General features: G+C 42.3%; 3 protein-coding genes and 1 long non-coding RNA gene across 9 annotated transcripts; 1 reads left to right on the plus strand and 3 right to left on the minus strand.

The window, feature by feature from the left end:
* Positions 1-10124: 10124 nt before the first annotated feature.
* Positions 10125-55475, plus strand: LOC129816570 (von Willebrand factor C domain-containing protein 2-like). 3 transcript variants are annotated; one of them, XM_055871189.1, is made up of 5 exons: positions 10125-11477; positions 12947-13440; positions 26181-26294; positions 35785-35914; positions 49145-55475. In XM_055871189.1, exons 2-5 carry the CDS (start codon positions 12988-12990, stop codon positions 49294-49296), a joined length of 849 nt encoding a protein of 282 aa, XP_055727164.1. In that variant the 5' UTR covers positions 10125-11477; positions 12947-12987; the 3' UTR covers positions 49297-55475. The 3 variants fall into 3 exon arrangements, with proteins under 3 accessions (XP_055727164.1, XP_055727166.1, XP_055727165.1); XM_055871190.1 differs by having other exon boundaries at positions 10128-11477; positions 13034-13440; XM_055871191.1 differs by lacking the exon at positions 26181-26294 and having other exon boundaries at positions 10127-11477.
* Positions 55476-57287: 1812 nt separating this feature from the next.
* Positions 57288-86765, minus strand: LOC129816569 (BRCA1-associated RING domain protein 1-like). 2 transcript variants are annotated; one of them, XM_055871187.1, is made up of 11 exons: positions 86455-86760; positions 86248-86304; positions 85132-85286; positions 82537-83648; positions 81491-81571; positions 80380-80555; positions 67564-67690; positions 67207-67339; positions 66069-66161; positions 60481-60578; positions 57288-58336 (listed from the first exon to the last, which is right to left on the minus strand). In XM_055871187.1, the coding sequence occupies exons 1-11, from the start codon at positions 86541-86543 to the stop codon at positions 57995-57997; spliced, it is 2463 nt and encodes an 820-aa protein (XP_055727162.1). In that variant the 5' UTR covers positions 86544-86760; the 3' UTR covers positions 57288-57994. The 2 variants fall into 2 exon arrangements, with proteins under 2 accessions (XP_055727162.1, XP_055727163.1); XM_055871188.1 differs by lacking the exon at positions 66069-66161 and having other exon boundaries at positions 86455-86765.
* An 11147-nt stretch (positions 86766-97912) lies between these two features.
* LOC129816571 (uncharacterized) lies at positions 97913-105745 on the minus strand. 2 transcript variants are annotated; one of them, XR_008753572.1, is made up of 4 exons: positions 105213-105745; positions 104917-104976; positions 103878-104271; positions 97913-99464 (listed from the first exon to the last, which is right to left on the minus strand). It is a non-coding gene; the product is annotated as an uncharacterized LOC129816571 (long non-coding RNA). The 2 variants fall into 2 exon arrangements; XR_008753573.1 differs by having other exon boundaries at positions 103878-104037; positions 105213-105702.
* A 6401-nt stretch (positions 105746-112146) lies between these two features.
* LOC129816572 (GDP-fucose protein O-fucosyltransferase 2-like) lies at positions 112147-121527 on the minus strand. Of its 2 annotated transcripts, XM_055871192.1 has the most exons (10): positions 121310-121520; positions 120573-120823; positions 120058-120202; positions 119620-119730; positions 119282-119348; positions 118207-118332; positions 117799-117979; positions 116788-116911; positions 114421-114583; positions 112147-113842 (listed from the first exon to the last, which is right to left on the minus strand). In XM_055871192.1, the coding sequence occupies exons 1-9, from the start codon at positions 121495-121497 to the stop codon at positions 114430-114432; spliced, it is 1347 nt and encodes a 448-aa protein (XP_055727167.1). In that variant the 5' UTR covers positions 121498-121520; the 3' UTR covers positions 112147-113842; positions 114421-114429. The 2 variants fall into 2 exon arrangements, with proteins under 2 accessions (XP_055727167.1, XP_055727168.1); XM_055871193.1 differs by having other exon boundaries at positions 112147-114583; positions 121310-121527.
* Positions 121528-121896: the final 369 nt, after the last annotated feature.

Genomic DNA, 121896 nt, shown 5'->3' on the forward strand with positions numbered 1-121896 from the left:
CACAGTCTACTATACTGTAAGGGAAGGATAATGACACAGTCTACTACACTGTAAGGGAAGGATAATGACACAGTCTACTATACTGGAAGGGAAGGATAATGACACAGTCTACTATACTGGAAGGGAAGGTAATATGACACAGTCTACTATACTGGAAGGGAAGGTAATATGACACAGTCTACTACACTGTAAGGGAAGGATAATGACACAGTCTACTATACTGGAAGGGAAGGTAATATGACACAGTCTACTACACTGTAAGGGAAGGATAATGACACAGTCTACTACACTGTAAGGGAAGGATAATGACACAGTCTACTATACTGGAAGGGAAGGATAATGACACAGTCTACTATACTGGAAGGGAAGGATAATGACACCGTCTACTACACTGTAAGGGAAGGATAATGACACAGTCTACTATACTGGAAGGGAAGGATAATGACACAGTCTACTACACTGTAAGGGAAGGATAATGACACAGTCTACTACACTGTAAGGGAAGGATAATGACACAGTCTACTATACTGGAAGGGAAGCATAATGACACAGTCTACTACACTGTAAGGGAAGGATAATGACACAGTCTACTATACTGTAAGGGAAGGATAATGACACAGTCTACTACACTGTAAGGGAAGGATAATGACACAGTCTACTATACTGGAAGGGAAGGATAATGACACAGTCTACTACACTGTAAGGGAAGGATAAAGACACAGTCTACTACACTGTAAGGGAAGGATAATGACACCGTCTACTACACTGTAAGGGAAGGATAATGACACAGTCTACTATACTGGAAGGGAAGGATAATGACACAGTCTACTACACTGTAAGGGAAGGATAATGACACAGTCTACTACACTGTAAGGGAAGGATAATGACACAGTCTACTATACTGGAAGGAAGGTAATATGACACAGTCTACTATACTGGAAGGGAAGGTAATATGACACAGTCTACTACACTGTAAGGGAAGGATAATGACACAGTCTACTATACTGGAAGGAAGGTAATATGACACAGTCTAGTATACTGGAAGAAAGGTAATATGACACAGTCTAGTATACTGTAAGGGAAGGATAATGACACAGTCTACTATACTGGAAGGAAGGTAATATGACACAGTCTAGTATACTGGAAGAGAAGGATAATGACACAGTCTAGTATACTGTAAGGAAGGTAATATGACACAGTCTAGTATACTGTAAGGAAGGTAATATGACACAGTCTAGTATACTGTAAGGGAAGGATAATGACACAGTCTACTATACTGGAAGGAAGGTAATATGACACAGTCTACTATACTGGAAGGGAAGGATAATGACACAGTCTAGTATACTGGAAGGGAAGGTAATATGACACAGTCTAGTATACTGGAAGGAAGGTAATATGACACAGTCTAGTATACTGGAAGGAAGGTAATATGACACAGTCTAGTATACTGTAAGGAAGGTAATATGACACAGTCTACTATACTGGAAGGAAGGTAATATGACACAGTCTAGTATACTGTAAGGGAAGGATAATGACACAGTCTACTATACTGGAAGGGAAGGTAATATGACACAGTCTACTACACTGTAAGGGAAGGATAATGACACAGTCTACTATACTGGAAGGAAGGTAATATGACACAGTCTAGTATACTGGAAGAAAGGTAATATGACACAGTCTAGTATACTGTAAGGGAAGGATAATGACACAGTCTAGTATACTGTAAGGGAAGGATAATGACACAGTCTAGTATACTGTAAGGGAAGGATAATGACACAGTCTAGTATACTGTAAGGGAAGGATAATGACACAGTCTAGTATACTTTAAGGGAAGGATAATGACACAGTCTACTACACTGTAAGGGAAGGATAATGACACAGTCTACTACACTGTAAGGGAAGGATAATGACACAGTCTACTGTACTGGAAGGAAGGTAATATGACACAGTCTACTATACTGGAAGGAAGGTAATATGACACAGTCTACTATACTGGAAGGGAAGGTAATATGACACAGTCTACTACACTGTAAGGGAAGGATAATGACACAGTCTACTATACTGGAAGGAAGGTAATATGACACAGTCTAGTATACTGGAAGAAAGGTAATATGACACAGTCTAGTATACTGTAAGGGAAGGATAATGACACAGTCTACTATACTGGAAGGAAGGTAATATGACACAGTCTAGTATACTGGAAGAGAAGGATAATGACACAGTCTAGTATACTGTAAGGAAGGTAATATGACACAGTCTAGTATACTGTAAGGAAGGTAATATGACACAGTCTAGTATACTGTAAGGGAAGGATAATGACACAGTCTACTATACTGGAAGGAAGGTAATATGACACAGTCTACTATACTGGAAGGGAAGGATAATGACACAGTCTAGTATACTGGAAGGGAAGGTAATATGACACAGTCTAGTATACTGGAAGGAAGGTAATATGACACAGTCTAGTATACTGGAAGGAAGGTAATATGACACAGTCTAGTATACTGTAAGGAAGGTAATATGACACAGTCTACTATACTGGAAGGAAGGTAATATGACACAGTCTAGTATACTGTAAGGGAAGGATAATGACACAGTCTACTATACTGGAAGGGAAGGTAATATGACACAGTCTACTACACTGTAAGGGAAGGATAATGACACAGTCTACTATACTGGAAGGAAGGTAATATGACACAGTCTAGTATACTGGAAGAAAGGTAATATGACACAGTCTAGTATACTGTAAGGGAAGGATAATGACACAGTCTAGTATACTGTAAGGGAAGGATAATGACACAGTCTAGTATACTGTAAGGGAAGGATAATGACACAGTCTAGTATACTGTAAGGGAAGGATAATGACACAGTCTAGTATACTTTAAGGGAAGGATAATGACACAGTCTACTACACTGTAAGGGAAGGATAATGACACAGTCTACTACACTGTAAGGGAAGGATAATGACACAGTCTACTGTACTGGAAGGAAGGTAATATGACACAGTCTACTATACTGGAAGGGAAGGATAATGACACAGTCTAGTATACTGGAAGGAAGGTAATGTGACACAGTCTACTATACTGGAAGGAAGGTAATATGACACAGTCTACTATACTGGAAGGAAGGTAATATGACACAGTCTACTACACTGTAAGGGAAGGATAATGACACAGTCTACTGTACTGGAAGGAAGGTAATATGACACAGTCTACTATACTGGAAGGAAGGTAATATGACACAGTCTACTGTACTGGAAGAGAAGGATATGACACAGTCTACTGTACTGGAAGAGAAGGATATGACACAGTCTACTATACTGGAAGAGAAGGTAATATGACACAGTCTACTATACTGGAAGGGAAGGTAATATGACAATCTACTATACTGGAAGGGAAGGTAATATGACACAATCTACTATGCTGGAAGAGAAGGATATGACACAGTCTACTGAGGTTGACCTCCCCAATTAAGGTGCCACCGTCCACCTGTGCCACAGTACACCTTTTCCCCAAGAAAGACAAACCTAAACAGAAAATTGGTCAGTGGTTATTTTTCATTGTAACATTTCTAGTGTTGATTCAGGAGTTGAATTCACTCTGTACAAGTGAAATTAACACTCAGTGGTGTAAAATAACCTTTATTGTTTGCCTAATATCCAGAGTTGTTGTTTTACACAGTGGGGAGTAAAACAGTCCCATCAAAACAACACACATCATTATCATATTTCCCAGGCCTTTTGAGATCTGCATTGTACTATCTTAGAGTTACATTTCTATGATGGTATTCACCTAAGTATTCACTTGGTGAAAGCCACAAGTCTACATATTATAGATTTCAATAACTATGTATCTGTCACTAACAAATACAGTCATGGGTGGTAACTCTACAATTCACTCAAAAAGAGAAGGCACCATGAGAAATATGCACATTTGGCTTTGCACAACGCGCACAAATGATTTACTGTAATACTACAGGTGTTCATTTCTTACACTGAGAAAGCATAAGAGTTTCAGCACTAAGCAAAGTAAATCCAGTTCAATCTAAATCAAGTGTTATGTTTTACACTGTAGGTGTTGCATATCACTCTAGAGCAGAGCTATGCAAACTCTACAATCAGGTTCATTTGAACACTTCAAGAGTTGAACGGGGGAAAATAAAATCTTTCACACTTTATTTAAGTTATTTTAACACCAATTCTGTGGGAATCGTATATTCACTGAAAATAATGTACATTTAACACTTTTAGAGTTAAAAGTACACCGTTGATTTTGCTTTGTAAAGTACAACCTTCCCCAAGAAAGACTTACAGTTGAGGTCGGAAGTTAACATACACCTTAGCCAAATACATTTAAACACAGTTTTTCACAATTCCTGACATTTAATCCGAGTGAAAGTTCCCTGTTTTAGGTCAGTTAGGATCACCACTTTATTTTAAGAATGTGAAATGTCAGAATAATAGTACAGACAATGATTTATTTCAGCTTTTATTTATTTCATCACATTCCCAGTGGGTCAGAAGTTTACATACATTCAATTAGTGTTTGGTAGCATTGCCTTTAAATTGTTTAACTTGGGCCAAAACATTTTGGTGGCCTTCCTCAAGCTTCCCACAAGAAGTTGGGTGAATTTTGGCCTATTCCTCCTGACAGAGCTGGTGTAACTGAGTCAGGTTTAAAGGCCTCCTTGCTCGCACACACTTTTTCAGTTCTGCCCAGAAATGTTCTCTAGGATTGACGTCAGGGCTTTGTGATGGCCTCTCCAATACTTGGACGTTGGTGTCCTTAAGCCATTTTGCCACAACTTTGGAAGTATGCTTGGGGTTATTGTCCATTTGGAAGACCCATTTGCGACCAAGCTTTAACTTCCTGACTGATGTCTTGAGATGTTGCTTCAATATATCCACATAATTTGCCTGCCTCATGATGCCATCTATTTTGTGAAGTGCACCAGTCCCTCCTGCTGCAAAGCACCTCCACAACATGATGTTCTTCGGTTTGGAAAAATCCCCTCTTTTCCTCCAAACATAACGATGGTCATTATGACCAAACAGTTCTATTTTTGTTTCATCAGACAAGAGGACATTTCTCCAAAAACTACGACCTTTGTCCCCATGGGCAGTTGCAAAGTGGAGTCTGGCTTTTTTATGGCGGTTTTGGAACAGTGGCTTCTTCCTTGCTGAGCGGCCTTTCAGGTTATGTCGATATAGGACTCGTTTTACTGTGGATATAGATACTTTTGTACCTGTTTCCTCCAGTATCTTCACAAGGTCCTTTGCTGTTGTTCTGGGATTGATTTGCATTTTCTACACGTTCATCTCTAGGAGACAGAACTCGTCTCCTTCCTGAGCGGTATGACGGCTGCGTGGTCCCATGGTGTTTATACTTGCGTACTACTGTTTGTACAGATGAACGTGGTACCTTCAGACATTTGGAAATTGCTCACAAAGATGAACCAGACTTGTGGAGGTCTACAATTTTTTCTGAGGTCTGGGCTGATTTCTTTTGATTTTCCAATGATGTCAAGCAAAGAGGCACTGAGTTTGAAGGTAGGCCTTGAAATACATCTAAAGGTACACCTCCAATTGACTCAAATGATGTCAATTAGCCTATCAGAAGCTTCTAAAGCCATGATATCATTTTCTGGAATTTTCCAAACTGTTTAAAGGCATAGTCAACTTAGTGTATGTAAACTTCTGACCCACTGGAATTGTGATACAGAGAATTATAAGTGAAATAATCTGCCTGTAAACAATTGTTGGAAAAATGACTTGTGTCATGCACAAGGTAGATGTCCTAAACGACTTGCCAAAACTATAGTTTGTTAACAACAAATTTGTGGAGTGGTTGAAAAATGAGTTGTAATGACTCCAACCTAAGTGTATGTAAACTTGCGACTTCAACTGTACATACAGCCCTTTGGCTGTCATGTCATGCAAGAGAACATCTTTGTACAGTGACTGACGTAATAGATACCTCAAGGCTGTAGAGGCAGGCCATACCTCGGGCCTTTACTGCCACTCTGGCATTCAGTTTATTAAGCCAGCGTAAACAGCCGTGACCGAATATAATACTGAGAAAATCTGATAGCAGTCTATAAATGTAACCCTAATGGCTAAACCATTATAACATTGTTACAGTCCTTGCCTGGTTGCAGTTTGTGAATGAAGCCCTGTGAATGGAAAAGGAGCAGGAGGAAGCATGCTGCTTCTTCCATTAGCTAATTGAATTTGAATCGCTCCTACAGATCTCTTCATTTGATCACTCTTTTGTTGCTGAGAAATGTTATGCACAGTAGCAAATGCAAACTTTACTGTATTCAAGGTTTAAAAAGGCTTCTAAAGTTTGTGATTTCCACTTTAAAATTGTAGACTTGATTTGCCATAACAAAAAATTATCAACCCCTACATCAGTATACGGACGTCTGTGATTTTCTCATCTTTTTTTACAGTATGTCAAGCAAGTGCAGCTTTAGGAGCAGCAAATAATTACACTTTTGGAAGTAGCTAGAGAAAGGAAAAGTCAGCAGTGAGAAAATAAATGCTAACATGTGAGATGGAGCTATTTTAGTTACTATTTCACGTGTTTCTGCTCGGCTGTAAACAACAGTATTATCCGTTGCATGGTTTCCCACAAGCCAAAGTGAAGGGCTAATGGACCAAGGCTTGCTGTAGTAGTGGTTAGTTTTCTAAAACAACACACCCTACAGTACCTAGCCTACTTTATAACCCTATAAGGACCAGTGTGCAGCAGTGTCACTAAATAATTGATCCACCTTGTTCTGTCTTGATGCCATGATGCTTTCCCAATTGGAGTCCTGCCTTAAATGTGAAATCTGGGAATCTGTTCAATGGTCAATTAAAAAGGAAAGTGACAGGTAAGATATACAAAACCTTGCAAAGAGCATATCCAACTGACAATCTCTTAGAAAAAAATATAAACTGTTGGAACCAAGAGTTAAAAAGAACTGATGTTGGCACAAAATGGAAGGAAAGTTGGAGGATAACTAATGAATTAACAGAAATGTACGCTTAATCCAGTATAAACTAATTTATATCATTTTTATATAATTTATTATACAAGAGACAGAATTCACAAATTCTACAGCACAACAGCAGAGTCATGTTTTAAGTGTAAAATGAACAATGATTCAATAATCCATGCTTTCTGGGAATGCTATAAAGTCCAAAAGTTATGGGCAGAGCTAGAACGTTGGCTGTCAGAAGTATTACTACAACTTACTTTAAATTTGGCGGTCTGCATATTTCAAGACATGGCATATGGGGGTGTAGTGAGATACCCAACTGACTGGATGATTCTTTTGTCATCACTCATCTTGAAAAAAACCTATACTAAAACTTGGAAATCAATTAATCCGCCATCATTAACACAATGGAAAAATATAATGAATTGTTATTGAAATATTGAATTAGCATGGCGACTGAAAAAACGAATTGGTACAATTTAAGGCCAAGTGGCAAACAATAATGCAGGCTCTAGGGATGGAGGTGTGAGCATGCGGATCTGGTCAGAGGAGATGTAGTTGTTTGTGTGTGTCTGTAAATTGTTGTTCGTATGTGTATGTTTTGTATTTGGTGTGAAAAAATAAATTACAAAAATAAAAAGGACAGTGACTTGGCTTCTATGGTGCTGAATTGTTTTTCTCCAGATTGAAACCATCAGTGTTTCTAGGCTTCATACAATCATACAACCAAGTCACAGACAAGCATATACTGTAGTGTTAGAGATGGGAGATGATGTGATTCAGAGGTAAGAACTAAGCATGGCACAGCCTGTGACTGTGGCTGCACTTCTAGCCCCTGCCCATGGTCATGAGGAGCGAGCGCTCTTTCAGAAGTCACACGAGCCGGTCTCGTTAACATCTTCAGAGGCTAACACAGAGGGCAACCATGACTCAAAAAGGCACGAGGAAGGTAAGTAAGGTAACTACACTTAGGGCAGGTTTCCCAGTAGACTAAAGAGGGATTTTCAGTAGAGATTATCCATTCAACTTTTTATAATCAGAACTAGGCTTAGTAAACTGTGTCCGGTAAACCGGTCCATAAGCTTTGCGGGTGTAGACATGAGGGATAGCATCAATATGCATGAAGAAGAATACGATAATATTGCCAACAATGTATTTTAGTGAGAGACAGGGTCAGCACATTTCATGCTGTACATTCAGAATAGATAATTGTTCTTATCATCAGAGCAAGTGCAACCTTGTCCTTGCTTGTTAACGTTTCAGCTGACACTGTAATATAATATAGATGCATGTCACATCACGCACGACGACGTCAAACACCCACTTCACCAAGCGGCCACAGCTTCCCATGTGACTGCATGTGGATCTCACTAATCATTCAATACGAGAAATTACCCATGTAGAATTTCAGCAGCAGCGCCTTAGCTCAGATTCTCTCTCTCTCTCTGTGTGTGTGTGTGTGTGTGTGTGTGTGTGTGTGTGTGTGTGTGTGTGTGTGTGTGTGTGTGTGTGTGTGTGTGTGTGTGTGTGTGTGTGTGTGTGTGTGTGTGTGTGTGTGTGTGTGTGTGTGTGATCATCTTATGGAACTTGCTGTGCCTATGATACTCCAGTAATGAGAAGGATGACATATGTTGCTATAGTGAAACCTTTCAAAGTCTGTGTCTGTATGTCTGTGTGTGTGTGTTCATGCCTGTGTGTGCATGCATGCATTTGTAAGTTTGTGCCTGTGTATGCTGTGTGCATGTGTGAGCGTACATTAATGTGTTTGTGCCTGTGTGCCTGCCTACATACGTGTGTGTGTGTGCATGTTTGTGTGATGGGTGAGGGGGTGCGTGAGGAGCCAATTAGAGAGGACATTGCGTTGGTGATCTAACAGGTAAACAGCTAACACGTTACTATTAAAAATGTGAGAAATCATGCTTCAATTACTAAGGAGCAGGGATATGACATTAGTGATGGGTATTAAGAGTCTTTTCGGTGAGACAGATCTTTTGGCTCCGTTCACCTAAATGAGGCGTTCATTTGGCTCCCAAACAGCTCTTGGTTCAGTGGTGCTTAAAATGTGATGAAAAGACATGAAAAATAGCACATTTCTAATGTAAAGCCTAAAGGGTTGCCTACCATTATGTCAGATCATGAAATTTGAGCTCAAATACTACATTTCACCTGACAAAATTTTGCGTGGACCAGAATGAGGCTCTCTCCCCACTACGTATTGTTCCTGCAGTGAGGACTTACCATCTTCAGATAATGTTTTTATAATGTTTCTACAGATCATCATTTTCTGGTGCTCAAAAATCAGTAGCAGTAGTATACAAATCAGGGACTCAAATCAGGGATTGAACGGCTCTCTCTCTCGATTCGGTTCCCTACGTCCTCCAAAAGATATCTGGTCAAAAAGAGCTGTTTGTTCGCGAATGATTCATCACTGTAAGACGTCATCCAGGGCTCTGACACAATTCATCCTGATTAGCCCTGATAGGTGTTGTTTATGACCCATTTAAAGAAGCATAGCACTAACTCTGACAGAGAGGACAGAGACAAGGCTAAGCACACACAGAAACATTATACCACATGCAGGCAAGCATACGCACACACCCAGATGGACTTACTCACGTACTCTCTCTCTCACACACACACACACACACACACCAATGCATGGTACTCTCACACACATACACACACACGCACACACACACACACACACACACACACACACACACACACACACACACACACACACACACACACACACACACACACACACATGGACTTACTCACATACTCACACACACACACACACACACACCCATGAATGGTACTCTCACACACACACACACATGCACACACACACACACATACACACAACATCCTACAGTAGTGTACATGGTACATGCCTCTGTGTGGCTGCTTGTCCAGTGAGGTATTATGAGTATGTTTTTCACTCAGAGATTAATCCACCCTTGACATTTTACACCATGTTAGCCAGAGATCCCAAGGGACAGCCTGAGAAGAGAGCCTTTAGTTATATCCATTATAGACATGAACCATACCCCTGTACTGTACAAGCAAATGCCTTGGGAGCTGAGCTCTGTAGATTCTTATTTCTCCCCTCCACTCGAAAATGTTGCACCTCTTTAAGTTCTCTGTAGAGCAGATACGGTATAATGTGGAATTGTGCTGATCTTCAATCGTGGGAAATTACTGTGTAGCCTATTCTGCAAATGAACATAACGCCACATTGTACAGCACCTTTTCTCTAAGTCTATTTCAGTTATTTGCTGCAAGAATGGTAATGTGTGTGTGATCTAGATCATAGGCTACAGTAGCATAAATCACGTCTGCGCACAGAGAAACTGTGCTATCTGTTTTTGAGGCTTTCAATAAAAAGTACTCCACGTGATATTTAAGAGAGCAAACCCCATCCAGCTATTTCGATTGATTCAGTGCATTTTGGGCGGATATCGATAGAATAAAATGCCACTTCAAGTTCTTTGAAGAGTGATCTAGCTGCGCCAAACCATTCGCTTTTTCCTTGCTGGTCTGGGGAGCAACACAAGATGGGAAAGCTCTCCAATCTCCGCGTGCTCAGTGGGACGCTCGACTGAACAGCGACAGTGCTGAAGATAGCGCTGTCTGCCGCTGTGCCCTCTGCCACTGTCCGTGGTCCTGAAGTCAAATGCGTCCCCTCTCACTCACAAGGGTGATGTAAAGCGCCGCTGTTCTGCACGCTCCTCTTCACAAAATTGGCGGTATAGGCGGAGGACTTGAATCGGGGCTTTTTCGCTTCAGCTTATTCAACTAACGAGCATCAAGCTATGATTGGTAGGCTACCATGTTCTCTGCTTCTTCCCGGAGAGTGCGCACGGAAAAGTGTGGACAAATAAAATATCTTTAGTAGGCGAAACATTTAACTTTTACTGGAGATGCTGGGTTTAAACTTATTTTCTTTTAGTTATTTTTTCTCTTCTTAAAGGTGTATCTTCCAGAGTTTGAGTCTATTATTCCAATTGCACTCGCTGCTGGATGTATGTTACAATACATAATTATGTTTTTGATCTACCTGCGGCATTTGGAAGTTGATTGAAATTACTCTCACTGCCGTGGACGACTATGAGTAGGCTATTGGCAACAATAGAAGGCAAAATAATTTCGTTAAAAAAAATTCAAGGCTTCTTTTTCACACATCAACTACCTATTGTTATCTTTATCTACGGGAAATAAGGGATCGTCTGAGTCATGTATCAGATTGATTTGCGTGTGCATATCACATCGCTCGCGCTGCTCCGAAGTCACCCGTACTGAAAATGGTGTCGTTTCTAACTGCTTTTACGTACAACAACAGCAACTGAAGGGGGATTCTATTTTTATCTGGAGCCTGTTGGTTTTATCCAATGGTCAATCTGGAAGTTATCCTGTGTTTAATCCATTCTACTGGGTTTGGATCTCTGTTGATCCTGACTCCAACTAGTGGAACCGAACATTTCAACGCGGTGAGTCTATAATGCCCAACGTATTCACTGTAAAACTCATCCTAAAACCTCATGTCTTTTTTCGTTGTCAACACATCTTGTTTTTATTGGGGGGTTCTCTTACTTAAAATACTGACATTCTGCAATGTATGTAAGAAATGTAGTAATAGACAGAACATTATCCAGTGTTAAATCAACACTTTCCATTGTCTATATGGGTCCACACTTTTCAATGTTAAATTAACAGTGTGATAAGCATTATTTTCATATTTCCCAGAGTGCCATGCCTTTCAGTGAATTGTAAAGCTACAAACCTTGACTGTATTTGTTAATGACAGAGACATGATTGTTGCATCCATCAAATTAAATTTCCTGGCCTTCATCAAATTAGATCCTATGCAAATATGTTATCATAAGATGTAATTAACACACTGAAACACTTTTTGCATAAGATCTTATTTTGAGGGCCGCATTTTTACCTAATATAGTGGCCTGAAATTCATGGTTTTCATGCTACATCAGGCCTGCAAATCACATTATGCTGGCTTGGAAAGTGATGTGTAATTCCTATTGGAATACAGCCAGAGTGGGATATTCAACATTATGAATCTTTATTCACCCACAACCTGCATTTAGAAAGACTGCCAATCCGGCCCATTTAAAATGACTAAACCCAAATCAAAACTGTGTAGAAAGTATAACGGACCTACATTCATACAGTTTCAGTGGGGCCCTCTGAACCTCATTGAAGATCAAATGCAGCACCCAGAGAAAAATGAATTAAACCATCTAAACTGGAACAACCATTTCAGTAATGGGTAACATATTTTTTCTCTACCCCATGGCAAAAACTGTGGAATTGCAGGAAATTAGCTTTAAAACTTCAACATTTTCTCTTACCCTCATGGCAAAAAAAGTGTAGAAATGCTAATTTCTCTCTCTGCACCATGGCAAAAGGTATTGAAATACAGTAAGTTAGTTTATTTCCCCTCAAAAACGGTGGGTGGGCCCCTGGAGGTCGGTGCCCCGGGGACCCAAATGCGGTAGTCTGGCCCTATGGTGCAATAAATCCAGCTAACAGATTGGATTAGATGAGAAATATGTTTGTTATTTATTTTTGAGTAGCATAATATTAATTAACCAATCAATGTACATGCAAAAACATAGATATTGAAATAAACAATTCTAAAAAGCCACCTGCAATAGAGCATGCTGGGAAATATGATAAAGATGAGCATGGTCTTAATTTTACACTGGTTATTAACACCAACACTGGGGTTATTTTACATCAGTGAGTGTTAAATGAATTATGTTAGTGTTAAATTAACACCTGGATCAACACACTGGACCCGTGTTAAATTTAACACTAAGTGTTGAATTAACACTTGAGAATTTGCTGTGTTAGATTGTAAATATTTTCTGGGATTGTGTCCGTTGCTGTGGATACTTCTAACTGAAAATATCCCATTCTATTTGCATGATATCATCAGCATGTTAATTTGGCCTTCGTGCTGCACAGACTGGGAATGGAATGGGCAAAGTAAATGCAACTTCGACCCTTTCCTTGACTGCAACAGGAATACCGCGGCGAAGGATGGGCTTTCTCTTTCCAACAACCTGCATTGTCCTCCTCGTCCTCCACGCCACCTTGTCACCAGCCTCCCTCAGTCTCGAGGATTACGCCGCGGACGAGGCAGAGCGAACTGCCAACAGCGACAACATAATTTTCGACGATTACCGGGGGAAAGTTTGCGTGGACGACAGTGGCTTTGTTTACAAACTGGGGGAGCGTTTCTTCCCGGGACACTCAAACTGCCCATGCGTGTGCACTGAGGATGGGCCAGTGTGCGACCAGCCGGAGTGCCCCAAGATACACCCTAAGTGCACAAAAGTGGAGCACAATGGATGCTGTCCTGAATGCAAGGAAGTTAAAAACTTTTGTGAATACAGGGGGAAAACTTACAAGATCCTGGAGGAATTTAAGGTAGGGATGTTTGGTGTTTATTGTTTTAATTTGCATGGTCTATTGATCAGTCGTTTGTAATCATTTTAAATGTTCAATTCTCATTTGGATGCAATTGCATTTGTACCACAATACACACTATAAGCAGTGTTGCTTAATTAGGTAGGCAGAATGAGCTAAGTGTGACAATTGAATGTGATCAAAACAATGTAGAGGTGTTGACTGGATAGTCATTCCACTCAAAACATCATGATTTTGTTTTCCCCCAATGTTCTCTGCTCGTCAGAGAATCGACACAGCAAATTCTCCATTGTTAAAGAAAGTCTAAATTAACAGTGTTCAATCAACCATGAAAGGATTGAGTCTATGGACCTATATAGACACCGCAACAGTGTTAAATTAACACACTCCTTAGTGTGTTATTCAAATATTTCCCAGAGTGCCTTGCCTTTCGAGTAAATTGTAGAGTTACTGTATTTATTAGTGACAGATACATATTTGTTGCATTCATCCATTTACAGTCCTATGGACTTCACCAAGTGACATCCTAAGTGGATATGTTATCTTTCAAAATATATATTTAACACAATATCATACGTATTTCTTAAGACCTTATTTTGAGGGCCTAGCTTCACCCTAGTACAATGGCCTGAAAGTCATACACATCTCATTATCATATTACCCAGCATTCGATATTGCAAACATTTATAAGAAAAATAATTATTTCATTAGCTTTGAAACCCTGTCTCTGTCACTAACAAATACAGTCATGGGTGGTAACTCTACAATTTACTCGAAAGGCAAGGCACTCTGGGAAATATTTAAATAAGACTTTACACTAAGCAGAGTTAACATTTAACACTGTTTTGGTGTAAATATGGGTCCACAGACTCAACATTTTAATTGTTGATTCAACAAGCTTAGTCTTAATTCATTATATTACACTGTAAAAAACATAACTTGTTTTAATGGTAAATTACTGACAAACAGTTACTGTAAAAAAAGTACAGCATGTTACTGTACATTATTGTAAAGAAGTGCTTTCTTTACAGTAATGTAGATTTAAACCAAAGTTCATTGGAATTTACAGTAACATAAGTTACCTTAAAAACAAGTTACAATTTATACAGTGTATAATAATGGCGCCGGAGGAGATGGCTGCCGTTTTACGGGCTCTTAAACAACTGTGCTATTTTGTTAGTTTTTTTCGCACTCTTTGTAACTCATTTTGTACATAATGTTGCTGCTACCGTCTCTTATGACCGAAAAAAGCTTCTGAACATCAGAACAGCAATTATTCACCTAGAACTGGACAAAGATTTTTTCTTTAATGAGTCCGACGCAAACTATATACTGCTTTGTCAAGACAAGGCCCAAATCCCACCTTTACTCCACACACATACAAAGCATACAAAGCTCTCCCTCACCCCCCATTTTTGCAAATCTGACCATAATTATATTATCCTGATTGCTGCTTACAAGCAAAAACTAAAGCAGGAAGTACCAGTGACTCACGCAATATGGAAGTGGTCAGATGATGCGGATGCTACAGGACTGTTTTGCTAGCACAGACTGGAATATGTTCCGGGATTTATCCAATGGCATTGTGGAGTATACCACCTCAGTCACCGGCTTCATCAATAAGTGCATTGACAACATCGTCCCCACAGTGACCGTACGTACATTTCCCAACCAGAAGCCATGGATTACAGGCAACATCCTCACCGAGCTAAAGGAGCGAACCATCAAACAGGAAAAGCATCAATACAGGACTAAGATTGAATCCTACTACACCGGCTCTGATGCTTGTCAGATGTGGCAGGACTTGAAAAATATTACGCACTACAAAGGGAAACCCAGCTGCCCAGTGAAACGAGCTGCCCAGTGAAACAAGCCTACCAGACCTGCTAAATACTTTTTATGCTCGCTTCAAGGCAAGCAACACTGAAGCATGCATGAGAGCACCAGCTGTTCCGGCTGACCTTGTGATCACGCTCTTCGGAGCGGATGTGAGTGAAACCTTTAAACAGTTCAACATTCACAAAGCCGCAGGGCCAGAGGGATTACCAGGACTATCAGGGATCAAGGTAAGACCCAGATGCAAACTGTCGAAGTAACACTATTTATTGTAGCAACAGGGGCAGGCAAAGACAGGTCAAGGCAGGCAGGGGTCGAAAATCCAGGGTAAGGCAAAGGTACAGGACGACAGGCGGGTACAGGGTCAGGACAGGCAAAGGAAAAATTACCGGGAGGACTATCAAAGAGACGCTGGGAAACGATAGGAGCTGACAGGAAAAACGCTGGTAAGCTTTAATGAACAAGACTAACCGACAACAAACAGAGAACAGAGACCAACTGGCAAATGTCTTCATTGACATTTTCAACCTGTCCCTGATCGAGTCTGTAAAACCTACATGTTTCAAACAGACCACCATAATCCATGTGCCCAAGAAAGCAAAGGTAACCTGCCTAAATGATTACCGCCCTGTAGCACTCACGTCCGTAGCCATGAAATGCTTTGAAAGGCTGGTCATGGCTCACATCAACACCATCATGCCGGAAACCCTAGACATACTCCAATTCACATACCGCCCCAGCAGATCCACAGATGACACAATCTCAATCGCACTCCACACTGCTCTTTCCCACCTGGACAAAAGGAACACCTACGTGAGAATGCTATTCATTGACTACAGCATTCAACACCATAGTGTTGCTGTTAATTGACTGTGTCCACATCACCAACAAACTTTCATGGTCCAAACACACCAAGACAGTGTGAAGAGAGCACAACAACACCTTTTCCCCCTCAGGAGTCTGAAAAGATTTGTCATGGGTCCCCAGATCCTCAAAATGTTCTGCAGCTGCACCATCGAGAGCATCCTGACCGGTTGCATCACCGCCTGGTATAGCAACTGCTCGGCATCTCACCGTAAGGCGCTACAGAGGGTAGTGCGTACGGCCTAGGACATCACTGGGGTCAAGCTTCCTGACATCCAGGACCTATATACTAGGTGTTGTCAGAGGAAGGCCCCCAAAATTGTCAAAGACTCCAGTCACCCAAGTCATAGATTGTTCTCTCCTCTACCGCATGGCAAGCAATACCGGAGCGCCAAGTCTAGGACCAAAAGGCTCCTTAACAGCTTCTACCTCCAAGCCATAAGACTACTGAACAATTAGAAATAGCCACCCGGACTACTTCCATTGACTACCCCCTTTGTTTTTACACTGCTGCTACTCGCTGTCTATTATTTATGCATAGTCACTTCACAATTACAATTACCTCGACGTTGACTCGGTACCGGTACCCCCTGTATATAACCTCGTTATTGTTATATTATTTTCTTGTCTTACTTTTTATTTTACTTTTACTTCAGTTTATTTTGTCAATATTTTCTTAACTCTATTTCTTGAACTGCATTGTTGGTTAACACCTGTTGTATTCGGTGCATGTGACAAATACATTTTGATTTGATTTGATAGTCATAGTGCAACATGAACTCATTAACTTATTGCATTATTTGACATCTGTCCTATTTACCTAATACGCCAGATTTTGACTTCAGCAAAAACTTCAAATTGGGATTAGGAGTCATTTGCCAGTCAAAATTATGCCATAATATCCCCAAACTGTTTACATAGCAATAACCTTGAAATGTTAAGGTTAGGTAAGAACCCTGAAAAGGTTTTAAGGTCCTTTAATTTGTTTTTTCAAAATTCAAAATGATAAATAATTATAACAATAAGCTATCAAGTCAAATTAGGCAAACCAAATGGTCATCTAATCAAAGAAAAGCAAAAACAAAAGCAATCTGTCCATCAGTCAGTCCACAATGTGTCTGTGTCTTTGTGTTGTGGGTGGGGTCTGGGCTGGGCTGGCAGTTGCTGGATGGAGGTGGCAGTTGTGGTTGGCCACTGCTGTGTCCAGGGTTGTTGCTGGTGTTGGGGCCAGGACTGGACTGGAAGTCATGTTGGTGCTGGGACCAGGGTGGAAAACTGGAGACCAGTAAAAAACAGGAACAAGGAACTGGGGCTGGTTCAGGTGCTGGATTGGGATCTGGGTCTGTAGAGGGGAGGAAGGACAACCTGAGGAGCAAGCAAAAACACAAAGGTGCCTTAGACCCAGAGGCCCATGGTGTTACTTTCCTGTGGCCTGATCACCAGGTGAAGGTTTGATCTTTGGTCCCTCCTCTTCGTCTGGTGGTCTGGTGCTGGGACTGGTGCTGGAAACCGGGTACTGAGTTGGTGCTGTAACTGGGCCTGCAGAGGGGAGAAAGGACAACCTGAGGAGGAAGCAGACACACAAGGGAGCCCTAGACCCGGATGTCAATGGAGGTACTCCCCTGGTCCGCTCACTCCGGGTGAAGGTTAGATGTTGGGTCCCTCCTCTGCACCTCTTCCAGTATTCTGGTGCTGTGACTCGGTCTGGTGCTGGAACTGGTGTTGAATCTGCAGAGGGTAGGTTAAAGTTGGGGTTAAGGTTAGAGGAGAGGCTGGGCCTGAACCTGGTGGCAGAGGGAAAGATGTAAATGTGCAAGTCTTATGATGCAGAAAATCATGGTATCTTGTATTCAGGCCTACGCCTACTCTGTGGATTAGAAATGGACAAAATGGGATTATAATAGATAATCTGGTCGGCGTCTAGCCTATGTATTTATCCATCCTCCAGGCCAAGATCCTCAAGCGTCTCAAGCATCTTGGCTGTGACAGTGGGGGCGTAACGGATATGGCTGATTAGTAATGACACTTTGTGCTGCACAACTACAGGCACCTCACACTTTATCAATGGGCTTGGAGATTCCCCAAGCACATTCATCAATGGCAAACTGAATGCTTTGAGCCATGGTTGGAGCTGTACCACGCTTGAGGTAGGCTGGCCTACTATACTGGCCTATTATACTGGATAAAATCTACGCATACCCAGGCCTACCTTAAGGCCTGAACTGGGCTGATATATTTATATGATGATTAATCATAGCAATTAGTCGTGTTGGTCGGACATTACATGATGGAAGAGGCTGAAGCACATTGTCAGTGTTGGAGGGGTATGTGTCAGTCGGGTGAGAGCCAGAGAAGATGGCAGTCATATATTTATTGTTCTGTAGTTGCCATGGCACCAGCCTAAACAGAGAGCTTAAACAGAGAACTCCTGTAAATGTGTACATATTTAATTATTTGTTATTTGTTTTTATCAGCTGTTTTGTTTTTGATGACATTGAGTTTTAGTGCATATTTCTGGTGGTTTTTACCCACAGATTTGCAGATAGACTGGCAGGTCAACTATTTTTGGCTTGGTTAGCTAGCCAATTGTTTTTGTTCGAATGATGCATCTGAACACTGTACCAGATTTTTTGTTTCACCTGGCTGCTGGTTCCTGATCTTTTGAAAACATCAATTGAAGAGTCACCTGAAGCCTGAGAAGAATGGGAGATGCAGTAGAGGAATGCAGTGCTGAGGCAGAGGGTTTGTGGTTGGGACGACTTGCTAGTACTCTGAACTGTGTGTGGTGAGCTTTCTGGCACCAAAAGCTGCTGATGCGTTACCCAACTAGGTGCCATACATTGTGAAGGAGGATAAGTCCAGTAGCTACACGACTCATGCTAGTTCCCAGAGTAGCCTTCTACATGATTGTCACCAGACTCTTCATCAACCATCTCCCTGACCATACTTCCTCTGATCAAGCCATGAACTTCCCATCTCTATCTTTGGAGGATGGACTCAAAGACATGGCCTATTGGTTACCTAACTATAGCTAAACTACTCATGATGATGTATTGCTTGTTTATTTTTTTGCTTTTGAATCGCATTAAGATTGTTATGAAAAGTGCTGTAGAAATGTGCTAAATTATTATGATTATTATTATTATTTAGTCTTGGTATGGACATGTCTTGTCTATACTGACCAATAGTGATTCTTATCAGTGGCTTGTAAACAATACCTACAGTATACTGTAGCGCTGCTCATTTAATTTTGCTATGAGAGAGTCAGTTGAACCTACAGATTGGAAGAGTAGGATTGAGTCAAGAATAAGTCGATTTTCGCTTGCATAGATAGACCCATTTTTCACTCACATACTGTTGCCTATATCCCCCAGCAGTGTTTAATAGAACTCTGTCGGATAATGCAGCAATCATTCTAAGTATGAGAAGGAATTGTACCAACATTTATCTCAGAATATATCTTAGACCTGTGACAGGAGGAACACCTGGGGGATACACAATGAGCTGAATACAGTACAGTAGCTCTGACAAGACAAACATAAACAAAATCATGCAGAGATATGCCCTAAATAGTCATGCATATTGGGACTGTAATGCCTTTTTTTACTGATGTGAAATAGGAAATGTTATATTAGAAACAGTAGGCTAGCTAGATGAGCAGCTTAATCCCACGGTGCCTCCCTAATCTGCTGTTAGAGCATTGTTTTTCTCTCCCTGTCAATAAAAAACAATATACACTATTTACAGGGTTCATATTTGTTATTATAAACTGGGTGGTTTGAGCCCTGAATGCTGACTGGCTGACAGCTGTGGTATATCAGACCCTATACCACCGGTATGACAAAACATGTGTTTTTACTGCTCTAATTACATAGATAACCAGTCTATAATAGCAATAAGGCACCTCAGGAGGTTGTGGTATATGGTCAATATACCACAGCTAAGGGTTGTGTTGTACATAAGAACAGCCCTTAGCCCTGGTATATATCAAGACTTATTTCTTAATTATAGTGTCAAGAAACATACCAACCCTTATGCAGTATCATATCATTCCTAGTATATCTTGTGTAAATTCCTCCAGTGAAGAGGTGTATAGATCAAATCCAATTTTATTTCCCACATGCACCGAATACAACAGGTGTAGACCTTTCCGTGATATGCTCACTTACAAACCTGTAACCAACAATGCAGTTTTAAGAAAATAATGAAGCTATATACAGGGGGTACTGGTACTGAGTCAATGTGTGTGCTTACAGGTTAGTCGAGGTAAAGTGACTATGCATAGCTAATAAACAGCCAGTAGAGGTGTCTAAACAAGGGGGGGGGGGGGGGGGGGGGTCAATGCAAATAGTGCAGGTGGCCATTTGATTAATTGTTCAGCGGTCTTATTGTTTGGGGTTGGATGCTGTTAAGGAGCCTTTTGGACCTAGACTTGGCACTCAGGTACCGCTTGTCAGTGCGGTAGCGGAGAGAACAGTCTATGACTTGGGTGACTGGCCTCCCTCTGACAACACGTAGTATATAGGTCCTGGATGATGAACTAGGCCGTACGCACTACCCTCTGCAGCGCCAAGCAGTTGCCATACCAGGTGGTGATGCAACCGGTCAGGATGCTGTCAAGGGTGCAGCTCTAGAACTTTTTGAGGATCTGGGGACCCATGCCAAATATTTACAGTCTGAGGGGGAAAAGGTGTTGTTGTGGCCTCTTCACGACTTTCTTGGTATGTTTGGACCATGATAGTTTGGTGGTGATGTGGAAACCAAGGAACTTCAAACTCCCGCCCTGCTCCACCTCAGCTCCATCGATGTGAATGGGAGCTTGTTCAGCATTCCTTTTCCTGTAGTCCACGATCATCTCCTTTGTCTTGCTCACGTTGAGGGAGAGGTTGTTGTTGTGGCACCACACTGCCAGGTCTCTGACCTCCTCCCTATAGGCTGTCCAGAGTTGGGTAGGTTACTTTCTAGATGTAATCCATTACAGTTACCTGTCCAAAATTGTAATCAGTAACGTAACTTTCAGATTACCCAAACTCAGTAATGTAATCTGATTACATTCAGTTACTTTCAGATTACTTTCCCCTTAATAGGCATTAGAAGAAGACAAAAATCGGTATGTTACCGATTTTTGGTATGTTATCAATTGAACAACATCTTTTGCAAGATAAATCTATGTTAAAGTTTATATTGCTGGCCATATATATTTTTTATTTAACCTTTATTTAACTAGGCAAGTCTTACTGTAAATTGGACAGTGTAGTTAGATTAACAAGAATTTAAGCTTTTGCCCATATCAGACATGTCTATTTCCCGGGATTTTTGTTTTGTTTCTTACAACCTCATGCTAATCACATTAGCCTATGTTTGCTCAACTATCCCGTTGGGGGGGGACCGATCCTTTAAGAACATATTCTTATTTACAATGACGGCCTACCCCGGCCAAACCCTTGCCTGGACGACGCTAGGCCAATTGTGCACCGCCCTATGGGACTCCCAATCACGGATGGTTGTGATACAGCCTGGAATCAAAAAATGGTATGTAGTGATGCCTCTATCAATGAGATGCAATGCCTTAAACTACTGCGGAAGCCCAAATATATGGATGTAAAAAATTCGCTTTATGGGTTGGTTATGTAGGCTTCTTCTAACCCATCACTTTCTACCACATATAATGATATGATTAAATGATATCTTTACATTAAAATCTGAATTCCAGTCATTCCAATAAATGTTGTACCCCTTGATCTTCAAGAATAGGACTTTGAAATATGGAAATCTAGATTAGCCAAATTGTTTTACCTGAGCATAACCCCAAATCTAAGGACTTATTAGCCAGCCCCACTCTGTTGTTTATGATTTTGTTGTCATGGAGGACTGATTGGGCTCAATGATTCAAGTTGAAAAATAAATGCTGCGCTCATGGAATGGCCTGCTTTGAGCGCAACTTAAAAGTGGTATTAACATGTGAAAAAATTAATGTCATATGCTGCATTTGCAATAGGCCTATTGTTTACCTTTTTGTTGGTGACACTTTTATCTTGTTTAAAGGGCAAATCCACAGATGAAACAATAACAAAATGGTTGCCCTGCCTCTGTTTTTGGTAAAAAGCTGAGGGATGGGCCATGAGAAATTAACCACTCTCAGATTAATAGACAGAGCTATCGATGCAAGGACAGACAGTCCATGATATAAAATGTATTGTTTTAACCATGTTATGAGGCTATACAGTGTTTGTTTACATTTACAATGTTTACAAACTTCGGAGAAAAACAAGCTTACAGTTGAAGTCGGAAGTTTACATACACCTTAGCCAAATACATTTAAACGCAATTCCTGACATTTAATCCCAGTACAAATTCCCTGTCTTAGGTCAGTTAGGATCACCACTTGATTTTAAGAATGTGAAATCTTGGTTCCAGGAAGATTCCTTTTGGTTTTCCACAGATGGTTTTACATTGAACTAAAAAGGGTTATCCTATGGGTACAGCCGAATAATTTTCCTTCGAGTTTTGGGTAGTTTCCATTATACTTTAGTATTCATTGTGCTTGCGGTTGCCAATGGCATTCATTTCCTTTACATGTAATGTGTCCCCAATCATCAACTTGTGTGATGGTTAGCATTAAATCAAATTATACAAATGTTCCATTTCCATTCCCCAGCAAACCATGGTCCCTAAAGTTTGATATAAAAGTTAGACAGTAGCTAGGTTTCAATCCAATAGGCAAAATATTTTCATGCAAATATTCTAGAATCTGCATAAAGAAAATATGCACATTTTCCAACCAAAGGTGTGTTTCCACCAAATGGACTTTTTGTGGATAAAAATCAGTGCGTGATGATGTAGTGCACACACAAAAAGAATGATGTACCGAATAAAAATCTAAAGTTCAATGCGTTTCCATCACTTTTTCAACTACCGATAGTTTTTTCACAAAACTGTTGCGTTAAATAGCAAATGTGCATACTCTGGCTTTGGTCTTGGAACCTGCGCACTAGCCAACAGCTAGCAGATACAGTGCGGGTAGGCCGTGCGGGTTAGCTAGTCTACAAAATGAGATTATTATGGATGAGAGCGAGAATATTATTATTTGTCAAATAGCAGTCAAGCATCGCTCGTCATGTCACCAGAATAAGACTCTCAATATGTATTGGAAAGGAGCATCAAGCTCATCACCGTGTACTTGCACCACCCTGTGAAGTTCATCATAACTTATTTCATCTGTAGCCTAATAAACTGCATGGTTTCCCACGTTGTAGTAGGAGGACCACACACCATATTATTGCATGACTTCAAATTTACTTTGTTTCCACCGCCATTTCTCGTATAATTAATTTTACTAACACAAAAAGATCCCACCATGTCGAACTAACAAATTATCTGTCGACATTTATAAAATTACACCGAAACTTCCTGTTTCCATCACAGGTTTTTTGTATATATAAGAAATGACTTTACTTGCATAAAAACTGTGAATGGAAACGTGGTTAGTGGGCACCAAACTGTGTCAGTTTTAGTCTGACAAGCAAACTTTGTCATTTTTGTTTGTAAGAAATCTCATCTCTCGAATAGTTCATTGATTTGATTATACTATTTTCCATATTCCACCTTTGTCCTTGATCACATTCTTCAACTCAATTCAATTCAATCACAATGTGACTGCTCACCCCAGTGAAACACCTGCCACTAATTTTAGACTGCATATCATTTACAAGGCTTTTAGATCTCCAAAAAGAGCATGACATTAGCTAATTAGTATGGGGGACTTAAGTAAAGCAGTGTGTTGCTAATAAGGTTGTGAGCGATCAGCCCTTTAAACCTGTGTACTTAATCCATTGTGATCAGTGACTGGGGGCGCGTCCCATGGCACCTTATTCCCTTTATAGTGCATTACTTTTGACCAGGGCCCATAGGGTATTGCACTATAAAGGGAATGGGGTGACATTTGGAACTCAGCCTGGCTGGATCGGTGTTGAGCGGACGAAGCCTCTTAGGCCTGTATTGGGATGCAGATCCATGCTCCCCTCAGGGAGAGAGAGGCCTGTAAGTAAAGCCTGCTGGTTTGATGTGAGATCAAGTCCATCAATAGTGCAGCTCACCCTCACATCCCCACTAACCTTGAGTGGCAGGGCCCGGCGAGAGGGAAGGACATTTCACACCTCTTGAAAAACCATTCATTTGTTCCAATTGATTTTCTCAACTGAACAGAGAAATTACAGGGGGAGGCAGACCACAGAGGGGAAACTGTGGATGGTCAATGAAAATCGCCTTTTTCAGATAGTTTAGATAAATAATTTGATGTAGCAAAGAATTTCCATTGACCACAGCTTTTAAGCTTTGATCAGATCACTGTTTTGAGGTTGTTGATCAGTGACAGGCATCTGATGACTTGAGGAAGCTAAAGTCATAATCACCACAGTTGTGCCAGAATGAAAGTGCCTATTTATGAAAGTATTAAAGACATGAAAGTATAATTTCTCTTTGAATTACTGTATAAAACGATGACTGCATAGTGCCCAGCAGAGTAAACAAAAAATGTCGGTAGCTTCTGATCAAAGCCCCAATTAAGAGGATGCTGACAGGGCTGGCTGGTTAACCTTTGGCGTGGGCTGCGGTGGCATTTCCTTGGCCATCGTCCTGGCTCTTTATGCATAGCTCCGCATTTACTGAACACAGCAGGCGGGGAAGGAGTCCAACATAGATCTATATCTTTAAGACCCACAAGGCAGGTTCAATCTCTTTAAGGTTGGAGATCTCTCTGATATCTCTTCTAAACAAAGAGGCATGCAGACATAGGGACCATTAGAGAAACACTGGGGTTTTGGAACACAAGCAGTATATCTAAGACCCACAAGGCAGGTTTCATCTCTGTAAGGTTGGAGATATCTCTGAGGGTTGATTCACACTACTGTGCCAAGTGCCAGGCCGAGCTAAGCCATGATGCACTGGCCTGGTTAGGCATTCAACATAGTTCCTGGAACCGTGCTGGAAAGGACAATGTAGGAAGGATGTATCGGAGCCAGGATGTGAAAAGGGTATTATATTTCTCCTAAACACAGGCCAAGAGAGAAACACTAAAGTTTTGATCTCACAGATCAGACTGTATCACCACCTTGTCCAACATTTTATGTGTCTCATAGTTACTAATTCACTGATCATGGAATAGGGAATGTGATCAATCTTTTGTGCAAGTGTCTCAGGGTTACATTCTGTATAGATGTAGGATCTTCATTTGATCACTAATTTGTTGATGAGAATTTCCTTGCACAGCAGGAAATGTAAACTTGTAGTCTATTCAAGGTTTAAAAAGTATTTTAAAGTTTGTAATTTCCACTTTAAAATGTCATACTTAATTTGCCCTAATGTAAAATGTATCAACTACTACAAAAAATGTCCATTAATTGTAATCAACATAATAATTCACATTTACTGTTGCTGTATTATTTTCCTGCTGGAGAAAACTGGCTCAAATTAAGATACTTCATCTGTAGATACCTTGTCAGTAATAAAACTCTTTGATAAGTAAGGACTCTCTAACCATTGATTGATCACGGACGATGCCCTGTAATCTGTTAAGAAATATGATCCAGCCTTAAAGACCTCATTCATCAGAAAATGAATCTTTCTATCCACAGAATGCTGAGTCAGTCTCTATTGGGCAGTGGTCCATTTTTAATATGGATGTAATGTAGTTGATGTGGAGCTACTTTATTAGCCTGATGGATAGTTATGCGGTTTGGTGATGGGGACAGTAGAGTGAAAACAATAGTAGTTCCATAGAAAAATAATCATGTTTTTGAGTTAGTCTGTAGAAATAGAATCATATTACTATGGGTGGGTCTTTACTGCTGTGTTGTATTCAGTATTATAGCACACTCTAAGTACAGTTTCATTTCAGATGCATGTAATGTAGAATATAACACAGATATATATATATATATATATATACAGTATATTTATAAGATAGAGAGATAGTATACAGTATGTATATAAGACAGTATGAGAGTTGTGCCACTCAACCTCGGTAGGTGTTTCACCTACAGGGTTCCCCGTCCGACGAGGAAGGGACCAGTCCACCCGCCGTCGCGCCCGTACTACCCCCGGTCCTACCCCCAGCCTCTGCAGCGCAGCTCCAATCAAGAACCAGGAAATATAGGGTGAGTTCAGATCCCAGGCCATAGATATAAAACAACTGTTCTATATCTATGACCCAGGTGAGAAGAACAGGACTCGACAGGCTGTAGGGCTGAAATCCGATCAATCCCCATCCCATTCGTGCTCCTGACTGAGATCTCTAGGGAAGAGGGGTGATAGATGGGCTGAGAAGGACCTTAAAGACATTTGTTGTTGGGTCCCCATCCATTCAAAAATGACACAAAATGCAACTGTAGTCTTACAAGCTACACTGATTTATTTTGTTTCTACATAACGTCGATGCTCTTAAATATATGCTGAGTGTAAAAAAACATTATCAACACCTGCTCTTTCCATGACATAGACTGACCAGCTAAATCCAGGTGAAAGCTATGATCCTTTATTGATGTAAATGGTTAAATCCACTTCAATCCATGTAGATAAAAGGGAGGAGGCAGGTTAAACAAGACAGGTTAAAGAGGGTGAATGGGCAAGACAATATTTATGTGCCTTTGAACCGGGTATGTTAGTAGGGGACAAGCGGACCGGTTTGTGTCAAGAACTGCAACGCTGCTGGGTTTTTGACGCTCAAAAATTTCCCATCTGTATCAAGAATGGACCATCACCAAAAGGACATCCAGCCAACTTGACACAACTATGGGAAGCATTGGAGTCAACATGGGCCAGCATCCCTGAGGAATGCTTTCGTCACCTTGTAGAGTCCATGCCCCGATGAATTAAGGCTGTTCTAAAGGCAAAAGGGTGGGGGTGGGTACAACTCATCAGCTAACATCACTTCTCGTGAATTTTGAAGCATTTATGTCATTTTAAAAAAGCACATAAAGCACATCAAGGCTTTATTATTAATGTTAAATGACTGATATTATCTCCTAGAACAAAACGTATAAGATCTCCTAAGCCTGTGTTAACCTCAGACCATATTTGTGCAGTTTATCCCAAAACCCTATTCTTTCCCCACTATTTTTCCCATAGCTGAACGAACCAGAGGTAACTCCTTTCCGTTTTTTAGGAATACAAGCTGGCGAGCTCTATTACCCACATTGTTACAAGAGACAGATTGGACACAGTTTAATGACATGGGAACCCAAGAGATCCAACTCTGAATCTACTGAATATTAAAGCACAGAATCATAACAGAAGTGACTGCAGTGGAAGTTTCTAAATAAAATGCAGTTATTTACTAATGACACTTTTGGACAAAATGGCAAGGTTTAGGTTAAATTCTGAGGGTTTTATAACTCTCAGCTCTCTCAACTTCCTAGTCTAATGACATTGCAACAGCTTTTTAAACACTGATCAGGCTCATAAGAGTAGTGTCTGACTGCAGTAAAAGTTCCGCAACAAAATGCAGTGCCTTTCAAGATCACGATCACAAATATTACAGGAAAACCAATTTACAAAGTAATGAACCAATATATCCCCCTTTGCACAGCAGAAAATTATAGAATGGAGGACAGAACACACGCTCTTACACACGCGTGTGCACACACACAAGAACAAACTTTACCACCCACACTGCACATCCTACACTAATTAGTTACTGTGCTCTTCAGCACTGACACCTATGAAACGAAACCTTCTATGAAAGCATCTAAAATGAGTTGCTCAAATTGATTTTCCTATCCAATTTGCCTGAAGAAAAAAGCATTGTTTTAATTTGAAAAGCTGATTAAAAGAAGCAAACAAGTAGGCCAGAGATAACTGGAGTGTTGAACTAGTTTGAGCTAGTTCCCCGCATAACTTACTTTAAATTAATAAACTGAGTGAGGTAAATGAAAGCTAAAAAAGGTTGCCTTGTGTCTTTATCTGACTGGATACCCCTTATATCCCCCATCTCCATCTCTCCTCTCCCATCCCTTCATCTCCCATCTCCTATCTCCACCTCTCCCATCTCCACCTCTCCTCTCCCATCCCTTCATCTCCTATCTCCTATCTCCACCTCTCCCATCTCCATCTCTCCTCTCCCATCCCTTCATCTCCTATCTCCTATCTCCACCTCTCCCATCTCCATCTCTCCTCTCCCATCCCTTCATCTCCCATCTCCTATCTCCACCTCTCCCATCTCCATCTCTCCTCTCCCATCCCTTCATCTCCTATCTCCTATCTCCACCTCTCCCATCTCCATCTCTCCTCTCCCATCCCTTCATCTCCTATCTCCTATCTCCACCTCTCCCATCTCCATCTCTCCTCTCCCATCCCTTCATCTCCCATCTCCTATCTCCACCTCTCCCATCTCCATCTCTCCTCTCCCATCCCTTCATCTCCCATCTCCTATCTCCACCTCTCCCATCTCCACCTCTCCTCTCCCATCCCTTCATCTCCCATCTCCTATCTCCACCTCTCCCATCTCCATCTCTCCTCTCCCATCCCTTCATCTCCTATCTCCTATCTCCACCTCTCCTATCTCCACCTCTCCCATCTCCATCTCTCCTCTCCCATCCCTTCATCTCCCATCTCCTATCTCCACCTCTCCCATCTCCACCTCTCCTCTCCCATCCCTTCATCTCCCATCTCCTATCTCCACCTCTCCCATCTCCACCTCTCCTCTCCCATCCCTTCATGTCCCATCTCCTATCTCCACCTCTCCCATCTCCACCTCTCCTCTCCCATCCCTTCATGTCCCATCTCCTATCTCCACCTCTCCCATCTCCATCTCTCCTCTCCCATCCCTTCATCTCCCATCTCCTATCTCCACCTCTCCCATCTCCACTTCTCCTCTCCCATCCCTTCATGTCCCATCTCCTATCTCCACCTCTCCTCTCCTTTCCCATCCCTTCATCTCCCATCTCCACCTCTCCTCTCCCATCCCTTCATGTCCCATCTCCTATCTCCACCTCTCCTCTCCTTTCCCATCCCTTCATCTCCCATCTCCACCTCTCCTCTCCCATCCCTTCATGTCCCATCTCCTATCTCCACCTCTCCTCTCCCATCCCTTCATCTCCCATCTCCACCTCTCCTCTCCCATCCCTTCATGTCCCATCTCCTATCTCCACCTCTCCTCTCCCATCCCTTCATCTCCCATCTCCACGTCTCCTCTCCCATCCCTTCATGTCCCATCTCCTATCTCCACCTCTCCTCTCCCATCCCTTCATCTCCCATCTCCATCTCTCCTCTCCCATCCCTTCATGTCCCATCTCCAACTCTCCTTTCCCATCTGTTCATCTCCCATCTCCACCTCTCCTCTCCCATTCTTTCATCTGCCATCCCTCATCTCCCATCTTTCATCTCTACCTCACCTCTTCCATCCAACTCCCATCTCCACCTCTCCTCTCCCATTCCTTCATATCCCATCTCCACTCCACCTCTCCTCTCCCATTCCTTCATATCCCATCTCCTATCTCCATCTCTCCTCTCCCATCCCTTCATGTCCCATCTCCACCTCTCCTCTCCCATCTTTCATCTCTACCTCACCTCTTCCATCCAACTCCCATCTCCACCTCTCCTCTCCTTTCCCATCCCTTCATCTCCCATCTCCACCTCTCCTCTCCCATTCCTTCATATCCCATCTCCACTCCACCTCTCCTCTCCCATTCCTTCATATCCCATCTCCACTCCACCTCTCCTCTCCTCTCCCATCCCTTCGTCTCCCATCTCCAATACACCTCTCCTATCCCTTCATCTACACTCCACTCCACCTCTCCTTCGTTCTGTTAATATAAGATGTTGTTTTGACGTAACTTTCCCCATCCCTCTCCGCAAACTACATCTTAATCTACACCCCAGGGACTTCTTGCTCATCTCCCCTGATCCCATAGAATAGTCTCAGAGTACAACCACTACAGTCTTTAATGCAGCTTCGACAGTCAGTTCACTCTTATGTGAACCTGAATGGGCTCACAAATCACCATATAGTTTGATCCACAAACACACTAACACACCCCTCGGCATGACAAAACATGGTCTTGGTGTTTTTCTTTTTTTGTGAGTTACTGTCGTACTTACATACCGTGGCATGATTAATCCACTTCACCGTACAGTAAATCTCACACAAAAGGTTGCATTCAAAGCACTCTAGCACTGATACAGTAAATACATTGATGGACGAGTGCACTGGCCTGCAATGTATTATTGAGATGCAGGAAGTACAGTATACAGTGTATTCTTCCCGTTAATTTTAAATATACTTTCATTTCAGATGTATCAAATGTATAACAATGCATCCAGTCAAGAAATTGCATTCAATGTGTTTGTCTTGTCATGATTACAGAGAAATATGTAATTATTCCGGGTGATCATGTCAAATAAATGAATCTTACAGTCTTTGTAAGAGACACTGTGACAGCACATGAACATGCACCGTAGGGAAGTAACACAACGTATACAAAGGAAATAAATAATAGCTTCAGTTGAATTCAACCATCCATATCTAATGTATCCCTCAATGAGTAGTGTGCAATTTCTTATTTTGTTTCATCTTCTATCTATGCCATGAAGAAGCAAATGTTTGTTATATGATGGTAAATATAGAGTGCAGTAAAGGCTTGTCAGTGTTTTAACTTTCTCACCTCCCCCATAGATTTGGCAGTGGCACCAGATCAAGCAAATTCAGCGAGATCTATCCATGCATTTACATGTACAAGAAAAATGGAGGCATTTTACTGTACATCTAGTGCTGAAAATATATGTTCAAGGTCTCTTACAAATTAAGTTATTTGAATGACCATTGAGTGCTGGTAAAAATGTTCCAAAGGAAAGGGGATAGAGAAAGTTACAGGTATGTGGAAAGATCAGTTGCAGGAAAATATGTAAATTAGATAGATAGATATCAAGTAGATTGCACAGTTTGAGGAGTCTGGTGTTGTCTGAAAAACAGAGGAAGCTTTGAATATGACAGGTTTCATGAAAGTCTGTATCATGAAATTGCATGTTACTAGTTACAACTGAGGATGCTTGAGTTGTCTGACAGCTCACGTTTACTAAAGGTTCTATAAGACCATTATCCCAGAGCTGCAGTTTTATAACGATTCCATAGACCTTTAAATGCCTTCATGAAAATGTTGCTGCCAGTTTGTGTATAATAAAGTTTTTTTTTTATTATTTATGACAATAAATTACATATATGATAAGGCATTTCTTTGGGGGCCTAGTTATGTCTAGTGATGTTTGATACTGGAGCTCTGAGGCATGCATCAAAATCTCTAAGCAGTATACTTCAAAGCAGTGTGCTGATGCATGTACCACTTTATCAGAAGCATGTGATCAATGACGTCTGAAGCTTAGTTTCATCGAACAACAACCTGATTGGTTTGGAATAGGTTTGGTAGAAGACAAAAAGGCTATGTTACGCACACGATACGGGGTATGGGACGTCATCTATAATAATTTGGCAGCTCTAAATTCTTTTGACCAGCAGGTGCCACTAATGTACACTGTGTTAATCAATGCCTCGAGTAATGAACCTGTTTTCAAGACCATTGGAAAACCACAATTCTTCATCAAGCTTCGTTTCACCATCACTAATTATACCCTAACACAATGTTAAGAATCTCCTGGGTTACAGGTCACATCAAGCCTGCAAGTCACATGCTGGCTTACAAAGTGACGTGTAACTCCTATTGGAATCCAGCCAGAGTTAGGATATCCAACAAGTGGCATTGTTAATCACCTGCATTGAATACTGAGACTTTGTCAGTCATTTTAACTGGAACAACCATCTCAGTAATGGGTGTAATACATCCAATAGATTGGATTAGTTTAGAAAACGGTATGTTTTTTATTTTTCTGTAGCATAAAATGAATCAACCAAATAATGCACAAGCAAAATAACAGACATGCTAGGAAATATTATATATGGTTCTATGTAGAACCTGCTTGCCTTCCAAAGAATCCTTCTTGTCTTCCAAAGAATCATTCTTGCCTTCCAAAGAATAATTAAATAACCCTTTCTTCCAAAAATAGTTCTTAAGACGTTAACGTTCTAGGTAGAACCCTTTGCCTTACAAAGAACACGTTTTTAACAGTTGAAGTCGGAAGTTTACGTACACCTTAGCCAAATACATTTAAACTCAGTTTTTCACAATTCCTGACATTTAATCCTAGTAAAAATTCCCTGTCTTAGGTCAGTTAGGATCACCAATTTATTTTAAGAATATGAAATGTCAGAATAATAGTAGAGAGAATTATTTATTTTAGCTTTTATTTCTTTCATCACATTCCCAGTGGGTCAGAAGTTTACATATACTCAATTAGTATTTGGTAGCATTGCCTTTAAATTGTTAACTTGGGTCAAACGTTTCGGTTAGCCTTCCACAAGCTTCCCACAAGAAGTTGGGTGAATTCTGGCCCATTCCTCCTGACAGAGCTGGTGTAATTACAGGGTTGAGGTCAGGGCTTTGTGATGGCCACTCTAACTTAACCTTGTTGTCCTTAAGCCATTTAACCACAACTTTGGAAGTATGCTTGGGGTCATTGTCCATTTGGAAGACCCATTTGCGACCAAGCTTTAACTTCCTGACTGATGTCTTTAGATGTTGCCTCAATATATCCACATAACTTTCCTTCCTCATAATGCCATCTATTTTGTGAAGTGCACCAGTCCCTCCTGCAGCAAAGCACTCCCACAACATGATGCTGCTACCTGCTACCCCTGTGCTTCACGGTTGGGATGGTGTTCTTCGGCTTGCAAGACAACCCCTTTTTCCTCCAAACATAACGATGGTCATTATGGCCAAACAGTTATATTTTGTTTCACATTTCTCCAAAAAGTACGATCTTCGTCCCCATGTGCAGTTGAAAACCGTAGTCTGGCTTTTTTATGGCAGTTTTGGAGCAGTGGCTTCTTCCTTGCTGAGCAGCCTTTCAGGTTATGTCGATATAGGACGCATTTTACTGTTGATATAGATACTTTTGTACCCGTTTCCTCCAGCATCTTCACAAGGTCCTTTGCTGTTGTTCTGGGATTGATTTGCACTTTTCGCACCAAAGTATGTCCATCTCTAGGAGACAGAATGCGTTTCCTTCCTGAGCGGTATGACGGCTGCGTGGTCCCATGGTGCTTATACTTGTGTACTGTTGCTTGTACAGATGAATGTGGTACCTTCAGGCTTTTGGAAATTGCTCCCAAGGATGAACCAGACTTGTGGAGGTCTACAATTGTTTTTCTGAGGTTTTGGCTAATTTCTTTTGATTTTCCCATGATGTCAAGCAAAGAGGCACTGAGTTTGAAGGAAGGCCTTGAAATACATCCACAGGTGCACCTCCAATTGACTCAAATTATGTCAATTAGCCTATCAGAAGCTTCTAACGTCATGACATTATTTTCCGGAATTTTCAAAGCTCTTTAAAGGTACAATCAACTTAGTGTATGTTAACTTCTGACCCACTGGAATTGTGATACAGTGAATTATTAGTGAAATAATCTTTCTGTAAACAATTGTTGGGAAAATTACTTGTGTCATGCACAAAGATGTCCTAACCAACTCGCCAAAACTATAGTTTGTTAACAAGACATTTGTGGAGTAGTTGAAAAACTAGTTTTAATGACTCCAACCTAAGTGTATGTAAACTTCCGACTTCAACTGTATCACTAACAGTGCTGTTTCATAGTAAAAGTCATGCAGTTTCAGTCGAAAAGATTGCCATTTCACCCTCAGGCACAAACTTGTTTGTTCTTGTTTACCATTGAGCTCAGTACAATTAGGGAGCGTTTCCATGGATAAGAGCCATTGGCTCTGAGGCCAAACAGTGTTATTGAAGGCATAGACAGGGGATCATTAGTGTGTGGGACAGTCTCAGTTTGGCAATTACCTACGTACAAAGTTTAAACACCCTGGCTACTGAGAGGGCTCAGGCTTCTCCTCTGTCTCTCATCACCCTATTGACTCCCACACTCACTCGCGCGCGCACACGCGCACACACTCCGCCAGCCAGTCGGAGGCACCGCTCCAAATGTATGAGTCAACATCTCTCTGGCTTTGTCTCAAATGGCTCCCCACTCCCTTTATAGTGCACTATTTCTGACCGGGGCCCATATGCCTCTGGTCAAAAGTAGAAAACTATATAGGAAATAGGGTGACATTTAGTACACACGCTCTGTTAAGTTGGGGCAGAGAAAAGGCCATTGGGGCTGCAGGGACTTTTAACATTGCTAAAAGGATACGCTTTGCAGTGGGTGAATGTGAAAATGAAAGATAGTGGTTTTGTCGTTCTCTAGAGCCAGTGAATTGCTTTCACTGTCGCTTACAACATGATGGCATACATTCTATACTACAAAAGGCATGTAGTACACTCTTTGGAAAAATAAATGCTATCTAGAGCCTTAAAGGGTTCTTTGGCGGTCCCCATAGGATAACACTTTGAATAATCCTTTTTGGTTGCAGGTTGAACCCTTTTGGTTCCAGGTAGAATCCTTTTGGATTCCATTTAGAATCCTTTCCACAGGGGGTTCTACCTGGAACCAAAAAAGGTTCTCCAAAAAGTGTCTTCCTATGGGGACAGCCAAATAACCCTTTTTGTACCCTTTTTTTTAAGAGTGTACAAACTATAATCGAAATGTGGTTAGTGGGTAAACTAAAGGTTTCTGCTTATGCAGACATTGCATGACAACAACTGTTGGAGTTCATTCTGTTTCAATTGGGTTGAGTTCTCCCACGAGTATATTCTTTACGTGAGCTTAATATTTACCTTTTGCTACAGACAGACGTTTTTCTCTTTTATTTTACCTTGGACTTACTCTAAGTCCCATGGAGATACAGTAACTTTTTTCCAATAGGAGCCCTGCCCATGACATTAGGTACCAGTTGGATCTCAGTAGGTTGAGGGACAAATGGAAACATACCCAGGTTGATGTGGCGTGATTGAGGTGTTCCAATTCAATTTCCAGCATTGCCCCAAAGGTTGAGTAGGCTAAGCACTGTTGCTTAGGAACATTGCTAGATCATATCATAGTTGTCAGTTTACAAGTGGAGTTTCAGTGGATTTCCTAATGTGTTGTAAAGAGTAACCCTACACACTTAGAAAAAATGTGTTATCTAGAACCTAAAAGGGTTCTTCAGCTGTCTCCATAGCAGAACCCTTTGGTTTCAGATATAACCTTTTTGGATTCAATGTAGAACCCTTTCTACATGGGGTTCTACCTCAAACCCAAAAGGTTTCTACGTGGAACCAAAACAGGTTATCCTATGGGGACAGCCAAAGAACTCTTATGGAACCTTTTTTTCTAAGAGTGTGCAGACATCCTACTGTCTGACATCCTACTGTCTGACATCCTACTGTCTGACATCCTACTGTCTGACATCCTACTGTCTGCACACAACCATGGGTTGATCTTTTAAATGTTCAGTCAAATAAACCTTGTATTTTTTTCAAGGCTTATAACTTGATATTAACAGTAATCTTGCCACCATGTTGTTACAATAGTTATATGATTGGTATTCAAATGCAATTAAAATCTTCCCCCCTCCCTCTGCCTCTCTTTCTCCCTCCCTCCTTCCCTCTTCTCTGTCTCTCTTTCTCCCCCCTCTCTCTCTCCATTTTCTCCCTCTCTCCCTTCAGCCTTCGCCTTGTGAGTGGTGTCGCTGTGAACCAAATAACGAGGTGCACTGTGTGGTCTCTGACTGTGCTGTCCCAGAGTGTGTCAACCCAGTCTACGAGCCAGAACAGTGCTGTCCCATCTGTAAAAACGGTAAGGGCACTTACTGTCGTGTGTTTCTGACACACACGCACATACGTGTTACTGAAATACTTTATGTATATCAACCTTACGATTGCCTTGCCTGTTGTTGTGTACATGTACCCTGGTAAACCAGACTGACGCTGTGCTCACCATTGTTTCACAAAACAGAATGACAGCTATTTGTCTGGTTAACCAGGTTAGTGTGTTTGTATATTTCTTGCTGATCTTGTGTTTTTATTGTGAGCACACTGGAGAGTTACATTTCTAAAGTAGTCATTACACATTCTTACACAAATAAACTTGAAACGTAACTGTTTGAACCTCAACCCCCACACACACAAACCCACTACAAAAGAATTACACTTTTATCACATCGAAACCAACCAAAAGATTATCTCTTTCTCTACGTCTATATTTTCATGATTCAAGTCTTCAGTCTCTTTAATTGAGGACGTGCATCTTTTATGTTTTACTGTATATTAAATTGTTACTTTGGGGGGTTTTGCCCGAGCGCTAATGAGGACACTACCAACTGCTTTAAATACAACACACTAAGCAGAATTAACACTGCAAATGTGTATGAGTCTCAGGCCCATGTATTTGTGTAAAACTAGGCCCTCAAAACAAGGCTTAATGAAATATGTATGATATTTAGTGATGTTACGTTTGATACAGGAGCTCCAAGGCATGTGTCGAAATTGCTAAGCAGTGTACTTCGAAGCAGTGTGTCTATGTCTGTATCACTTTATCGGAAGCACATGATCAATGACGTCTGAAGCTTTGTTTTGTCAAACAACCACCTGATTGGTTTGGTATTGGGTTGGTAGGAAACAAAAAGGCTTCACTGCAAACGCGATATGGGGTGTGGGACGTCGTCTATAATAATTTGGCAACTCTAGATTATTTTGACCAGCAGGGGCCACCAATGTACACTGTGTTGATCAAAGCTTCAAGTAATGAACCTATTTCCGATGCAATTGGCTAGGAAACATCAATGCTTCAGGAAGCTCCGTTTCCCCATCACTAATGGTATTGTGTTAAATAATAAAACGTTTTAATTATAACATATTCATTCAAGATCTCACATGGTGAAGACCATATGATGGAAAATGGATGAATGCAACAACATTGTCTCTGTCACTAACAAATACAGTCATGGGTGGTAACTCTACTAAGTCCTGTGTTCATTTAATATGGTTCATGTGTATATATTGGTCCACAGACTCAACATTTTCAGTGTTTAATCTCAATAGGGAGTGTTGTTGGGACTTTGTAATATTTACGTTCCCAAATTAAACTGCCTCGTACTCAATTCTTGCTCGTACAATATGCATATTATTATTACTATTGGATAGAAAACACTCTCTAGTTTCTAAAACCGTTTGAATTATTTCTCTGAGTGAAACAGAACTCATTCTGCAGCACATTTCCTGTCAGGGAGTGAGATTTCAGAAATCGAGGTCCCTGTTCTGAGGCCAGTTTATAAGTCCCCATGTAAGCCATCGGGCTACATGCACTGCATACGCCTTCCTCTAGATGTCAGTAAGCAGGGAGAATTTGAATGGAGTGGATTGCGCAATCTGGGCCACTATAAATGATCATGGAACGGAAGTAGCCTTCTTTTCAACGGGGCATCTGACGCAAGGGGACATCACAATGGCGTCCTACAAACACTTTCGTTTTAGCAGTTCTATATCTCCGGTCATGTTTTTATTCGTTATAGGTGTTAAAGACATCATAAGGTAGTTAATTTAAACCGACTTATAGCAGTTTATATCAGTTTATTGCGATTTTCCTGGATTTCTTTGTGACGCGCTTTCACGAGTTGGACAACTCTCCAGTGGGTGGCTATCGTTAGCTGCTATTTCCACATGAGAAGAGGACATCTTTCAACCAAAAGACGATTGTTCTGGAGAAAGGACACCTTGCCCAAGATTCTGATGGAAGCTCGGCAAATAGTAAGTAATCTTTATGTTGTTAATTCGTATTTATGTTGACAAATGTCAAATAATAATTCCGCCATGAATTTCGGTGCGGTCTCGCTTTAGCGCACGCTGTATGCTGAAGTAACATTAATTTAAAAAATGTAACACAGCGATTGCATTAAGAACTAACTTGTCTTTCATTTGCTGTCCAACTTGTATTTTTTAGTCAAGTTTATGAATAGTTTTCGATTAGAATAGGTGCCTCTCCAAGATGGCGCCGGCCAGATTGCTTGAGGTTTTGGACACTATTCTCATTGTATAAGCACGATTTGTGCCGCTAAATATGCACATTTTCGAACAAACTCTATATGCATTGTGTAATATGATGTTATAGGACTGTCATCTGAAGAATTCTGAGAAGGTTAGTGAAAAAATTAATATATGTTGGTGGTTTATACGTTATCGCTATTCTTGGCTTGAATCAATGCTGTTGTGATGTTTGCTATTGTGGTAAGCTAATATAACGCTATATTGTGTTTTCACTGTAAAACACTTATAAAATCTGAAATATTGGCTGGATTCACAAGATCTGTGTCTTTCATTTGCTGTACGCTGTGTATTTTTAAGAAATGTTTTATGATGAGTAATTAGATAATACACGATGGTCTCTGTAGTTATTCTAGTTGCTTTGGTGAGAGTTGTGATGGTGGCTGCAATGGTAAACTATGATTTATACCTGAAATATGCACATGCTATACAATAAATATGTTATTAGACTGTCATCTGAGGAAGTTGTTTCTTGGTTAGTGGCTATTTATATCTTTATTTGGTCGAAATTGTGATAGCTACCTATGCAGGAAAAAAATGGTGGACAAAAAAAGTTGTGTCTTTTGCTATCGTGGTTAGCTAATAGATTTACATATTGTGTCTTCCCTGTAAAACATTTTAAAAATCAGAAATGATGGCTGGATTCACAAGATGTGTATCTTTTATCTGGTGTCTTGGACTTGTGATTTAATGATATTTAGATGCTACTATTTACTTGTGACGCTATTTAGGCTATGCTAGTCAGCTTTTTTACTGATGGGGGTGCTCCCGGACCCGGGATTGGGAGGAAGTAGAAGTTAATAGATAAAACATTTTACACTGAAGAATTTGTCTTGTAGCTTAGATTGTCCCATTGATTACAGTGCATCCAGATAGGACATTTTGTTACCCGAGCCAAATAGCCACTATGAGGGTATAGTCTTGCTGGTCAGATGTCATGATGATGATTTTGCCGTTGTATAGGCTAACTCTCTCAATGGGAAATGCAAAAGGGACTAAACTGACAGTTGATTAAACTAGCCCCACGTAAACAATGAAGAACAAACTAATGAAGGGCTTCTCACATGCAAGAGACTGGAAAGGACATTTCAGTGCATCCTTAAGGAAAAGGAATTCCACACAAGAGCATCCACTTGGGATATGGCTCATAGCAGTATATATAAGAAATAAAGAATAAATAAATGTCCCAATTTAGACTTCAATCAAATTCCTATGTTGACCAAAATGACTGTATCTTCGTTTGTAGCGCAGTTTGTTCTATATAGGCTAAGCTCTCTGAAAGAGGGTACTGGAGCTGTAAGGTGTACAAGGAAGATGCGTGTACACACAGACCGACACTCCCGCAGGCGCGCGCGCACACACACATTGGGCCTGCAGCTGGAGGAAGCACTAATCCTCACAGACAGGATACAGTGACACCCTCGTGGTGGTGGCCTTTCAGGGAGCCTGCCTGCCATCTCCAGCCCCATAGGGAACCAAAGCATCTCTGTTAGAGAGAGAGAGAGAGAGAGAGATGAGAGAGAGAGAGAGAGAGAGAGAGAGAGAGAGAGAGAGAGAGAGAGAGAGAGAGAGAGAGAGAGAGAGAGAGAGAGAGAGAGAGAGAGAGAGAGAGAGAGAGAGAGCATGTGTGCGTTTTGATTTTATGTGTGCGCACCCACATGCGTGCATGCATTGTGTGTGTGCAGGAGGAGTGTTTACTGTAATGCTCATTCCTAGTGTATGTCTGTGGGAGGATAGAGGATAGATTCACTCCTGTAGTCTGTTCCAACCTGCAGGAGAAATGCTTTTTCACTTCACCTGCTTTTGAAATGATGGGCAGAGCTTCATGCCTGGAAGCATTGAGCAGATAGGATGCATCCCAAATGACACCCTATTCCCTGGTGGATTACTTTTGACGACACTGTAAACGTTTCCTGTGAAATGTACAGTAATTTACTGAAAGCATTTGGCCAGTAAGTTACTGTAATTTATTTTACAGTACAGGTAATGTAATCCATGTTATGTTAATCAATTTTATCATACCAAATTTACAGTATATTATTAGAATTACCCATGCGGCGTCATTTTATCCCTGCGTCCTTTGCAAGTTTTCATTTACACATTTACACTTAGATTTTGGTCATTTAGCTGGCGCTCTTGTCTTTAGGAACTTACAGTCAGTGCATTAAACCCGCAAAACCCAGTCTCAACATCAACAGTGAAGAGGCAACTTCAGGATGCTGGCCTTCTAGGCAGAGTTGCAAAGAAAAAGCCATATCTCAGACTGGCCAATAAAAATAAAAGATTAAGATGGGCAAAAGAACACAGACACTGGAGAGAGATATTGCTTTTTCTTTGCAACTCTGACTAGAAGGCCAGCATCCCGGAGTTGCCTCTTCACTGTTGACGATGAGACTGGTTTTTGTGGGTACTATTTAATGAAGCTGCCAGTTGAGGACTTGTGAGGCGTCTGTTTCTCAAACTAGACACTCTAATGTACTTGTCCTCTTGCTCAGTTGTGCACCGGGGCCTCCCACTCCTCTTTCTATTCTGGTTAGAGCCAGTTTGCGCTGTTCTGTGAAGGGAATAGTACACACCGTTGTATGAGATCTTCAGTTTCTTGGCAATTTCTCGCATGGAATAGCTTTCATTTTCAGAACAAGAATAGATGGACAAGTTTCAGAAGGAAATTCTTTGTTTCTGGCCATTTTGAGCCTGTAATCAAACCCACAAATGCCAATGCTCCAGATACTCAACTAGTCTAAAGAAGGCCAGTTTTATTGCTTCTTTAATCAGCACCACAGTTTTCAGCTGTGCTAACATAATTTCAAAAGGTTTTTCTAATGATCAATGAGCCTTTTAAAATGATAAACTTAAAACGTGCCATTGGACCACAGGAGTGATGGTTGCTGATAAATGGGCCTCTGTACGCCTATGTAGATATTCCATAAAAAAATCTGCCTTTTCCAGCTACAATAGTCATTTACAACATTAACAATATATACACTGTATTTCTGATAAATTTTACGCTATTTTAATGAGCAAAAAAAATGGATTTCCTTTCAAAAACAAGGATATTTCTAAGTGATCCCAAACTTTTGAATGGTAGTGTTGCTCTGACCATATCTGGATAGTGCCAATACAATACTGAGATATTCAAGGTAACTTGATGCCAGAGAAATTAAACACAGTAAAATACAGTAAAAGTGACTATTAAACTGTAAGAAAATTATTTCTACAGTATTTTACTGTAATTACAAGGGATTAGACCAAGCAGGTTGGCTGTATGTATTTACATATTACAGCATAAATGTAAATACTAGGTGTTTTATATCAGTTGCACTTTAGGCCTTAACAAAGGCTTCTAAACTGACAGTGATTACAAGGCGAAACAGAACAAAAGCACATGGCTAGTCACTCAACCATTAAAGGTTTCATTTAAATGGTTATTCCAAAAGTCAATACATGCTAGAATTTCCAAATAAAGTTTGTTAAATTCCCAAAATAATAAACAATTTAAACAATAATCAATCCATCTTACATTAATCAAAATCAAACAATTACCCCCCCCAAATTGCATCTGTTCTAATAACATGTAACAATCATCAGTCCATCAGGCACCCAGCCCACAAGGGGTCATTCAAGCACAATGAGCCAAGTAAAGCCCCACCAGCTAAACCCTCCCTTAACCCAGACGGTGCTGGGCCAATTGTGAACCATTCAATATCTCTCATGGCCAAGGCCGACCATGTCACAGCCCAGGAATGTACTCGGGGTGATTTAGCCATAGACTGTTGCACCATTGGAGTAGCTTATATTACCGTATTCTGTGGAGGTACAGCATTCCTACTTACGGGTGCAACAAATATAGTCTCTTACACGCCATACCTTAAAATATGTTAATGAGTCAGAGACTCTTTTCCCGCCCACACCATTTTCCCAAAATGCACCATAATTAATACAGTAAACACATTTACGTAATTTTACTCTGCATTTCACAGTGTTTTACTGTTGAAATTACGGTGTACTGTAAAATAAATGTACAGTATTTTACTGTGCATCCTACGGTAATTTACTATATTCAGTTTACACAGTATCCTACTGTTGATTAATACAGTAAATTACTAATAAAATGACAAAAATGGCAGGGCCCATTGGGTGACATATGGAACACTCACATAGCATCAGCAGACACACATACTTTGACTAAAGTACTCTGACTTGTAGAGGGCTTCATCGGGCTTTCTTCAAGGTTTCCTGAGGCAAATTAAGCTGAGGATCCCTAAGGACTATGCAAATGTAGCTATGTTTTGCCTTGAACAACCTAGCTCTATCCTAAAGGGATATAAATTAACTCATGAATTTGATTTAAATATGAATTTACTTTATGTAAGATACATTTAAATTATTCACAAGTAAATGTAGCTTACATAAAGTTCTTTTACAGTTTTGCAGGGAAAATACACATGGGAACTAGTCTTTTCAGCGTCTATCTATTCCTTTTCATCTGACCTGTCAGTCACTGTATTCCTGATAGACAGTCATGTGACAACACAGAGACACAGGTAACATGTATCCTTGTTGACAGTACTAACAGACAAGCACTGGCTTTGAATGGAGCAATGTCCCAAGGTCTCAGAGCCTTGTCTGTTCCATCTTCTGCAGTGACAGGCAGTAGTGACAGGCAGTGGTGACAGGCAGTGGTGACAGGCAGTGGATACTGTGTCCTTGCATGTGACTGCATCCCAAATGGCACCGTATTCTCTTTACAGTGCAGTGGGCGGGTGTTAAGAAGTGCGGTTTGGCGGGTCATGTTTCGGAGGCATGACTCGACCTTCGCCTCCCGAGCCCGTTGGGGAGTTGCAGCGATGAGACAAGATCGAAATTGGGGAGAAAAGGTACTGCACTGCAAAGGGAATAGGGTGCGATTTGGGACTCATTTTGTGCTTTTCTCCTGATGTGACTCAGAAGTGTCATTTCCCATCGTAAACACCCACACTTGGCAGGGCTGCTTGATGCCCACTTCTCTTATCAACCTCTGCCCAGTTTGTCTATGACTTGTGCCAGCTGTACTGAAGGTGGGTGGTGGATCAATGAGAATTAGGACTTGGCATCAGGCCGCTCACGATGTCTCCATTGAGGTATAGGTTGATTGATGGGCTTTTATCATATCTTAGTAGACTACGAGAGGAGAATCAACCCGGGCACGGAAGAGAGGGGTATGGGTAGCCTAAGGTGCCGGAAGAGAGGGGTATGGGTAGCCTAAGGTGCCGGAAGAGAGGGGTATGGGTAGCCTAAGGTGCCGGAAGAGAGGGGTATGGGTAGCCTAAGGTGCCGGAAGAGAGGGGTATGGGTAGCCTAAGGTGCCGGAAGAGAGGGGTATGGGTAGCCTAAGGTGCCGGAAGAGAGGGGTATGGGTAGCCTAAGGTGCCGGAAGAGAGGGGTATGGGTAGCCTAAGGTGCCGGAAGAGAGGGGTATGGGTAGCCTAAGGTGTCGCAAGAGAGGGGTATGGGTAGCCTAAGGTGCCGGAAGGAGGTAGTGCTAGGCTAGATAGTGTTTGATATATTATACAGTATATTTGATGCCATTCGATCTGTTTGGTCCAGCAGACACGGGTTCTGGTTTGGTTCAGAGCAGTCTTGCACTGCTACACTTCCAAGTCTAGTGTGTTCACTCAGCTATTAAGCAAGAAATCCGGAAACCGAAGTTTGTTCCAGAGCAGCTGAAGGGTGTTTCCAAATGCCTGGGTGTCTGTTAAAACACTAAACTCCTGGATGGAGTGAGTAGTATACCTTGAGGGAGAGGAGTAAGAGACAGTACTGCAGATCATTGAGGACTGCTTACAGTAGGCCTTGAGACAAGGTATTTTAATGCAATCAAAATCAGAAAGAGAAAACTGATAGAGATTGCATATTTTAGATTCTGCTGGGTTATATTCCCCATGTGGGGATGTGGGCAGTGTCTTATTATTATGAGGTGTAGCTAGTGGTCTATTATTACTAGAGTTAGAGATGTTTTTACATATGATTATTGCTGACATGATATTCCCCTATGTAGGTTAAACAGACAAGGGTGAGTTAAATGTGCGTCTGAAATGGCACCCTATTCCCTATATACACTGCTCAAAAAAATAAAGGGAACAGTAAAATAACACATCCTAGATCTGAATGAATGAAATATTCTTATTAAATACTTTTTTTCTTTACATAGTTGAATGTGCTGACAACAAAATCACACAAAAATGATCAATGGAAATCAAATTTATCAACCCATGGAGGTCTGGATTTGGAGTCACACTCAAAATTAAAGTGTAAAACTACACTACAGGCTGATCCAACTTTGATGTAATGTCCTTAAAACAAGTCAAAATGAGGCTCAGTAGTGTGTGTGGCCTCCACGTGCCTGTATGACCTCCCTACAATGCCTGGGCATGCTCCTGATGAGGTGGCGGATGGTCTCCTGAGGGATCTCCTCCCAGACCTGGACTAAAGTATCCACCAACTCCTGGACAGTCTGTGGTGCAACGTGGCATTGGTGGATGGGGCGAGACATGATGTCCCAGATGTGCTCAATTGGATTCAGGTCTGGGGAACGGGCGGGCCAGTCCATAGTATCAATGCCTTCCTCTTGCAGGAACTGCTGACACACTCCAGCCACATGAGGTCTAGCATTGTCTTGCATTAGGAGGAACCCAGGGCCAACCGCACCAGCATATGGTCTCACAAGGGGTCTAAGGATCTCATCTCGGTACCTAATGGCAGTCAGGCTACCTCTGGCGAGCACATGGAGCTGTGCGGCCCCCAAAATAAATGCCACCCCACACCATGACTGACCCACCGCCAAACCAGTCATGCTGGAGGATGCTGCAGGCAGCAGAACGTTCTCCACGACGTCTCCAGACTCTGTCACGTCTGTCACATGTGCGTGTGAACCTGCTTTCATCTGTGAAGAGCACAGGTCGCCAGTGGCGAATTTGCCAATCTTGGTGTTCTCTGGCAAATGCCAAACGTCCCGCACGGTGTTGGGCTGTAAGCACAACCCCCACCTGTGGACGTCGGGCCCTCATACCACCCTCATGGAGTCTGTTTCTGACCGTTTGAGCTGACACATGCACATTTGTGGCCTGCTGGAGGTCATTTTGCAGGGCTCTGGCAGTGCTCCTCCTTGCACAAAGGCGGAGGTAGCGGTCCTGCTGCTGGGTTGTTGCCCTCCTACGGCCACCTCCACGTCTCCTGATGTACTGGCCTGTCTCCTGGTAGCGCCTCCATGCTCTGGACACTACGCTGACAGACACAGCAAACCTTCTTGCCACAGCTCGCATTGATGTGCCATCCTGGATGAACTGCTCTACCTGAGCCACTTGTGTGGGTTGTAGACTCCGTCTCATGCTACCACTAGAGTGAAAGCACCGCCAGCATTCAAAAGTGACCAAAACATCAGCCAGGAAGCATAGGAACTGAGAAGTGGTCTGTGGTCACCACCTGCAGAACCACCCTTTTAATGGGGGTGTCTTTGCTAATTGCCTATAATTTCCACCTTTTGTCTATTCCATTTACACAACAGCATGTAAAATTTATTGTCAATCAGTGTTGCTTCCTAAATGGACAGTTTGATTTCACAGAAGTGTGATTGACTTGGAGTTACATTGTGTTGTTTAAGTGTTCTCTTTATTTTTTTGAGCAGTGTAGTTTTGACTACAATCCAAAAGAAAATATGTACTTTTACTCCCATACATTTTCCCTGACACCAAAAATCCCTGTTACACTTCGAATGCTCAGGCAGGACAAAATTATGGTCCAATTCAAGCATCTATTAATATACCGCTGTAATGAATACTCAGGGAGAAAAAGGTGTAGATTCATGTGCAGAGCGCGGCAGGTGTGTATTTTGCCTTCTTAGAAGGCAGGAATTCTGGTCACAGGCAGGCAATGGTCATACACCGGAAAGCAAACAGGCAGGTGAATCAAAACTAGGACTGAAGGCTATAATTGGTTCTCACAAACGAGCAAGGAAAAAGCTTAGTAGAGTCAAAATGAACAATACCTCACAAAGACACAAACAGAATGAACTGAACTAAATAAGGAGCTGATGAGACCAGGTGAGTAACTAACACAGGAGAAATCAATGAACAAAAATGAAAGACAGGGCTACTTTCGAGAACACAAAGAAACAGAACACAAGGTTGACTAAGAAAAAAATACAGAACCTTACAACCGTGTTGTCATCCCTAATGCCTCTGATCTGAAGCACTTACTAAACGCAAGTACTGTGTTTGTAAATGATGTCTTAGTGTTGGAATGGGCCCCTGTCAGTCCGTAAATAAAATAAACACAAGAAAATCATTCCGTCTTGTTTTCTTAATATAAATCATATGTTATTTGTCACATGCTTCATAAACAACAGGTGTAGACTAACAGTGAAATGATTACTTACAGGCCCTTCCCAACAATCCAGAGAGGAACATTTTTAGAAAATTTAAAAATAACCAAGCAGTGATGCAGCCAGTCAAGATGCTCTCAATGGTGCAACTGAAGAACCTTTTGAGGATCTGAGGGCCCATGCCAAATCTTTTCAGCCTCCTGAGGGGGAAGAGGCGTTGTCGTGCCCTTTTCACGACGTGCTGATGTGTGAACCATGAGTTCCTTAGTGATGTGGACACAGAGGAACTTGAAGCTCTCGACCTGTTACACAACAGCCCTGTCGATGTGGATTGGGGCGTGCTCGGCCCGCGTTTCCTGTAATCCACAATCAGCTCCTTTGTCTTACTGACGTTGAGGGAGGGGTTGTTGTCTTGGTACCACACTGGTCTCTGACCTGGCAGGTGTCAAACTCGTTCCACGGAGGGCCAAGTGTCTGCGGTTTTTGTACATAATTGATTAATTAAGGTCACTAATTAGTAAGGAACTCGCCTCAGCTGGTTGTCTAGGGGTTAATTGAAAGAGAAAACATGCAGACACTAGGCCCTCCGTGGAATGAGTTTGACACCCCTGCTGTAGGCTGTCTAATCATCGTCGGTGATCAGTCCTACCACCGTTGGGTCATTAGCAAACTTAATGATCTTGTTGGAGTCGTGCATGGCCGCGCAGTCGTGGGTGAACAGGGAGTACAAGAGGGGACTAAGCACGCACCACTAAGGGGCCCCTACTGTATGTTGAGGGTCAGCATGGAAGATGTGTTGTTACCTACTCTCATCACCTGGGGACGGACCGTCACCAAGTCCAGGATCCAGTTACAGAGGGAGGTGTTTAATCCCAGGGTCCTTAGTTTAGTGATGAGCTTGGAGAGCACAATGGTGTTGAACGCTGAGCTGTAGTCAATGAACAGCATTCTCACATAGGTGTTCCTTTTGTGCAGGTGGGAAAGGGCAGAGTAGAATGCAATAGAGATTGCGTCATCTGTGAATATTTTGGCGTGGTATGCAAATTAGAGTAGGTCCAGGGTGTCTGATGATGGTGAGCCATGATCAACCTTTCAAAGCATTTCATGGCTACAGATATTAGTGCTACGAGGCGGTAGTCAGTTTGACAGGTTACCTTGGCATTCGTAGGCACAGGGACTATGGTGGTCTGCTTGAAACATTTAGGTATTACAGACTGGGTCAGGGAGAGGTTGAAAATGTCAGTGAAGACACTTACCAGCTGGTCAATGTATGCTCTCAGTACGCTTTATGGTAATCCGCCTTGTGAATGTTAACCTATTTAAAAGGTCTTACTCACATCAGCTATGGAGAGCGTGATCACACAGTCGTCCAGAACAGCTGATGCTCTCATGCATAGTTCAATGTTGCTAGACTCGAAGAGCGCATAGAAGGTATTTATCTTGTTTGGTAGGCTTGTGTCACTGGAAAGCTCGTGGATGGTTTTGTGATAGTTTGCGAACCCTGCCACATCCTACAAGCGTCAGAGCCGGGGTAGTAGGACTCAATATTGATCCTGTATTGATGCTTTGCCTGTTTGATGTAGAGCATTTACTTTGACTTTTTACTGAGGTATAATTTAGGCCCTGCAATAGACTTGTGTCCTGTCCAGGCGGTGTACTTGTACAGCAAGCTACCTCGCGCTTCAGAAACAGGAGATAGGCTCCTGCCCTATGGGCCATTCCAGTTCAGACAAGGCTAGCTACATACTTTACATTACTTTTGAATCAAGATCATATGCAGCCAGGGAGCAGGGACACAATCTGGACATGATTATCTTTTCCAAAGAAATTAAAATAGGCTGCTAGGCTTTCCTAATCTCAGCACCCAGAACTAAATCTCACGTGCATGCTGGGAAACATTAATTGTTAAGTCTTGTAGGAAGATAATGTAATACATTATAACATTATTCAAAGCGAGTTACTGTCCTGTGTGCATTTTACGCATGGGTGGTCATGGGAATCGAACCCACTAACTTGCCCGTTGCTAGCGCAATGATCGACCAAATAAACTTTCCACAGAGGCTGAGGAGGCCTTTCCATGCAGACTAGGAATCTAGGAGTGACTCTCTCTCTCTCTCTCTCTCTCTCTCTCTCTCTCTCTCTCTCTCTCTCTCTCTCTCTCTCTCTCTCTCTCTCTCTCTCTCTGTGTTGGTGTGCATTTGTTTTTGTGTGTTCGGGAGTACATGTGTACATGTGTGCATTTGCATGTGTGTTTGTACTCCAGCCCTCTCTGTGCTGTCAAGCCCTCTCCTTCCTCTTCTCTCTTCCTCTCTGCTTGCGGCACATTGAAATGCAAAGCGTTCTATGTCGAGGGAGAGCCAGGCTAAGAAAAGCGCTTTAATGTTGCAAAAACAAGCCCATCTGTGCATGCCCGTGAAAGGATCTGTGTGTCTGTTCTGACTTCGAAACTCCCCAAGCAGGCATCACTCTGCCATCCTCTTCTTACAGAACCTCCCGAGAAAACAACCACCACACTAATTTCTCCTTCTCTCTCCCCTCCCTCCTTCCCTCTCTGTCTCTCTTCCTTCTGTCGCTCTCTTTCTTTCTCTCTCTCTCTATTCACTCTCTTCCTCTGCTCCCATGAGGCAGGTCCAAATTGCTTTGCCGGAACGACGATCATCCCAGCCGGTATTGAAGTGAAGGTGGATGACTGCACCATTTGCCGCTGTCACAATGGGGACTGGTGGAAGCCAGCACAGTGCCTGCGCCGGGAGTGCCTCAACGGCCAGACGTTGTCATAGAAACCCCGGCGGGGACGGTGTCGGTGATGTGCAGCCAGGGAGCGGTCCTGCCTGCTGCAAAGGCAAACAAACAAACAAACGCTCATCTTGTATGATTGATATGATGGACAGGAGAGGAGCACAATTCCTTGGCAACATTGACTAGGAGACTGCATAACAAGCTGAAATGAAAAGCTCTTGTACACAGTACCTACACACCACCACTACCACAACTTTAACCACAGAGGAGCGGAGAGAGCAGGAGGAACTTTGCTTGAGACTGTTTTTTTTGGCTTCTGTTTTGACTGTCTGACTATTTATATTTTCTGATAACTACTTATTGCTTATGCTGCTTATAAACATAATGTTTATATATTTCATGAAGTCATTTTCACCTAACCATTAGCACTGTTAAACACGGTCAGATGTGTTCTGTCATCTGCTTGCTGTAGCTCTCTCACTCTGAGATGTCTTCACCACACCGCTTCGCTTCGGGAATTACAATGGTCACAAAACATATCACTCACAGCTGTTGGCTTCCCACTAAATGTGCAATCCTTCTATGAGTCAATAGCAAGAGTTCACTCCTGGTGTTGGGGTCAATGCAATTAATTATTTACATAAAATGCCAGCATTCTGATGTGCTGTTAGTTACACTCATCTGGGCTGACAAAAGATGCATGGCCACAAACAGATCCCCTCAGTTACTGTTTTTACTACACACAATATTCTTGATGAGAATGTCTTCAAGGTGCTCTTCTCTGCATGGAGAGATTGGGGGCCAGTTTTATCTAATATACAGTACCAGTCAAAAGTTTGGACACATCTACTCAATCAAGGGTTTTTCTTTATTTTGATTATTTTCTACATTGTAAAATAATAGTAAAGACATCAAAACTATGAAATAACACATGTAGTAATTAAAAAAGTGTTCAACTAATCAAAATGTATTTTAGATTTTAGATTCTTCAAAGCTGACACCCTTTGCCTTTATGACATCTTTGCACACTCTTGGCATTCTCAACCAGCTTCACCTGGAATGATTTTCTTGAAGAAGTTCCCATATATGCTGAGCACTTGTTTATTGCTTTTCCTTCACGCTGCAGTCCAACTCATCCCCAACAATCTCAATTGGGTTGAGGCCAGGTGATTGTGGAGGCCAGGTCATCTGATGCAGCACTCCCTCACTCTCCTTCTTGTTTAAATAGCCCTTACAAAGCCTGCAGAGGTAACCCTGGGTCTTCCTTTCCTTTGGCAGTCCTCATGACAGCCAATTTCATCATAGCGCTTGATGGTTTTTGCGACGGCACTTGAAGAAACTTTCAAAACTTTCTTGAAATTTTCCAGATTGACTGGCCTTCATGTCTTAAAGTAATGACGGACTGTCGTTTCTCTTTGCTTATTTGAGCTACAGTATTCTTGCCATAATATGGACTTGGTCTTGGAAATTAATTCCACAAATTAACTTCTAACAAGGCACACCTTTTAACTGAAATGCATTCCAGGTGACTACCTCATGAAGCTGGTTGAGAGAATGCCAAGAGTGTGCAAGGTTGTCATCGAGGCAAAGGGTGGCTACTTAGAGTAATCTCAAATATAAAATATATTTTGATTTGTTTAACACTTTTTTTGTTACATGATGTTTCCACATATGTTATTGCATAGTTTTGAAGTCTTCACTATTATTCTACAATGTAGAAAACCTTTGACTGGTACTGTATAGCCAACCGATACATTAGTAAGTGATAAGTTACTGGAAAAAGTAGAAAAAGGAACCAACTTGACTTATTTTAGTAGTTGAAACAACTAGTTAAGTTAGAAGCCATGTAACCCATAACAGAGGGGGTAAAAAATGAATATGCTCCAGCATTCATACACTACCGGTGCCATTCCTCTTGGCTTAATTGCCTTTGTTGTTTTCCCCCATAGCCCAAACCAACAAAAATTGTTCTCAGTGTGAACAGCTTGAATTTGTTATCTAAGAAATTAGCGAGCCAAGCAGTGGCCTGCTATAATTTCCATTAATCAAAGGGTATTCTGTGATAAACCATCTGGCCGGGCCTCTCTGCGCTCAACACTACGCCACCTGCCTGCCGTCTGCAAGCAGCAGCCAAGCACCCTCTGCAAAAACTCAGAGAGAGACAAAGGGGATATCTGCATAAGCAAACAAACACACAGGTGAACACGTATGCATGTGGATACACACAAGCATGTGCGGGCAGACACACACACTTGTACGCACACCCTTTCATCCTCTATAGGCCCATACCTACAGCTTGCACAGTAATTCATTTTCAGCTTAAAAAATGTTGATCCACTGCACCCCAAGAAGAAGCACTTAAGCCAATAAGGCTCTCACTGAGATACAAAGTTCCTCCCCTCCCATCCTCTCGTCTATAGATTACACAATAGATTTTCTGTTTTCTAGCCTCCTCCAAATATCTGCATAGCTCCGCTACAGCACCCCACAGTATGGCCAGGGTTATAACTTAGCTTGATTTAATGCATTGCTTTGCCTATAGATCCCTTCCTATAGGTTTCAGGGTCACACTCCAGGCAACCAACCCTACCCAACCTCTCTTCCTTTTCTTTTTGAAATGATTAAAACTATTCATTAATTCAAAGGCAGATTTCCTGCTAAGCCCATGCAATTCATCACTGATACTTTATTTTTTTGTTTCAGTGAGAATCCATTCCTGTTCACCTTTTAGAAGCTATTCGTCCTGTGTGATATATTAACTACTTAATAACGGCTTCCAGTTTCTGGTAATGAGACGGAAATTAACCCAGGAGTGAGGCCCCTGACTAAAGAGGTGGAAGAATATAATATGACATAGACTATGTCCCAAATGGCACGCTATTCACAATGTAGTGAGTGCACTACATTTGACAAGGGCCCATAGGGCTCTGGATAAAAGTAGTGCACTATATATGGAGCAGGGTCCCATTTGGGACAATCCCAAAAATATACATGACCTAATAAGCGTCTCCTCCCAAACCCATCTATGTCTGTCTGCAGCCACTGTACTGTAGACTACCTCATTCTGTTATACTCAGCTGCCTGTAGTTGTATCACTATTGATTGGGGAATTCAGAAGATGAACAAATGAGGGAAGGGGACTTCAAACCTGGGTGCATCATTATGGTCAAAGTTGCTCAGGTCATTTTTATCATTACCTTGTCTCGTGATGAATTAGTCATTTGTAATGAGAACAGAGATGCAATTTGTCAAGCCAGAATACTTACACGACAGGACCTAGAGAAGAGAGGGGAGTGTTACTTTATTAATCCCAATTTGGGAAGTTGTTTTATCACAGCATACACCATCAATAACTCACAAGGACACATAACGACGACAGACATATAATAAAAAACGACACATATTAAGATGCATGAAAGCACTTGCACCTTAAGATATACATCACTCTACAGGTCCATACATTGTATGAGACTCCATGACACCTTTATCACTCATCTCTTTTAATTAGGTATATCATAGTCCTGATATCTGAGATTTTCTCTTTAGTGTGTTATAGATTTTTAGGACTGGATATAGATTATCTCTTGCTACCATGGTGTGCTTAATAACCATGGAAATAATTGAGAGACAGAAAGAAAGAAAGAGAGGTGGAGAGAGAGGGAGACAGAAAAAGAGAGAAAGACAGTATTCCAGATGAACAGGACAGAAGTATGTCATATTGAAGTTGTTCTGGAACCCTTACAGGAACCGTCCATGGCCTGCAGCTGCAAACCAACCAGCTGAGACCTCAAGTGCTATGTATATCCATTATCTGCCTCAATTCAGTTAAACATACTCTACATACATAGCCAAGAGGTAGTGGATATGTAGTTCCCCATACATATAGCATAGCCAAGAGCTAGTGGAGTCACCTCGAACCTGCATAGCTCCTCTGTGACCAGTGGCCAGCTGGGTTCAGTGTACAGTGGGATAAGGCAGAGCCATATATAATGTATAACAGTGCATATACAGTATATAGCGCTGGGGATAGGGAAGGAGTCCTCCAGGGATTGTGTGGGTAAGCAGTACAGTTGAACTCAGACTAACCTGTTCTGGATAGGTGGTTAATCTCTCCCTCAGGAATTGCTCATTTCCTGCAATTCTACACATTTTGCCATGGGGCAGAGAGAAAATGTTGCTGTTTTAAAGGTAATTAAAGCTCAAATATAGGTGTGTTGACTGTGATAAAGGAACTGGATTATGAGCTGTCTTGCTTGTTGAACGAACAAATGAAGTAGGCAGTGGCATGGTGCATATAGCCATAGAAGCACAGTGACATATCCATCAATGCGGTCATATTCATGGCTTTGTTGGGATGTGGCTTTCAGTTAGTTATTTTTTGGCCACCCATCCCATGAAAGTGAATTTCATTCCAGTGCACTGCTTGCTATGAATTATATCTGGTGGTGTTTGCATGTTCAGGTAAAAAGGCAAAATAATGTCCCATTTAGAACACTGACAAGTAGAGAGCCATAGAGATTATATTGAATTACTAGAGGGGCTATGTCATAAACCCTCAATGTTCCAGAATGGGGTGAAAATAGCAGTCATATTGGTCAGGGAGAAACCCAAACCAGTCTAATTTGAATTAATGGCAGTAGAGGCATTTAATTATGCAGGAAAATAAAAGTAAGACGTGATATATAAAAAATGTGGTAATATAATTATTTTCAACCTAAAATATTGTCATATAATTTTAGACACAATTTGAAAAGGTTTTATACCAATTTTCTGTCAAATAGCCTCTACAATATATGCACAGACCATAAATGTCAACACTTTAGTTTTCTTGGAAAGCTGTGAGTGCTTTTATTTGAGACAATATCAGTACTTGTTGCATTTACAACTTGTCTAAGTCCTATCATCAACTGATCTCAGCCAGTGTTTGGCTGTGGATTGACTGCACTGTTTGAATGGAATGTTGGCCTATTGGCAGTTAGTTAGAAATATTTATGGAATCATTCCTCTAAAACTGTCTGGACAGCTAGCTAACACGCATACAGCGCAGATCAATTATTCAAATTCATTATTTTACACAATATCTTATCACAGCAATGGCAAACAATGGTTGACCAACTCCCTGACCAAAATGGCGGACTTTTATCCCATAATAAGGTTCTAGGGATCATAATATTGAAATAACCCCTCTCCCATTAATATTGCTAACCCATTTCTCTTTATTGACAATCATATTCCCGGTTTGTTTCATGAACAGTTGTCTTATTGGAATAATACAGAGGGAAATTATTCAAGTACAAAGGTTAAGAAGGCAGTCATAATTGTTTTCAACACCAGCTACCGCCTAGCATCCTGAAGATGGTTTACTGCAGGGAGCTTTCAATGTGCTCTAAAACTGTTCAGTGAACTTGCAGTAGATTTTGAATCCAACTGTGAGACCCCAGCTGCAGTGAAGAATTATTGACTGAGTAATAGAGTTTCAAAATGTATCAAAAGATAGTCTGAGGGAGCAGTCGATATCCCTGTTAATTTTCTGCTCATGAAATAGTCTGGTCTTTTGTGTGTCTGGCCATGAAAGTCTAGCCTACTACTCACAAAGCACTCTCCAACCCATTCAACTTGACACTGCTCATTTGCTGTCCATCACCACGTTGTAAAGGTATACCATACAATTTCTCTTTGCACCGACTTACTGTAGCTGGAAGCTATGAAAGATTGTTCTATTGCTTTTCTTTTTAACCAAAAAAACTGTTACATAAAGTGTGCCTGAAAAAACAAGAGTACTATCTAGTATTGAGAGAAAACACTTAAACAATCAAATTGTTTTATTATACAGGCGCTGGAGGGTCACTCCTAAAGATTCTATTAATATTAACTCCTTCTGTTATCATTTAATGTTATATTGAATTAGAGCCAGAAATGTTCCTAATAATAACAGAGATGGTTTGGTTGGAAATACCAAGACACACTGACCTCTAGAGTCTAGAGACCATAGCTTATAACACATAGTGGGTACATACATACATCTAACCAAACACTCCCGATTTTTGTTCCAATTGAAATAAAACCCTTGGTGCCAATTATGGTGTATAGTAAGTTGTAAATACCTTCAAAACATATGTGTATTCTGAAAATCAGAGTTGAAGAAAAAAACATGTATTATTTATGGAGACAAAAACTATTTTGTTAAATATACTGAAAAATAAGTGTTATTATACAGCAAGGGTGTGTGTGTCAATTTATTTATTTTATTTCCACTTCTATTGTACAGGCAGAAACACATTCCTACATACGTGCAACTCTTCACCACTTTATTGTAGGAAAGCTCACTCATTCACAATATGACCTCTGCATGAAACTTAGAGGCTGTAATTCACTGCACCACAAATGAGATAAATATGGTGGTGTTAACATTTTACTTCCAATTCTTCACCATTGACACCGACAGTATTTCATATGCCTTACACCTGAAGCATCATGCTTCTTCCCATCCCGGTGTAGCGGGGAGCGAGAACACTAGTCAAACAAACCATGCAGAGATCAGAAAAATAACTATTTTGGGAATAGTGCCTGGGTCATAGCCTACCACTATAGAAAACCAGTAAAGGGAGGATACTGGTTTCAGGGGTAGGTCAACTTTAATGATGTACGTATAGAGGATATAAATGTCAAAGAAGTGGGAATTCCTGATTGATCAGGAAAAATCATATCCCTGAGGTCTACTAGAGGAAGTGACCCAGGGCTTTCCTCTGTCTTTCTCACAAATGGCACCCTATTCCCTATATAGTGCACTACTTTTGACCGGGTCCTATATGGCTCTAGTCAACAGTAGTGCACTATGCAGGAAATAGGATGCAATTTGGGATACAACCCATTTGCTTAAACACACCATCTGCTTAAACACTCTGGTTCTATTCCACATTCCTATTAATTATGAGGCTGAGCTGAGGTTCTGTCTGTCTGCACCACTAATTGCCCCCCTATACCTCCCGCATGAACAGGAAGGGGTAATTTAATGTGGCACGCTGCAATCAATAGCAATTAGACCTATCCCTGACTAATGCTATTGAGGAGAGGGGCATCCTGGGATATGGAAGCGAGAATGGCTGGTGTCCTACTTCAAAGGCTGGCAGATGGCGATATTGAGGCATTTCATCTTACTGTCCAAAGGCATTGTATGCAGCCAGCTATACACTTGTATCCCCGTGGACCGGCTCGTATATAAAATTAAAATAAAAACATTCTCCTTTCAGGCTGCAAAGGCGTTTCTTTCCTCCTTAACTCGGTTTAATGGACAGAACGCGGACAAAAAAATGGGAATATAAATATATACTTTATGAAGCACAATTTTCCACCATTATGGCTAATGCTACTTTCTGATGTTACACCCCACGTTCAGCCAGGGACTGCTGAACACGATACACAACATCCAGGACTAGCATTCCTATGCATTAGCCACTATTTCCACCTTCTTGCCATAAAATTCCTAATATTGAGTTGTATCCCGCTTTGCCCTCAGAACAGCCTCAATTTGTCAGGGCATAGACTACAAGGGGCGAAAGCGTTTCACAGGGATGCTGGCCCATGTTGACTCCACTGCTGTTTCCACAGTTGTGTCAAGTTAGCTGGATGTCCTTTGGGTGCTGGACCATTCGTGATACACTCGGGAAACTGTTGAATGTGAAAAACCCAGCAGCGTTGCAGTTCTTGACACAAACGCACTGATTGGAGTGTGTCAAGAACTGCAACGCTACTGGGTTTCACGTTCAACAGTTTCCCGTGTTTGTCAAGAATGGCACCTACTACCATACCCCATTCAAATATTCTGTCTTGCTCATTCATCCTCAATCATCTCAAAGCATTAAAAAAATACTTATTTAGCCTGTCTCCCCTTCATCTACACTGATTGAAGTGGATTTAACAAATGACATCAATAAGGGATCATAGCTTTCACCTGGTCAGTCTCATGGAAAAAGCAGATGTTCTTAATGTTTTGTACACTCAGTGTAAATAATTAAGATATATACACGAGTCAGCAATTGTGTTGCTGCAACAACAATGTTTATTTTGTAGAATACCATTCATTCTCAAAAGCCCAAACAGAAAACTCTGTGACGTGACGAGGTGACGTTAGTATTAATAAAGGCAGTGTTTCATAATTTTTATTTTTTTAAGTCATAAAAATGGAGAAGAGGCAGTCACAATTCAGGGCATTCTCAAAAGCAAGGACATTATAAAGAGTCTCAGTAGGAGGAAAAATGTACATTGATTTTTCACTCCATTCAAAACACTGAAAAGTGCCAACATTTTTATAATCTTCTATCGTCCTTGAGCAGGGATACAAATAAACACTTCACTAGCTTATCTTTGAGCTACAGGTATAAAACTTTAAGAAAAACAAGTCATGGCTTGTGATAGGTGGGTATATTTAAGGCCAAATCCAGAGACATCAGAGATTGGGGACTGACTGTGGCTGTACAATCTCTATTACGTCAAGGTTATAGTTTTACAACCACAGCTGTCTGTGTTTTGCTTAGACCTTGATATTCAGGTGGGAGACGGAAAGACCATGGGCCTGTTAAAGAGGATGCAATGTTACGGAACATTTACATAGAAACATATTGTGTAGAACAGATATGATTGTCTGTCATGTAGAATAGGCAATCATGACAACATTCTATATTACATTTATATCGGAAATGTTGCGAACGTCTCACCTCACTGAATACACACCAGGTGTGTCTATGATTCAAGCTCAGGAACTGGCAGTAGCTGGAAGGCCGATATACAGTTTACAACCCATGTAGATGGAGCTGACCACACCTTTCCTAACCTCAGCCTGGGTGGCCTGTAAGAGCCCTGGGGATCATAGATGATGTACTGGGTACACAGGGCCTGGTCCGAGCCCGGAGAGGCGTGGTACGCTGCAGCAGACAGGGTCTGTGTCACATCACTGTCTGGTTTGGGCTGTCGGGTCAGAATCTGGCCCCCTGCCTCTCTCACCAGCTGGAGGAGCTCGTCCCTGGGGGGCTTCCTGAAGGAGCCCATGAGGTAGAAGAAACAACCGTCCAACAGCGGAGGCAGCTGGGGTAGAGTAGAGATGAGTGGAGTATTGAAGAGTAGAATAAAACAAAGTTAAATACAGTAGTCAAAAAGAGTAGAGTCAAATACAGTAGAGTCAAATAGGAAGAGGGGAGAGAAATGAGAAGGCTTTAAAGTCAAAAGACAAACGAGGGTTGTTAAAACAAAAACACATCGTCTGTGGACTGCAAGGAGAACTAAACAAATAATGTATAGTCCTCTAACAAGGAAAAGTGAGGATGTTTCATGAATTTTGTAAATTACGGTAGACAAGCCCTTACAAATTCATCAAAGCCCTGCGCAAACGGAGGGAGAAAAAAAGAGAACAAAGAACATATCTTCTTCCTTGATGCTAACCATTCTAGTGCCTCGGGATAAAATCAAGTCCCACTAAGAATAGCCTAGTGTCTGGACAAAGTGTCCAGACAACACAGATCATTTATCCTTGTTCTGTAGTTAATGAGTTGAAATGCTGCTAAATCACAGCCACAACCTTTTAGTTCTTACATAACCGCAGCCTCTACTCCACTCCTAATAAAATACCAAATACTCCACTCCAGGGTTGGGTGATATGGACTAAAACTCATACCTTGATTATTTCAAACTTATGGGCGATTTATGATATAGATCTTGATTTATTTTATATTCTCTAAATAAGCTTTGTTGCACAATTAAAAGGTCAAACACACTACATTTTAAAAAAAGTCAGCAATAATCTCTTGATTTCAAAGCTTGTGTAATGATACCGAGGCTGAATACATACCTTCGACAACCATAAGACCCACTAATGATTTCATCAAAATCGTTGTACCTGTTTTTTGTTGTTGTTGCAATAATCACTGATCTGGATTTCAGGTCTGTCTTTAGAAATGTCAATTGTTACAAATTTATCACCAGAACCATTCTTAATGCACATTCACTAATAATGTAGCAGGCATTATAGAAAATTAAAACTGGTCTCAAACAATTTCTCAAGCACAAGCCCACATGCTAGTGAGTAGCCAGCTAATATTTATATTTCAAGTTTAGCCAACTTGGCATAATTTCATAAGCTCTGAATTCAGCTAACAAGGCAGAACAGTTGACTTGTTATGAACACAGCTTTCTGTCCGTCTCCACCTGTTTGAACAACATGCTAGCCAGATGTTGAAATCAAGTAGCCTACCTTATTTCTCAGAATGAGGAGTTGTTTTACGCTTGATGCACATTTATAAAAACAGAGACTAAACAGCTAGTATTACAATCTATATTTGACTAAAATGCTGGTACCGTAATGCGCGCAACAAACTGAGCCTACATTTTCCGGAATGAATGTTCATTGGTACATCCGTTTTAGTAGTGCCTGCTCTGCTCAAAAAGATCAAACATAAACAGGGTATGGTTCGAAAGGTTAACTTCAGTGTCACAGTAAAATAATGTCTCCATGTGTTTCGGTGTCCATATGACCAATTCTGTTGGACCAAACATCAAAATGCAAATCGCCGTTGAAACCATTTATCAGAGAGGAAGAAGTGATCTCTCATCTTTGTTGTTGTGAGTGGTAGGGTGAGGGGTGTGTGAGAAAGTGGCGAAGCGAGAGGTTTAACTCCCGCCAAAATCTGTCCAATGCCTTTCTATGCGCTTATTTTGAACCTTAGCTTGTAGCCTGCCTACCTGCCTTTGGGACAACGACTCCCATTGTTAGGGCGGAGACAGGAGCATCTCAGAAGGAGCGAATGAGACAAGACGAAAAAGACATGAGAACAAGCGGACATAAACGCTCATAAAAACGATTCTGCGATTCTGGCATTTGGAATATCACACAAAAACATGCATTTGAATTAATCAAATTAATTTGATAGATCACCCAGCCCTATTGCATTGTATTCCATTCCATTGCATTCTATTCCATTGGGGTTGCATTGTAATGACGTTGCTTTCCAACCCAAGAGCCATACTCCATCATTGTAGCTTTTTTTTTTATCCAAAACTCTTCAGTTTAGTGGCTGTGTATTCAGGTGCCAGAAGGCCCTTCCACTGAATGCATCAATGCACTCAATTGTTTCCTGCTGTAAACTGGTACTCTCCAGAGTTTTAGAGTAAGCCGGTACATTGCCTCCACTTTGTTTTGTTTCTTGTTTGCAGGGGTGTGTGTGTTTGTTACCTACCAGGCTGTGTCTGTTAATGCGGCTGCGTTGCGCTCCTGCTCCTGCTTCATGGTCACTCTCGGCGATCCAGGTATCTGCCTGCAGGCACGCCTCTACCCCTGTGTGAGGAGAGAGAAAGAGACAGGGACAAGTGGACAGCAGTAGCTTAGATGAGTGGAGAGAACTTGAAAACCTATTTTATAGCTAGATGAGATCCCTGCGGTCAAATTAACCCACGAAATTGGCTGTTAGTACCACACACTAGGGTTGTGAACTTATAAAAACAAAAATGTGATCCTTCAAGTTAAGAGAAATCCCTCAACTCAAAAATGTTTTAAATTTAAAAAAATTCATCAGTGCAGTTATCACAAAATATTTGTGTTATAGCCTAATTAGAAAAATAAATGTCTCATTTGAATGTAGACTTTGTTATATGAAGTAGATACACAGAAAGTAAACAGCAGTGGGTCAATTTCCACAAAAACTAAAGAGCTCTGAAGCGCACGGCTCTGGTGCCCTGGCTACCACGCTGTAGACAGCGTGAAGCGAACCTGTGCACATGTGTCAATAATGTGAGCCAAGTGTTGAATCTCGCTCATCTCAATAATCTAGACTATTCATTGATGATGGCCCCTGCTTTACTGAAGTTGCGAGACATTGCAAGCCAATGATTGCAGATAGATAATCCTAGTGCACCATTCGGACTATCTGCCAGGTGGCCGACCTGCCTATACTGTGCCCCTCCCCTCTCGCTCTGTCCCTTGCTAGCTTGCTATGAAAAATGTGAGTTTTTGTATTCTCGAAGGAACGACAACTAATCAGTCTCCTCCGGTCCAACAATACTGAATCTTAGGAGTCGATTCCTAGCACTCAGAAATGGGAGTCGACGTGCAAGGAGTCAAGGAATCAATTATTTTGGAGTAGACGCTACACCACTACATCATCGTCGTTAAAAGTTGGAAAAATGGCAGAGAAAGGCAAGTGAAAGCAGCAAAGTCCTGTATGGCAATACTTTCAGAAGGAAATGCAAACTTAGCAAGGTGGAATTGAGGTAAAGTAATGGTAGTATAGGTGCAATGCTTAACCATCTGAAAGGGACGCACTGAGAATGCTGGCAGTAGCACAGCTGCATTGTGAATTCATATGGAATTTTATGAAATCCTTATCGTTTTAATGGAAAACTGATTTCCATTTGCTAAATCCCTACCACACACTTACATCATAGCTACAGTATATAACCATGAAAATGTTTTATGTACCCGCATTTAACCATGGCAAGGTGACTGGGAACATGGCAGAACACAGAGTAGTCATTCCCTCCGCAAGGCAATCAAACAGGCAAAACGTCAGTATAGAGACAAAGTGGAGTTGCAATTCAACGGTTCAGACATGAGACATATGTGGCAGGGTCTACAGACAATCACGGATTACAAAAGGAAAACCATCCACATCGCGGACACCAACGTCTTGCTTCCGGAAGGGAACATGTTCTTTGCCCGCTTTGAGGATAACACAGTGCCCCTGACGCAGCCCGCTATCAAGGACAGGGGGCTTCCTTCTCCGTGGCAAATGTAAGACATTTCAAACGTGTTAACCCTCGCAAGGCTGCCAGCCCAGACGGCATCCCTAGCCACGTCCTCAGAGCATGTGCAGACCAGCTGGCTGGTGTGTTTACGGACATATTCAATCAATCCCTATCCCAGTCTGCTGTCCCCACATATTTCAAGATGGCCACCATTGTTCCTGTACCAAAAAAGCAAAGGTAACTGAACTAAAAGATTATCGCCCCATTGCACTCACTTCTGTCATCATGAAGTGCTTTGAGAACCTAGTCAAGGTTCATATCACCTCCATCTTACCTGCCACCCTAGACCCACTTCAGTTAGCTTACCGCCCCAATAGATCCACAGACGATGCAATCGCCATCACACTGCACACGGCCCTATCCCATCTGGACACATATGTAAGAATGCTGTTCATTGTCTATAGCTCAGCATTCAACACTATAGTACCCTCCAAGCTATCATTAAGCTTGAGGCCCTGGGTCTGAAGCCCGCCCTGTGCGGGCCGCCCCCAGGTGAAGGTGGGAAACAACATTAGTTAGGTGATCCTTGACACTGGGGCCCCACAAGGTTGTGTGCTCAGCCCCCTCCTGTACTCCCTGTTCACCCCTGACTGCGTGGCCAAGCACGCCTCCAACTCAATCATCAAGTTTGCAGACGACACAACAGTAGTAGGCTTGATTACCAACAATGACGAGACAGTCTACAGGGAGGAGGTGAGAGCTCTGGGAGTGTGGTGTTAGGAAAACAACCCCTCACTTAACGTCAACAAAACAAAGGAGATGATCGTGGAAACAGCAGAGGGAGCACCCCCCTATCCACATCGACGAGAAAGTGGAAAGTTAAGTTCCTCGGCATACACATCACAGATAAACTGAAATGGTCCAGCCACACAGACAGTGTGGAGAAGGCGGCGCAACAGCACCTCTTCAACCCCAGGAGGCTGAAGAAATCTGGCTTGTTACCTAAAACCCTCAAACTTTTACAGATGCACAATTGAGAGCATCCTGTCGGGCTGTATCACTGCCTGGTACGGCAACGGCATCGCCCACAACCGCAGGGCTCTCCAAAGGGTGGGGTGGTCTGCACAATACATCAACGAGGGCAAAATACCTACCCTCCAGGATACCTACAGCACCCGATGTAATAGGAATGCCAAAAAGATCATCAAGGACAACAACCACCTGGGCTACTGCCTGTTCACCCCACTACCATCCAGAAGGCGTGGTCAGTACAGGTGCATCAAAGCTGGGAACGAGAGACTGAAAAACCGCTTCAATCTCAAGGCCATCGGACTGTTAAATAGCCATTACTAGCACAGAGAGGCTGCTGCCTATATAGACTTGAAATAATTGGCCACTATAATAAAGTGTCACTTTAATAATGTTTACATGTCTTGCATTACTTATCTCATATGTCTTTACTGTATCTTAGTCTATGCCGCTCTGACATTGCTCATCCATTTATATATTCTTCATTCCATTCCTTCACATAGATGTGTGTGTATTGGGTATGTTGTGAAATTATTAGATATTACTTGTTAGACATTGCTGCACTGTCAGAACTAGAAGCACAAGCATTTCGCTACACCCACAATAACATCTGCTAAACACATGTATGTGACCAACAAAATTTGATTTGAAGAAACCATTTGAGAAATGAAAGTGTGATGAAGAGTAGAATGCCCTTAACACACTTGCCCTATAGGCGAATGATGCAACACAGATTGAAATACGGCAAGCTTTAGCGTAGTATCTCCTTCTCTCCACGTGTAAGAAATGAACCGTTTACAAAAAGCAGTGATTTTCCCCAAATAGCACTTGAATAAATTGAGTACCAGGATCTGGTCTAGTAGTAGTGCTTCTAACCACTGACTACATATGGCCCCCAGTGGCAGGAGTTCAATACACACATCCACCTTAATCCTCTCTTCTCTTCACTCTAATCTAGCGCCCCCTTTCATTTCTTAATATAATGTCACAATTCTTTTTCAAAAATGGGAGAGAAGTTGCATAGAGGGAGATGAAAAGGCCCTAGGATTAATCCCAAATGGCACCCTATTCCCTACATAGTGCACTTATTTTGACTGTAGGATCCTGGGAAAAAACACTGCACTATATACCGTACAGTAGGTTAGAGGGTGCCATTTGGGAAGCAGACATGTTTTCCCCCTCCCTGTGGTGCCACAGAAAAGAGGAAGGTTTTTTCCAACGGTACCAGACAACTTTAATAGTACTGTCTGGGACTAGGTAAATGCTCCATTATTACATTATCGATTGTAAAAACAAAAACAATATTTGGGTTGTGTTGCTCAGCACTGGGAGACCTCTTCATGCCGAGAGAGGTTTGGATGACAGATGAACAGCAGTCATGGCTAAAATAAGAACCATTTCAAGGGGAGGGGAGTGAGGGTTGCTTTAAACTTTTCCATTGTTTGCGGTCATTTATGAACATTGGCTGCATCTGAAATGGCACTCTATCCCCTACATATCACACTAAATAGGAAATAAAATACAATTTCAGACAACAGTAAAATAAGAAGGCTTTCAAGGGGATGGAGGGTTGCATTACACTTCTGTTAGTTGGGGTAATTTATGGACATTAGTTACTACATGCAAATAACATGGCCTAAAGCTTAATGACAATCTGCAAGGTAACCAAGTGTTGCCATTTGAATGTCTCATGGTGCCATTGTGCTTGGCATGATGATATATGCTATCAATACAACAGTGCCATCTTGATCACTGCCTAACCTACAATGTATTTTCTCATGAGGGCAGTTCCCATGTGACCACATACACACACTACACAGTCACACAACACTGTCAAACATTGTCCATAGCAGTCACCAAGCATAATTACATTTACTAATCCCCCTTAATTGCAGCTTTCATTTCGAAAGACCCTGCGAGGCCTTGGCAGGGGGGAAAGAGATACCGGGGTTAATCCAGGCTCCCACTCCGCTCTGCTCCGGACAATAGGGCCAGCTAGTTAGCCCCACCACCAGAGACTGGGGTTCATGGACAGAGGGATGGAGTGTGGCACACTTGTTGTTGAGGGTAGACAGGCTGTGTCAAGTGTTCATCCTCCGTGGAGGAGAGAGAGGTGTTGGGAATAATAAAAATGTTCTCAATCCTAAACAGACAGACACACACACCAAGGCATCAGACACCTTGATGACAGTCACCTTTTTCCTTTTTGAGGTAGACTGCCTGTGAATATCTAGTATATTTTATTGTTGCCGCTAGGAATAAACGGCAAAAAAATAACTGCATGGAAATTGTAAAGTTTCCACTTATATATTCACCTCTGTAGGAAACAAACACAAGAGAAGAGAGTTTCTTTCTTTGATTTCTACCAATTGTGACGTCTAGGTCCGCTGACAATTCTCAAACCCCCCTATTTCAATCCATTGTATTTTCCTGTATGCCCGACACGTATATTTAATATCTACAATATCCTGTTGAACAAACCCTTCATGCCTCTCAGGACACTGCATTGCATAGAATAAAGAAGATGATAAAAGACAAAGCACAAAAGCAAACACATTTCTTCCAAAACCAAGGAAACAGGAGATAATGCAAGGGAAGATGAATAAAAAGTAGGCATATTTCTCCATCTAGATTGTTATGGAGTATGAATCCATACTGCTTTAAAGCATACTTGAAACAGAGGGTAGCGGATAACTCTGAATGCCTGACATCATCGATCATGTAAAAATGTAAGGGTTTGAAATTATATACTATTAATGCCCAATGTATCCATGTACAGTATATAACACAATATATGGACAGTTTTACAGTATAATTATATTTCTCATTAGAATACATTAACCATACATAGACACACATTTGAAAGAAGCAGTACAGAACCAAGGTCAAAGGCCACAGTTCATGTATGAGGGAAAAGGGTGCCATTTAGGACGCACCCTGTATAAGAATAATAAGATACTTAGACATAAGTTCATAGAGGCTGAAGATATGGTAAGAGGCAGAGTTGTAGGACAGGCTACTGTAGGCCTAGGAGGCAGAGGTGAACGTTTCTTACAGCTAAAGTTGAGGACCCAGCAGCCATTCAGGAGGCCCAGGAGAGTGGACAGTGTGGTGGGCATCGACCCGTCTGGTACCACAACATGTGTGACTAGAGGAATGGGAGAAGAAAAACTGGATGTCATCCAAAGATGTGTTTTAGTGCATGGGTAGTGATGGATACAGCACATATCAACTAATGTCTGCCATTGCATGGGTTGGGTTAGTACACATCAAGTGCATGCCAGTGCAATCAATTGGTTTCGGATCTGTTTATAACAGTTACAATCTGATAATTAGGCCTAGTTATGAAAATGTAATATAAATTTAGGCCTACTAAATAAATAGACAGTTGAATACAATTTCAATAGAATAGCCTTCTCCAAAACATTATTTGAATAAAATAATGGCAATGTCTTTGTTGTGAGTGATTGCAACACAGGCATGGGTAGAATCAGCCTCATTCACACCAGGCTTAGACAATGAGACTTATGTATAGACATTCTTTTTGCCTCTGCAGTCAACAAGGCTCTGTGGCTGACAGGCTGCAAAATGACCTTAATTGTATCTCGGGGCTAAACTCTGTGGTTTACATGCTGTGGAGCTTTGCTCTGCTTTCACTTTAAATAATAGGAGACACTGAAGTCTTTACTACCCAAAGCCTTGTAGACAGACAAACACTTCCATTTTCTGTTCGTTTGAATACTGTAGTCTAACGTTCATCACAACAGAAATCACAAACAGCTTATGAGAAATTACTTTCCAGCCATGTCCTCTGTCCCAACTGTCATTACCAAAGAGCTAAGAAACTGCCTTCCCTGTTACTCTGTATCACTAAGATTGGCAAAGCTCCAAAAAGGTAGCTACTTTTATGTAATAAGTGATGTTGCAACCCTTTCACAATACTACAAATGTGAGCCTTCTGTTTCTTAATCAAACCTAGAGTGGTTGGGAGTAACCAGGAATTAAGTCCCAAAATGTGCCGGGACCCAAATCTCTTTGTGCTGCATTGCCAAATCCTATTTGGTCGTGGACATGCCAAACAAATGTTTGCCATAGTATTTGGCACGACAGAACTAACAGATCTGGGAGCAGGCTAGTATCAAATGTGTTGTAGTAGGTGGCAGTGTACAGGTAGATGGGTACAGGTAAGTTACCAGAGCAAGAGAAGGCATCTGCTCTCTTTCCTCCCAGGAGATGTCTCAGTTTGGCCAGCTGGGTCTGTTGGGACTGGGACAGTTTACTGCCCAGTACAACTACCTGTTCCCCCCATCTCACAACTTCACTGGCCTGTAACACAACATAGACACACACCATGGGTTTTAAATTACAGATTTTATGTTGCTTCACTCTTGCAACTTACTGTATATAATAAATAAAAAAGGTATAAAATAAAACAACTTCCTGCTCTTTTCATAGTCGTATAATTTGTGAAAAGTTAACGCAGAGCTAGAAGGTAATGGTTGATGTAACATTGCTTTTGTGTGAGAATAATGATGTGCTGATGGGCATACCTTATTGAGGCTGGGTGGAGGACTGAGAGGTGAGTTGGCTGGGTGGGGTCCTTCAGAGGCTGCCAGAAGGATTGACTGCATCTCTGGGCTCACGGCATAGTCCACAGGGCGAAGGCCAAACATATTCCTGTTAGACAGAGATACAGACTGTCTCTGTCACAAACCTGAACCATGTCAAAACTGTCTGGGAATCCGGATACACAGACTAGTACCATCTAGCAGCCGGCCAGCAATGCATCATTCTGGGTGCCAAGATTAGGGTTATACAGACATGGATGGTAACAAACTCACTCATTGGTGACAATATGATACAATATATTAGTGCATGGATTGACATAGGGCTATGAGGATCCAGTGAACAGCAATGCAGCGCGAGACACTGAGGACAAAGTGAAACAGCACGTTCCTGGAGGGGAAAAAGGGATGAGAAAAAGGAGGAGAAGAGGGAGGAGAAGCAGAACAGGTTGGTGCATAAAGATTAGGCGTCAGCAAAGATAACACCTGGGGGACAATTAATAGGTCCACTGGTCCATAAAATATTTCAATTGGATTCATAACCCCCCCCCCCCCCCCCCTGTGCATCTACCCCCACACAGATAGACACACAAATACTGCAGACGCGCACATGTACAAAAACACACACACACACACACACACACGCACATTCCCAGTGAAAGGATGAGAAAAACATAGAAAATTGCTTTGGGTAGGTGGTGTAGTGTGTGTATCTAAGGGGTGCGGGTAACCACTGAAACCAAGCCTTTCATAGTAATAAGGAAAAATGCATTCATTTATCAATTCCTATCTGGATGCAGAGTACAGTAGTTGCACAGTGTTTTGTCCAATTGTTTTAAATAAAAAAAATACATTTATTCTCAAACTTCCTCCATCTACATAAGACAAACCTTGCTATAAATGAATAGGCCAGATGTTTTGTCAGTTGTTATATCTTTAAGTAAATACCCCATTGAGATTATCTTTTATTGATCCTGATACATATATGATGTGTGAGGATCAAAGCCAAGACGATGACAGACAGAAGAGGAACCAGAAACACCCGATGCATGGCTCTGTGCAGTTCTCAGTGCAGCTGGGCGATCAGCTGTGAATGGCCAAAAATACCTTGTGTCTGGGAGTGCCGGGAAAGACACGTCATCTGTATTGACAGACAAGACGTGCCTCCATCTCAGGTAAGTGAGCGTGCGCACACACACACTCTTTTGTTGTTAATCTTAATTTTTTTTGCACAAAAAAATATCCATCTCTCATGTTTTCGATTTGTTTTAGTTTATGCTATACCTTTTTATATTGAATACTGCCCTGTTGGGTAGGGCTTGCAAGTTAAAGCCAGAGTGCAATCAAAAACTAAAAGCATTGTATTTGGGACAAACCATTCACTAAACCCTAAACCTCAACTAAATCTTGTAATGAATAATGTGGAAATTGAGCACGTTGAGGTGACTAAACTTCTTGGAGTATCCCTGGATTGTAAACTGTCATGGTCAAAACATATTGATACAACATTAGCTAAGATTGGGAGAAGTTTTTCGATAATAAACCGCTTCTCTGCCTTCTTAACGCTATCAACAAGGCAGGTCATACAGGCCCTAGTTTTGACGCACCTGGACTACTGTTCAGTCATGTTGTAAGGTGCCAAAAAGGGGGATTTAGGAAAATTATAATTGGCTCAGAACAGGGCAGCACGGCTGGCCATTAAAATTATACAGGAAGCTAACAATGATATGCATGTCAATCTCTCATGGCTCAAAGTAGAAGAGAGATTGACTTCATCACTACTTGTTTTTGTAAGAAGAATTGACAAGCTGAATGTATCGAGCGATCTGTTTAATCTGTCCTTTGGTCTGATGAGTCCAAATTTGAGATTTTTGGATCCAACCGCCACGTCTTTGTGAGAAGCAGAGTTGGTGAACGGATGATCTCTGCATCTGTGGTTCCCACCATGAAGCATGGAGGTAGTGTGATGGTGCTTTGCGGGTGAAACTGTCAGTGATCTATTTAGAATTCAAGGCACACTTAACCAGCATGGCAACCACAACATTCTGCAGAAATATACCATCCCATCTGGTTTGTGCTTAGTGGGAGTATCATTTTTATTTTTCAACGGGACAATGACCAGCACAAACCTCCAGACAGTGTAAGGGCTATTTGACCAAGGAGAGTGAGGGAGTGCTGCATCAAATGACCTGGCCTCAACCCAATTGAGATGGTTTGGGAGGAGTTGGACCGCAGAGTGAAGGAAAAGCAGCCAACAAGTGCTCAGCATATGGGAGAACTCCTTCAAGACTGTTGTTAAAGCATTCCTCATGAAGCTGGTTGACAGAATGCCAAGAGTGTGCAAAGCTGTCATCAAGTCAAAGAGCGGCTACATTAAAGAATCTCAAATTTGAAATATATCTGTTTAACACTTATTTGGTTACTATATGATTTCGTATGTGTTATTTCATGATTTTGATGTCTTCACTATTATTCCACAATAGTAAAAAATAAAGAAAAACCCTTGAATGAGTAGGTGTCCCCAAACGTTTCACTGGTAATGTATGCATGTAAACTCATCAAAAAAATAAAACTTCCCTTTTTCAGGAGCCGGTCTTTCAAAGATAATTCGTAAAAATCGGAATAACTTCACAGATCTTCATTGCAAAGATTTAACACTGTTTCCCAATTAAGGTCACAGTGATGAAAACTTAGGACACTAAAGAGGCATTTCTACTGATTCTGAAAAACACCAAAAGAAAGATGCCCAGTGTCCCTGCTCATCTGCGTGAACGTGCCTTAGGGATGCTGCAAGGAGGCATGAGGACTGCAGATGTGGCCAGGGCAATAAATTGCAGTGTCCGTACTGTGAGACGCAGGGAGAAAGGACGTACAGCTGAATGTCCTCGCAGTGGCAGACCACTGCGGGACAGGTACAAGATGGCTACAACAATTGCCAGAGTTACACCAGGAACGCAAAATCCCTCCACCAGCGCTCAGACTGTCCGCAATAGGCTGAGAAAGGCTATTACACAGGCAACAACGTCTATGGGTAAACTCACCGTCACTGGACCAGACAGTACTGGCAAAAAGTTCTCTTCACTGACGAGTCGCGGTTTTCGTTGAAGGAATGAGCGTTACACCGAGGCCTGTACTCTGGAGAGGGATCGATTTGGAGGTGGAGGGTCCGTCATGGTGTCACAGCATCATCGGACTGAGCTTGTTGTCATTGCAGGCAATCTCAACACTGTGCGTTACAGGGAAGACATCCTCCTCCCTCATGTGGTACCCTTCCTGCAGGCTCATCCTGACAAGACCCTCCAGCATGACAATGCCAACAGCCATACCGCTCGATCTGTGCGTGATTTCCTGCAAGACAGGAATGTCAGTGTTCTGCCATGGCCAGCAAAGAGCCCGGATCTCAATCACACTAAGCACGTCTGGGACCTGTTGGATCGGAGGTTGAGGGCTAGGGCCATTCCCCCAGAAATGTCCGGGAACTTGCTGGTGCCTTGGTGGAAGAGTGGGGTAACATCTCACAGCAAGAACTGGCAAATCTGGTGCAGTCCATGAGGAAGAGATGCACCGCAGTACTTAATGCAGCTGGTGGCCACACCAGATACCAACTGTTACTTTTGATTTTGACCCCCCCCCCCTTGTTCAGAAACAAATTATTCAAATTCTGTTAGTCACATGTCTGTGGAACTTATTCAGTTTATGTCTCAGTTGTTGAATCTTGTTATGTTCATACAAATGTTAAGTTTGCTAAAAATAAAAGCAGTTGACAGTGAGAGGACGTTTCTTTTTTTTGCTGAGTTTATGTACGTACGTACGTACATACACAGCGCTACTAGCAAAATATTCTGTGGACAGATGAAACTACAGTTGAGTTGTTTGGAAGGAAAAACAACACTATGTGTGGAGAAAACAAAGGCAAAGCACACAAACATCAAAACCTCATCCCAACTGTAAAGTATGGTGGAGGGAGCATCATGTTTTGGGGCTGCTTTGCTGCCTCAGGGCCTGGACAGCTTGCTATCGTAAACAGAAGAATGATTTCCCAAGTTTATCAAGACATTTTGCAGGAGAATGTTAGGCTATCTGTCCACCAATTGAAGGTCAATGACCCAAAACACAGAAGAAAACAGAAGAAAATCAACAGAATGGCTTCAACAGAAGAAAATAGGCCTTCTGGAGTGGCCCAGTCAGAGTCCTGACCTCAACCTTCTGGAGTGGCCCAGTCAGAGTCCTGACCTCAACCTTCTGGAGTGGCCCAGTCAGAGTCCTGACCTCACCCTTCTGGAGTGGCCCAGTCAGAGTCCTGACCTCAACCTTCTGGAGTGGCCCAGTCAGAGTCCTGACCTCAACCTTCTGGAGTGGCCCAGTCAGAGTCCTGACCTCAACCTTCTGGAGTGGCCCAGTCAGAGTCCTGACCTCAACCCGATTGAGATGCTGCGGCATGACCTCAAGAGAGCAGTTCACACCAGACATCAAGAGAATATTGCTGAACTGAAACAGTTTTGTAAAGAGGAATGGTACAAAACTACTCCTGACCGTTGTGCAGGTCTGATTCGCAACTACAGAAAACATTTGGTTGAGGTTATTGTTGCCAAAAGGAGGGTCAACCAGTTATAAATCCAAGGTTTCACATACTTTTCCCACCCTGCACTGTGAATGTTTACAAGGTGTGTTCAATAAAGACATGAAAACATATAATTGTTTGTGTTTTATTAGTTTAAGCAGAATGTGTTTGTCTATTGTAGTGACCTAGATGATCAAATCAAATTTGATGACCAATTTATGCAGAAATATTTCCAAAGGGTTCAAATACTTTTTCTTGCCACTGCATGTATGTATGCATGAAGTCAGAAGTTTACATACACCTTAGCCAAATACATTTAAACTCAGTTTCACAAATCCTGACATTTAATCCGAGTAAAAATGTCCTGTTTTACGTCAGTTAGGATCACCACTTTATTTTAATAAATGTCAGGTTAATAGTAGAGAATGATTAATTTCAGCTTTTATTTCATCCAATTCCCAGTGGGTCAGAAGTTTACATACATTCAATCAGTACTTGGTAGCATTGCCTTTACATTTTTTTTACTTGGGGCAAACATTTCGGGTAGACTTCCACAAGCGTCCCACAATAAGTTGGGTGAATTTTGTCCCATTCCTCCTGACAGAGCTGGTGTAACTGAGTCAGGTTTGTAGTCCTCCTTGCTCGCAAATGCTTTTTCAGTTCTGCCCACAAGTTTTCTATGGGATTGAGGTCAGGGCTTTGTGATGGCCACTCCACTCACAACTTTGGAAGTATGCTTGTGGTCATTGTCCATTTGGAAGACCCATTTGCAACCAAGCATTACCTTCCTGACTGATGTCTTGAGATGTTGCTTCAATATATCCACATCATTTTACTTCCTCATGATGCCATCTATTTTGTGAAGAGCACCAGTCCCTCCTGCAGCAAAGCACCCCCACAACATGATGCTGCCACCCCCGTGCATCACGGTTGGGTTGGTGTTCTTCGGCTTCCAAGCCTCCCCACTCTTCCTCCAAACATAACGATGATCATTATGGCCAAACAGTTCTATTTTTGTGTCATCAGATAAGACATTTCTCCAAAAAGCACAATCTTTGTCCCCATGTGCAGTTGCAAACCGTAGTCTGGCTTTTTTTAATGGCAGTTTTGGAGCAGTGGCTTCTTCCTTGCTGAGCGGCCTTTTAGGTTATGTCGATATAAGGTTTGTTTTACTGTGGATATAGATACTTTTGTACCTGTTTCCTCCAGCATCTTCACAAGGTCCTTTGCTGTTGTTCTGGGATTGATTTGCACTTTTCACACCAAAGTACATTCATCTCGAGGAGACAGAACGCATCTACTTCCTGAGCGGTATGACATCTGCGTGGTCCAATGGTTTTTATACTTGCATACTATTGTTTGTACAGATGAACATGGTACCTTCAGGCGTTTGAATATAGCTCCCAAGGATGAACCAGAATTGTGGAGGTCTACAATTTTTTTTCTGAGTCAAGCAAAGAGGCACTGAGTTTGAAGGTAGGCCTTGAAATACATCCACAGGTACACCTTCAATTGACTCAAATGATGTCAATTAGCCTATCAGAAGCTTCTAAAGCCATGACATCATTTTCTGCAATTTTCCAAGCTGTTTAAAGGCAGTCAACATAGTGTATGTTAACTTCTGACCCCCTGGAATTGTGATACAGTGAATTATAAGTGAAATAATCTGTCTGTAAACAATTGTTGGAAAAATTACTTGTGTCATGCACAAAGTAGATGTCCAAACCGACTTACCAAAACTATAATTTGTTAACAAGAAATTTGTGGAGTGGTTGAAAAACGAGTTTTAATGACTCCAACCTAAGTGTATGTAAACTTCCGACTTCAACTGTATGCATGTCTGCCTGTCTACACTATGAGGTTGGAATAATACTGTGAAATTGTGAAGTATTAGGATAATACCATTTTAGTGTAATAGCAGTTTGAAATAACTGCCTGCCATTTCTGCCTGTGAGTTGGTTTGAGTTGAGTGGTGACATCACCAGGTGGTAAATTATTTAGACCAATAAGAAAGAGTTCCCAAACCTCTGCCAATAACAGCTAGTTTTCCCCTCCGCACTCAGACCACTCACAGACAGTCCTAACAAAATTCTTGCTTGAGAAATTGCTCTTTGCTAAGAAGCTATTTTTGTTCATTTTTGACAATTTTAGTTGAAAACTATGACAGTAAGATACTTAATTGTCACACAGAAAATATTTGATATTGAGATAAAAAGGCTACATCAGACCTTTAAGCATTTCACTGTGCTAGTGCATGTGACAAATAAAACTAACTTGAAACACACACACACACACACACACACACACACACACACACACACACACACACACTTCTCAAGTAGTCTAAATCCACAAACAAAAAAGACAGCCTGTCCAATGTTGCAGATGCAGAGCTGGGTTGAGGCAGGCACTATCGAGATGGATTATTTCAGTGGACATGGTCACAGAGAAATCCTCTTTCTTTCTCTCACCGTGCAGCTCTGTGTACCAATCAATCCAAATGATTTCAGACTTAGAGGACCAGGGTGTGTCTTTGTGTTTGTGCTTGTTGTGGACATGTTTAACTATACTTGTGGAGACCAGAAGTCCCCACAAGAATAGTAAATTAACAAACATTGGACCAACTGGGGACATTTTGTTAGTCCCCACAAGGTCAAATTCTATTTCTACAGATTTAGGGTAGAATTCGGTTTAGGGTTAGTTTTAGGGTTAGGTTTTGGGGTTAATGTTAGAGTTAGGGCAATGGTTAGGGAAAATAGGATTTTGAGTGGGACTGAATTGTGTGTCTGTCCCCAAAAGATTAGTTATACAAGACTGAGGCAGCGTGTGATCATCCCTGTGTGTGTGTGTGTGTAGACTAAATGTATTGATAGTGTGTGATGGGGAAGGGTTGCACTTGTCTTGTGGCATCATGACAGATTGTCTCTTTTGCCTTGCAGACGACTAGCAGGCAGGCAGGGTAAACTTGAGTAAATCTGCTGTTGCTAACCTCCGTCGCCAAGGCCCCGGGCGCCACCCAATACAGCACATCAACATGATGAGCAGTGGGGAAGAGAGAAGGGAAGGTGAGAGAGAAAAGAGAGGGGGAAAAAAGATAATGGAAGGAGAAAGAGAGAAGATAGAAGGGGAGAATATATAGGTAATTGTTCCTTCAGCGCTCAGTGAACGACCGCCACCTTATCAGCATCAAATAATATGCGAGTGTCCTCACACACACACACACAAGCACCAGCTCCTTCCCACCCCTTTGGCTTATGTATTCTGAGCCAACCTGCCACATGAGGTCAAACCACTTGACCATCAAACAACCAATCAGTGTCCAGCTGTCCAACTAGAATTGTGACTCCGGCTGTCCGCTACCGCACATCATGCAAAATGAACTCATGGTATTTGTGACTGGTGAGTAGATTGCAAAGGGTCAGAAACTTTCTGGAACATTTTCCATGGGAAGTTAAGCCCTGGAATTTGGAGAATTTTGCTTAAATTCATCAAAAAGGTTAGCTTATAACAGTGAACCTTTTTTTGTGGGATACACATAAGGCAATTCTGGGTATTGCGGCATATTTAGGCTAAACTATCCCCAATTCAATGGAATTGCAACCCTCTGCATGCACAGTGCATTCTTCCATCACATGTACAGCTGATTCTCAAGAACTTGCACACTAATGAAATGCTATGGAGCCCAAACTACTACATGGACTGAGCAAAAGGAGTACATGCTTTCTGGTAAGTTTTTATTACAATACCGGGTGGGGTGAATATATTTTATATGACATACATTATTTTTTTGTTAACTAGTAAATAGTAGCCTACAACAAAGTATGTATAAATCTTTTCAAACTTTTAACAATTTCTGCTAGTTAGTTTTTGCTACCATGTGTGTTTTAGCTTGCTTGAGCCTGCAACCTGAGGAGTGTTAATTCACCTGTTTCCATACATGTTTCATTTTAAAACATGTATCTTACAAAGGAGTTGTTTAATCTAACTGCTTAACCATTTATCTATTCATGGAATTGTATTTGTTTTATTTTACTTTTTTCCCCCTAATCTTAGCAGGAACATGCCAAGGGCACTATCTGATGTTTGGAAAGATTTCACTGCAGCTAATGTAGAAGGAAAAGCTGTGTACATTTGCAAATAATGTGCAAAAAACAAAGATGCAGAATCATCTGGCCAAGAGCATAAAGTTCCCTCAGCGCTCACAACAAGCAACCTCTGACAGAGAAATGCTGATGAATGTATGCAACTGGTTCACCTCTGATGCTCACGGCAATGTGTATTAGAAGAGATTTCTGAATGTTCTTCACCCAGCATACACCCCTCCAACAAGACATGCTTTATCTACTAATTTGCTGGATGCAGAGTTCAACAGACTTCAAGTGAAGGTGAAGCAAATCATAGAGAACGCAGACTGTATTGCAATCATCTCTGATGGATGGTCGAATGTTTGTGGGCAAGGAATAATTAACTACATCATCTCCACCCCTCAACCAGTATTCTACACAGGCACAGACACAAGGGACAACAGACACACCAGTCTCTACATTGCAGATGAGCTGAAAACAGTCAATGACCTTGGACCACAGAAGGCATTTGCACTGGTGACAGACAATGCTGCGGACAAGAATGCTGCTTGGTCTAAAGTCGAGGAGTCCCACCCTCACATCACACCCATTGGCTGTGCTGCTCATTCATTGAATCTGCTCCTCAAGGACATCATGGCACTGAAAACAATGGATACACTCCACAAGAGAGACAAGGAAATGGTTAGGTATGTGAAGGGTCATCAAGTTATAGCAGCAATCCACCTCGCCAAGCAAAGTGAGAAGAATAAGAGCACCACATTGAAGTTGCCCAGCAACACCCATTGGGGTGGTGTTGTCATCATGTTTGACAGTCTCCTGGAGGGGAAGGAGTCTCTCCAAGAAATGGCCATATCACAGTCTGCCAAAATGGACAGCCCCACCAAGCGGATCCTCCGGGATGATGTATTTTGGGAGAGATTGGTAAGCAGCCTGAAACTCCTCACACCTATAGCAGTAGCCATTGCACGGATTGAGGGAGACAATGCAACCCTGTCTGATGTTCAGACTCCGTACTGCCCTGCCCACTTCACTGTTGCTCCAAGCATAGGAAACTGCAGTTCTGAAATACATCAAAAAGCGTGAAGACTTCTGCCTGAAGCTAATACATGCCACAGCGTACATGTTGGACTCCAAGTATGCTGGCAAGAGCATCCTGTCTGGTGCAGAGAACAACAAGGCCTATGGTGTCATCACTACGGTATCTCGCCACCTTGGCCTGGATGAGGGCAAGGTTCTTAGCAGTCAGGCAAAGTACACTTCCAAGCAAGGAAGCAAGGGTTTTGGGATGGAGATACAATATGGCTGTCGTGCCAACACATCTCATCAGCCACCTGGTGGAAGCGACTTTGTGGATCTGAGGCTCTTTCCCCTGTTGCTTCCATCATCCTCCAAATTCCACCAACATCAGCCGCCTCAGAGCGCAACTGGTCCTTGTTTGGGAACACACACACCAAAGCACACACAACAGGCTGACCAATACAAGGGTTGAAAAATTGGTGGCCCTCCGGGCAAATTTGAGCCTAACATCAAGCCATCCTCAACAAGGTTGGAAAGTGACAGTGAAGAGGAGGTCTCAGAATCTGATGTTCAAGAGGTAGACATTGAGGAGGTCCAGGGAGAAGACATGGAAGCCTGAGAGGAAGACAACCAAAGCTTTAGTTTCTAGACTATCATTTTACAGATGCATGTTGAAAACGTTTTTTAGGAGATGCGATGGATCATTGGGGATCATTCAACATTCCCTTTCTTTTGTTGTTCAGTGAACTCATCCCATGTGAAGAGTCAACTCATTTAATTAAAGTTCAATTCGTAACTACATTTTTATTTTTTTCTATTGGAAGGATTTAAATCATTCGCAATTATGTCTACTTATGATAAAGTAAAAGGTTTATGTCTCCATATATGGTAAATATATCTAATGGAAAAAACATCTACATTTAAACGGTATTTATATTAATTTGCATATATTCCCATTAATTCCCATATATTCCTGTTAATTCCCACCTCTGAATATTCCCCAAAATGTGCAACCCTACTGGTGAGGGAGGCCAAAAGTCTGGTATGCCAACAGTCTGGTGCTATCACGTTGAATACATTGATCTTATATCTGTGGTTACAATATGGGCCACTTCTGCTATCCACAGGATTAAGTGTAATTTTTGCCAAGCAGAGTGCGTAGAGTATGGTGAAAACTAGAGACAACTATGGAAGACCAGACTATGTAAGATGGATAAGTGACTAAGGTTTGGTTTTCACTCGCTATGGTGTCAGATAATGGGGATCCAAATAAAGACTATCATAAATAATCATGTGTTCAGATCTCTGTTGAGGCTTGTCAAATGTATGAGATTTGCTTATTTTTACATTTAAAAAAAGTAAAGACTCAAGAGCTTCAAAATTGTATCTCGTACACTGTAGTTGGAGGAAACACGAGACAGTTATGCTGCTTTAAAAGTTGATTTAAGTGGGATAACAAATATAAGACAAGTAGGAGAAAATGCCCTTTGAAAGATTCACACTTCCTAGAGAACACTTCTTTTGTTTACACATCATTCCCTCTTAAGCCTCACCCACACATGTAAATGCATGCGAGTCAGTATGGCAATGTCCTCCAGAAAGTCATCTCTCTACTTAAACCCAGCAAAATTCAGGGCAGGAAAGTTTGAGAGCTGTAGCAACCCTTTTGCAGTTGTCCTTAGCTATATCTTTTCATAAATCTGCAGTAGCAAAGATGATCTATATACTGACCAGGGAAGAGCCCATTCTGGTATAGACAGAAGCCTGTGACATGCAGCCCAATCAGGACTAATCTCTAGGCATGTCCAACCACTCCATTATCTCAACCAATCATGACTAGTGAAGGATCCTGTCTTCTCCCTGTATAGCTCAATGCTTTCTCCTTGGCTCAACTCAACTAATTTAAAATGTTTATTCATATTTACAGATCACACACAAGTTTGTAATTAAGGCACATAAAAGTTCCCATGTTCAAGAAGGCACTTCTACAAAAATAAATAATTATTATCTTAAATTAATAACATCCAAAAATGTATTTATTTAGGGAAACCCCATTGAGACCAGGGTCTCATTCCCAAGGGTGCCCTGATCTCAGCAATACAACAACCAATAGAATGTAACACAAAACAGGAATCAATACAAAACATCCAATTTAAGAAAAACAGTTACATTCCTCAGCAACTAGGTCCTCAATCAACACCATAAACTTCCCAAGCAGCAACTGAACATCCAATTGTAAGGAGTTCTGCAAATTGTTCCAGCAGTGAGGTGCATTAAAACTAAAAGAGGAATTACCTAATTCAGTGGAGACCTGAGGAACATCAAGAGTTAACCAACCCTGTGAATGGGTTTGGTAAATCGTGTTTTTATAATTCAACAACGAAGGCGGAAGCTCTTATAGTAGAGCTTAGTAAACAAAAAGAGAATAGTGAAGTGATCTACTGGACTTTAATGAGGACCAGCCAACCTTTTGATGCAGGATGCAGTGATGAGTATTAAAACGGTCACCTGTGGTAAAGCGAAGGGTGCTATGACAGACGGCATCAAAAGGTTTAAAAGTATTAGCTGCTGCATTCTGATAAATGGTGTCACCATAGTCTAGAACTAGCAGGAAAGTTGACTGCACAATCTGCTTCCTGCTGTTCAGGGAGAGGCAAGATCTATTTCTAAAAGAGAAGCCCACTTTAAATCTTAGTTTTTTAACTAAAGTACTACATACTATAGCTCACCAGTATTTTTTTTTTAATCGACAATCCAAAAGCTCAGATATTTATAGGCGGGAACCTCATTGTTTGGAAAATCAATCAATTAAAATGTAGACCATCTCTATTTTAGAGAACATACATTTAGTCTTCCTGACATTAAGTACAAGTTTGAAACTAACCATTTTTGTAAGGCAACAAAAACAGATTGCAGCTCTAAAAACACCTGGTCTACAGTTGGGGCAATGGCATCTGAGGCGACAAATGCCTCAGATCCTGTAACCAGTCACATATGTGACTAAGGGTTTCACTGCGGATAACTGTGTGCATTCTGCCATACTCACAATATGCTCTACCATATTAATGTGTATAATGCTATGTGGGATGAGCCACAAGAGTGGCTAAAAAAAGAATACATAAATTCATTCATACTCACAAGACGCTCTGTGAAGCCCCGTGCTGCAGCAGTAGCATGGCGATGCCAGTATGTCCGTTCCTGACAGCGTCGTGTAGAGGAGAATCGTTCTTGTAGCCTGGTGTGTTCAACAGCACGCCTCCCCTCTCCACCAACACCTCCACTACACCCTGGTGGCCCAGGTTACATGCCTCGTGCTGCAACACAGGAGCACCGTTATTACATACATTATACAGTAACTTCCTCTGCATACGGTCTTCTATTACTATGTAATACATAGTAGCACTGATGACATTACAAAAAGGTGCATTTCATTTGAATATTCAATGAGGCTGTTAAAGGGATACTTTGGAATTTTGAGTCAGTGGAACTCGTGGATACCATTTTTGTCTCTGCGTGCAGTTTGAAGGAAGTTGCTAACTAGCGCAATAAGATACCCATAGACATCATCATTACGCTAATGCTAGTTAGCATTGGTTCACAAAACTACCTCTAACTTCCTTCAAATTGAACACAGAAACATAAAAATGGTTTCCACAAGTTGATCGGACTCAGGAAAAGTAGATAATTGGGCAATTTGCCTACATTTCTAAGTATCCCTTTAAAAGGCCAAAAGTCACAGATTTGTAATACTGTATGCATACGTATAACAGCTCTTCTATCCGGCAGGGCAAAGTTAAAGACTTGCATGCTATACCAACATGTAGATCAGGGGTGTCAAACATGAAGCCCGTGTGAGGGGGTCCAATCCAGCCGAGGGTGGTTTGAGTAAAAATTTGTACACAAAGTGTTGGGGAGGAACAAACACAATATACTTTAAAATGACCAAAACCAAATTAAAACTGTGTAGAAATGACATTGGACCAAAATTCATAAAGTTTGTGTCCAGCCCGCTAATAATCACCGAAATGAAAGCTAGACAGTCAGGGAGCATCAGAAATTTCAAAATCAAATTTTGATGGCAAGGAAATACAACCAAATTTCAATGAGGCCTTCCGGACCGAATGCAGCCCCCCAGGACAAAATGAGTTTGACACCCCTGCCCTGCATTCCTATCTGTCCCCTGATGTATATGATTGGATGTATTTGCTGTCGAGACAAGGAGAGACTGAGGAGACAAGGCTTCACTCACCAGCGGTGTCCATCCAGCATTGTCTTTCAGGTTGGGGTCAGCCCCTTGGTCTAGGAGCTCCTTCACTGTCTCCACATTGCCCTGCAGAGGTGACAGAAAGAGGAGACAGGCCACAGGTTTAGTGTTCAGTTCAGTTGTTAAAGATATGAACATGCCATTCATATGCTAAATTCTAAATTCGTACACGTTGATATCTTTAAATAACGCTACAGCTGAGTTTTGCTGCAATAGCTTCACTTCCTAGTTTTTTGCTTCTCCCGCCAAAGCGTCAGGGACAAGGGCCTGGCCGTGATGTAACTGCGTATACCTCCCGCCCTCTTTTTCTTCTTCTTCTGTGGGTTTTACAACCGAGAAGGGTGTATTGCTGCCACCAACACATTGGCTGATCCAAAATCATCTTAGACCAGCTGCAATTATCAATCAATTACTCTGTGAGGTTGACAAAGATACATCAGGCCACATGTACTCCAAACACAGCATCTAATCCTACACAGGCATCATGGGGCCTGTAGCGATCATCAATCAGGTTCACAGGTACAGAGTCAGTTACTAGAGACATGAGAACATGCACTTCACACAACCAGTGTCTGTGTCCCAAATGGCAACCTAAGCCCTATATAGTGCTGTACTTTCACATAGGTATAGGGTGCCATTTGGGAAGCAGACAGTGATACGATCAAAGAGATAGTCCCCCCAGGTTATGTACTCTTGTAGTTTAAGGTTTTCTGGGTGCCTTGTTGTGAATCTAGCTTAAAATCGGAATTTCTAAATCTACCTGGTTGTGCGGTGTGGTTCTCTCATGGCCCATAGCACTACACTTTACTGATCAGACAAGCATTCCATTCCCAGCCCTGGGAGAATAGCAGGGAGCTTAACATAAGCCCTGTAAACACCGCTGTAATCCCTGCCTGGATCCTCCCGAGGTAATCAATGTCCCAACGCTGTGAATGATTGATAATAGCAGCAAGTCTGGGATCAGCTGCTACATGTTGACATGTCTCCAACGACTGACCCTGAGCCTGTGACCCAAGTCATGTTAATCTCACCTTTATTGCTGCCAGGTGTAGGGGTGTCTCTCCCTTGTGGTTCCTCTTCACCACAGCTGGGCTGTTCTGTGACAGCCTGCCTGGGGATCTCTTCCCCAGGGGGGCTGGGGAACACGGGCTACTGCCACACTGCTGCGCTCCTTCTCTGGATATCTTGGTGATGGTGGAGGATCGACCCTGTCTGGGGCTGGCAGCGGGGGAGGGCGAGGTATGCATGGCTGGGAGTGCGACCCTGTCCACTGCCGGACGTCTACCCTGGCCAGGAGATGCCTTGGGTTTCTGTGGGGTACACTGTGAGGTGTTTTTCTCTTCCACAAAGAATATTTTGGGAGTGCGCTTAGGAGGGGAGGGCAGGTCAGGCTTTGTAGTCATTTCTTCATTTGGTTTGGAGTGCTGCTTTGCAGATATCTTATCCAGCTGAGAAGGGGTGGTGTGTGCGCTTGGCCCGTCCTGGTCCTCAGAGAGCGGGACGTTCTCTCCTGGCTGAACCATCTTCAGGATGCTTCTGCTGGGGCTGAGGATTATGGTGTTCCCCTGAGGGAGATCCTCATTCTGAGGCTCCACAGTGGCAGGCAGGGTGTCTGGGCTTTGGAAGGAAACTCTTTTACTAGACCTGTGCTCTCCTTCCTCTGCAGTGACCTGCTCTTCTTCCTCTCTGACATCTCCTTCTCTCGCTCCGCCAAAGCCCCACTGCTGGTTGATTGCATCCAGCCTCTGTGTCTTGATATTCTGCTTGGTTTCTTTATGCGTGGTTGGTTTCTGCCCACCCCCAGCTGCAGGCTTCCTGACACCACCACCACCATTTCTCGTCTTCTTAGTCGCTTTTTTCTTTTCATAGTTAGTCGCCCTTTGAGGAGAGGAGCCAGAGTCTTGGGAGGAGGAGTTGAAGTTGAAGACAGACAGGTCTTTGCCTTTAGACTCAGGTAGTGTCTCAGGAGGTCTTGGAGCAGCTTTCACAGTCCCACTCCCAACCTCCGGTAGAGGCACCGCCGCAGGCTTCTCTACCCGGCAGCGCACCTTGCGGCTGCGGGGACTAAACCAGATCTTGAAGTTCTTCTTGTGCTTTAAGACAGATTTATCTGACTGTGCTGGTGGTGTAATGGGAAGGGCATCTGAAAATAGTACAGGAAAGAGAAAAATACTGGTAGGACACACAAACTGAAACCACACATCAAAACGTCTCACCTAAGCTAAGAACAAAGACTATAATGGCATATGTGAAAGCAAGCGGTACGGTAGCACTATAATTTTTTCTTTCCTTGTCACGGCACAATTTGTATTCCACTAGATTCACCTGTGGTTGTGTTTGGTTGTCTGCGCTGCATTCATTCACGCGACCTTGCTTGTCACACACCCAGCCTGTTCTGCCTAGCAAGCTAGCTAGTATCTAATTTGGTGACCCAGAGGGGCATGTAGCTGCCAGTCAGTGTTCCTCTACCACTGCGGCAACATGAACATCACCCGTTTGTCAGAGCTCAAGTATACAAGCTAAACACCACCATACATAACGGCATTGCATTATTACTGTCATTAACAGGGATTATGATGGCAGGGAGAAAAAGAAATCAGAGGGAACACATGGTAATACTTCCATTTGTGCTTAATGCTAAGGGATATAGGCCTACCTTTGTTAAGGAATAATATCACAGGTGAGATGAGGGCAGTGGAAAGGTAGGCCCCTAAATGGCAGGTAATAAAAAGGAATATATTTACAAAGGAATAGATATGGGAGCAGTCAGAATTGTACACCAGGTTGAACAACTCGTTGCAGTTGTGCATCCTGACGTACAATTCTGACTGCTCCTGTATGTATTATTTTGTAAATACTGTATATTTTGTTAATAGTTCACTAAAGTGTATTGCACCATACTGGCCACCTATTTATTTATTTTACTTTTATTTAACTAGCTAAGTCAGTTAAGAACAAATTCTTATTTTCAATGGCGGCCTAGGAACAGTGAGTTAACTGCCTGGCTCAGGGGCAGAACAACAGATTTTTACCTTGTCAGCTCGGGAATTCGATCGTGCAACCTTTCGGTTACAAGTCCAACGCTCTAACCACTAGCCTACTCGTCTTCTTCAAAGAATACTATCATTAATATCCTAAAAGTTGTACCTACCTACAGGGGAAACAAAGTTAAAGCAGTCATAACTATCATGTTGAGTAAACAGTCACAGACATTTCCTGTCCTCAGGGGAATAAACAGTGAATCTAGGTTGTGGAAGAGTTCAGTGCTGTCTGTAAATCCTTTATCTTAAGGCTTGTGCACATCGCACCGAATTTGGATCTAGCGTTTGTCTGCTGTGTTTTAAGAACCACCCGCTGTAGACGTATGACTGCCAACATTTTCACCCGATTCGATGAAATTGGTCAGCACTCTTTCACAAAATACAGCCTGCACTCTGTTCAGAGGTTATAAGTACTCTCGGCCAGCAAACACTATCGGTGTGTACGTATCCTAATTACCATGGTCAGTGACAGGCACAGTCGTTATAATATTATAATAATCTGGAGGTGTTGGGAAAAGCAGTAGAAACATTTCCGTTCTAAACAATGTACAATAAAGATGTTTTTATTGTCTAATAATAACATACCGGAGTAATCTGAGCCAGTGGGATTGAGCAGTGAGTCTAGGTTGCCATAGAGTTCTGTGATATTGCTGAGTTGTCTGTTGATCCGAATGTCTTTCACCCAGGCAGGACTGTGACACACCACACATCCCACTCCAGCTTGAGGACCAGCACACGACCTAGTAGTTAGTACAAAGAATCACAAGTCATTGATAACCTCAGGATGGTAAAAGAACAAGCCAAGTAAAGTACAACAATCTGCTTCTAACGTAAACTCACCCCATTCCGTACAAATGTGCATAACCGCGAAATTCAAACGAGGCTACAAAGAAAACTAATGGGACTGTAGCGACTGTGTTGACTTCAAAATCGGGGGTGTGAACTAGGTTTCTATTCAAGCGTTGATCGACATGGTACTGGCTCCATAGTATTGGAGAAAAGTTGAAAAAAACTAACCCCCCGTTACATCTTGACGTGTCATGATATAACGTACAGCACGTATAAAGCAACTATTGCTGTCTTACAATCTCCCTCCACCAGGTGTAGCACTTCTCTCATAGTTTAAAAACAAGAAATGGACAGTGACGGGGTTAAGGGGGGATACCTAGTCATTTTTTTCGTCATCAATGCATGCGATCATCATTCTCAAAGCGGCTGTTTACTTCTAAGATCACTTTAGCACCACCCTAAAAACCTGATTCAAATTCGACACAAACCTTCAAATAGGTATGTAATGACACATTATATAAACTCTTTATAGTGTTTTATTTACATTTTAGAGGCAATAAGGTGCTAAATTGGACAGATTGAGTGAAAAAAGCAATGTTCCCACATGACATCTGTCCTTCTCACTATCACGCATTAGTTTCGCTTCCCCACCCGCCATTTTTAAAAAGACCAGACAGGCTCATTGCCTGCTTGAATTATGCAGAAACGGGCAGTGTTTAGGTCATGTAATTGATTTTGTTGGAAAGGGGAGAAATTGTGCTTTACAATGGTATTGACATTACAGTTGATCTGGAACTATTACGTTTTTGGGGAGCTAAAATAAGGGCAATATTACAGACCAGGGCGATGTACGAGTTTACGTGAGTTTACGTTACCAAGTTAACCACTCCAAGAGGGACAGCATCCACTCACCTGCAAAGCATATGTTCACAAACTCCGAGGCACACAGGTTCGTTCATCAGTTTTGAACTGTAATGACAAAGTGTATCAAAGACATGACCATAACCATGTAAGTTAGATCTCGCTATTATTATCAATGACATCAACTAGTTACCTAACAAGCAGCCAAGCATGCCCAGTTTCATAACAAATAAGTCCAGCTAAATGTAGCGTGTTTACCATTTTGAGCACAGCAAAAGTTTTCGAAAATGCGCGACAGCCTCCTTCGTTTTCGTCCAGCCTTCGTCGGTGCAAAGATCAGGATCCATTTAACGAAATGTAGTTACGTTTTCCACTATTTCGAAGCTAAACTCGTACACGTTGATATCTTTAAATAACGCTACAGCTGAGTTTTGCTGCGATAGCTTCACCTCCTAGTTTTTTGCTTCTCCCGCCAAAGCGTCAGGGACAAGGGCCTGGCCGTGATGTAACTGCGTATACCTCCCTCCCGCCCTCTTTTTCTTCTTCTTCTGTGGGTTTTACAACCGAGAAGGGTGTATTGCTGCCACCAAATGGACCGGTTGAAACCAAAACAAGGTAAAAAAGAAAATCCATACGTAATAGGGAAACTAACTTAATCTACCCAAATCAAAATAGTACATTGACAAAACAAAAATCCCAGTTCTTCCTTCTTTCAAATCTCCATGTCCCCTTGTCCAGAAACGTGCACCAGTTAGCCTCAGGCAAGGCCCATCTCCCAGCTAGCAAATTAAGTACACCAACTACAATACCTCTCTTGCCAATTGGCCTGGATCCTTTGTCGACACGGAGCCCCACCGATCCATCACTGCTGGTCTGCTGACATAATTCGGCCAATGTGCTCTCAACCGGCCTTTGCGTCATGGATGTTGGTGATGATCCATCTGCTAGCCCCGGCCCGCTAACTTCCTGAACACTGTGTCTCCCGCTCGCCTAGCGTAGTAATCGACTACCGAACGGCTCCCTGTTTCATCTATTGCTGCTCATTGGACCCTATGATCACTCAGTTACACAGCTGATGCCTGCTGGACTGTTCATTAACACGGTACTTCATTTTGTTTATCTGTCGGCCCCAGCCTCGAACTCAGGCCCTGTGTGTTGCTAACTGACCCTCTTTGCCCATTCATCGCCATTTACCCATTGTTGTCTTAGCTGTTTACCCGTTGTTGTCTCACCCGTTGTTGTCTTAGCTCTCCCAATCAACACCTGTGATTGCTTTATGCCTTTCTCTAATGTCAATATGCCTTGTATACTGTTCTTTAGGTCAGCTCTCATTGTTTTATTTTACTGCGGAGCCCCTAGTCCTGCTCAACATGCCTCAGATAGCCCCCGTGTCCCACCCCGCACACATGCGAAGTCCGCATCTAGCTTAACTGGCGCCTCCAGAGGTGCAACCTCTCTCATCTTCACTCAATGGCTAGGTTTACACCCACTGTACTCGCACCCTACCATACCCTTGTCTGTACACTATGCCCTTAAACTATTCTACCATGCCCAGAAATCTGCTCCTTTTATTCTCTGTTCCCAAAGCACTAGACGACCAGTTCTTACAGCCTTTAGCCGTACCCTCATCCTACTCCTTCTCTATTCCTCTGGTGAAGTAGAGGCTAACCCAGGCCCTGTGTGTCCCCAGGCACTCTCATTTGTTGACTTATGCAACCGTAAAAGCCTTGGGTTCATGCATGTTAACATCAGAAGCCTCCTCCCTAAGTTTGCTTTATTCACTGCTGTAGCACACTGCCAACTCTCACACTGCCAACTCACTGCCCCTTTCAAAACATGTAGAACTAAGAACAGATATAGCCTGTGGTTCACTCCAGACTTGATTGCCCTTGACCAGCACAAAAACACCCTGTGGCGTCTGCACTAGCTTCGAATAGTCCCCACGATATGCAACTTTTCAGGAACCAATACACACAGTCAGTTAGGAAAGCAAAGGCTAGCTTTTTCAAACAGAAATTTGCGTCCTGCAGCATTAATTCCAAAAAGGACAATGTAAAGTCCATGGAGAATAAAAGTACCTCCTCCCAGCTGCCCACTGCACTGAGACAAGGAAACACTGTCACCACTGATAAATCCACGATAATGAAGAATTTCAATAAGCATTCCTCAACTGCTGGCCATGCTTTCCACCTGGGTACCCCAACCCCGGCCAACAGCTCTGCACCCCCCGCAGCAAATGGTCCAAGCCTCCCCCCCAACTTCTCCTTCACCCAAATCCAGACAGCTGCAAAATCTGGACCCCTGCAAATCAGCTGGGCTAGACAATCTGGACCCTCTCTTCCTAAAATGATCTGCCGCAATTGTTGCAACCCCTATTACTAGTTTGTTCAACCTCTTTTTCGTATCATCTGAGATTCCTAAAGATTGGAAAGCAGCCTCGTTCATCCCCCTCTTCAAAGGGGGAAACACTCTAGACTCAAACTGTTACAGACCTATATCCATCCTGCCCTGGCTTTCTAAAGTCTTCGAAAGCCAAGTGAGCAAAGAGATCACCGACCATTTCGAATCCCACCGTACCTTCTCCGCTGTGCAATCTGGTTTCCGAGCTGGTCACAGATGCACCTCAGCCACGCTCAAGGTCCTAAACGATATCATAACCGCCATTGAAAAAAGACAGTACTGTGCAGCCGTCTTCATCGGCCTGGCCAAGGCTTTCAACTCTGTCAATCACCGTATTCTTATCGGCAGACTCAACAGCCTTGGTTTCTCTAAGGACTGCCTCACCTGGTTCACTAACTACTTTTCAGATAGAGTTCAGTGTGTCAAATCAGAGGGCCTGTTGTCTGGACCTCTGGCAGTCTCTATGGGGGTGCCACAGGGTTCAGTTCTCGGGTTGGCTCTTTTCTCTGTATATATCAATGATGTCGCTCTTGCTGCGGGTGATTCTTTGATCCACCTCTACGCAGACGACACCATTCTGTATACATCTGGCCCTTCTTTGGACACTGTGCTAACAAACCTCCAAAAGAGCTTCAACACCATACAACACTCCTTCCGTGGCCTCCTACTGCTCTTAAATGCTAGTAAAATGAAATGCATGCTCTTCAACCGTTCACTGCCCGCACCCGCCCGCCCGACTAGCATCACTACTCTGGACGGTTCTGATTTAGAATATGTGAACAACTACAAATACCTAGGTGTCTGTCTAGACTGTAAACTCTCCTTCCAGACTCACATTAAGTGTCTCCAATCCAAAGTTACATCTAGAATCGGCTTCCTATTTCGCATCAAGGCCTGTCATTTACAAAATAGCCTCCAACACTCTACTCGGCAAATTGGATGTGGTCTATCACAGTGCCATCCCTTTTGTCACCAAAGCCCCATATACTACCCACCACTGCAACCTGTATGCTCTCGTTGGCTGGTCCTCGCTACATATTCATCACCAAACCCACTGGCTCCAGGTTATCTTTGCTAGGTAAAGCTCCAACTTATCTCGGCTCACTGGTCACCATAGCAACACCCAACCGTAGCACGCGCTCCAGCAGGTATATTTCACTGGTCATCCCCATAGCCAACCCCTCATTTGGCCGCCTTTTTTCCAGTTCTCTGCTGTCAAGGAATGGAACGAATTGCAAAAAGTTGGAGACTTATATCTCCCTCACTAACTTTAAGCGTCAGCTGTCAGAGCAGCTTACCGATCGCTGCAGCTGTACACAGCCCATCTGTAAATAGCCCATCCAACCAACTACCTACCTCATCCCCAGATTTGTTTTTGATTTTCTGCTCTTTTGCACACCAGTATCCCTACTTGCACATCCTCATCTGCACATATATCACTCCAGTGTAAATTGCTAAATTGTCATTACTTCGCTACTATTGGCCTATTTATTGCCTTACCTCCTTACTTCATTTGGACACACTGTATACAGATTTTTCTATTGTGTTATTGACTGTAAGTTTGTTTTTCTGATGTGTAACTCTGTGTTGTTGTTTTTGTCTCACTGCTTTGCTTTATCTTGGCCAGATCGCAGTTGTAAATGAGGACTTGTTCTCAACTAGCCTACCTGGTTAAATAAAGGTGAAATAATAATAAATGTAAAAAATGTAAACACCCGAGCCATTGCCTGTTCACCCCACTAACATCCAGAAGGCGAGGTCAGTACAGGTGCATCAAAGCTGGGACCGAGAGACTGAAAAACAGCTTCGATCTCAAGGCCATCAGACTGTTAAACAGTCATCTCTAACACAGAGAGGCTGCTGCCTACATACAGACTTGAAATCATTGGCCACTTTAGTAAATGGAACATTAGTCACTTTAATAATGCCAGTTATCTTGCATTACTCATCTCATATGTATATACTGCATTCTATACCATCTATTGCATCTTTGCTTATGCTGCTCTGTCATTGCTCATCCATATATTTACATGTATATATTTTTATTCCATTCCTTTACTTAGATATGTGTGTATTATGTATTTGTTGTGGAATTGTTAGATATTACTTTCTAGATATTGCTGCACTGTCAGAACTAGAAGCACAAGCATGTTGCTACACTCGCAATAACATCTGCTAACCATGTGTATGTGATTTGAATTGATTTGAAACCCTTTTAACAGCTGCTGCATATGAAATGCTCTGGACAACCCTGACTTTGGCCACCTCATTCTCTTTCACTCTTGTGGGGCATTTGAAAGCTGTGGCTTCATGGTTCCCACCACAATTGCAACATTTCACATTTTCCTCACTTTTATAACACATGATATGATCTTTTCCACAACTTGGACATCTTGGCTTCTCCCTTCTGCAAACACTTGAAACATGACCAAAAGCTTTACAATGGTCACACTGCGTTGGTCTTGGGACAAATGCTCTAACTCTGTAGTTTATATACCCCAACTGCACTTGAGTAGGGAGAGACTCCATTTCAAAAAACAAAAGAACAGATAGACTTCACTTTTTCACCATTCACCACACGATTCATCCGACGTGCTTCAATCACTCCAGGAATATTTTTCAACTCTTCAAAATCTACTTCCCATGAGATGCCAGATATAACCCCCTTGAGGTGTGCCCTGTTCCAAAGAGACACACATGACACTTCAAACTTATCAAATCGGTTAAGACACAACGCACGTTCCTTCTGATCCGCAGAAGCACAACAAATCTTAACAATCCTCACAGCCTTCACTTTGCCCAGCACTCTCGCCACCAGTTTGGATAACTCAAATGGTTTCTTCAAGATTGCTACTCTGCTCAGCTGTTCCTCATTAACAAACCATACTCCTACTTGGTACGAAGGTTCATTCTTATCTCTGTATGCTACTTTGCTCCGTTTTCCATTCTTTTGGACACTACTCAAATTCTCCTTGATTCTCCCGCAATTGTATTCAGAATCCACTTCATCATCTGCTTCCACCATCTTTTTTTCTGCTGATGAAGCAGACACCTTTTCAAACCTCTGCTAGTCGCCGCTCATAGCTGGGCCTCGTATCCCCTCCCTCCCTTTTCAGCTGCATCGAAAGCAGCCTTCTTCTTATTTGGTGGCATCCAAAGTTATGGTGCATTACCTCCACCTACTGTATTGGAGAATGGGCCAGAGACATTGAGAAACTAAATCCTAGCTGTCAGCCCCGTTGCTCCTAAAAAACATAAAATATTTGAGACTATATCTAATGACGTTCTACTCAATATACTCTTTAAACAAATTTCCTGTACCCCCTTCTCCCTCATACTCTCAGCCTCTCAAATATGTTGTTTTCTTTTTTAGGAGCAATGGTAGGACTGGTAGGATTTAGTTTCTCAATGTCTCTGGCCCATACTCCAATACAGTAGGTGGCAGTAATGCACCATAACGTTGGATGCCAACCGCCGATAAACCTCACCAAAGAAGGCTACGTTCTACTCAATATAATCTTTAAACAAATTTCCTGTACCTCCTTCTCCCTCATACTCTCAGCCTCTCTCTTTTTCTCTACTGCCCACACTGTATCAATGCATGGTCCATGGTCTCTGTTTCCTGGCAAAAATCACACTTTCTTGTTGGATGCTTTTCAACCGGCTGTGTCCCACCCTTAATCTTGTGAAAATAGCCTCCTCTCTTCTGTCCCTTCCTGCTACCCTCCCGTCCCCGACTTTCCTCTGTACTTGAAATAAATGCCTACTCTTAGTATCTCTATTCCACTGCTCCTGCCATCTCTGCACCATTAGTGTCCATATCAGGCTTTTGCCTCTGACTTGCTCATTGAAACCACAACATCAACATACCCATTACTATGTGTTGTTTAGCCAGTACATGAACTGCCTCATTCCCCTCCACCCCCACATGTGCTGGGACCCAAGTAAATCTTATCTGCATACCCATCCGTCTAATCCTGCCATGGGTTTGTAGCACATCATAAAGCAGGTCTTGTCTGCTACGTGAGCTAAAGGACTGCAGACTCATCAACACTGCACATGAATAAGAGCAAATAACCACTCTGTCTGGTTTGTCTTCCTCCACCCATTGCAATCAGCTCCACCGTATATACAGCCAGATGATCTGTAATACATTTCCTGACTGCCACCCCACATTCCTTCACTACAAATGCTGACCCAGTACGTCCTGTCCTTGGATCTTTTGAACCATCTGTGTAAATGGCCACAAAATCCTGATACACAGTATCCAGACGTCTTTCTGTAGTCTCACCAACACTTCTAGATCAACTTCTGGAGGCGGGAGTAGCCATGGTGGATTCACAGGAATAGCTCCCGTTGGACTAAACTCCCTTCCAAACAGTCCCATCTCTTTCGCCTAGGTATTACCCACCCACCTAAAGCTTGTGTTCTGTCCTCACTCATGTTCCCAGCATGCCTTTAAAATCCCTTTCACAGGATGAGACACCCCATGTCCCTGTAGGTTGACCCAATAATTAATTGGCAGCTGCTGTCTCCTGTTCTGCAATGGCATATCCCCCATCTCCACCTGTAGTGCAGCCACTAGTGAGGTCTGAAACACCCCACTACATATTCTGAGTCCTTTCCCCTGTGTGACATCTAGCCTGTCCAATGAGGTTCGGGCTGCCAAACCATACGCTATACTGCCATAGTCTATTACAGATCGGATCAATGCAACATACATGGTCCTCAATGACGAACGCCCAGCCCCACTCCTTCCCAGTCAGACAGCGCATCACATTTAGCACCTTCTTACACTTTCTCAAGACTCTCTCTCTCAGGTCAGTCTAGTGTCAAAATATACCCCAAAGAACCTGAAAGCCTCACCCTCTCCAAGTTTCTCCCATATAACCTCAAGTGTACCTCATCTCGAACTTTCCTGGTAAAGAACACCAGGAACAAGTTTGAGTTCTCTACAGAGAACCTGAATCCCCACATTAATGCCCACTGCTCTACCTCATCAATTGCTTCCTGTACCTTCCTGACTATGTGTATGGCACATTTATTCCCCTCTTCCATAAACAAAAAAATCCTTAACAAGTAGATACTGTCATTCATTATGCATTGAATATACTTAGAATTATGATGAAAATGAGGGTAGCTAGCAACGATCTTTAATCATAATGGAATGGAGGAAGGTAATTTGCATGCACATGGTGAAATGCAATAGATAAGCCTAATGGACAAAGTAATGTTTTATGACACATTGTTGTAATAAGGAAGCAACACTTGCTATCATATAATGAGCACACCACACAGCAACAAATTCTTTGAAAAATAGCTTTATTAAATGTACAAAAATAAGTTCAGTGTGTTCATGTTTTTGTGGAACTGTGCTTAAAGGGGCAATCTACAGTAGCTATATAAATTGTTGCACTTATAAATTAATGACATATAACCATTGATTCTTGAAGAATATAACTTATGAACGCCTTATGAGTTTAGTTCAACTGTTATACCCCATCAGAACTAAAAATATAAGCTTGTTTTACTACAATGTTTGTAAACAATACATGTAAACAAACACTGTATAGCCTCAAAACATGATTAAAACAATAATTTTGATTTTATGGATGGTCAGCCCTTGCACCCATAGCTATGTCTATGAATTTGAGAGTGGTTACATTTCTCCAGCCCCATACCTCAGCTTTCTAGAGAAACAGTGGCGGGGAGACGATTTGTCAACTGCTGATTGCCGCTTTAAAGCATTTGGAGGTGACAATAAAATATTTAGATATGCCCTCAGAGGAAGTGTTAAGGAGAAAATAAGAGATATTGAGAACATTTGTATCTCTGGGTGGCAAAAGTTGTTTTCTATTGACTTACATCTATCTCAGAAGCTTTGATAATATTATCGTCACCATAAGTATGACAATCTCTGCACATATAGTAGGTAGTACATTTTCAAGTATTTTTTCTGATATTTTTTTGCTTAACTAATGGGCCAAATAAATATAATTTAATCAACAAAATATAAGAGTTTCACCATTGGAATGCAGAGAATGGTTAAACATGGGGAATACTGATTTCTCTAAGGTTATAACTGTTGCTGAAGAGCAGTGCCTCCACCACAGTACTTCGATTTGGAATGATAATAACATGACAATACCATTTATTTGCTCTTAGATGTGATTGTAATTGTAAATATGTAATTGTACTTTTGTTAATTGGTTATAGCCTGCAGGTGAGGAAGGATGGCCATTACATTTTTTGGACTTCAACCCATATTAGTGTCACGTTGTCCTCTGAAGATGAGGAATCATCGGACCAAAGCGCAGTGTGGTAAGTGTTCATGTTAATTTATTAAAACAGAACACTAAACAAAATAACAAAGAGAATGAACCTCGGATGAGGAGGAGCATGGATTGAACCAAAACGCAGCGGGTGTTGAATACATAATGATTTATTAGACACGACGAAACAATGACACGAACTATACTTGAATAAACTACAAAATAACAAAAACGAATGTGTAGACAGACCTGAACAATACGAACGTACAAATAACACGAAGAACGCGCGAACAGGGAAAATAGACTACACAAAAGAACGATGTACAAAACAAACCGAAAACAGTCCCGTGTGGTGCGCAGACACAGACACGGAAGACAATCACCCAAACACACAAACAGTGTGAACACACCTACCTTAATATGACTCTCAATCAGAGGAAATGAAAAACATCTGCCTCTAATTGAGAGCCATATCAGGTTACCCAAAACCAACATAGAAACAGAAAACATAGACTGCCCACCCAAACTCACGTCCTGACCAACTAACACATACAAAACTAACAGAAACCAGGTCAGGAACGTGACATAAACCCCCCCCTTAAGGTGCGAACTCCGGGCACACCAGCACAAAGTTTAGGGGAGGGTCTGGGTGGGCATCTGACCACGGTGGTGGCTCAGGCTCTGGGCGAGGTCCCCACCCCACCATAGTCAATCCCAGCTTACATCTCCCCCTTAGAATGACCACCCTCTTTCTCCACCCACCTAATATAAGGGGCAACACCAAGACAAGGTAGCTCAGGACAGCGAGGTAGGTCGAGATAGAGAGGTAGCTCAGAATAGAGAGGTAGCTTAGGATAAAGAGATAGCTCAGGATAGAGGGGCAACTCCGGACTGAAAGGCAGCTCCGGACAGAGAGACAGCTCTGGACTGAGGGGCAGCTCTGGACTGAGGGGCAGCTCTGGATTACTGGCAGCTCCGGGCTGGCTGACGGCTCTGGACGCTCATGGCTGGCTGACGGCTCTGGACGCTCATGGCTGGCTGACGGCTCTGGACGCTCATGGCTGTAGGGCAGCTCATGACTGGAGGGCAGCTCATGACTGTCTGGCGGCTCTGGCAGATCCTGTCTGGTTGGCGGCTCTGGCAGATCCTGTCTGGTTGGCGGCTCTGGCAGATCCTGTCTGGTTGGCGGCTCTGGCAGATCCTGTCTGGTTGGCGGCTCTGGCAGATCCTGTCTGGTTGGCGGCTCTGGCAGATCCTGTCTGGTTGGCGGCTCTGGCAGATCCTGTCTGGTTGGCGGCTCTGGCAGATCCTGACTGACGACTGGCTCTAGCGGCTCCTGACTGACTATCGGCTCTGACGGCTCGGGACAGACGGGCGGCTCAGACGGCACTGGGCAGACGGGCGGCTCAGACGGCACTGGGCAGACGGATGGCTCAGACGGCGCTGGGCAGACGGATGGCTCAGACGGCGCTGGGCAGACGGATGGCTCAGACGGCGCTGGGCAGACGGATGGCTCAGACGGCGCTGGGGAGACGGATGGCTCAGATGGCGCTGGGGAGACGGATGGCTCAGACGGCGCTGGGGAGACGGATGGCTCAGACGGCGCTGGGGAGACGGATGGCTCAGATGGCGCTGGGGAGACGGATGGCTCAGATGGCGCTGGGGAGACGGATGGCTCAGATGGCGCTGGGGAGACGGATAACTCAGATGGCGCTGCGGAGACGGATGGCTCAGACTGATCCTGTCTAGCGGAAGGCACTACCGGCTCCTGTCTGGCGGAAGGCTCTAGCGGCTCCAGTCTGGCGGAAGGCTCTGTAGGCTCATGGCAGACGGGCGGCTTTGCAGGCTCATGGCAGACGGGCGGCTTTGAAGGCTCAATACAGACGAGCAGTTCATGCGGCGCTTGGCAGACGGACAGTTCAGGCGCCGTTGGGCAGACGGCAGACTCTGGCCGGCTGAGACGCACTGTAGGCCTGGTGCGTGGTGCCGGAACTGGAGGCACCGGACTGGAGACACGCACTTCAAGCCTAGTGCGGGAAGCAGGAACAGGGCACACTACTCTCAAAGCGTACTATTTGCCTGGTGCGTGGTACCGGCACTGGTGGCACCGGGCTGAGTGCACGCACATCAGGACGAGTACGGGGAGAAGGAATAGTATGTACAGGGCTCTGGAGACGCACAGGTGGCTTAGTGCGTGGTGCCGGAACTGGAGGCACTGGGCTGGAGACACGCACCATAGGGAGAGTGCGTGGAGAAGGAACTGGTGGTACTGGGCTGGGGCGGGGAGGTGGCGCCGGATATACCGGACCGTGCAGGCGTACTGGTTCCCTTGAGCACCGAGCCTGCCCAACCTTACCTGGTTGAATGCTACCCGTCGCCCGCCCAGTGCGGGGAGGTGGAATAACCCGCACCGGGCTATGAAGGCGAACCGGGGACACCATGCATAAGGCTGAGGCCATGTAAGCGGGCCCGAGGAGACGTACTGGTGGCCAGATATGTAGAGCCGGCTTCATACTCAATCTAGCCCTAGCAGTGCGGGGAGGTGGAATAACCCGCACCGGGCTATGAACACGTACAGGAGACACCGTGCGCTCTACCGCGTAACACGGTGTCTGCCTGTACTCCCGCTCTCCACGGTTAGCCTGGTAAGTGGGCGCAGGTCTCCTACCTGCCCTTGGCCCACTACCTCTTAGCCCCCCCCCCCCCAATAAATTTTTGGGTAGTACTCACGGGCTTTTCGGGCTTCCGTGCTAGACGCGACCCCTCATAACACCTCGACCCCTCATAACACCGGTTCCTCTCTCCGGTTTCCTCCGCTCTCCGAGCTGCCTCCAGCTGTTCCCATGGGCGGTGATTACCTCCAACTTTAGCCCATGGTCCTTTTCCTTCCATGATCTCCTCCCAAGACCAGAAATCCTGTTTTGTGCGCTGTCCGTTAACCCGCTGCTTGATCCAGGTTTGGTGGGTGATTCTGTAATGATTGTTGTCAGATTCCTCCTCCTCGGATGAGGAGGAGCATGGATTGAACCAAAACGCAGCGGGTGTTGAATACGTAATGATTTATTAGACACGACGAAACAATGACACGAACTATACTTGAATAAACTACAAAATAACAAAAACGAATGTGTAGACAGACCTGAACAATACGTACAAATAACACGAAGAACGCGCGAACAGGGAAAATAGACTACACAACAAGAACGATGTACAAAACAAACCGAAAACAGTCCCGTGTGGTGCGCAGACACAGAAGACAATCACCCAAATAAACAAACAGTGTGAACACACCTACCTTAATATGACTCTCAATCAGAGGAAATGAAAAACACCTGCCTCTAATTGAGAGCCATATCAGGTCACCCAAAACCAACATAGAAACAGAAAACATAGACTGCCCACCCAAACTCACGTCCTGACCAACTAACACATACAAAACTAACAGAAACCAGGTCAGGAACGTGACAAAAGGATACCTAAGTATGGTTCTCAATCAGAGACAACGATAGACAGCTGCCTCTGATTGAGAACCACACCCGGCCAAACACAAAGAAAAAGAAAACATAGAAAATCATAGAATGCCCACCCCAACTCACGCCCTGACCAAACCAAAATAGAGACATAAAAAAGATCTCTAAGGTCAGGGCGTGACAATTAGTGAAGAAACATGATAGAAGCATGTTAACATCTCTATGATTCTCATTACATGATGAAACATCAATAGAGCAACCCGGTTCAATTTAACAGTCCAAAGTGGCCACAAAGTGACTTCATAAGTTATCCTTTATAAGGTATATGTGATACAGTGATTTGATAAACTGATAACAGTACCAAAGCAAAATTATACAATTAAAATAAAGTAAATTAATTACAAGAATAATTCATTTAATGTTTGCATTATTATTAAACGTACATGCAGATCCATTTATTCATTTCCAGCCTAGATTGAATGTTGCTCTTCTTCCTTCACAGTGGGTGTCCTCAGACAGACAGACACATTGTATTGTGAACAAGATAGCCGCCAAAGCTATGTATCTGAAGCCTCAATGGATTCGAGGCTTATGCTGTGTGCTTCGGAACCTTCTTCGCTGTGGATTGGGATTGTCTCCATGCCAACCTTTCCCATGGCAAAGTTCATAAAGACCTGTTATTCAGACTGCTTTAGATACTGTAGGGTTATGCCCCAAATGGCACCCTATTCCCTAGTGCACTACTTTTGACCTATAAAGGGAATAGGGTGCCATTTTGGGATGCAGCATCAGTAATAGGTTCATACCCTCTGTCAATCACTGAATAGGATTCAAAACATATTTTTGCAGCTTGATTTTTGAAGTGTGAAGACATAATGGTCTTTTAAGTCTCTGCCAGACTCCCCCCACCATCTCTGTCTGTCTCTCTTTTCTCACACCCCATATCTCACTTTCTCCATCTCCCTGTCTCTCTCGCTCAACTCATCCAGGGTAGTCTGGCTGACAGAGAAGTGCTTGATCTGAAAAGTGGCCTTGTTGGACTCCAGCTGGTCAAAGATGTCTGCCATACCTCCAGGTGCCACAGGAATACTCCACAATGATACTCCACAATGAAAGAGTGTTGGTCCTGGGAGGAGACAGGAGGGCACGTGTCAATCAATATATCATCAATCAGGTGCCATACATCATAAACTGTGTGAATGTGCTTTGGGAACGTGCTGGGGGAAATGTGGGGAAGTGGTGTTGCATGAAGTTGGTAATAAACTCCACCTCACAGGAAGACACTGCCAGATACGTATTCACTGTGAAGCCACTGCCAAAGCTGAGAGACACACACTCAACCACAAAGGAATGTATATATTTTATTACCAATCAGAGTCAATGTTATTATCTGTCAGAAGGGGGAATATTAGGTTACAGCCATAGCGTACAGTTAGCCTGGTCCCAGATCTTTTTGTGTTGTAATGGTGCAATAGCTGGCTATACAGCACAAATAGATCTGGGAACAAGCTAGCTTAGGGCACAGGAAACAAACATCAAATCAGTCAAGGCACAGTAGGAATTGCCTGGTCCTAGATCTGTTTGTGCTGCCTATGGCCGTTGTCACGACAAACAATGACGATATGAGTTGGCAAGGCAGCACATAATACATATATGGGACAATGCTACACAGCAAAATCTTCAGTGTAAGAAAAAAACATTAAATTAACACAGAGTGTTAATTCAGCACGTAAAGTGTTGAGTCTGTGGACCCATAAAGACACTGTAATATTGTTAAATTACCACACTGCTTAGTGTAAAGCCATATTCATATATTTTTCAGAGTTTCTTGCCTTTCCAGAAAATTCCTTGCCTTTCCATGATTATATTTGTTAGTGAACGAGACATGGTTGTTGCATTCATCTTTTTTTTGGTCCTATGGACATCAAGTGAGATTTATTTAACACAATACAACATGTATTTCATAAAGCCTTATTTTGATGGCCTAGTTTTACCCTAATACAAAGCCCAAAAACGCAAACCAAAACCATGCCCATCATTATCATATTTCTCAGCAGGCTGTATTTCAGGTTGTTTCAATATCTGTTTGTGCATGTACATTGACTGATTCATACATTTTATGCTACTAAAACCCGGAAGCTTACAAGAAATCTTGCGACGAACAAACAAACAGGCAAAGCATCAATACAGGGATAAGATTGAATCATACTACACCGGCTCCGACGCTCGTCTTATGTGGCAGGGCTTGCAAACTATTACAGACTACAAAGGGAAACACAGCCGCGAGCTGCCCAGTGACACGAGCCTACCAGACACGAGCCAATCACTTCTATGCTCGCTTCAAGGCAAGCAACACTGAGGCATGCATGAGAGCATCAGCTGTACCGGAAGACTGTGTGATCCCCCTCTCCGTAGCTGACGTGAGTAAGATCTTTAAACAGGTCAACATTCACAAGACTGCGGTGTCTTCACTGACATTTTCAACATGTCCCTGATTGAGTCTGTAAAACCAACATGTTTCAAGCAGACCACCATAGCCCCTGTGCCCAAGAACATGAAGGCAACCTGCCTAACTGACTACAGAACCGTAGCACTCACATCCGTAGCCATGAAGGGCTTTTTCAACACCATTATCCCAGAAACCCTAGACCCACTCCAATTTGCATACTGCCCCAACAGATCCACAGATGATGTAATCAATATTGCACTCCACACTGCCCTTTCCCACCTGGACAAAAGAAACACCTATGTGAGAATTCTATTCATTGACTACAGCTCAGCGTTCAACACCATAGTACCCTCAAAGCTCATCACTAAGCTAAGGTCCCTGGGACTAAACAGCTCCCTCTGTAACTGGATCCTGGACTTCCTGACGGGCCGCCCCCAGGTGGCAAGGGTAGGTAACAACACATCCACATGCTGATCCTCAACACTGGGGCCCCTCAGGGGTGCGTGCTCAGTCCCCTCCTGTACTCCCTGTTCACTCATTAGTGCATGGCCAGGCACGACTCCAACGCCATCATTAAGTTTGCAGATGACACAACAGTGGTAGGCCTGATCACCGACAACAACGAGACAGCCTACAGGAAGGAGGTCAGAGACCTGGCCGTGTGGTGCCAGGACAACAGCCTCTCCCTCAACGTGATCAAGACAAAGGAGATGATTGTGGACTACAGGAAAAAGAGGACCGAGCACGCACCCATTCTCATCGACAGGGCTGCAGTGGAGCAGGTTGAGAGCTTCAAGTTCCTTGGAGTCCATATCACCAACAAACTAACATGGTCCAAGCACACCAAGACAGTCGTGAAGCGGGCACGACAAAACCTATTCCCCCTCAGGAGATTGAAAAGATTTGACATTGATCTTTAAAAGGTTCTACAGCTGCATTATCGAGAGTGGTTGCATCACTGCCTGGTATGGCAACTGCTCGGCCTCCGACCACAAGGCACTACAGAGGGTAGTGCGAACGGCCCAGTACATCACTGGCGCCAAGCGTCCTGCCATCCAGGACCTCTATACCAGGCAGTGTCAAAGGAAGGCCCTGAAAATTGTCAAAAACTCCAGCCACCCTAGTCATAGACTATTCTCTCTGCTACCACACGGCAAGCGGTACCGGAGCGCCAAGTCTTTGTCCAAGAGGCTTCTAAACAGTATCTACCTCCAAGCCATAAGACTCCTGAACATCTAGTCAAATGGCTACACAGACTATTAACATTGCACCCCCCCCCCCCCCCCCCCCCCATCACTGACACTCTCTGTTGTCATCTATGCATAATCCCTGTAATTAACTCTACCTACATGTACATACTACCTCAACTAACCGGTGCCCCCTCACATTGACTCTGTACCGGCACCCCCCCGTATATATTGTTATTTTTTACTGCTCCACTTTAATTACTTGTTGCTTTTATCTCTTATTCTTATCTGTATTTTTTGAAACTGCACTGTCGGTTAGGGGCTCGTAAGTAAGCATTTCACTGTAAGGTTGTCATCACGTCTTGCAGTCAATTTTGCCTCAATGTTTCTCAAAATAGCAGCTGACTCTACAGCACAGTGGTACTGGCCTTCAAGCATCTTGATCGTGTCACTGAATACGGTCAAGTTTCCATGGACAAAGTCCAGCCAAAGTTCAGTCAGTGGATCTTCGAGCATTGTTCGCAGGACAACAGGGCATTTGTCTTCAGAAAGAAAAAAGGATTTCAATGGCACATACCTTTTCAGCACTCTTTCTAGAGCAGGGAGCATGGACAGCCAGCAAACATTGCTGTGTCCAAAAATGTTATGGTACTCCTGGCCAACAAACTCACAAAAACTCTTCAGTTTTTCTACTCTTGACGGTGAAAAAGTGGAATGCCACGACTTTGTTTTGCAGGTTACATTTTTGGATGACCACCAGGACTGCAGCTGCATTCTCCTCTCTGTTTCTCCTTTCAATTCAACAAAATCAAGCAGTTTTGTTTCCACATTTTTCTGACTACTATTGGCAGCAGCTTTACATGTCCATGATTGGACGCATCAATGGCCAGGGACACAAATTCAACCTGGTCTAGGTCCTGTGTTACCAAAGTGGTTGCCCATGGTGCTAACACGTTACTCACTGTGGCGTCACATTTTGTCCTAGCACATGTAAACTTCGGCTCATAAAGCTTTCGTGTCAGTTATGCTGTGCAGTCCATAGATCTGTAACTATGATTGTGTCGCATAGTGTGGTATGCAAAGACACCCTCCTGCACAGCTAAATCATATTCTTCTTGGGAAGGATCTACTTTCTTGAAGAATGTGGTGACAGAGGGCATACCAACACGGGCAATCAGAGAGGCTTTATGCTTTTTTTGTCTGTTGATGTTCTACCACTGCCGTTCTTCCACCGCTGCCATTTGAAAAAGAGGAATTACAAAGGGTGCAGTTAACCATTCTATCGTCTTGACCTGAGCGTATAAATGGAAATTCTCTCGTCATGTTGTCATTAAAATGGCATTTCCGTTTCTTGGAAAGAACCATTGTACCTCCTCTGTCTGTTCTTCTTCACTCTCCTTCTGTCACTCTTCTTACTCTCAACTTTTTCTTCTCCTCCAATCGTCTTCCTGATCTTTCTTCCTTTCCTTCACCTTTCCACCTCACTTCACTCTTTTTACTCCCTTAATTTTTCCTTGGCAGACTCTGTAATCATATCTTTACCTTTCCTCCTCTATCTCACTCTTCTTCCTATCCAGTCTTTCTCCTCTCCACGCTAACAGAAAACATTATGCTAATGTTTTCCATGAAAATGTCAAAATATATTTTCACACTACTTATAATGCCAAACCATTAAAATTGTAATCTACAAATAAATACTCTCATAATTGCATTAATTTAATATAATCATATTTTCAAAATAGCCCGTCCACTGCATGTTTACATGTTTACGTTTTTTAACCTAGCTACATAGCTAATGTTAGCTAGCATAACCTATTTAAAACCATATAACGCAAACCATTTAACTATAAAATACGTTGTGAAAGAACATCATTAGCTAGTATCTCAAATGAGTGTAACTTACCTGGCTTGAAAATACGTTTGTGGTGATGTTATGGATTAACTTGACACTTGCTAGCTTCTGGCCGAGTTTTCCACAGCAGTTTTCTCTAAAACTAGCGCGAGCAAGTAGTTAGAAGAAGTAGAAGAGTGAATGAAGCTGATATAGCGAGCGGCCCCCTCTGCTGGACAAAACAAGCACAACAAGATTGAGACGTCAACCGGTAGACTCTGATGCCCGGTGTTTCTTGCCACGTAAAATATTATTTCACTTTGCAGTCTGTTTTTAACGCACAGTTAAAAACGGGGACATTTCCGGGGACAGCTCCAGCCGTGGACTGTCCCCGGAAAACGGGGACGTCTGGTCACCCTACAGGCTCTGTACTAGTAAAACTGGTGTCATCAGCAGCAGGATTAGTCTGTAGGACACACAGTAGTCAGTGATTAGCCAACATTTTACTACTTTGTCCCCATCAATACACACTCAAACAAGGTGCTATATCCACCCAACCCCATCGTGTCAATAGATCACACATACTAACCTTCACACACACAATACCTACCCGCAACCGACACCAGTCAGTCAACCACACATCCAGTCCTTACTAATACTGATTTTTCTCAAATGTTGACTTCAAGCCTTGAATGAACAATCAACTAAGCCTCCATAATAAGGCGAAAACTACAGTAGAAGCTGTAGCCTGTCTTGTTTTGCACGCTTTGAACAAAATAATAAAAATGCAATTCTACAGGATATTTCTTAACGTAGCTCTTTGTTAGCTAGCTATAACTGGCATGTTCACGTATCGCCAACCAGGATCAAACTGACCATCACCTAACCATTTGGGTGGTCTTAACCAATCATAGCACAGTATGATATGGCGGTAAAATGCATACAATTATAGTTCAGTATGTTTACACATATGAATATTACATAGCCTACTTGTAAACACACCAACAAGACACGGACCATGTTTATGCCTAGCTCCAGTATATTTATTTGCTCATAATGGAGTCATGGGAAAATTTTGTATATTTAAGTAAGATTTTACAAGGTGACTTACACTAGTACCTGGTGCTGAGCTTGATGTCAATGCCACTGAAGATGTTGATGGGATCAGACTCTAAATAGAACACACAACGTTAGTCACATTAGCCTCTGTGGTAGTTAGTTAGCTAGCTAACATAACCCAATGAAGCTAACATTAGCATGTAAAGTTACAAATCACATTGCCAGATAGCAGCTGGCTAATTACATTGAAATGCTTTGGAATGTGTAGCCAGAGTATTATGAAAGTTAGCTAGCTCGATTTTTGTTCAGATAAACAAATATAGTTAGCTAGCTAGTTAGCTACGTTACCCCAGCTTGACCGATTTTCTGCTGCGCTGATGTTGGCAGATCGGATGCCTTCCTTTTTGAAGTGAAGGGGAAAATCGATGGAATAGCATCACTTTTCAACTTTCGATGACATGGCAACCCCATCAGTTGAGATTTCAGTTCCGTTTCGAAATCTAGCTACAGACATTTTGATATTTCTAACATCAATTGAATACACCTCCACATCCTGAAATCGCTATGAATTCAGGATATTGTGGTTTGTTTACAACCAGGAAATGTAGCTGGCCCGTTTCTACTGGTTAGATGCAGAATTCTCCTATTTGCATGTAGTGAGGAAATTCTAAATTTTTATGACACATATGAGATGTTAATAACATATTAATGGACATGTATAGTGAAATAGAGCAGCGGTGAAATATCCCTGTAACGGAAATTAACTCAACAAGGTCGAGTAACAACAACACCCTCTGATTAACACTTACAATTTATTCACCGCAGGTGGCATCAATTTTAATCCCACTGATTTTAACCCCACTAGAATCAACACTCAGATATAACACTCACAACACTTTTTACTTGGGATGTACACCTTTCCCTTTCAAGACGATTCAATACATATCTAGATACATGGGCTCTGATACGATATAGGAACAATACGTATTAGTTTGAAATTATTCGGAGCGATTCAGTTTGATTAGAGGAACAAATCAATGCAATTCGGTTCGATGCGATATGCAACTTGATGTACTAACATTTGTTGCATAAACACATACATTTTCCATTCTAAATAAGAATCTGCTGCTTTGGAGATCATGAGCTCGGCCTCTCTGAGCAGGAGCTGACTGTGTGTGTGTGTGTGCGTGCGTGCGTGTGTGTGATATGTGTAAATTATGTATATGGTGCATATACCTGAGCTGAGCCATAAGGGAAGATGGGCATCTACCACCCCACTATCAGTTAGCCTTGAGCTAGCCTCGAACTAGGCCCATATACCAGCTAACTTCTTGGGCTACAATACCTCCTTTGCCAATTGGCCTGGACCCTTTATTGTCGATACGGAGCCCCGCCGATCCATCACCACTGGTCTGCCGAGTAATCGTCCGATGTGGTTTCAACAGGCTTTTCCGTTGCAATGTTGCCGAAGACCCATCCGCTAGACCCGGCCCACTAGTTTTCTGAACGCCGTTGTCTCCCTCTCGCCTTGCGTAGTAGCGACTAACGAACTGCTCCCGGACTCACCTATTGCTGCTCATTGGACCCTATGATCACTCGGCTACACAGATGATGCCTGCTGGACTATTCACTAACGCGGTACCTCTTTTTGTTTATCTGTCGGCCCCAACCTCGAACTCAGGTCCTGTGCATACCTGACTGACCATCTCTGCCCATTCATCGCCATTTACCCGTTGTTGTCTAAGCTCTCCCGATTAACACCCGTGATTGCTTTATGCCTCTCTCTATTGTCAATATGCCATCTCGTTTAGTACTTATTGTTTTATTTCACTGTAGAGCCCACAGTCACGCTCAACATGCCTTTGATAGCTCTTTTGTCCCACCCCCCACACATGCGGAGACCTCACCTGGCTTAACTGGTGCCTCCAGAGATGCAATCTCTCTCTCATCGTCACTCAATGCCTAGGTTTACCTCCACTGTACACACATCCTACCACACCCTTGTCTGTACATTAGGCCTTGAATCTATTGTACCACGCCCAGAAATCTGCTCCTTTTATTCTCTGTTCCCAGCGCACTAGACGACCAGGTCTTACAGCCTTTAGCCGTACCCTCATCCTACTCCTCCTCTGGTGATGTAGAGGTTAACCGAGGCCCTGTAGACCCCAGTACCACACCTATTCCCCAGGTGCTCTCATTTGTTGACTTCTGTAACCGTCAAAGCCTTGGTTTCATGCATGTTAACATCAGCAGCCTCTTCCCTAAGTTTATTTTATTCACTGCTTTAGCACACTCTGCCAACCCTGATGTACTAGCCGTGTCTGAATCCTGGCTTAGGAAGGCCACCAAAAATTCTGACATTTCCATCCCCAACTACAACATTTTCCATCAAGATAGAACTGCCAAAGGGGGCGGAGTTGCAATCTACTGCAGAGATAGCCTGCAGAGTTCTGTCAAACTATCCAGGTCTGTGCCCAAACAGTTCTAGCTTCTACTTTTAAAAATCCACCTTTCCAGAAATAAGTCTCTCACTGTTGCCGCTTGTTATAGACACCCCTCAGCCCCCAGCTGTGCCCTGGACACCATATAAATGATTGCCCCCCTTTTATCTTCAGAGTTCGTACTGTTAGGTGACCTAAACTGGGATATGCTTAACACCCCGGCCGTCCTACAATCTAAACTAGATGCCCTCAATCTCACACAAATTATCAAGGAACCTACCAGGTACAACCCTAAATCCAGAAACACAGGCACCCTCATAGATATCATCCTGACCAACTTGCCCTCTAAATACACCTCTGCTGTCTTCAACCAGGATCGCAGCGATCACTGCCTCATTGCCTGCATCTGTAATGGGTACGTGGTCAAACGACCACCCCTCATCACTGTCAAACGTTCCCTAAAACACTTCAGTGAGCAGACCTTTCTAATCGACCTGGCCCGGGTATCCCGGAAGGATTTTGACCTCATCCTGTCAGTAGAGGATGCCTGGTTCTGCTTTAAAAGTGCTTTCCTTACCATCTTAAATATGAATGCACCATTCAAAAAATGTAGAACTAAGAACAGATATAGCCCTTGGTTCATTCCAGACTAGACTGCCCTTGACGAGCACAAAAACATCCTGTGGCATACTGCATTAGCATGAAATAGCATTTTCAGGAAATGCAACTTTTCAGCGAAGTTAGGAACCAATATACACCGTTAATTAGGAAAGCAAAGGCTAGCTTTTTCAAACAGAAATTAGCATCCTATAGCACAAATTCCAAAAAGTTTTGGGACACTGTAAAGCCCATGGATAATAAAAGCACCTCCTCCCAGCTGCACACTGCACTGCGGCTAGGAAACACTGTCACCACCGATAAATGTACGATAATTGAGAATTTCAGTAAGCATTTTTCTACGGCTGGCCATGCTTTCCACCTGGCTACCCCTAACCCGGCAACAGCTCTGCTCCCCCTGCAGCAACCTGTCCAAGTCACCCCCCCCCCCCCCCCTCCGCTTCTCCTTCACCCAAATCCAGAAAGCTGATGTTCTGAAAGAGCTGCAAAATCTGGACCCCTACAAATCAGGTGGGCTAGACAATCTGGATCCTCTCTTTCTGAAATTATCCGCCGCAATTGTTGCAACCCCTATTACTAGCCTGTTCAAACTCTCTTTCGTATTATCATCAATTTTAACGCATAGTAGGGAATAGCATGCCATTTGAGACACATCATATTGGGCCTGCTGTCTGTCCCTGCTAAATAATGCCAGTTTAGGAAAATCAATCTATCAAATAAAAAATGGGTAAATACAGAAAGTCAGTCTCCACATAATCCTTGTTATCTCAGGCTAGAGCTAGACCGGTTTCCTTTTGGAGATATCAACTCAGGTTAATGAAAGTAATAAACATTGAGGTATCTTTAAGTATGCCAGGCAGACACAGGAATATCAGGCTTTGGCTTTGATGCCCAACCAAGATAGAAGCAATCTCACGAATACCAATGAAAGTTTGAATTCTCTCTTTTTTGTTTACAGGCATAGTAACTCCTTTTAGCAACCAGATATATGCTTTTTAGAGTGAACCAAGAGAAAAATAAACTATATTTAGTCTCCAATGTTTATTGAAAATATAAATACAATGAGCACATGCTGTCTCTCAAATACATTGTTACAATTGTTGGTTAGTTAGCTAGCAATTATTTTGCCATATTAGCATAGATGTGACATCAGTAAAAAAAAAACACCTCAAAACAAGACATAGTATCAAGAACCACATACAACTAGCTTAAACGAGCCACCTATGATTCCCCACATGTCAGCTTCTTGTCATTGTGGTTAGCTTCTGGCCATCCAGAATCACAACAACACACGGACCTCTGACCCATTGAAGTGTGCGCATCAATTTTGTGAGGTTGTCAGCTAACTTGTCTATAGAGACAAAATCAAACAGAATCACTTTAGCAACATTCAAAAGATGAAACCATGATACTGAACAGACTGAGCCAACGATAAAACAACAGTCAGCCAGGGTAGCAGGGTAACATTAGGCTACCCCCCACCCCAAATAACCAATTCATCATCAAGCTATGATGATTTGAATCAGCTGTGCAGTGCTAGGGCAAAAACCAACACGTGCACCCAGGTGGGCCCCAGGACTGAGTTTGGGAAACCCTGCCCTATATAGTGCACTACTTTTGACCAGAGCCCTATAAAAGTAGTGCACTATAAAGGTAATAGGGTACCATTTGGGTCACACTCACAGGCTACACTGTGGTGGTGCTGAAATAAGGATGAAGCTTCAGTCTGCATGCCTCAATCCCTGAGTACACCTCTCAACACTCCTGATTGGTATTCAGCCGGCATAGTGATAGGAGACGGATGAGGAGACACTACTGCCCCCTGGCTTTAAACAATAGAGCTAAACGGGTGGATAATTGGGATGCAGCCCATGCCTTTCAGACTATAGGATCTAAATGGTTGCCCCATGAGAACCTACACAGAAAAATTCTGGGTTAAAAATAACCCAGCGCTGGTAGGTGGTGGGCCGAAGCTGAAAAACGTGAAGTTGATCGATCCCCAACTGTATATGACAGTTAAACATTCTTACGCACACACACACACAACATCTGCTAATTTGCAACTGCTATGTCCTTTAATTAACTCTAACCCTCATGTTCATGTTGGGTGCATTTGCAAGACTCAAACGGTACTTTACTGTCTCCTTTGGTTTCCCAGCTGTCAGACTTGGTGCTTCCGGTGCAGACCTATGAAACAAAAATACATGCACAATGTAAACCATAGGCTTGTTCATAAACATAGAATAGTAACAAGTCATTTCCCAAAGGAGATTTAGGGCCAGTTTCCCTGACCCCGATTAAGGTAGTGTTTTATTGTGAAGACCCTTCAAAAAAAACTAAAGATATTCACAAGGTGAACCACAGGCCCGTTTAAAATGGTAAATGACTGCATTGTGCATACGTGTACTGATTCACAACGAAACTAGCCAAACCACTCCAATAACACTTGTACATACACACACACAAATGCATAAACATATAGCGGGAACATAGTACAGGTAATCCTAACAGACAATGCTCTCCATCAGGAAATAAATACAAATGAAAATCCACACAGCAAATTTAAGATCAGATTTTTAACACCCAGTGTTAAATTTAACACTTTCTTTGAAATTATGTGACCCACCGAAATAGTGCTAAACACTAAACACTGTGGGAAATACCCACTCATGACTGTGCTTGTTAGTCACAGAGACATAGTTGTTGCATTCAATAACTTCTAGGATTGAATCCTTCACCAAGTGACACTGCCTAAGGGAACATGTTTAAAATAAAAGTACAACAATTCCAGATTTTAAAAACCCTGAAAACCTCATATGATGAATTGCAACACTCCTCGCTCATAGCTGAACAACTAAAGTGGCTATTTTAAAGTCTTGGTTATGATTATAGCCTACTGTTATGGCTTAGTCAACTTTCAATTGTACTCACACTCAACTGTTTTGATCAACTGATAAGATACATTCTGATGTTTTGCCTCTTGAAATGAACCAATACACGTCCTGATCCACCTCGTCATTGAACATATTTGCTTGTGGCATGTCACAATTATGCCAGTTATTCAACGTTGATTGTTTTGTTAGATTTGAAAAAATAACAATATTTTGGAGATGATTGTTTTCAAATAACCTAAAGTGAGCGAGAAAAAGGCAATTTTTGAACATGGGGTGAGACATTGTTACTAATTTGTAAATTAAGCCAGTTTGTTATTTAGAATGATATATTTCTGTTTTTAGAGGGAGAGAAACCAAAAGCCTACTGTCGCCTCATGGGTCTCCAGGTCGCGGCCAGCACGGGTATCAAACCAGCATCTGTAGCAACACAGTTTGCACTGCGATGCAGTGTCTTAGACCGCTGAGCCACTCGGGAGAACAACATCACCGGTCAGGAGTAGGCTAGAGTACTACAGTAAGAGCAAAAGAATCTTAACATTTCCACACCTTAATTGTAGTCTAAGTTTGCAGGACAGAAGAATAGCAATTCTTACACTATTGTTCTAAATTCAATCACCTTCTTCATCCTCATCATTCAGTTCATTGAAATTACATTTTGAAGTCGTGCACAATTATCAGTTTCTATTTGGTTTATGTCGCCCATTCATTGTCAGTTAGAGACACAGTAGTGCCTTGGGACCCAAAATCATAATCAGTGCTCTAACTTCCCCTTGTGCTGGTCTGGAGCAATTAAGTAGTGATGCAGGGTACCGGACTAAACAACAAATTACCTCTTAAATCCCGCTGCATAATCTCAAAACCTTTAGTTGAGCAACCACTGTACCTTGTCACAACACAACTGATTGGCTCAAACGCATTAAGGAAAGAAATTCCACACATTTTAAAAAGACACACCTGTTAATTGAAATAGATTCCAGGTGACTACTTCATGAAGCTGGTTGAGAAGGCAAAGCATGGCTACTTTGAAGAATACAACATATATTTAGATTTGTTTAACACTTTTTTGGTTACTACATGATTCCATATGTGGTATTTCATGGTTTCGATGTCTTCACTATTATTCTACACGGTAGAACATAATAAAAATAAAGAAATGAGTAGGTGTGTCCAAACTTTTGACTGGTACTGTATATATATATTTACTCTATATATTTTGCAGTTAACCTTAGAACATATTGGCAGGTGATAGGGACTGCTTTGTGTCGTCTCAGTCCTTTTGTTGTAAGAAAAAGATGTATGTAATCATCGAAAATATGGTATATGCTCCGATTGATACTCGTGAAAATAATTTATAATGAAATAATTTTCAAAATGACAGTCATACAAGTGGAAAGATTAAAATAAAAGTCCCAAAATTATCATACATCATTTTTATCTGTAGAAAGAAACTTACTGTAACTATAATCATTGAAAATAAGTTATGTTTATATCTGATCATATAAAATATAGATCATATTCTGGGCTTCACCATAATTACCTGGTCAATCAATGTTCACTATATGGCTTTGAACTTACCTTTAACAGGTCATGCGGGAAAAAATGTATCAACAACATACTATATTTAACCACATATCTTTTTTCTCGGTTCGAAGACTGACATGTCAACCAAGCAACACAGTTTCTATCATAGGCTATTCACAAAGGAAAACAAAACAAAACCGGTTCCTCAAGTTCACAAAATATCGTACAGCATAATGCAACATAAGGTAGATTCACAACCGAATACAGTATGAATTGGTCATAGAAGACACTGCCCTTTCAATGCATGTTACATGACCAACAAATAATTCCCTTATAAAAATCGCACAGCAATTGAAATACCATTGATTGCAGACAGATTTGATTTGATCATTCTCACACATAACACTAAAAAAGGCAGATATAATACCTAGAAAGTGATTAGAAAGGTGCAATGAGTGTAAACAGGTCAAATTAAAATGGTGCTTTTTAAATCACCTGACTGCAGTCTTTGACCATTTCAGCATCACATTCAGTCACAGTGGTCAATGGACCCCAGTTTGCACAATTCTCAAAACAATACAAACATAACACAAAAAAAACTTTAATAAAAAGCAAAACATTTACACATATATAAACACACACACTACCATTCAAAAGTTTGGGGTCACTTAGAAATGTCCTTGTTTTTTAAAGAAAAGCACATTTTTTTGTCCATTAAAAATAACATCAAATTGATCAGAAATACAGTATAGACATTGTTAATGTTGTAAATGACGATTGTAGCTGGAAACGGGAGATTTTTTATGGAATATTTAAATTCAGCAAAAAAGAAACGTCCCTTTTTCAGGACCCTGTCTTTCAAAGACAATTCGTAAAAATCCAAATAACTTTACATATCCTCATTTTAAAGAGTTTAAACACGGTCTCGCATGCTTGTTCAATGAACCGTAAACAATTAATGAACATGCACCTGTGAAACGGTCGTTAAGACACTAACAGCTTACAGACGGTAGGTAATTAAGGTCACAGTTATGAAAACTTAGGACACTAAAAAGGAGGCCATTCTAATGACCCTGAAAAACACCAAAAGAAAGTTACCCAGGGTCCCTGCTCATCTGCGTGAACATGCCTTAGGCATGCTGCAAGGAGGCATGAGGAATGCAGATGTGGCAAGGGCAATAAATTGCATTGTCCGTACTGTGAGACGCCTAAGACAGCGCTACAGGGAGACAGCTGATCGTCCTCGCAGTGGCAGACCAAGTGTAACAACACCTGCACAGGTTCGGTACATCCGAACATCACACCTGCGGTACAGGTACAGGATGGCAACAACAACTGCGGGATCGATTTGGAGGTGGAGAGTCCATCATGGTCTGAGGCAGTGTGTCACAGCATCATCGGACTGAGCTTGTTGTCATTGCAGGCAATCTTGTCCTCTTGCTCAGTTGTGCACCGGGGCCTCCCACTCCTCTTTCTATTCTGGTTAGAGCCAGTTTGCGCTGTTCTGTGAAGGGAGTAGGACACATCATTGTACGAGATCTTCAGAACAAGAATAGGCTGACAAGTTTCAGAAGAAAGTTATTTGTTTCTGGCCATTTTGAGCCTGTAATCGAACCCACAAATGCTGATGCTCCAGACACTCAACTAGTCTAAAGAAGGCCAGTTTTATTGCTTCTTTAAATCAGGACAACAGTTTTCAGCTATGCTAACATACTTGCAAAAGGGTTTTCTAATGATCAATTAGCCTTTTAAAATGATAAACTTGGATTAGCTAACAGAACGTGCCATTGTAACACAGGAGTGATGGTTGCTGATAATGGGCCTCTGTACGCCTATGTAGATATTCCATAAAAAAATCTGCCGTTTCCAGCTACAATAGTCATTTACAACATTAACAATATCTACACTGTAATTCTGATCAATTCGATGTCATTTTAATGGACTTTTTAAAATGTTCCTTCAAAAACAAGGACATTTCTAAGTGACCCCAAACTTTTTAACGGTAGCGTATATATAAAAAAATGATTCACTTCAACACTGATTTTGGCATGTTTTTAAAAGAGGTGTTGAGTGGGGTTTTACATTGATGAGTCAGTAAACTATTTTCCAGTGTGTGGGCTGTTCACACTCTTTCTCACTGTCCCCACAGAAGCGGTTGTAGGTGGTTTTGGGTTCGAATCCCAATATCTCTCTCTCCTCGTGGATACGGAAGGAGAAGGTCGACACGGAGGTTCCGATAAAATACCTGGGAAATGGAAGGGAGATAGAGGGAATTCAATTCAGTACAACTTTATTAATCCATCCAAGAGCAACTAAGAAAGAAAGACAAGTCACTTTTACAAGTATCAAACCAACAAGAAATATTCAACATAACAATACAACAATGGGCTTCACCTTCCCAAATACAATACATCATCCCATACATCGTAGATCTTATTTAGTGTTTACTTCACCCCTATTCTAGTATTTGTTGTATTTGCCCAACCCCCCTTATTTTCTCATTAGTGGTACCTACAAGTCACTCCACTTCTATCAGCCAATCACAGTCTGCCATTCCCCATGCACCTCAACTGATTGCAGTTACATGCACACAATTATTGTGGATAGTCAGATTAATATAATAGTTTGATTAAAACGTTTACATGCCTTGCAAGAAGAACGATTTCCCTAATAATCCTGTTTACATGGAAACATCTGAAATCAGACTACCTGATGGCACTCTGATAACTGCAGAAAATTAGCAATCAAAATAAACGTGTTTACATGTCCTAATAATCCTAAAGATTTCTCAGAAAACCAGGTGTTTCTAATCGGCGTATGCTTACTTCGATTTTGACCGTACACCGATTAAGATAAGCAGAGTAACGTGTTTACATGACTATTGCATAATCTGCCGAATTATTACTGTGCATGTGTGTTACAGGGTTTGGTTTTTCCAGTTATGTTTTGAGGTTGGATGTATAGCACATTAGCACGTAGAGCGCACCGATTGGTGTCACTTTGATAGTGAGTGTGTGTTACAACTGTGCTGGTTGCCATCTCATTGGTGGGAAGGTGTTTCACCTGTGCTGGCCCAGGTACTATTTAAGAGTGGCTGGCCCAGTGCTCTAGTTGTCTTGAGCGATGTAGCGGGTCAACACCTTTAGTTGTCGATCGCTATTTTAAATTCTCGAAAAACAATCCTTTTATCTGATCTTCCCTGTTTTCATTTTGCTCAACTTTTTGGTTTGCTTTCTAACTTTAAGTTTGGTGTGGGTTTTTCTTTTGTTTGCCTCTTCTTGGGAAAATTTAGTGGGTTTATTTTAGGTTCCAGTTGTTGTTGCTAGTCAACTTTCAGTGGACACCCCCATGATTGTGAAGGAAGGAATGAATATTCCATGAAGGAATACCTAGGATAGGATAAAGTAATCCTTCTAACCCCCCCCCCCCCCCCCCCCCCCCCTTAAAAGAGTTAGATGCACTATTGTAAAGTGGTTGTTCCACTGGATATCATAAGGTGAATGCACCAATTTGTAAGTCGCTCTGGATAAGAGCGTCTGCTAAATGACTTAAATGTAAATGTAAATTGTCTTTTAGAACCTGTGCTAAAACCCCGCCTGTTTCGTTTTGGTTGTTGTCAGTGACACTTTGTTAGTTCCCCCTTCTGTTTGAGCGACATATTTAGTTTTCTTGCTGGGGAACATAACAGTATGTAAACGTACTCTCTGAACCCCGCTCCTGTCTTTGGAGTGAGATTGTGGTCAGAAGAGGATGGACTAGTTGGACTGTTCCTCACCAATCTGTATTTGACCTGTGTTTTAGTGTGTGCATCTAATAGTAAGTACTGTCTGACATGTCATTACTTTAGTTGAGTGTTGCTAGTTCATATATACCATACCTATGTGGTATTTTTCGTTCATGTGTGTAATGCTACTGCTAGCCAGCTAAGCCAAGATGTTAGCTAGTAATGCTAGCTCGTTAGACCTGGTGTAGCTCACGTATCATTTCAGGGGTAATATTATCAGTTTCATATAGACTGTTTATGCATAGCCTTGTTTATGGACATTTAGAACATTTATGTAGCCTCATGCTACTGTACACTGTATTTAGCCTTATGTATGCATGTAGCCTAATTTAGCCTGTGACTTCCAAGTGGTGCAGTTACTATTCCACGATGGTCTTGTGCACAGAGCCTGGTTTCATTACGGTCACGTTTCTGTTATGTGTTTACCAGTAATTGGGCCTTTATTCTGTTAGTGTTTTTGGTTTTACGACTTATGTTATATCATGCCGTAGCAGTATACTCTTAAGGATTAACATGTGAACTTCAACAAAAGAGAAGCACAAGAATGTCTGCATCATTTGTACTCATCACAGCTCCCTCCCTACAGTATGCACACATTGTGCAACACTTTAATCTGAATGGTGGAATATATACTGTAAGCACGCAGTGTGAGCTGGGAGCTGTACCTGGCATGTGCGCAGATCCATTGGTCGATGATAGCCACGCCCCCGTCTTTGAGTAGTTCCAGGTCGTCCCAGGTGGGCTCAAAGCGTGTCATCTCTGGTAACATCCTCTTCAGCTCCGCCAGCTCTGCACAGGACAGACATATACCTCATTAGGAACACACTGGTCCTATTATCTAGGTCTAGGACAGACTATGTCGAGTAGGGTACAGACAGCATAAACCTGCCAAGCCTTGATGTAGGTATTCTCTCTACTGGGTAATAGGGTTGGGGTCAATTCCATTTAAGAGTCTAAGCCCTGTCTAAGTCGGGGGAGGGGTTCTACTGAGCTATATGGAATTGTTTTATGAAGGTCATACCAAGGATCATTTTGCTATTTGATTTAGAATTTTAAGAACCCTTGAATAATTAAAATATAAACAATTATTTGATCAAATTATTTTTGTCCTCACTGCTATTAGCCAATACAAACACATTTAATAACAGATTCACTACATGGAACAACAGATAGTGTCTGTCCTATATATGTGAGATATAAGAAAGATCAGGAAACATTTGTTATGCATTTAACCCTTTATTTTATTTAACCTCTTATTTTTGGCACTAATGAGTCTTGAGGCCTGTGGGCATCCTCGAGCAAAACATGTTTGTGAGTGTCTCCTTTCTACAGAGGGGTCATAATAGTTTGTAGGCTAAACCGTTTGGACGCTACAGACGATTTTGTGAGAAGACCGACTTTCGGGGATGTCTCATGGTCTGACAAACATCGCTCTAGCCCTGACATCTTTCACTGCAGATGCGGGAGTACGACAGGCAGTTTTTAATGGGGATTTTTTTATTTTGCTAATTAGATTTCCACAGGGGGCGCAGACATCGACTGTGGGCATTCCAATTCCTAACAGCATTATTAGTATGTTATTTTCTTTGGGCTGCAAATATGAATCGCTTTATTGTCAACTCCTTCATCTAAATTTAACATCAATCTATCTCAATTGCACCAAAGCAAAACAGTACCTTCATCATCTGCATCTGTGGCCACAAAGACTCTGTCTAGTTTGGTTTTCTTCATGAGGCTCATGATCTTCTTCACAGCTCCTTTGAGGCTGGGCACATCCTCTCTGTGACCCCAGATAAAGTCCTTCCTTCTCAGGTGGACACCCAGGTACGGCCCCCCTCTGGCAGAACCCAGCTTATTCTGAGTTTACACACAGAAATGAATAACACCTCAAACCACACATGCCCAATCCAAATTAACCACCAACAGCAAATCATAACTGTCCATACCTTAACATGTCCCTCCCATTAATTGTAAAGGTACAGTAGACCTACATGCTGCTAGTGCAGGAAGTAATCAATGTGGATGGATAAATAAATATAATCTAAATGTGCAAGAATTGGATGTATGTGAAGAGGTCTGTAAACCTTAATGAGAGTCCAGTCCTCGTTGTATACGGTCTGGTCCTGCTCGTCTGTGGAGTTCAGGTACTTTGCTCGGAACTCATCCCCTAGGAGACGCAGGTGTTTGGCGAAGACCATGCTGCGGCGAGTCTAGAGGAGAAGGCACGAAAAGACAATGAACAAAATTGTGGAGTGTTAAAGCAAACAGGTAAGGACAATTCATTAAATTAGTGGTAATAAGGTACAATTGTGATGACAGAACAATTCAATAGCAAAAGGTTGAGGCATTGAAATGCCCAATTTAGTTAATCATCTTGTTACTACAGTATCTTATCTACACTAAACAAAAATATAAATGCAACATGTAAAATGTTGGTCCCATGTTTGAGCTGGATAGGTAAGCATTAAAGATCCCAGAAATGTTCCATACGCACAAAAAGCTTACTTCTCTCAAATGTTGTGAACAAATGTGTTTACATCTCTGTTAGTGAGTATTTCTCCTTTGCCAAGATAATCCATTCACCTAGCAGGTGTGGCATATCAAGAAGCTGATTAAACATCATGATCATTACAGGTGCAGCATGGTAATGCACAGCCCCATGTCACAAGGGTCTGTACACAATTCCTGGAAGCTGAAAATGTTCCAGTTCTTCCATGGCCTGTATACTCACCAGACATGTCACCCATTGAGCATGTTTGGTTTTCTTTGGATCGACGTATACGACAGCGTGTTGTAGTTCCCACTAATATCCAGCAACTTCGCACAGCCATTGAAGAGGAGTGGGACAACATTGTCACACTGCATGAGGCAAATAATGGGCACACCAGATACTGACTGGTTTTCTGATCTACGCTTCTACCTTTAAAAAAAAAAAAGTATCTAGAACCAACAGATGCATATCTGTATTCCCAGTCATGTGAAATCCATAGATTAGGGCCTAATGAATGTATTTCCTATTCACTGATTTCTTTATATGAACTGTAACTCACTAAAATCTTTAAAATTGTTGCATTTATATATTTGTTCGGTGTGTGATTGTAGGCCATCAACCATTACCAAACGTAAGCTACATTCTTTACAACATAACATCAGACTAACATTCCAGTAGTCCTTTCCAGCGTAGTGATCATGGAGGACAGTCTCTGCTCTATCCAACATCACTGACCTGCAGGGATATGAAAGGAAATACCAGTGAACATGTGCACATCTCATACAGTACATTCAGAATCCAATAAAGACTATGCATCTAAGTCTAGAATGTTTTTTTTGTTTTAGTTTACAATTGGAATTCCACAGCACATGTCATATGGTTATATTATTAGTATTTGATTTGCCTAAGACAAGAAGATTTGGCCTAAATCAAGCATTCATAAGGGCTGGTTCCATATTAAATTATTTTATCTACCATGGCCAAACACAGACTTCTATTGACTCACGTTGATGTGATGTTGTTCTGCAGGAGTGGTGCCAGCATGGAGGCTTGGCCCTGAGCTGAAAGACAAGTGACGTTCACACACCTGGTTTCCTCATAGCCCCAGAACCAACCTCTATACAGAGGGAGAGAGAAAGAGAGGAGAGGTTGTAAGGCCTCCATTAAAACACAGGGATATTTCTATGACTGCAACTACCCCATACTCACTACCCCACTATACTACTATTACTACTACTAACACATTTGCTTCCACTCCCATAACAAAACCTTTAGTAGCCGAAGCAAGTATTTACCTTTTCTAGTTCAACTTCGCGAGACATAGAGATAGGTAAGCACAGATGACAGACTGTTAGTTTCCTCGTGCCATAGTCCTTTGTGTCTTTGGAATGCATTGTGCTTTATCTATTGTGTTGCTATCCATCTCTGAACCTGGTTACTATACCTGTAATAGCCCTGTTTGTCTTTGGAGTACATTAACCGCTCAACACAGGGTCTCTCATCCACTTTCTCCTCCCATTTTCCATCCGTCCACCCTTCAGCGTAGTTCTGTAGCACCAGCACCTGCTCAATAAACGGACCTCCAGACTCTGGAGCCAAAAACATGGAAATATAAAATGTTACTTTAAGCCTGCAGGTACAATGTTTTATAACTTGTTATAAGTTTGTATGAGCCTTTATAACCAGGAATCATAATGCATTCTTATACCCATGGAACAATCATTAACAGAAGAAAATGGAAAGGAGCCAGGCGTCAGGGGAAGTCAACCAACCACAGCAACATGTAAATGTACTCAAACATCTGAGGGGTGGTTCACACTGTAGTGTTGACCAGGGTGTTACTGTGCTGCCTCTGATATTTGCCTTCCACAATATCCTTACCAGCACGATCCCAGTAACTATGGTGGATGTATAACCAGGCCAGCACAGTACAGCTCACTTCAGCTCAGCTGCACTCACCGGCTATAAACTCCTCGTATTCTATGACTGGCACGTTGCCCTGAAGACTGGTGAGGCTGAAGAACTCTCCCCAGGGGATTCTTGTCTGGTGGATGTCTGGGCTCTGCCAGTGGTAGAGACGCCCCCAAGGGGGCAGCACCAGCACCCAGTCACCGTGTTTCCTCAGGGTCTTCACCAGGGACGCCATGCGGATGTAGACATCCCGACGCAGGTTGAAGCCCTCTGGTGGGTTGACATCGTAGAGAAGATACCTGGCAGTATAAAGTTATAGAGATAGAATATTACAGTATAATACTGTTGTGTTATATTGATGTGCCCGGCAGCCTGATAAACATGAGTTCTGTCAGAGCTAGAGCTACAGCTCCCAGGTACCCAGGGAGGCACTTCACTCAGAGGCGATGAGGCAGACAACTGTAGCCTGCATTTTGAGCGTTTTAGTGTCATGCTTGCTCTGTAGGTTTAACTTAGCTACCACACTAAGTTACTTGTTGATAAAGACTTTATTCATTCGGTTTAAAATGTATTCTGGTTATAGAATATGAGTCCCACGTCTTGAGTTTTTTTCTTTTTTTTTTTACAGATATGACTGGCACCACTGTAGAAAACTGAACTAATCTAGTCAAATGTTACCGAACTGAATAGATTAAAGCTAAATGCCTCCCTAATGCAATAGAGGCTAAAGAACAGAGCAGGCTAAATCTGTGTTTACTATTGAGTACGCTGCCGACGCTCTTTACCGTAAATCCCGTGCTGATGCAGTGGTCGGTGAAAATACTGTATTTCCTGCACGGAAAGCATCTTCAATTTGACCCTCAGCGTCTACAGCTCTCAACCCGAGAACCACCAAACACATTTTGACTACAAATTTAACAGAAAAAATCCACAACACGGGCGAATGAAATCCACTGCAGCTGTAGTCAGCCATTTTTTCGTTGAGTCACGCACTTCCGGGAGGGTGAAGCGTCTGTGGTTGCATAGCAACTGCACTTTGTAACAACTTGATACGGTATAGGTAACGTTACAGTATCACCTGCTGGAGGAGCGGCATGTGTCAAGGGGGTAGATTTTTAGCAACGCTTTTTTAGTTTCTTGTTTTTAGCCTGCTCAGTTATTCTTCCTCGTTCTCTTTCAATAAGTTGACATTAGTGCACGTACAGTCAGAATGGAATACAATTTAGTTAGAACTTCCCATTCCAGAATACAGCCTAATTCCAGAAACATTCCATTTCACTATGTTGACATTTTGGTAGAATATGGCATAGCTCGAATATAATAGAATAGGATAAAAAATAATAGAATAGAAAATATTCTACACATTTAACTT

The sequence above is a fragment of the Salvelinus fontinalis genome, chromosome 19 (genome assembly GCF_029448725.1).
Source record: "Salvelinus fontinalis isolate EN_2023a chromosome 19, ASM2944872v1, whole genome shotgun sequence".
Lineage (NCBI taxonomy): Eukaryota > Metazoa > Chordata > Actinopteri > Salmoniformes > Salmonidae > Salvelinus > Salvelinus fontinalis.

Bases quoted from the DNA above. Each gene is read 5' to 3' on its own strand.
- LOC129816570 (XM_055871189.1), top strand. From the start codon at position 12,988: ATGGGCAAAGTAAATGCAACTTCGACCCTTTCCTTGACTGCAACAGGA. The intron at 26,295-35,784 runs GTGAGTTCAGAT...CTCTCCCTTCAG, and splicing joins CAAGAACCAGGAAATATAGG to CCTTCGCCTTGTGAGTGGTG. The intron at 35,915-49,144 runs GTAAGGGCACTT...CCCATGAGGCAG, and splicing joins CTGTCCCATCTGTAAAAACG to GTCCAAATTGCTTTGCCGGA.
- LOC129816569 (XM_055871187.1), bottom strand. From the start codon at position 86,543: ATGGATCCTGATCTTTGCACCGACGAAGGCTGGACGAAAACGAAGGAG. The intron at 86,305-86,454 runs GTAAACACGCTA...TTGTCATTACAG, and splicing joins CTTTTGCTGTGCTCAAAATG to TTCAAAACTGATGAACGAAC. The intron at 66,162-67,206 runs GTAACTTACCTG...CCATTCCTCTAG, and splicing joins AGATGCCTTCTCTTGCTCTG to TCACACATGTTGTGGTACCA.
- LOC129816572 (XM_055871193.1), bottom strand. From the start codon at position 121,497: ATGGCTGACTACAGCTGCAGTGGATTTCATTCGCCCGTGTTGTGGATT. The intron at 120,824-121,309 runs GTAAAGAGCGTC...TTATACTGCCAG, and splicing joins GCATCAGCACGGGATTTACG to GTATCTTCTCTACGATGTCA. The intron at 118,333-119,281 runs GTTAGTCTGATG...CTTCTCCTCTAG, and splicing joins CTGGAAAGGACTACTGGAAT to ACTCGCCGCAGCATGGTCTT.